The sequence below is a fragment of the Passer montanus genome, unplaced genomic scaffold, assembly GCF_014805655.1.
Source record: "Passer montanus isolate IOZ18808 unplaced genomic scaffold, ASM1480565v1 scaffold45, whole genome shotgun sequence".
In the NCBI taxonomy this organism is placed as follows: domain Eukaryota; kingdom Metazoa; phylum Chordata; class Aves; order Passeriformes; family Passeridae; genus Passer; species Passer montanus.
In genome coordinates, this window is record NW_024369373.1 from 9,293,070 (window position 1) to 9,437,248 (window position 144,179).

General features: G+C 36.5%; 1 long non-coding RNA gene across 1 annotated transcript; it reads left to right on the forward strand.

Moving 5' to 3' along the window:
- The first annotated feature begins 11,584 nt into the window (after positions 1–11,584).
- On the forward strand, positions 11,585–109,624 carry LOC120508158. The gene is made up of 3 exons (XR_005628945.1): positions 11,585–11,641; positions 94,917–95,047; positions 109,587–109,624. It is a non-coding gene; the product is annotated as an uncharacterized LOC120508158 (long non-coding RNA).
- The last annotated feature ends 34,555 nt before the right edge of the window (positions 109,625–144,179 follow it).

Genomic DNA, 144,179 nt, shown 5'->3' on the forward strand with positions numbered 1-144,179 from the left:
TTTTGTTCTGAAAATAAGACTGGAGATCTATGGTGACAGGTAGATGCAAGTCTGAATTAGGCTTGCTGCTAATAAGGTCAGGTATAGTTGACATCATCCATCTATAAAATGGATTAAACGTTACTTACCAAAATGTACCGGAATGTATTCACAACTACACCTAAAGAATGAATGACCCAATAGTGCACAGAGGTGCTTGGATGGAAGGGAATATTTTTTCTCACCCTTTTTGATATCCCACATGGATTTATTTTTTTTATACTGTTGCTTATCTATACAATTCATGCCACCTAAAGCTACTTTGTGTACTCTACATGGTTGAGAATCTTCAACTGCTCTCATTTTAACTGCTAAAAGCTGTTTGGAAGTTCACCATTTTCCCAGAGCAAATTTCTTTCTCATTCCTTTCACTGAACTTCCCTTCTGCTCCTTACCTGCTTTACTCAAAAAAACCCATTCAAAATAATTATGCTGATCTGAGTTAAAAGACATGCTTAACTCTTTCACAAGAGAATGCAAATCTAACATTTCACATTTAGTCTAACATTTTGCTTTGTTTTGTTTTTTACAAAAATGTGTATTATTTGTTTGGGTTTTTTTAAGACTATTGTCAAAGCTGTACTAATTTGCTTTGCTTCCCACAAGAAGTTTTCTCAAAGAAGTGTCACAAAAAGATGAGGCAGTAAACCATAGTGAGTTGTAAAATTATTGGTATTAGATTATTATATACAGCTATGTCTTTATGACCTCCAGAATGTCTGTATTTGAGGTATGCATTCATGAAAAGGAATTATTTGAAAAAACCCTTTTCAGAGTCTGCTTTTATACATAATTAACCTGTTCTGGGTTCAGTCTTTCAGTGAAAACCAGTTCATTCTCATTCTGCTGAGTTTATTCTAGAAGGCTCTAAGAAACAGCAGTGAGAGAAAAAGCATCATATTTACAAATAACTTCCCCTGCAATCTACTGCAGTGTCTATAACATGCAGCTCAATGTTTTGGACTGGGAGGGTGAATTGCTATGCATTACATTCTGGAGCATATTTAAGCAATTTTAATAAGTCTTTGGAACCAGGGAGGATATTTATACAATGTCAAAACCTGTAGATGTTTTATTGTAATTCTTCGACATCTAGGTACAAAAAGCTATCAAATTTCATGGTTCATATTTCATGTTTGTACTTCAAATTTATCAAACATGGAGATTATCCAGGTGTGCCTCTTCAGGTTCCTCACACTTCTGCTAGGAATGCCATGGAAGCAGGGACACTCAGGAAATGTTTCTGACACTCAGCAGCCGCAGTTAGAGTAAGGCTGAAAGCAGGGCATGCTGTCCACCAGTGCACAGCAGCTCTGAGTGCAGACAAATGTTGGTAGCAGCAGGACTGTGCGTGCATTACGCACATCCTGCAGTGCCGCGCTGAACACGGGGCTTTGACACTGCCAAGGAGGACAGGGAGTAACCTGCTACAGCAAGAAGAATGAAAAAGAAGTGCCCTGTCAAAATAATGTAGCTGTTTAACTTCTTATGGCAAAAATATGTGTAATGTGTTGAATTTTTGTTGGTATACAGGGATGCAGACATTTCTTCAATGTTGACTACACAGATGTAATAATGCAGAATTTTTTTTTTTCTTTTTTTAATTTTTGTGTAAGTGGGAAAGTGACCAAATATCCTAATTATTTTTCTAGATAATGTATAGAGGGTTTTGCTGTGTTGGAGAATGTTTTTCACAATGTTCAGAAATATCTGTAAAACCATCCATGGCCCTGTAAAAGCGGAAATGGAAGACATTTTCCAACATCAGAAAGCTTTCATAAAGAAGAATTTTCAAGCACACTTTTAAAATTAAATAATTAAAATGCATCTCTCCATTCTCTTACCATTTTATTTTAAATCAAAGAATGTCATATTGACACTTCATGATTTTTTTTTAATAATCTACCATTTATAATGACCATGTTTAATTGCTCTAATTTAAAAAGACGCTATCTGATTGCCTGCATGCATATAACAAAAAACGTAATTGTCTTGTGCAAACCACTGAATAGATTTAGGAATCTTCAATAACAAAATTACATTAATAGCATATGCTATTAAAGATGATTGATGGCAAAATTGGAAGCATACTGGTTTTACACCACACAAAAGAGTACGGTGCTTTGAAGATGGTTCTGAGAGTGTCAACAACAGTACAAAGAAGAAAAACAGTGTAATACTCAAAGTCCCACTAGACTCAAAAAATGGATTTGGTCGTGGTGTAGATCAAATTTTATTTCAATTGGGATGACAATATTTCTCTACTTGTTCTGGATATCTCTTGTGTATGTGATTACATATTTCAACATATATTGAGCTTAAATCTGTTAAATACCTATTTTATCTCACAGAAGAAGAAGAAGCTTAACTTATAGCCAGGTTTCAGAGACAAAAAATATCAATTCCATATTATTTCTTAGTTAATTATTAAATTATTTTTGCTATTAAATATATTATAATTAATTTTTGTTTACTATTTTTACAGAATTTTCTACTGAAAATATAAGCAAACATGAGTTCTGTTAATCAGTTTGCAATAATTTGACCCTTCAGAGCTTGTTTCTGTATTTAAAAGAAATCAAAACTAGAAAAAAGAGAATGCAGGGCAAGTGATGATCATAACATTCTTAAGTTAGTTTGAGGGTAACTTCCTGTTTTATTGGTAGCAAGATTGGAATGTGAAGTTCTCTATAACTGAATTTTTACAGCAGACACATTTTGAATACATACATTATTATATTTTTATATATATATACACACACACATTATTATAAGGACATTAATTTAAATTACATCTACCTACTCCAGTTTTACATTATAGTTATGAATTTTTCTGGCACCTTTTAAAATAACAGGTATTTTTCCATGTACTTCTGAGATTTGCAGTCCAGGTTTTAAAGGCCGCTTGATATTAATCAGTTTTCTAACTATTAACATGTTTTCCTTTTATATTAATATCTAAAGTAATTATTGTACAGTGTTATTTTCATTTTCTGTGAAATAATTAGGATCAGTAATTGGATTTGTACTGGTGGATACATCCAGGAGCACATATTTAGATTTTCCACTTTGTTTTTGTTTGGTTTATGACATTATTTAGTTCTTTCCATTGTTATTTAGATAAATGCTTGATTATAATATTTGTTTATAAATCAACTATTTTACATCTAACACTGTATAATCTTAATGAATATGATACTCCTTTGTCAGACTCAGGCTGCTGCTGCTCTCTGTTTTAAGCCTTTTACCAGTCATGTTCAAAAAGAGCAAGTATTCTTACTTTGGACCCTGTGAGTTGGATTCTTTGGGTTTTATTGCTGTATTTTTGCATCTTAAAATGTACTTACATGATAACTTAATAAAACTTATTTGAGAAGGTTTGGTTAATATTGTGACATCACTAATTTTGCATATAGTTGATAGATCCTAAAGAGAATTTTCCATCTCTAGTAATTACTGCTGACAAATATAATTTTTGCTTTGTTCAGAAAGTTCTTTTGTACTGTAAAAGACTTATTGGTGATCTCAGAATCACACACAATTCTTTCAAATTACCTGTAGATTTGTAGCTATATTTTAATACCTCATTAAAAGATTTTAAAATATTTTGAAATCAAAGATTTTTCATTTTCTGGCAAGGAGGTGAAGGGGTACTGCCTGCAGGACCCACTTTGTCAGCATGAAACCAGTCTCATAAATTTTTATTGAAATGAGCTCATTAGTTTTAATTTTTGCTGGCTCTTTAGTAATTCAGGGAATAGTTTTCCATTTTTGAAAAGCAACCAATCAATTACTTAAATAGATGCATTATTAGATGTGTGAGCTGGCCTTTCCAAGGATGGTATTAAGGAAAAAGATATTGTTGCCATTTAGGGTATTGGTTGGAGCTTTGTTTCTGTGATTAATGAGGACCTAGAATATTTTTTGTCTTTGGTTGGTTGGCTGTCCCCTTCCCCACCCTGTAAACTTTATTCAGGCCATACTGAGCATCTCTTACCTATAATTAGCATTTCTCTGACTGCAACAGATTCAGTTACCAGCTTCAAGGAAATAAACCTTCAGGTGGTGCAGTTCATTAAAAGTGTAACTTTCTCATACCTGCTCAGTACACAGCATTTCTCAGTGATATGGTGAGAAAAGTTCTTTTATAATAGTCACTCGCTGACAACATTTGAAGTGAAAATTGCCAGAGTTCTTGATTCTTTACACATTTCTGTGACTGATCATCATTTCCTTAGAATTCCAGAGACTTGTGTGAATCATGCCTACGGGGTACATATGTTAGATGTTAACGAGAAAACACTTCCCAGAAATCAAATGGAGGATTCTTAAAGCTTTTGAAGAGCACCTACAAGACTGAACGATGAGATCCCCGTAGTACAGAATGAAGAACTAATTCATTTGAGGGCTGAAATGTCAGAATTACTTTAGTGATAAAAAATACTTATTATTTATCAAACAAGATAACTGTTACTGAATAAGTGTAAATCTATTTTAGGTGATATGTACTATGGAAATGCTTAATCACTAATATACAGAAGTAATGTCTGGTGACATGTTCTTTCAGTAGTTTATGTGGATAGAGCTGTTATACCCTATTAAATGCAGCTTGGATTATATATATTTATATATATGCAGTGTCTATCAATCAGAAGAATGACAATATTAGGCATTCATTTAAGTGCATCAGTGAAATGGTCTAATTTTATATGACTGCATATAATTCCTATTGTATGTATCATTGCATTCCTCTCAGCCACAGGCAATCATATAAACTCAGTTATAAATACCTTTATGAATTTCTTTGTCACCATGTTCCAGTCTCCAATTAGTATTTCAGTGGTCTGTCTTATGTTCCTATTTAGCATAATTTTTTTTATTTTTACACCAAGATTCAGTGTAATACATTCAGGCTTTTAAACTTTCAACCAGACCATTGAAATTAAAACAAACAAAAAAAATCCTCTAGTAAAAAATGCATTCATATATGTATGTAAAATTAGATTTTATGATACTGACAATTTGTGTATTTTGTTAGACTTTAAAGTAGGTCTGGTCCTTACCCAGGGCTATATTGCTGCCCTTAATCATGCTATGTTGGACTTTTTTCCACAAGTGAACTAATTAAAATCAATACACAAAAGAATTTACCTCATTAGTAGGAGTGGTGGAATAGGGCTCTGCCTTGTTATTCAAGCCTGGGTATTTAACAGACTCCCCAGACCTGACTGTGCTGTGCTCCTGGTGCTCTCCAAGCGGTGCTGGGAGAGGCAGCAGGGCTCTATTGAGCTCATTTGTCACTACTTACAATAAAACAAGAAAATATGATGTTAAGGATATCACAGTCACTTTAAAATGTACCTTTAAAACCACTTTAAAATGGTTCCTGACTGCTACAAAACTCTTAATACACAGAACTATAAATTTCTTGTTTGAACATTCTTGCATAAGTTTTATGGATGCTTAAGAATGTATTAAGACAAATTGTCAAAAAGTAAAAGAATTATTTAAATACAGATGCAGTTGAAAACAGAAAAAACACCTGTAAGTTTGATGCAATGGCACAGTTAAGGTTTTCAAAACTTGCCAGTCACTTTGGTTGTGCTTTTATTTGCAAATAGAGTTACATTAGTCTAAATTTTGGAAAAAAATATCAGAATACACTTAAAGTCTATTTAAAAAGTCACCAAGATTTGCTAAGTTAAAGGACTTAACTGAAATCTGAGGTCTAGGCTTTTTAATTTATTTTCTTTTTCATTTAGAAAAGATGTCTACTGATCAGGACACACCCCAAAATTGTTGCTTTTTCTATAATGTGAACAATTAGGGTATCAGGTTCACAAGGTGGCTGGGAGAAGTAAAATTTTCAAACATACTGATTATATTTAACAGAAATTCTACAATACTAATATCTTGGAATTTCTGAATTCCAGAGGAGAAAAGACGCATAGTTAATCTAAACTTCTGCTAACTTTCAATTTTTTCAGTGAATTAAGAATCAGGGAAAGAAGACTTTGAAATGATTGCTTAAGTCACACAGTCTTTCCAAATTTCATTTTTCCTGCATTATTTTTAAAATCTTCCACAATACTTGATATTTTTATACTTTTAAAAATATTGTGTAAATATGGTTAGAGATATATGGTTTACTGAATATGTCTGGGTTGTGATATGCTGTTACCTTCCACTTTGAGCAGTCCTTTCTCAAAGAACCAACCCTTCACCAATGAAAACATGTGATGGTTTTGTTACCCAGGCTAAGGACACAAGTGAAGTGTTTTAGTTCTCTGTCTTCAGCATTGGTATTCTGAATGTATACAGAAAAGAAATTATTTGAATAGGTGCAAAATTGCCATGTGTTCTTCATGTTTAAATCAAAGCTCCAAAAGCAGTTTTGAATCACTTCAATTCATTGCCAACCTATTTTCTTAATGAATAAATTCCATGATCTTTTCTTCTGTTTTTAATATTCTCATGACGAGAAGCATCTGTAGGTTGCTTGCTACTATGAATTGTTCAACTTGGTTAGGTGTCATGGGAATAGTAATTGCTACTAAAAAGTTGGATCAAATTTTAAGGCCAGTGGTAATATCTGGATCTTTTTTTCTGGCCATGCTTAGAAGACTTAAGCTAAATTAAGAACAGCAATCCAATATTTATGTTTCTGCAGAAAACATAAAGTAACAGTGAAGTAGTCCCATTTTAATTTCTTATGCAAAAAACATTGGTGCTTTATTGTGCTGAAGTATTGCAGGATTATGTTACACGTGACAAAATCATTCCTTTTCCTAAAAGATTCTTAGTTTTCCTAAAATTCCTTCACCTATTTCCTTCACAACCTTCCCCAGCCATCCCCCAGATTTCTGCTACAATTAAAAGACTCTCAGAAAAATTCTTTGAATACAGTATATAGGTAGATATGCTAAACTACTTTAAATGAATAGTTGCTACTACCAGAACTCAGGTTAAAAATATTTCCAATGAAAATTAATAACAGAAGAAGATGATAAATAAAAGGGGAAATATACAAAGATAAAATTATCAATCTTCATATAAAGACATACAACCCTTGTGTCTAATATAAGGCAATTTACCTTTAGATCTCATTTCCTATTTCTGCTAAAATAAATGCTGTGTGAGCGTCATGTGCTAGTACAAGAGGTAATTAAAGGCCTCCTGTAGTTCTGGTAAATTTTTCAAAACCTTTTGTTGCTTGATTTCATCAAAGTATTATTTTTTTATTCCAGTACTCTCAAATTAAATTCACACCAAATTTATCTACAGAGGCATTAATGAAAGGCTTCTAAACAAATTTATTCTACTTTGAAACAAGCCAAAGTCCTCCTGTACTTACTCTTTTCCTTACTCTTCAAATAAAATATTAAAAAAAGCTGCATTGGTTAATGTGACATCCTTGAGGGATTTATGGATTTTCTTTTTTTTTTTAACTTTTACTATTACAGATATTTAAGTAGTGTGTAGATAATGTAATGAGATTATGTCGTTTAGACCAGTATCTAAAAAGTCAAAGAAACTGCCATTTTACACATTAGTAATCTCTAATTTGGAGATTTCTGAATTTACTGGAGGATCTTGAAGGCTTTATTCATCTATTGAATAGGAAGTTTAGCAGCAGGCTGCTGGTGAGTGACCTGTTCCCTACCAGTGATCATCCACCGCCATCGTAGCTTGTACACTGCTCTAAAACTGCTTAGCTAGGTACGACAGCTGCAGTGTTTGTAAAGAGAAACCTGCAGCAGAAGTCATTTTCGAAGACAGAATTTCTATGAATGTCATAGTCCTTTGAAGAACATAAGTGAAGGCCTAACATCAGACATTTGCAAGTGGGTGCTGCCCCACATGAAATAAAGGCTGACTTCTGTCTGAGCACTCCAAAATGTATGAAGATCTGCACAGTGTGGAGGTGAATCTGTAGGATTTTTGTCTTTAGTCCAGCTCACTTTTCCTTTCTGGTGTTTTGGGTGGTTTGTTTTTGTTTTTTTGGTTTTTTGGTTTTGTTTTTTTTTTTGTTTTTTTTTTTTTTTTTTTTTGTTTTTTGGTTTTTTTTTTTTTTTGTTTTTTTGTTTTTTTGTTTTTTTGTTTTTTTGTTTTTTTGTTTTTTTGTTTTTTTGTTTTTTTGTTTTTTTGTTTTTTTGTTTTTTTTTTTTTTTTTTTTTGTTTTTTTTTTTTTTCCTGAGTGTTGAAGGGGGAAAATGTTTAATGCACTTTAATCTCACTCTTTTGAGGAGAATAGGTGTTTGTATTGTTGAACTGGTTTCTTCCCATAATTTATTCAGGAGTCTAGAATGTGAGATAAATAAACGTGTTGTCTGCATGCATTAGAGGAAGCAAATAAGGTATAATGAACTTTGGTCAGGGCCTATAAGGAAGATGAGGTTTTCAAATAATAAAAAAGAGTCTCCTGCTAGAAATCCTGTACAATGAGGTTAGGTGGTGTGCATTATGCAGGGGAGATCAAACCTTATGAAGAAGTTTTCTTAGAAACACGAGACTTTGTAGGTGTGTGTGATGGAGGCAGTGACAACTCCCTTGAGAAGTGTGGCTGAACTTCTCAGCCTGTTTTACTGGAGCACTGACAAGTCTCAGTCCATCCCATTCTTTTAAAGGGTCTTAGTATATTTAAACTCTCATGACTGTTGTTTCTAGATTTCTACATGTGTCTGCAGGATGTAGTTATTGGGATTATGAGACAGCAGTTTAAAATCTGTTTTCAGTTTCAATAGCAGCTACTGACTTCAAGGGTCTTCTGAGAATGCCTAGAAGTATTGAGCTTATTTCAGCATTTCTGTATGTCAACAATTGTCTTGGATTGGGAGACACGATGCAATAATAGTTTTGTTGGCTGACTTATCTTTGAAACATGGCTGATGTGTATTCCCTCTGCTTGGAAAATATTTCATATATGTGGTACAGTACTAAATCACCCTGGGTTCAGCTATAAAAAAACCCTCACAAAACAAGTGGTGCCTTTCCCACAGTGCCTTTCCTTCATACACATAAAAAAAGGAAAATGTTTTGAACATCTTTGTTACTATAAAACTGTTGAACACTTTAGTGATTGTGGAAAAAATACCAGGAAGGAACAGGCTCATTTCACACCTTCTTTAAGCAGATATATGGAAAAGTCATGAGAGATTTGTGAATGTGATCAATGCTGTTTAAAATTGGGCTCATAGGGTAGGAGGAGAAACTGTCTTTAGTTTACTTATTGTTTGGCTCACAGGTACATCTCAAATGTTAAGAAAAACAGTGCAACTGTTGTTGCTCCAATCAAAACAGATTCAAAAACATAGGGAGCTACAAGAAATACATATGCTTGAATAGTCTGCAGAGTTGTTTAACTGAATAAATCCAACACAGTTTCATTACATTAAAGACCAGCTGTTAGGCACAGTCAGAATGCCAATATAAAATCAACATATGTAATCTTGGCCAAGCTGGGTTTTTTCCCCATCAGAAAGAATATTTGTGCCAAGAGCATATGCTGCAAAAGGACTAAAGCACAGTCCCATTACCACTGCAGGGTACATAATTACATAAATTTACCTAAATATGGAAAAATTGTAACAAATAGGGGAGACTTGGCAGATATTTTGGTTTCACATTTGGTATTTGGCATAACACAGTGTCCTGTTTAATTCCCATTGCTGCTACTTAGTGTTTCCTTTAATTGTGGAGCACATGGCAGCTCTTATTCTATTTAATTTTCTCATAGCAGCTCTCACATTTTGGCTACAACCACATTACATGAAAAAGCACGTAAGTATAGATTATACTGTACTAGAGCCTGAGGGTATAGCGTATAAAAATAGTAATTTCTCAAGCATAAAAGCTTCTTGAATGTAGAAGTTAAACTCTATTTTAGAAAACAAGTACAAGACACAATGCATTTGTATGCACGTATTGAAAAGTTTTAGTGTCCCAGAGTGGTAGAGGGAAGAAAGAAGGAAGAAGATCTATTCCAAACCTCAGCTAGTAGCTTTTGGTCTATTTGGCATCCTTTTGCATTTGCAGTCTGGGCGCTGACACTGCTTTCCTTCTCTATAACAAATCCCTTATTCCTGTTGCATACTACACATGGCTTCCATGTTAAGGAAAATTCTAAAATGTCTAAGATTTTCAGTGGCTCTGAGGATAGGTTCAGGGATCCGGTATACATTTAAGGCAGAAAATTAAAAGTGCAGATCAGTACTATGTGGATTTAAAACATGCATTGTTACCAAGTGATTTGGTTGTTTTGATTGAAAGGACTACTCTCTACATCTATTTTGTGTGTTGCATTAAGCATGATTTTATTTTCCTCCCAAAGTTCACAGAGGTCTTATAAACAGTGCATCTTAGTGTTTGATGCACAAATGGTCTCAGGCCAAGTGGTTACCTCATTTTATTATTTTTCTTCTTCTATCTCCATATGTATCTCCGGGCAATCTGAGTGTAAAGTTGTGCTGTAGTGCTGATGGGGATATAGAATGAGAGCCTTTATTCTCAGCTGTGGGGCCCTATTGCTGTGTTACCATTTTACTGATGTGTTCAGTAGCACAGATCTTTTTTTAAAGTAATTTGGGAACAATTTCTTGCAATTTCAGTTGCATGGAAACATTGTTGTGAATGAACTTGCAGCTTGTACAGATGATGCCACAAGCCCCAAAGAAATCCAGTAATAGTTTGTTAATAACATTCAAAATAGGCTTCAAAATAGCTTTGAGGGAGTTTGTTCTTGCACTTTTACTTATTGGGTTTTTTAATCATAGTTCTTGATTAATGCACTCTTGCATTGCAAAGTAACAGAAAGCCATAGAATAGAAAATTTATTTTAAATTGTGTATTTTTAATTGTGTATGTAATTTGCCGTGTATTTTAAATTCTGTTTGAACAAATCTGAGCATTTTTACTACCAAAATTGACATACCTCTGCAACAGCTTTATGTATTAGACTGTTTACTCAGCCATGAGGAGAACTACAAGAGGCTGTACAAGTACATTATTGCACTACTCCTGAAATAAATGTCCAGTAGGCCCATCTTATACAACACCTTGAAAGAATGAATGTAAAATGAGGATAATAATTGAATAATCATGACATCTGTTACTCCAGCACCTCTTAGTGGGAAATTAACCAAGTAAATTGCAGGTTCAAAGATGTGTTAACAATTCTATGGCAAATATAGCTGAAATAAGTGGTGGGGGAAGGGTAACAGGGATGAAATTGGGCTCTCAGATAATCATTTGACACACAGGTAATTGAGCAGCTGTCCAGAAGGCTGATGAACACTTGTAAAGAATTATATTTATTGCTATGTTGTAGGCACACAGTCTGTGGTGACTGGGAGTGGGGCTGGCCCAGCCCCATCCCCAGTGGGTGCAGCTGTGAGCAGCAGGTGAGCAGCACTGGCAGCAATGAGCCATGGAGTGCCCAGGGGCACTGACCAACCCCCAAAGGGAGCAGAAACACACAGGGGCAGGGCATCAACATGAGGGGATAAAAGGTTGGGCTAAAGAACAGGAAGGGCAGATGCTTGCAGCCTTCTGAAGTGATCTGGTGTTCCTGTGTATGGGCAGACACCTGAAGCCTGCTGATGTGGTAAGGTGTGACTCTGTTTGGGGGAATGCTTAAAGCCTTCTGAAATTGTGTGGTGATACTCTGTGTATGGTGGCCATCTCGACTGTGCCACTATGTGAGTTTTTTATGGGTTTTTTGGTGGAATTTCTGTTGTTTTGATGGCTATTCAGATGCTGCAGTCTCAAATTAATAAGGATCATTGGGAAATAAAAGTTATATTTTTAATTGCAAAACAATTCTCAACTATCATGTCATCATACTGATAAGTGGAAAATAATCTTGAGTGTTTCATCCTAGAGACAGCTGTTATAGTGTTGTATGAGCAAATGCCTTAACTCTGAAGTGGCTTATCAGTGTAGAGTTCTTGTGTGTTAAAAAATATTAGTTAAGGTTCCTGTGTAATATGGCAGCTTAATCCATAAAGAGTGGAGGATTATTTTATTACTTTGCTATTTTTCTTTAAATAACTTGTAGTTATATTTATGGTCTTAGTTGGAGAATGTCTGCATACATTTTCAGGGTGTAAGAATGGCTATCAGAAATATGAAGGAATATGTAATTTGTGAAAAAACAGTAAACCTCATTAAGAAAGGTTATTGCACCTATAGCTTCTTCTCTCAGTGCTCATTGATTAGAGATTAAACATTATCCTTTGTGCTATTCAGATTGGGATTTTTAATTAGGATGTCATTATTACACAGATATACTAAATGCTAAATTGATTTTTGAGACCTTTTGAAATAATGGCACTACTTCTGCAAAATGAAAATCATAATAGATTATTGACTTATACTTGGCTTTTGGTTCAAGGGCACATCTCCAATGTCAACATTTTCAATATTTTTAGTTTCATGCAAAGAGACACTCATAATTAGGCTTATATTAAAAGTTTGTGACTATCGACTCATATTTTATTAATGACAATACTATAGCATTGATTGTCCTTGATTTATAATAGCAAGCCATGCTGCCTGTTGCTGACATGTAAACACAACATAAACTTTCAACTAGATTATTTTATTTGAGAATTTATATTCATGCAAGAAGTATCATAAGAGCTATTGGTATCTTAAAGTAGATATTCCCTTCAGTTAGAAGTTGGTTTTAGATGAAGAAGTTCTCTTTTCTCTACAGGATGTATCAGATGTTGGGGTTTATAATGGATTCTTAAAGAAGCTTCCAGGATAGGCCTTCAGAATAGAAACAGAATTTCAAAGCAAGCAAATACTAATACTTCCATTTATTAGTGCCTATTTACTTAAATTTGGTTCAAATATAGCTAAACTCTACTTTTCCATTCAGGCTTTGTTTTTCCACAGACTTTGAAACAAACTCATCTGTCTTGCTAAAATCTTTTAAAATCTAGCATTTTTGGTAGCTTTTGTTTGTAGATAGACTTGACTTGTTAGTCTTAGATAGACTTCTTGTCAGGTATTTCCAGGTCAAACAGAAGAGCTGGTGTTGACAGTTTTGCATGTTAAGATTGAAAATTCTCAGAACAGGGAGTGTATTTCCTAGCAAGTTGTGGTAGTTGTTGGTGCATTTTTCTTTTAAAATAAGGAGCGAATTCTCCCTGTAGCCAAGGCTCTCCAGTATCTGTCTTGAAAGGGATAATTTTTCTGTGAGGGGGGACATGCCCATAAACTCATAGCTATTCAAATAAGCCAGTATTAATATCCAGTGTGAGTCCAGGGATGCCTTGTTGACCTACTTGCTCTTCTTGAGGAGTGGTGTGTGTTCTCTTAGAGACGGGCATGGTGAACATGGTGATATCGGTTACCTTTCTGTGTAAAACAGCCTTCTGCACAGAAGTTTTCTTGTTGTCACAGTCTTAAATCTCTGCTTAGTTGGAATTCCATGTATAAATTGTATAATGTATAAAGTAAACATCTCACCTATTTAAGAATAGGAATCATTCCTCTTACAGCTAAGAACATGCAGTGCCTTGGAAATCTATAGAAATACTATCCTTCAGGTGATACAATTCATGTCTCTTCTTTGTTGGTATAATAAATCTTTATGCACCAGTTCTCTGTTCCATATTTATAGTTTGATTCAATGATCTTGAAGGCCTTTTCCAACCTAATGAATTCTCTGTAAGTAGTGGTCTAAGATAAGTTCAGATCTAGAGGCGGATGAAGGTATGTGCAGGTGTAAATGTGATCAACTACACGTTGCTTCTTACTAATACAGAAGCTGTATTGTACACTCCTCATTTTAATTAGAGTGTACTAAAGTAAAATAGTCTAGAAAACATTGGGAAGTTGTCTTTTTATTAAACACTTAGCAAAAAGCATGATTTTTATTGGTAGCAATTTAATGTGAGATCTCTTTCTCAAGAATCAAGTGAAAACAAATATAGGATGTGCATTTTAGAAGGATTTATGATAACTTTAAGTGTAGTGGCTAAGTATTCTTGAATAAACTTTTAGTAAAGTTGCCTATTTATTCTTTTACAACTCTCATGTCTCTAAGCAATTTCATCATTTATTCATCCTGAAAACAGTCCTTTGCAAGTTTGTGAATGCATCTCCCTGTTTGGTAATGGGAGCTGATATGACTGCAAGAAAAAAAATATGGAAAAGATCCTAAAATACAAACCACAGAATGACAAACTGAAGTGAGGGCACTGCTTCCAGTTCTGTCTTTTCATCTTTGACTGATATTTTTCTAGAAGAAAATTGGCATGTTCTTTGGTTGTCACAGCTTGATCTGTGCAGTACCATTATGTCCAATATTTATCACAGATGACTAACAAGGCTGGGACTATACCACGCCAGGGAAACTTCTCTGAAATAAGAACTGATGAAGTCAATTAATTTGCTGGCAAAAATATATATGTATTACCTTTCTTCAGATTAAACCAAATTCTTCAGTTGCATAACTGCATGTAATTTGGAGGGGGAATTGTTCTATTTTTCCAGCTTCCAGAAGATGACTGCCTGAGAAATGTATGTACTTTCAAGTAGACAAATATTCAAGCTTCTTGCTATCACCATCTATAATTTATAACTTTTTAATAATGCAAGTACACAAAATAAGTCTATCTCAATATAGATAGGTATAGCTATATAATATACAGGTTTTTCTCAAAATAAGTATACATCTCTGAAGAATTTAGCAGTGATGTTGTGCAGCATGTTCATAGCTTTTACTTTTTTATAATTTTGTTGTGCAGATGTTATTACAGAAAGGGTGGAGTGATACCACTGCTGATGTATTTTTCCACTTTGTATATGGCAGCCTCAAGTGAAGATAAGACAGGTTTTTTTCTGAAGGAGAAATTTCAGTAGTTCTGTACTGGATGAAAGACCCCTCTTGTTTAAAGGGTATACACCAGGTGGGGAGTAACATAGTTCAAGAAATATTTGAAAAGGCACCACTAATGATGGAAAATAAGGGATGCAATAATTCTTCACGTGCTGTAAATCTAATCATGTATACATGCAATAAAAACTTCCCAAATAATATATCAGTTTTATTCAAAGTAATATTATGTTATTGTGTTTTACAAGGATGCCTTGGCAGAATAGATTAGCTGTTAGAACACTTCAATTATTCTACAGGGACAAAAAATTTGGAGGACCCAAACCAAGAAAAACCTTCCATGGTTGAGTCTGCAATGTGAGGCAAAGTATGGGCAAAGCAAGAAATGGAGATCAGGAGAAAAATTTTAGAATACTCTAATAATATTTTCTTAACTAACATTTTCTGTTTCTGGGAGATACCTTGGTACAGATCCACGATGCATTTAGCCATGAAAATTCTGCATATGGGCCTTGCTTACAATCATGTTTCTGCTTCGCTTTTCTTAAATAGTTCTGTTCATACCCACACAAAATAATTTCTCAGAGTCTGTCTTATTGGGGTTTTGTGGGCACTGAATGGAAGTTCAATATCAAAATACTTGTATGCCACCTACACAAAGTCTTAACATCTTTAGCAGGACCTCAAACAGGAAGTTGGAGCCTCCCTTTGAGACAAATTATTTTATTTTTGTTAACAGATAGCATTTTAATTTGTCTCCTCATATTAGAATAAGTGAAATTGAGGGGGGTGTCGGGGGGGATAAAACTGCAGCAGTTGTATTTTAGTAAGAGGATATATCACATTTTCATCCCCCAAAGACATTTCTATGTTGTGCTGTATATTGGTATAAGGGTCATTGGATCAATATAAAAATATGAGTATAGAGAGCTCCCTGCAGGATAGGACTCAATTCATTTGAAGATTCTTGTAATGGGAACAGTCTGTGAAGAACTCATGATTAAAGAAAAGTGTAAAATTCAAATTCATATATTGGTGAAGATATAAGCAAAGGTTCAGGAAGTCAATTTTACTAAAACTGGTTTTAAGTACTCAGAACAGGAAGCCATTTAGCATGGATGTTAGATCTTTCTAATGACTGTCTAACTGGAAACAGGCTATCTTAATTCTCAGCCCCAAGCAAGTACAAATGACCCTGCTTCCAGACTTCATTGCAATATTTATTGCAATTTGAATGGAAGACTTTTGACACCGTAGTCATAAAAATTACAGGGGACCACTTATCTGTGTTTGAAATGTGGACCTGGAAGTTCCAGTCTCCAGCAGGCTTTAACATTACTATTTAATGGTCTTGATGGCCAAAGACCAGTTCAAAAGGTAGTGGTGATCCAGTACATTTCCTTCAAATATATTATTTTTCCTCTCTTCTGAGGAAAACTGCATGTTTACTGTTCCTGTTGATGACAGGAGACAAGTCTAAGCATAACTAAGCAGGCAGTGAGGCAGTGAGTACCATTCATGATTTCACTTTAAAAACTTTTCTGTAATACTTATTACATGATTTGTTATGTAGTCCTGCAAAACATTACCAAGTTATACAACAAGTTCGAAAAATCAGAGTTACAATAGTTCTTCTCTTAGATTTATAAGTTGCTAAATTTCTACTGTCTTTAGACATGGCCATAATACTTTCTCTTGTATTAACACTTTTTCTGGGTAGCTTGTCTACAGTTCCACCAATACTGCAAATTATGGAAGATTTTTAGAGTACATAGTATTATTAAATGTTCACGGGAGTATTCTCGTAAGTTAATATTTTTCATATTTATAAATGCATTCCAGATCTTTCATGAAGCAATGTATAAAATTAAGACATTGTACTTTATTATACTTGGCAGTCCTGATCATCAGATCGAGTGATGATTTTGTTGTTAAAATTCACTTGTATGAGAATTAGGACAACTGTGTCTCATTTAAACTGTAAAATAAGTTACTTGCTTTAACCTATTGCATATCCTATTTCAGGCTGGGTTTGCACCAAGAGCAGAGGTGATATCTGCTCAGCATGCTACAGCCATCGGGGTTTCCAATCTCAAAAAGGGCAAGGCTGCTCTAAGCAGTCTGTCGGCTGCTTTAGGCTGAGCCTTAGGTCTAGCTTGGACCAATTGTCATATTGGCCCTCAAACCACAAGGGTGTAGTTTGGTAGACTTTCTCTGAGGAAGTGTGTGTGGGGGACTCTCTTACTGAAATAGATCAAAAGTAGTAAACCTTTAATAAACTTGAATGTAAGCAGTCAGAAAACCCCAAATATGATAATGGAAAGAAATTGATTAGATTTCTTTTTGTTTTGTTTTCTCTTATATTCTCCTACATCTCTCCACTATTCCCTGTCTTTCAGACAGAGACTTAAAGAGGATGTTCTTTATAACTAGAGCCATTAATGTTCAACATGGGTTAATGAGGGACTTGTCACTCAATCAATTATGGAAAAATGTTTTGTTGAAGTGCCCAAACCCTAAAAGCCTTGTACTTACTGTGCACATATGAGTTCAAATTAATGTTTTTCATTATTAAGATGGCCTGTATTAATAACTGCGAACTCAGTGAAGAGCAGATGTAATCAGTTTCTAGTTTAAGGCTGTAAGTCATGAGTATATGTTCCGCATATACATAGGACAATAAATATTTATTCCCTTATACAAATAGCTGTTAAATAGCAGAGCTAGAACACTAAGACCACTGGGGTGATGAGGTTAAAAGTTTACATTTTTTGACTGTGTCACATCACAAAGTTTGGAGTTATCAGAGTTGGTGTTTGGCATTGATCCATCTCAGGTTTATGCAAACGTGTCTCATGCTGATCAATTACACAGTAACTGTATTTAGGTAATTGAACAATGGAAAGCAAATTATTTCATAGTTCATCTCCGAAGGGAATCCCTTGCTGTTTGTTTAGTCAAATTCCTAAGTTAAGTCTCATCTTAAAAACAAACTAGCTAGGCAGTTGATATTATGTAAACTAGGCCTAGTCTCTATTCCATAAGCAGCTTTGGAAGCTTGTTATGCTTCATTTATACTCTGAATTTGATGTTTACATATCCCAAATGTGCTGTTTTGCTGTTTCTGATTTTTAAAGCTACCACAAATGACTTAACCTTACTCTCCAAGTATTTTATTTGGTCACTAAAGCTGAATTTTACTTTTGAATAGAAGCAGATATTCTACAGTGTTTTCTTTTAACAGATCTCAGACTGCTGTACAAAGCAAAGTACATATTCTTCCTCCTTCCATGTGGAGCAACTGAAGGAAGAGGAAGTGGTATTAAAAGAATGTGGGAGTAGAGCTGAGATCTAATTAATTCACATAGTTAAATTAGGAGCTTAGAAATACTGTAGGAAGTTTAATTAATGGCAAGAAATGCCCTTTAAAATAGGCATAAACAAGGTAGGAATTTCAACCAAGTTAAACGTGCTTAAAATGCTTTTGATAGACCCAGTGCATGACATCAATTGTAGGTAAGCTCTGGAATTTTTGACATTTAAATCAAGAGCCTAAGTTACTGTAATTTATGGTTTCAGTAGGAAATAGGGATGTAGTATTCCAAGTAAAGAATTGTGTTTTTCAGAAATGGGCAGTAAAGTTAACAATGTAGTTTTCCTTGAAATAAATCCACTCATTTGGTTTGACTGGGATTTAAAAAAATTACTATTCAGATTGTTTTGGACTGGACTGCTCATTTTTTTTCTTTCCTCTAATGTGACTTGGAGAAGCATTCAAGAATTTGTCACTAAGAAATATTTCATCAAGTTAATTAACAATTAATGTCCACATTTTATCACATTGACCATGTCTGTTATTACAGTCAGAAACAGGGCTGTTATATTTACTTGCTCTAACATTATATTTACTTGCTCTAAGATGCCTTTTACTTAATTGGTCAGTAGGATTAAAAACATTCTGATATAGTGAATGCATTTAATGGCCTCACACCTCACTTCCCATAAAGCTGTATTTCTATTCCTGTTCTGCATCCTTTTAAAGCACTCACCCAGCAGTTTACTGATGTAACCAATTAGACTACAAAAGAGGTGAGATTTCAGAAGCTGTTTCAGAATTACTGGCCCCTTTCAGATCTACAGCAAAGGAAGCTTATTTACAATTTTAATTATTATTACTTTTATATGTTGTTTAAAACTTTAGTTAAAATAAATTTCATTTGCAGTAATTTATTTCAAGATGAGAGTTTAAGTGGAACTCAGGGTTCATGTAATGTCTTGCCAAGACTTTCTGAAAATTGAATTTCATTCAAACTAGCATTTGTTTTAAAGCATTAAATAAATATGTAGATTCTCTCACTAATGTCTGCTATCTAGGAAGAGACTTTGTTCATTTGATGATCAGGATGACATATCTAGGCCAGGATTATTTAATTCCAGTAATAATTTTAGGTTTTTTCCTTCATAACATTGATTACTGATTATCAACTTCTTGAAGTAAATGCACGGCACTTAGGTAAAAAATCTGTCAGTTTATCTTTAAGCTATACCATGTTTTTAAATGTGAGTAGGCAGCAGCATGCTCTATCAATGTCACCCCTAACCAGTGAGTGAGGAAACTCCATTCCCTAAAAGCTGCAGATTTTTCTTTTTATGGCTCTGTATTTGTAAGATTTTACCTTTGATTTTCTTCAGTTTTAGTGGCAAAGTGCTGTTTCCTAGAATAGGCATTATGACTCTGTTTAGAATAAATGTCCGGGTAAGGGGCCGGGCAAAACCATCAGGGTGTGGAGATTCAGGTCCCATGTACTACCAGGTACTTCTTTAGGTACATTTACCATTTAATTGTCTAATTGTCCAAATAAATTAGATTTTCTCAGAGTTTAAGTGTATTTCTAGTAAGGTATTTCCCTCCAAACTTTGCTCTGCACAGCTCTCAGGTATACTTAGCTTTGCAATAGAGGGCTCTTTATTTGCTAAAACAGGGAAAAAAGTCTGGGAAAAATCTCATTCATTCAAACACCAGTAGAAATTGTTTAATAGCCATGTTTTCCCCTTGTTGCTTGTGTTAAAAAGAAAACCTTAGTATTAATTACACTTAAGCTGACTCTAGGATTATATTCCAGAAGAATTTTGAGGACTAAAAGAAATAAAGATCTTTTCTAATAGCCTGGGAAAGTAAAGGAAGTGCAGGTGATTGAGTGATCATATTTCACCAATTCACTGAAAAACTATTGAATATTATACTATGAAGATTTTTTTTTCTCCAAAGAGAATTTTGAATGAAATATGAACATTCAATTTTGTGTGCAAACAAATGAACCTGAGATGCTTTGTTATGTAATCCACTTTCTTAACCTTCTGCTTATTTACAGAAGGTCATTGATTCACAAGGGGGATAAAATCAGGTGGTTTCATGCTGCAACAGGCTGTTTATTTGTTTAATTTTAACTGTCAAATCCAATAAAAATTTTATAAAGTTTCATTAATAGAAGTAGGCCATAAAGGGTACCTTGTTATAGTCAGATGTTCAAAAAGATGCTGATTTCTAGGCACACAGCTGCCTGTCCTGCTGTGCCTGCAGCAGTTCTTATCACCCATGCAGCATTTTGGCAGCATGTTCAATATCAAAGGCATCCTCATACTTTAATTTTCAGTAACTGGCATTGAGTTAATTACAAATTTTGTTCTCAGGAAGATTAAAACTAGAATTTTAGTAATAACTTTCTGTGGAGCTCTCAGAATAAACTACAGGCAGAATTACTTTACTTGATTATATGTTTTGTTTCTAATCGTTATCAAGTATGTGTTATACCCAGACACTGCTTCGTCTTTGACTTGGGCTTCTCTGTGGTCCTGCTGTTTGTCTTGCGTTGATATAATGTACTTTTCTTTTGGACATGCAGAGTAAATCTTAAAAGTGAAAACAACTGGAAACTTAGCAAGAATTTTGAAGGTATATGTGTTTTTAAAGGTGCTGTTTTGGGTGGGCACAGGATGTGCAACACTTGGCTGCTGTGTAAGAGGACTCTCACCTGTCTCCTACCTACAGAATAGTCTCCTTTGGTGAGCTGGCTCTAAATGTAGCCACATATTCCATGTCCATGCTTCTACCAGAGATTTAAATGTTTTCTCCATGTTCTCCAGGTCTACCTTTCTTCTCTGTACCTTCCACCAAGTACACTGGTGTGAAGTACAGTAATATTTCAGCTGCAAATTTAGGTGAAGCCTAAATTTGACAAAAATATTATTTTGACAAAAATAGCCATTTCATGGACTGATGCTGCAAAGAGTCTCTTTGCTTACTCCTACTTTTGGAAGTGTGTTAGAAGTTACCCTGATGGGTTCAAAGAATTTGGGCCTTGTTTTATGAAGGTTGTTGCTGTTGTGAGTGTTGGGGGTTTTTTGATTGGTTGTATTTTTTTACTTCTCTCATTTGACACAGAGCAGCGTTCAGACAGGATGTTGTGCCTGGGTGATGTGGATTATGGTCCTTGTTGTGGTCTGGATTAGTAAAGCAGTTCTACATTGAGAGTTTTAAGAAGGTATTTTTACTGCATGGAATACATATTATTCTTCCTATCTGATCTCTATCAATATTTGTATCATTTTGTGTTATTCCTGTCTGCTTAGGTGACTCTAATCCTGTGTTTAGCAAGTGTTGATCAAAGTATTCAGGAAGGGAAAAAAAAAGATGGTTTATTGCTTTTTTTATTGCACCTGATACCAAAGATCATCACAATATTATTGTAGAGCCTTCATAAATAGAATGTGGATAAGAAGGCTAATTTTTTCAGTAGAAATGTTTGTTGTTATTAAACCAGTATTTTTAAACCTGTGAATAACTTCATATTGTCTTAAGCTGTATGTACGCAACTGAGTGTTGTGTCTGTACAATACATCACCATGGTAAAGAGCCTACTCTTCAAGAGCATTTTTTCTAAATTTAGGTCATAAGCCAACAGTGTGGTGTTTGAAAAAGTGCCAAATTCAGAGAATAAATGTCATCTCTGATGTGATAGTTAAGGTCTGTCATGAAGCAGAAACCTGTAAGTAGTGATTCAGTTTTGTCTTTTCATTCTCCAAACAGCCTCTGTTTCTAGTGGCAGATTTAATGGTATGATTTACAGCTCTAAAAGACCTTTATCAGGGCCAGAAAAATGACAAACAATAAATATATGGAGCATTATGTTAACAGCCACCACACAATACCTTGTCAGTTCCAGCTTGATAGTGATACATTTTAATTTTGTCTTTCATAAAAAATCTTGGCATGTATGCCTTCTTTGAACACAGGCTTGGAAGTCAAGTGTGTCATCCAACCATGCAGTTTATCACCCTCTATATTTTTTGTCCTTTTCACTTAATGTCATCTCTATGGCAACAGCCATCGCCCTGGAAATAATTTTCAAAACAGCTTGTTTGTTTGAGGGGGCCTGACTGAAGTTCAAAGATGTTTGGTTTAGAAGAGCAACTTCAGTTTATGTTTAATAATAATTCTGAAGAGTTTCATGTAAACAGCACCAGACTGGATCCAGAGAGATTAGGAAGATATCCTTTTATCAGACAAGGGTTGTATCAAGTTGTGCTGTTTGGTGTAAAAAATGGCAATTGTCTTCTTGGGGAATGGCAGTGCCTGTGTGGGAAAGGGCTGTGAGCCTCAGGTGCTGCTGGCAATTTGGGATTCCTGTGCTCCCACAGCCAGGCAGCAAACTCCTGACCCACAGCCCAGGGCTGGGACAGACACGGGCTGGTTCCCTGCCTGGGACGTTGTGCTGCAGCTGTTGGGGACAGGAGACCTGTGCAGGTGCACACAGGAGTCACCACTGAGCCTTGTGCATATCTACACTTTGTAGAAAAAAATAATTTCATGGATTTCCAGAATTCCAGCCTTTTCTGGGGCTGTTCCAAGCCCCAGACTGAGCTGGTGAAGATGGTGGAGAGGCCATCACGTTTTCAGATACCCTCCTTCCTAAAAGCTGCCTATTCCAAGTAGGATTCTAAGGAAATTTTAAAGACAGAAAAAAAATAGGTTCTTACCGAAGGGCTGTGCTTTGTTTCTCTCAATGTTCCACCATGAAGCAAAACGTATTACGAATGCAACAGTTGGACGTGTTATTGTGAGGATTTTGTTGTTCACCTGTGTTTTACTGAAAATGTAATTTCACTAGTAATAAAGCTCTTTGTTTACACTATATCCAAACTCTAAAAATAGAAATATATGTGAACTTTAGTAGAATTCCCTAATACAACAGATGACTGATTATGTTGGGTTTTGTTGCTGGTTTATTAAACATTTAGTTTCTTTAATGTAAATTACACAGTTTCCTCTCAGACTTTTCTAAATTGCATGATGAGTTTAGTTGCATATATTATTCTTCCTAGTTCAAGGGCCAGGCTAATTTATTTGTAAAACCTCTTCAGAAAAGGAAATTCCATCTTAAGCATATAGGGTGGCTTTCTGTTTGCTTCGTGTTGGTGAGCATATAATAGATTTGCTTCATGTTTAATGCTTATGAAAAAACCTTAGGATTTTTAAAAAATATTTCTTTCACAGTGATCTTTTATATCTCACAGCACAATCCAATGTTAGCAATGTTTGCCATCTGCAATTTAACACTGAAATCTTGTAGAGTATCAGATGTGTATAATCATAGTTGTGAGTATCTGAAGTAACTATAAATTGGCACACTCGCACTCCTAAATGCTATTTTAAGAGAAATTTTAAAAGATTTGAAGAAATTAAATGCCAGTTTCACTATAGATAGCTATTTGCAGGCTCTAATGAGTAATTAAATGAAAATTTCAGGAACCTAACAGAACCCCTCCCCCCACACACACATTTGTTTCCTTGGTGTTCTGCACTGGAAAAGGTGTAAGAGAAATCTGGTATTCAAAGATCCTTGAGTGAAGCTGCTCAAGGACTTAGAAGGGAGCTTGTAATTCCCCTCCAGTACCCAGCCCAGGTCACTGCTCACAAACACACACACACATTTCCATTTCTTAGCACCTGGTAAAGGGAACTTTCCTTCAAACCATGCAGAGTGTGAATTCAGGAAAAGTGCAGATGAAAGAAATTATAGCAACTTTCCACTTCATCTGGGTTGATGCAGTTACCACTAGCAGCTCGCTGTGGAGAGCAATTGCAAGGGGATTATATGGAAAATGGACTAGTGAAAGATATGGGATAAAAAGCAACCCCAAGGGAAGACCTCCCTTTTGGTATTTTGCCATTGCATTAACTAATGGAGTTTAGTGGTTTCCTTCCATCACCGTAAACAGACACGCGCTCATAAACACACATGGATATTCAGACTTCTAAAGGAGGGGGAGGAGATGTGAGTTTTCTTAGCAATAATTCCAAGCATATGGAAAAAAAATATTGTTTGTTATAGCTCATGGGCTTATGATATTTAAATTAAAATAGTTTTTCCTAAATAAAAATAGTCTTTATGACATATGGCCATTAAAATGGTGCCATTCTGTTTCTCGGCATTGTTAAAAAGTAATGTTTTTAAATGTTTCATACCACCTTGAATTTTTGGCTGGCTTTCAACAGCACTGGAACTTGCCATTCAGAAATTAAAGCAGAAAAAAGAAAAAAAAAGGCAACGTAGATAATAATGTATCTCCATGGCCCAATTACAGCACCTTAGTATTCCCATTTTGAGGATTTTTCTTCTTGCTTTATAATTACTCAGAGGCATAAAAATTTTAACTCCGTATTTAAAAATAATAAACAAACAAAACAAATCAGCAAAGAAAAGCAAGTTGTGAAATGATGGCTGGGAATTTTCTCAGTGATGTCAACTCCCATTAAAATTGAGCGGATTGTTTCCACAGCAAACATCCAACAAAGCAGAAATCCAGGTGCTTTCCTACTTCCCACACACCTCTACTTTTTTAATTCTAAGATATATTTTATTTTCTCTTGAAAAAATAATTATTTTATTTGACTGATTGAGGAACACCTCCCTTCTTGATAAAAGTTTATCCATATTTTCATTTCTCAAATTAGAAATGAAAATTGGCTCACTGAAAATGAAACTTGGGCTCATTGATTTTTTTTTTTTTTTTTTTTAGCACCTGAAATCTAAACTTAAATCACCTGAAAACTGATCAGGTGACCTAAAGCTTTGCTTTACAAGGGAGGCTTTTTGGATCATGCAAGAGCTGTGGAACAAACCCCGAGACAGAGAGAAGTTGATACTCTCTGCCTTTATGCAGGCAGATGTAAGTTCAGGTAAAGGGGCAGACTGAGATGTTAGCCAAATTCAGCCTTTGGAAAAGTTCTTTGACCTGGCAGGAAAGGCAGTAGAATTTCTCAGGCACAGATTTGGTGGGCATATTGGCTCATATAAAATCTAATGTGCATTTAAATGGATTTATAGCAAAGTTTTCCACTGCACCTGCCTTTCTAGTTCTTCAATGTGGGAAACAGTTTTAAGGGCTTAAAACAAGTTGGTCTTCAAAGCTAATTTAGCATGCTGCCCTGAGCATTGTAATTAGAGTTTGGGACAGACAAGTGATTTCGAAAACTAATCCCGAAAACTGCCTGGAGCAGAATTTATTGAGTCTTTGATATCTCATTGAAGTGTGGGTGGAAAGAGATCTGTTCTTCAGTTTTGCAATGGCAGAACCTGATGGCTGTACTGTCAAAGCAAGAGTGATGCAGCCCAGCTGTACAGGGGTCGTGGTTTGCAGGGAAGCTGGGAATGGCCATGCTCAAGAGCTGAAGTGTTGGGTTGGGAAATGCAAAGGGGAAGCTTTCAGCTGGGACTTTCACCTTTATTTTTTTGTGAGAATAAACAGGCTTTGAGACTGTACAGAAATGTGTAGAAGTGATGTTCACTTGGGCAGTTCTAAGCCATAACCTGCTGGAGAGGAGTGGAAATGGGAGGATATTTCCCATTAATATTTCACAATAATTTCCTCTTTTTCAAGGGGACAGGTTAAAAACATGAACAGTTGATCAGGAAGGTAGGAAAATTTAAAAATTTGGAGTCTTGCTGGTAAACAAACCTGCACAAACAATTTCCACTTTTTCTTTTTTAATTATCTCTCCCTTTTTAAGGACACTTAAAGCTAACATTCTACAAGTGTCATTTGAATGAATTTCCGATTTTGAAATGTGTTTACTTTTGTGATAGTGCATTTACCATTAGTTTCAAAAGCTGATTAGGTTCACTAGAGAAGATACACACAAAATGAGATGAACCTGTCATAAAGAAAAAAAGAGTGGTAGTTGCACAATGTTTTTCTAAGTGCCTACAAACATATCCTAGCCCAAACCAGTTTACATTGCAGGTGAAAAAAATTGCTTATCATGCAGAAAACTGAATTTTTATTATAATACTTTCACTTGCTAGTAAACTCCATTCCTACCATACTTTTCTGAAGCAAATAAGACACAGAATGCCTTGTAACTTAGAACTCCTCCTTGCAGAACTTTCAACCTCACTTGTAGGAGCAATTTCCATACAGAATTGCAGTCAGCTGGAAATAAGCACAGGCCTTAAATAGCATCTTGGATCAAGATATTCAAGTAGTTAGTTGTGGGTTTATTCACAATAGGCTTGAATAGTCATTTATTGTATTAATGATTCTGTTCTCTTAAAAGTGCAGCCTGTATTTTCATGAAACAGTGTTAATGAAATACCATTTTTTTGTTCATTGGAAAATGATAGCTTTTTGAATATATGGCATGAATCAGGGATACCAGTGGTAGGAAAGACTCCCTTTAGCCAAAGGTGGCTATTTGTTTCCATAAATATATTGTAAAAATCCAGAAGTGTGGTATATTGACAGAAAAAAAAAATTGGAACTCTAAGTAAATATTACTTTTTTAATTCAGCCTAGTTTAAAGTTTGTGTACAAACTGCAAGCCCAGTATTAGTTACTAACTTCTATTTCTCTTTCATTATTACTGTTTATGCCAGCATGGCTTATTGATGACAATTACTTCATTGGTAAAAATCTTTCATGCATCTCATGTTGCTTGAATTTATATTTATACAGATATTATGCTCTGTTAAAGGATCAAAACAGAAATAACAATAACAAGTTGTTCTATTAATGCTTTAAACCTCCAAAAGTATTAGGATTAAAAATTCAGTCAGGTGAAAAGGCTAATCAAACATTCCTATATAATAGACCAGATCCTGTTTTAGCAGATCCTTAGGGTTTGTTTTTCTTGGGTTTTGTTTGTAATTGCAAAATTATAGTGTTGTAAAATCATTTTTCAGATATTTTGTATGTCAGAACCTGGTTAGCCTTAATCGATAACCAACCAGGATTAATTTTAATTAATTTAGTTTTTTTAATTAATATCTATCTTAGTGCTTCTATTTGCATTTTACAACTAAGGAACTGGTTGTGGTCACATAATCAAGGACATCACTATTTTATAGGTAGAAACTGGGTTTTCAATAAGTAAAATACCTGAACATCTGCTTTAATTAAAAAAAAGAAACAAAAAAAAACCCAAACCAACCACATTCAGAGAGATTATAAATTGATTATTAACAAACTTGTAAGTTTTCTGTTTCACAAAATGCTCTTTGCTTTCTTCTAGTGTACAATGTGTGCATACTCACTCCCTGTGTGTGCACATTTAGAAGTACTCTTGGCATAAAAAAAGAATTTACAGAAATTTTTACAGAGCAGCCTACAGGGATTTTATCATGTGCATGAACAAGTCTTAACATAACTTAAAGAAAAACATACATTTATGTAGTCATAGGAACAGATTTACACTAATGTCTTAATTCTCCTCTAAGTCAAAGCTGCTTTGCAGAGCTTTAGTTCCTACTGTTGCTGCAGCTGAATGATGGAAACAATTTACCTCCCACTATAACCAGGGAAGAGATGCCCCAGACAGGGCAGCTACTGAGGAAAGGGGGTGATGGGGTCCTCCCTGCATCCCAGCCAGAGTAGCTCTGTAATGGGTCTGATTGATGGCTTTGCTGGTACACACTGGGAACTAGCCCAGATTTTTGGGAATAGATCAGTGGCAGTGTCTTTGTGCCTTTTATTTCTTTCTTGTTGAGCCGTGTTTAAATTTATAGTGAGTGAGCCTAGGAAGGGCTGGACAGATTTAGATGATACAAAAATTTTCATTTTAAACAGAATCATCTTTCTTTGTGTCATAATGAAGTCAAAATTGTACTCCAGATCTACTTTTAGAGCTGGGGCATGGGGGAAGTCAACGCATTCTCCTGACTTTGTTTGTGCTTTGCTGGGATTTTTCTCAGCAGTAACACTGCTGAAATATTGTGCAAGAATTTAGCTTGTCTTTAGATTGCCTTCTGACAATCCTGAACAATTGCCATTCAGCAAACTGCGTGATAAGGGACCATCAATCAGTTCTTCCCTCGACCATTTTTTTCCTTTGTTTATTTCTGTCTATAAAACAAAATCTACAAAATTGGATCAGAATATTATTTCATAATGTAGTGTTCTGGTTGTAACCTTCCTGTTTGTTTCGTGGTTTTCATTGTTTAATTCTCTGCAGTGAACATCATTAACCTAGAGAGTCTGGGATCCTATGAGTTTGGGCTTGAAGAAGTTTCTGTCTTTGCAGTATGACTATTAATGGTGGAAGTTTGGAATATTTTTCAGATAAACAAGTGCCATTTAAGTGTTTTGATATAAAGTAAACTGAAATGTGAAACAGCAGATGTAGTAAGAGATTTTTATTCAGCCATCAAAGTTTTTCATTGAAGGGAGTATCCAAAATACTACAGTATATTTTTAATACCAGATAGAGCACAAGTTGATATTAGAATATCCTCTACTTTAAACTGTTAGTTTACTTTTATTTTGCACTATGCTAGCCACTTTGCCATTTGAAACTTTGTAGTACAGATAGTTTAAATATGAGTATGGTTTCAGCTTGTTGAGGTTTCCTTTCTATTTGTGGGTAATGGAAGTTTGGGGGAAAAAATAACAGAAGAGGAAAGAAAAGTAATCTTATTAATGTAGCTTCTTTGAAGGGCTAAACTCCCTGTCATATCCTCCTGCCAAGAGTCACAAAACTAAAGCTACTTATTGCCTTTTCTCTTCCCCATGTTCTGTGGCTTTCAAATGAATCATTTTTCCTTATCTTATGGTGGCTTTTTAATGATTGTAAAAGTGCAAGTTGGTTGAGTAGAGAACAAGACTTCAGCACAACAGAAATTAGGTCTCATTATTCAAATTTGAAGTCTAGAAGAAATAAAAACTAATGGTGCTTATAGTAAATATATGTGTAAGTTGAAAATTGCCCTTTAGGTTAAGATTCTACCTCGGAATGAGATAAACACACTGGGCAAGGAATGCTTTCAAAATGGTAGACAAAAAAAGGACTGCATTTTTTATATTGTATAAAAAAATATATTATTGCCTTTGAAGTTTGGTGACATCACTTCTTACAGCTGTATTATTTACCTTGATATTTTCATCACTCAAGAAGAATTCAGTGCATGATCTTTCCTTTTTGCTCTGGTAGATAAACCTGGAAAAGGCTTTTTCCACAGGTGAGTTTTCCTTTTCACCTTGAGCCTACCTTACCTTTACTTGTTATTTCCAGTGTCACTTTCAATCAAGTCAAAGCAAGTTTTGGTGCAATCCAATTTTTGCTTGAACACAGGCAGTCAGACTTAGAGATTGAGAGGGTTTTTTGTTATCAGCTTGTACCCTTAAAAATGCTTAAGACAGACATTTGATCTGCTTGGCTGCTGTATCTAGGAGAAATGTACTTCACTTTGAGTTCACTGGTCAGTGTATCAAAAACCCCACTGTCCAGAATTCCTCGACTGATCAATTGATCCAATAGAGATGGAATATTTTTTCAAAGTGATATGTTTCATTGCAGTACTTTGAATAGTGATGAGCTTGTTTTGGTTTTTTTTTTTTCTGTTGCACAAAAGTAATATTTGTAGCCTAGATTGCTTTTCATATGCCATCCTAAACTGCCTTTGAACCAAAAAAAAGTCAAATATCAGACACATCCATTAGCAATTTATTTTCCAGGCTTTTAGTCTTTCTCAAATTCAGTATCACATTTATTTCTTTAAGCTGAATTCTTGTAGGCTGAGAAACTCTTTCCTCTGAGGGTTGGTATTATATTGCTAATCATGATGGAGAACAAGTGACCTTTTTAATCTTACTACTAAGAATGCATCTCTGTTAAGTGCTCAAATAATTCCAGTGGCTTTGTTATTTGCTGACTTCAGTCATGTGAATGTGTTTCTCTGCAATATAGAAGTATGAGTTTATTGTATGCTCTCTGTAGATTTTTAATTGTACATTGTTCACATTTCCAGGCACACAGGATGAAAACATGGTATTTGGTTAGGGTTTGTCTGCAGAAGTTGGAATGGCTTTGTTTTATCTAAAAGTGGGTATTCCCTCTGACACCCCTTTCTGTCAGGATTCAAGTTAGTCTCATTTACCAAAACAATCTCAATCAAATATTATCTGACAACTGATGCTTTGGCTGTTGTGAGGTGATTAGGGATATTTTGGCTGTTCTAAGAAATGAGCTCAGTAATTTGTTTTAATCTTCCCTCTAAGGATATGTTAAAGCAATTCTGCAAAAACAGTCTTTATACTTTTAGGTCATAATGTGTAGCTGAAAGAAACATAGATCTTGATTTCAAAAGAATCTAATTAATAAAACATTCTTAAAACAAAAATATAACTAATCAAAATAATTACAATGTATAATAGCAAAGTGCAGTTGTTCAGTGATACATATTAGCTAGAAAAAGAATAATTATGTTTTTTTCTGAAACTAACTGGCAAAACCCAACTGCACTCATGTTTTATTAAAAGCCACTTTTATTGCACTGGCTGTTTTGTCTGAAATGTAATTTACATTTCCATCTGCAAGTACTTTCTTATAAAATTCTGTAGATAACTTCCAGTTGTCAGTACTTTTCTACTATAAACTTTTCTTTGGTATATACTGAAAAATTGCATGTCAATTAAGCTTGCTTTAAATATCTGTCTTTGTTAACTTACAAGGTTGTTCCACAATGTGTTGATGAGATCTGCTATATTATTTTCTGCCAACTCACTTTATTTCAGCACTTCCTCTCTGCCCTTTTGCAACTAGATTTCTTCACATTTCTGGTATACTGGTTATTTATAGTTCCAGCTACAGGCATAGCTTCCAGTTAATGGGTGAAGTACATAAATACAAGATTTAAATCAGAAATACAAAATGACAAAGCTGAGCTCAGTTCTGATTTGTGCTTGACTTCAGCACAGTGCAGCAGCAGAATCTGTGCAGGAACAGGTATTGAAGAAATGCAGTTCAGCAGCAGAATGGTGCAGCCAGAAAAGCTGTGGAGTATCCCAACTGCAGGCTTGTGTCAAACAAAGTTCCTGCCCTCTTATCCCCATTGTGAAAACACCCTTCTGAGTTCACCCTCCATGAGGTTTTGGCAGAGATTAATTTCTGCCTTCTCTGATGTAATAATGGGAATAATTTGGGAAGTCCCAGAATCCTTGGGATGTAACATTCTCATGCATAATTTTAGTTTGGGACTAGAATCTAGATCAGTGTAGGATGTTTAGACAATTCTAGTGGTGTTTGTAGATGGGCAAGCAAACAGTCTGTCACACTCTGTATTCCCTTGCACTGAGCACAAATACTGAGAATCTTACCTGAAATCCATGAAGAGTTGATCAGTATGTTTACCTTAAGTGGCACTTATCTTGCTAAGAGGCTGGGGAAGGAAAGAAGAGCAACCTATTTTTTCAGTTTATGTCTACTGCATGTTGCTCACTTTATTTTCCAAAAATATTTAACTCTGGTAAATCACCAAACAGACTCAAGATAAGTCCATTAAATGAAACACTTCCAGACATTCACCTCTGAAATTAAGATTTTTAACTCCTTATTTAAAAACAACTTATGAAGCAGGCTTATTGAGGCACAGATATTAGAGTGAACATGCTTCCAAAAGACCTTCTGCTAATACATTGTTGCTGGAGGATTTTAAATCAGTGGCTCAGAAGAGAAATGGCCCTGATTTAAGTAGGAGGACAAGCTCCAAATTTCTGATTCATGCAGAAGTGCATAGAAGTGTTATTTGGGCCCAGAGCACATTGTAGGAACATGGACACATGAACACAGCATGATGATACATGACAGGGAGGGGTCTAACAAAGGAATTTGAGCATGGAAAGGGAGAAACTGATGTTTTCTGTTATATATTAAAAAGTGCAGGTTGATGATATTGCCATAAAAAGGGAAATCTCTTTATGGGCTCTAGATGACAAACAGTACCCTCATACATGTTAAATGTAATCTTAATACTGTCTACTCTTTCCAGAAAAATTTTTTACTGCTATGGATTCTTTACATGATAAGCACATCTTTGATCTAGGTGATGTTCCAGTAATTTACATTGGGAAACGGATTACTAAAAAGTGCTAAATTATTTTTTAAAATAAATTTATTAAAATAAAATTTTAAATGCTCTTTGAGGCACAAGATTAAATAAACACAATTGCTTTCAATCCATTTTCTGTTTGGCAGGATCTGTTTGTACAGATCACTGCTTCCCAGAAGGGAATTATTTGCATTGAGCTGCTCCTATGTTGAGATTTCAGGTAAAAATTGGCATGTAAGCATTCCTTAACAGACTGAGGTCTTTGGATCCCGAGCTTTCCAGATACATGTTTGTTGTTCACAAATGTCACTGAAAACAATTGTGATCTCATTATTAAACTGACACCCTTCTCAGTGAAGTGTTAACAGGAACATTTGTGAATCATACATAATGAACTGTGTAAGAAGACCTAAAGAGATTTTGTTTTTTTATCTGCATATACACACATAACCACTAATGCTTATAGTAGAAATGCAGTAAGTGATATTCAAGCGGCATGTCTCCCACTGAAGAGTAAAGGAGAAGAAAAGCCATCTTGCTCAAGACCTTACCTTAAAACAGGACACATAACCATGAATAAGAATCTGAAATAAAATACCTGCTTTGAGATGGGTACTGTATGTTTTTGATAGCCCATCAAGCTGCAGTTTTGGTGGTTTCATCTCTGTGTTTTATGGATATGGCTTGCTGGTGGCCTGCTCATTTATACCATGAAACAGCTTATAAACTGGCTTTTCATTTTATTGCCTTAAATGAGCTGGGTTTCTAACTCTACAGATAATTAGATAATCACTACAAAATACATTGTTTCTTTTCTAAGTTTTTAGTCACTCTTAAGATGTCCAGTGTATACTCAGTAATAAACATGTATCAATGTATAAGAAGCACAGCTGCACTTTGTAGGCATAAAACTATAAAATAAAATTGTCTTTGAAGCAGTGCTCCTGTTTCTTTTGCTCCAGTTCATCATGGGACCAGTATTTCTTTCCAAGAAAATGGATAATTTCAGAAACTATTTTCACAATAGGAAATCAAAAGTTGTGGAGCACAGGTGTTTCTATGGATGTGATGCAAGATAAGAATATATAGGCCTGAAAAATGTGCTTCCACCTGCTTACAATGTAGGGATGCGATATAAAATTGTAAAGTTGCCTGGATCAAGCTGTTTTTAAATGAAGAAGTTTCTTTTTGTTTGTTTGCTTTGGTTTGTTTTTTGATTTTTTTTTTTTTTCCTAATATACACTCATGAACAAAGGAGCACCAATAATATCTATATGATTCTGGATCCCCTACCCGAACACTTTGTTGTAAAAATGACTATATAATTAATAGAAAGCTGGTATAAACTTAAGAAAAGCTGTCTGTCACCCAAGATAATGCTCAGCGAAGAGACAGCTCCATAAGATGAGTATGGATGAGATAAATTTATAAATTGTGCAGTTTGTTTGAGTGTAATTTGTTTTACATGTTTATTTCTTTTTAAAATTTTCATAAGAAAATTGGTTTTTTTACAATGTAATACAATGCAACTGTTTTTTAAGAATACATATGTAAAGTGAGAGTACCTTTAAAGATGCATATTACCTACATCTATATGTACATTGTGAAGCTATAGAAACACAATGCTAAATGCACACATAAATCACTTTTTCTATGGTTAAAAAAAAAGCAATAAGAGTTTTTTACTCTAAGTACTGCAGAACTTAGCAAGCATATCTGTGGAATTGTTAAACTGAGTTAATGAATTCCATGGCATGAATTAAGTTTTGTGTGTTTACAAATAATTACTGTAGAACAGATTTATTTTCCTCTCTGCCTGCATTTACAGATCCATAGCAAAGCTTATCCTCTTCCAAACTGTTTTGTTGGAGCAGCTCTGTCTTGAAGTCAGATTAGCTATGTGTGTATTTCACTTTTGGTTTGAGATCATACCAAATTTGAGAGGTCATTAAACATGCAATTTTATACAAACTAGGGGACTTTCTTTATGAAGATGGTGAGTTACTCCTATCACGTGGAGGTTTTTTTAAAGCATGAATTTCTCTGGGTGCTTGAAGACAGTGAGTAAATGAATTGGTTAAGCTAGGGGACTTTATGAAGATGGTGAGTTACTCCTACCACGTGGAGGTTTTTTAAAGCATGAATTTCTCTGGGTGCTTGAAGGCAGTGAGTAAATGAATTGGTTGTCATATTGCGTTTTCCAGTCTTAATATAATGGCAATTATAGATCCAAGAAATTTGAGCTGCCTTTCAAACAGTAGTGTAGTGGGCTGGTTATATTTGGTTTTTTCCCCTCTGGATGGTACTTCCAGATTCCTGATGATTATGACCCAGTCTGTAGTTTCTGCAAACATTCCCCCAATGCCTCTTGCAACTGAAGTGAATTCTGGTTGCATCTCAGTTCCATTGTGTTTGCAACTAGTGAAAAGTGGATTCCCCGATATCAGCTGGGTCATGTGCTCTGTGCTGCAGCAGGATTACACATGTGCTGCTGTGAAATGTGAAATCAGAGCAGAGCAAGACCTCCCCTGAGAAACACAGGCTATAAATCGTAAAACCTTTAAATGAAGGGCTAGAAGAAAAAGGCTTGCCTTAGGTTAGGGTTAATTGGTTTTGGTACAAAGAGTTTTATGTCCATAACTTACTGTCTATCTCTCCTCTTCCTGATTTCTCTAAAGTTGTTAGCTTTGGGGCAAGTTTGTGTTTGTTTTTCCTGGCAATGATATGGTTGAAATTGAACTGTTCTTCAGGTGTGATGAACTTGAACTTATTTCTTCGATATTTATCAGATCTTTGCCTTGAATGAAGATTCAGTTGTGTCTAAAAAGTTCCTTTTCTGAATTAAATGTCCTCTCATCTTATAACCTTTCTGTTTCAAAGATTGGTACGTTCTGCTTTCACATTTAAAAGTTATTTAATTTCATTAGTTTCTTGCAAAGCTCAAGTACTGCAAGTTTTATCAATGCAAACCTTAAAATGACAGAAATTTGGCTGAAAAATAGTGGTTCATCTAAGTATTGCTTAACACAGATAATTTTGAGGGTGTGCTCTGCTGGTTGAGAAATTTAGGACAGTTGGGTTTTTGCAGCATGGTAATTCTTGACAATTGACTCTAAAGTATGGTTGGGTTAATTCTTTCCATGAACCCATGAAACCTAGATGGATTTTTCAGTCTAAAACATTCAACTGTTCTGAAACAAACAAATCAACAAATAGCTTTTTCTCGTAAAATTTCAGTTGCCTGGGAAAAACTGTGCCCTCTGACAGGTCCATTTGAAAGCAACTCAGGCTTGCTGAGAAACACGAGTTGTTCTGTGTAAATTAATGGGCAGCCCCACAACATTTAAATGAAATGGTGCCAGAAGAGATCAGATCTTTCTCAATACTGTAGTGGCCATCTAATAATTTGTTAGGAAAGTACCAAAACATGTTAGTTGGGAAATCTTACTAAGAGAAAAAATTAAGTCCCCATTACTGTGTTCTATGAACAAAAATTATCCATTATCATCCCTAAAAGTCAAAATCTGTTTAATTTACACTGACTAAAGCTGACCCAACATATTGAAACTGCAGCACCTTAGAGGTGTAACATGTTCCTAAACACATCTCCATGTACTGTGGAAATTTGTAACTACCAGGGATCTGAAGCCTCACTCTTATTGCACTTTGAGATTGTTCCTAGTCTGACATGTTTGTAGTCACAGGAGTCACTTCTGTTTAATACAGATGAGACTGAGGCCAGAAACAGACCACAAATGAGTCAACAGCAAAGTGGGAATGAAAAGCAACAGGCTGGAGTAGTCTGGTTAAGAAGGGTGGAAAGTGGATGCATCATCTGTAGGAAGAAAATGGTTTTAAGTTGTCTGGAGAATTAGGAAATATTTCTGCATCTGCCATATGGGCTACATGGTCATGGACATGTAATCCTGTAAGATCCAAGGTCATATCCTAAACAAAGAAAATGGGTTGTTCCCTGAGCTTTTACACATTTACTTTCTCTCTATCAGTCCAGTGACTTGCCACTTGAAGTAAATAAGGTGCAGGTTTGGGGACTAAGTTTAAATATTTGCTTATACAGCCAGTTTGAAGTCATTTAATTCAAACTAGATGGTGTGATGCATCCAAGTTATTTTTTGGAATAACTAGTGCTATAGGTATAGCCATCAGTGCTGCAGAATTATACTGCAGTGCTAGAAAAAGCAATTTATGATCACTTAGTTTTTAGTGTAAACATCATGCCACGGTATCTGAGTGTGATGGAATGCTGAATGTTGTTGTTGTTGGTCAGAGCCTGCGGGCCCCATAGTGCTGAGCACTGCCTAGCTATGTGAAGGAATTTAGGGAGACAGGGTTTCCAAAGTGGGCACTTGCAAGGTAAAATGTTTTCAGTAACTCCAAGTCTCTGCTGTAGTTTCCTAACAGGTGTAGCAATACCTGTGTATTTGAAATCTCCCTAAAAATTATTGCATTAATGCTTAGGACAGGCTTGAAATACATTTGGGATGGTCATAGAGAAGCTGATGAGAAATTAGCAGCATGTTTGTCAAGCAGGAATTGCAAAGTGCCTATTAAATAAAGGATCAACTTATATCTTGAAAGGGGCAAAAAGGAGTACAGGTTAATGCCTCATTATCACCTCAACTGTTATGTTGGGGGTGAGGAAAGGCATTGGATAGAGCAATGGCTGTAGCTATAAAAAGTTTATCTACCCTGTGCACCCACCCCAGAGCCATTTCTGAGCACCTTCCCTCCTTTCCATGTTCCCTGGGGTCAAACAGAATCTTGCTTGGAGGCCTCCCAAGCCCAGGGGAGATGGGCAGCTGAGCCCACAGTCAACCCCTGCCCTTTGTGCAAAAGGTTGAGATGAAAAGAAAAGCTATGACAACAGTTTTGCCAGTTGGCATGGCCCCTGCCTGCCATGCTGCCAGGGCATTCCAGCAGCTGGGGAAAAGCCAGGCTGCTCCCCAGCTCCTGTCCACCAGCTCCACCTCTGCAAGAAATCTGCTTTTAGCATGATGTGATCCACTGGCAAGGGCAGATGAAGTGTGCAATGTGTCTGGACAGGAGAAAAGCCACAATACATGGTCTTTCCTTGCCACGGGCAGGAGGCACATGCCTCCTCTTGTGTGAGGGTTTGCTCTACTGGCATAATGTATTGGAATGATGGACTTTCCAATTTCTTCTATTTCGATATTGTAGCTTAAATTTTTATATGCAAATGCCTTTAAAGGTAACATTGCTGTTCACCCATAAGAAAGGTGTAAATGAAATTATGGAAGGAATAGTAGAAAAAATTTTAAAAACAGCAGGTATTTTATTTCCCACTGGGTTGTTCTTTCTGAATACTGCAATGTCTGTATTCTTTCCTCTTTGCTGCAACAGATTGGGTTTATAAATACTCCCACTCCTTGATTGTAGTTAGATTGTGGTGTTGATTAGATGAATTTGGCAGACACATAGCAATAAGCAAAGTACAATCTCAGCAATAAGTGGATAGCAGCATTTAATTTCCAAGATGTTTTTTACTAAAATCAGTAAATTAAAGTTACGAAACATGCATGGATACATGTGCTGTGTAATTTGAACCACGTTGGCAATAGGCAAAGGAATAGTTTGTTGTAGATAACTAATAACAATACAAATTTAATTTAGGTAGATGATGGAGAGGCTTAGAACTACTTCTAAGAAACAATTTGTTCTTCATCCCAGATTACACACAGGGAAACTGAGGCATAAACAGCAGCATGAAATATGCCTGATCATCACTTGAGGAATCCAGTTGTAAAAGACCATGAACCCTAAGAAATTTGATCTTTTTCCTTCTTTTAGCCTTATGCCCAGCATTCAAAGCAAATTATAGCAAGTGATGCTATTGAATTGCTAATTGAACACCTTGTGGTAAACTCCTTACCAAGACAGTTGCATTATTTCAATCTATTGCTATGAATGTTTCTCCATTCTAAGGTTTATTTTAATAGGGCTTTTTGGTGAGGGGTTTACCACCCTTGTTACAGTGAAGGGGTCAAATTATGACCTCAGTTTTATCATGATGTCAATACAGGGAACTTTTATTGGATCAGCCCTACCATTCCCAAAATTAGCACTGGGTTTGCACAGCATGAATGAAGAATGAAGCTCTCTTGTGATCAAATCCTCTGTCATTAAAAGCTTTAGACATTTCATACCAGCTGAGATGAGAATCAGGACTTGTACATATGTTAAAAGCTATAAATCACTCATCTGTTCATTTTGGGTTTTGGAAATATTTTGGGAGTAATTGCTTATGTCTTGGAACACAACATTTTGCAGTCTGATTAATTTTTTTCTGCTTGATACTGCCCTGTGCTGTGATTCTGTCTCCAGCAGCAATCTACTGCAAGAAAAAGACTTCAGTTAGTGTAACAATACCTAGAAACTGTTAAATATGCAGGACAAGTTCTTTTGACATGATACCAGTGTTTTGTGTTAGCTTTCTGGCAAACCCTTGGTGGAGAGCTGACATAACAAACATGAGACAAACAGAAACACCACAGTGTGAAGATAATTCAGTGGAAGTAAAAAGATGCCTTCAATTTGTCATCAAAACAGATTGCACACACAGGGAAGAGGAAGGGAAGGGGACAGGGTGTCAGTCTTTCAGGACCATTATCAGCTAGTATTCCACAGCCTGCTTAAATTCTTTTTCTACTTCATATCAGTCCTACAGAGAGCAAGTTCAAAACTAAGGACGTGGCGGGGTAATTGATGACATCTTTCTTATGTTTTGCTTTCCATTTCAGTTTTAGTATTTGGAAAGTCTGCAAGAACTTGTAGAGGCCAAATTTCATTTAGAATAAAAACAATTTTGCGTCCAAATCAGGTTTTATCTTCATATGTGGGATAATATACAAACAGCTGTTGGAAATATTAAAATGCATGATTGCTAAAGTGAATGAAAGATAAAAAAATCATATCAGGTGTTAAACATTTTTGCACCAATTTGCATTTACATTTGTCTGATCTAGATGAGGATTGCTATGATGATGACTGAAGTAGGACCTTCCAGATCTGTAAATGCTCCTTGTCTCTCAGAGACTCAGCTTGTGTCAGATTCACATGCTTTGTAGATTTAGCATACAACACACATCAACCTAGGCTGAGTTTGTCTGATAAAATCTCCCTTTTTGACAATAATACAAGTCAAGTTCAAACAAACTCTAAAGAGCTCAGTTATGGTGAAGTCCCCTTCTATGCTCTCATTATCTTAAGGAGAAATTCAGCTATGAATTCAACAAGACTGAGTGCAGACCTCCAGCACCAAATGTAGAGATTCAATATCACATCTGCCATGAGCATTCATTTCATATGAGAAAAAATATATTGATAGTTTCTTATCAGTAACTGGAAATTTTATTATACAGAAATGTCTAACTGCTCCTCAGATGTTTAATAATTAATTGGAGCTGTGCTAACCTGGAATGTAAGCAAAATGTGCATTTCTTGGAGCATGAGCCAAAGCCTGTTAAAGTAAATGGGAATGTTCCTGTTTATGTAAGTGGGCTCTGGATCAGAGCCTGCACAACCACCTGAGAAGCAATTTGCTACCTGTTTTTTTCTGTATCCTGAAAAGACTGCTAAAAATGCAGCATGTGCTGTGCTCAGCTGACTGCCTGAGTGTACTGAAGAGATGCTTGCAAGAATTGCAGATTTGTGTTCAGGGTCCATTCCTTTAAGCTTTATTTTAATTTTAAAGGCATGTGAGCTAACTTTGTTTTGGGAGGAGTAGAAACTACTCTGAGTGTTCAAAATGCCATCTGATGGGATTAGAGCTCTATGATGTGCACTACCATAAAAGTGATCATTAATTTGAGATGATTCTCGATTACAAAGACATTGAATTTCAAGTTCTTAAATCACTTTTTTAAATTGCAGTTTATAAATTGTTAGAGCGTCCTGATAAAATTGCTCTAACTGGCACTTTGGAGGAGCATCAATTAGCTCATTTTCTGTGCCACCTTTACATAACCTTTAACTCATACTCTCCTTGAGTAGCACATAATTCACAAATACGTCCCTAAAATGAACGTGTATGTTAGCATAGCAAGGCTGTGTGCAAAATACTTCTACATTTCAAGATAATTTTTGAGAGATCTTAAAACTATAACTTAAATGTGGACCTAAATGGATGTGCAGAATCCTCAATCTAAGAATTAGTGCTAGTACCTTCTCATTGGTGATAACCACAGCGGTTTCCTCTTGATCAGTGGGAGAGGGATTCACCATTTGGCTTTGAAAATTCATCTCATTTATCCCAATCAAAAGTGTACAAACAAAACTCATGACCCAAGCAATTTGAAAATGCTTTATGTGTCACTGTTTTTTCTACCCTTGTACTCTTTCAGCAAAGGTTATTGTGATAAATTTGTTGGGATGCTCACATTTTATCCTAAAGAGCAGGAGCCCCCTCAAACCTTTTTAACTTTTGCAGGTGATGTTTCCCTTGAACCTCTTATCGGTGTTCAATTTAGCTACTGCACTATTTCCACCAAAATATAATTGTACATATATCAGAGGATTCTCATAACAATTCAAAAGACCAAATTAATTCTTAATTTAAAGAATCTGCCAAGGACAAACAATATATTTCAGCACTGACTATTTCTTCTTTCCTGATACTATATTTAGAGTCTGTTGTTAGGCAGAGCCCTTGTGTGGGCCATTGGCCAGGTCAGGGTTTGGAAATAGTTTTTCATTAAAACTTGCTTTATTGGGAGGCTTATTTGAGGGGATTGAGGAAGCATATTATCACATTGTTTTCTTATTAGTAAATAAGATACTGAAATAGATATTAGGCTGAACTTTATCACACACTGGATCTGACAAAGTGAGAAGGCTTCTAAGTCCTCTTTTTATCTAAGGAATATGAAAATCTAAATGTTCATCTCATTTTGAGCTATTAGCAATGAGGAAAAAAAAAATTCTGCCCTTCCTAGTGTTTTACTTTGGGGACTTCAGGTGGCAGTGTGTATTTCTTATAGCTTTAACCATGTAAATGTTTTACTGTAGAGATGCAGTTGTGTTAGTCTTGATTGCAACCTTGAGCTGCAATTAATGCCTTATATCCATATCCAAGTGAGAAACTGGCAGTCATGGAGCCAGATTGCAATCCAGAAGGAGCAGGCACGTTGTCAAGGTTTCATTGGGAATTTAGACCCTTGTCTGCTACATACCTTCAGATTGGCTTGCTCTTGATCTAATGTGGTGCCATTGTGCTCGAGGCAATACCAAGACTCAAATTTGCTGAGAAGAGAAAGGGAAATCTCTGGCCACTCATGATAATCCTAGTGCATGTCTTCAATGACTCACATTAAAATACATTTTCAGTCAAGTCCTGTGCACAATCACCTTTAGGACAGTGTATTGTTTGAAAGCTTTGACTCTCAAGAACTCAGATTAACTGCTCTCACCTATGTCCAGGGGAATGTTTCCATTGTCTTCAAGGAAAACTTCACAAACTGTGTGCACTTTTGAAAACTCTGCATGAAATCCAACACATTGGTCAAATGTTATTTTTGAGATCTGAAGTTTTTCAAATGAACTATAACAAATCCAGTACAAAAATATGCTGGGTGGTTTTTTTAAGAGTAATGGAGAGCAAGGAAAAGAATGGATTAGTGCATGTTATATAGTCCAGAACAGTGAAAATATAGTATGTCTGAAAATACTTGGTGCTTGCAGAGTAATTATTTAATATTTAGGATCATGCAAAGAAGGCAAAGTGCTTTTGGCCTTCCTTTGAAATCATCTGACTGATTTGCATTGATCTCATGGTAGTATACTTCAAAGGCTGGTGCCTGTGGAAAGTCCAAGGACACACACCTTGTGACTCTCCTGCATGTTGCTGGAGGCTATTCCAGTTGTTCCCATTGTGATGTGGGGAGTCTTCTACTTAATTTATTTTTAACTGTTGATCTCCAAAGACTGTTGTTTGCATCTGTTTATTAAATTGCAAACTCAGCTGTGAAAATGGTTTTTATGGTGTTATTTTATTACAGTCCCATTTACAATTGGAGCTGAGCACAAACATGATAAATATTTTTCTTTGTGAGGGCACACATTGTTGGAGGGCCATTGAAATAACATGGAACTGGAATTGTTTGTTTATGAGATCAGATTCATTCATTACTTTGGTGAGGAGCTGTGAAATGTAAATCTCACATTCCACTGGACAATAACAGCACCAGCTTGAACTCATTTAGAGGTGTGATATTGCATTCAAAGGACGGCTGTTAATTTTATTGGCCAAATTTTGGAGTTGGGGTAGCATTGATATTCAGGAATGCTTCTGAATTGCTTTACTTCTACACCATTTTTCATACCTCTGAGAAGGAGAAAGGGCTCATACTTTATTGAGAAGTATTTCTAATTTGAGAAAATGTAGTTTTGTTATTCTTTGTTAGAATTCTTCTTTTACACATTTTCACGTATTTCTGAGAAAGTGTGAGTGCAGGAGTTAAAAAAAAAAAAAGATATAATCATATTCTTTAGAGTTGGTCTTCATTCTCTTATGTGGGTTTGTCCTGGTGTAAATTTTAAGCTGGTGGAATTCACTATTTTATCAAGGTTCTGATCAGTTAGTGACAAAGGTTTAGTGCCAGAGCACAGACTTTGTAAAACAACAGTTGAAGCCATTTGAAGTAACATTGAAGAGACATTTTTAACTTGGTGACTGAAACTTCAATGCTGTAAGGAATATTATGGAATTGAGTAAATTATTTATGCAAGACTTTTTAAGACCAATTTGTAATATGAATTAATAAAACTACCAAAAACTGGAAACTGATCTTATTAATTTTTTTTTTTAATTAGCACCAGATATGAAAGTAAAGAGTCGTCATAAAACATTTTAAGCTTATGGTTTATTTAACAAGTGGGTGTTCAGCACTTTTCTAAAATCAGCTGGTGTATTCCTGGTTTTGATTTGGCACCTAAACCCAGGTACCCAAAATCTCTGTCTGGATAAACCAAGACCTGTAAAACTGTCTCTATACCTGTTGCCACTTACAAGTATTTTGTTTTATGAAGAAATAGAATAAACCTGACTTTTTCCCCAGAGCTGACTTGTTAGGTCTCGAATAGGAAACTCATCAGACTAATTTTTTAATTGTTGCATTTCCTTTCCTCTGCCCTGTTACTGTTCCTGACGTGCTGCTTATTGGATGTGATATCAATAAAGGAATATCAAAGAAAAACTGTCATCTGCTGCTGCCCAAGTAGCCAGTAGCAGCTTGAGTTTATCAAGGAATTTGACACAGTGCTAACCTTGATGTATTCCAGATATTAGTAATCTGGATCTTAATTAATTAGAGAAAAGGAGTGAATTATTTAGAGAGAAGATTGAAGCTGGATCTACCTTGGGATCCTTTGGGGTTTTTTCCCCCCTCTTCCTTGAGAAAGAAAGAAAATTTCTGAGGTGTTCTTAGGGAAAAGAATGAGAGTTTGGAGTATTGAACAGTGGCATATAAAAATATCAATGATGTCACAAAAGCTCTGTCATGAAGACATTTTATTGTTGATGAATTGTAAGAACCATCTGGGTACTATTCTAATGATTCAGAGGCCTCTGTATGGATGGTACAGATGCTTCTTTTGTTATTGATGTGATCTTGTAAATAGTTAAAATATTTACCAAGGCACCTCTGAGCCAAAGCTATACCATTTTATTATTTATACCTTTTCAGAGGGACAAAAATGGAGGTGTCCACTAAATGTGATGGATTAGGCTTATAAACAGCCATTATTGCCATCAAACCTCACATGTCAGCTCCCCCTTTTGTGTCTGTGCATTTCTAAGCTAACCAGTGATCCATGCATAAGATAGAAGGTTAAGAATGTGCAGAGAGAAAGGGGGTTGACTCCAAGCAAGATGTATCTTCTGCTGATTAGAAATACAGCTGTAGAAAGGGGAGAGAAAAGAGTTTTTGCAACATGACACTCCCCTTTTCATTTCACACAACTCACTGTTTAAAACCTGCAAATCACTAACTAGCAGAGTCACTTTGCTGTTTCATGTAACTTAGTGCAGCTGCCTTTTGTTTTCCCAAGATAAAAATCAGGAAATGCAAAAATTAAACAGGTCCAGAGAAGAGGAATAGCAGAGGGAATGAAAGGAAAAAGGTTGAGCAAGTGACTTCACAACTTGTTGACAGAGCAAAGTACCATTTTGTTATAATTAAGGATGCTTTAAAGGCTGGGCAGAAGGGAAAGCTAACAGTTTATTCAGTATATCCCTGTCAATACCTTCAAGCTGGAAAAGTAATTCCTATTCCTAATGCACATGCAAAAAGAGAAATTATTTCAAAACTAGTAAGGCATCTTTTAAAAATGTTTCCCTTTTCTATGAAAATATAGAGCTTGTCATAACAGCTTTTCCCAATGTCCATATCTTTATATGTGACTTTTTTCCCTTCCATGAATTTTTTTAATGCTAAAAGATTAATGAATATGAAAATACTGTAAATGAAAACTGAACACAATGGGTTTGTTAACTTTTGATGTGATACCGGAATATAATGGGCTATAGCCCAATTGTTTGTCATTTATTTCCGATTATCATTAAAATTGTTTAATATGTTGGTGTGTTACTCCTGAAAGAGGAGAACTGACTAAAAATCACATTTGATGTTCTGGATGAACCATATAAGTGCAATGATGACTTAGTTAGGTTTGTTATGTTTTTACAAAGTTAATTTCCCTTTTGTCTTGACTACAAACTGATTGTAGCAAACTGTAGATAATTCTTACACACAACAGAAAGCCATACAGTTGTATATTCATGGGCTTCAGAGGGGGAAGAAAAAAATAGATAATAATTGTTTTCTCTGTAATATATTTGAAAACTCCAATGTCACTGCTGAAAACTTTTACAGTGAGTTTAGAAAACTATCACTTAGAAGTAGGTGGTGAGCCCAGAAGTTATGTTCCACGTCTAGAATTACATGGAATGGTCTGACACTAAACTGTGGTTTTACTTTAATTTATAAAATACTAACAAAGGCCAGTCTGGCAGTCAGCTGCATTAGTATGCTGGTGCACTGACCATCCTGTCTCTATAAGTACTGTGATCTGAATTGCACAACCAACATGGCAAAGGTCCAGATTTCAGTTGCCACTCCCACTGGGAAAGAAAAAACAAGCTTGTATACAATTTATGTCTGCAGTTGTTTCACTGTATACATTGAAAAAACCTCGTCAAGAGAATGGCATTCAGGCTTATTAGGGCCAAATGTAATGTGTGCCAGCAGCATTCAAAAATGCTTTTAAAATAGAAAACCATTTTTTTTCCCAAAATTTACCAATGCAGCAAAATGGATGTAGAAATATGGATGCTTTTGCATGCAGTAATCCAGGTCTACTCTTGACACTTGCTGTTACCTGGCATTTCCCACAAGAGGAAAATAACAGTAAAATGACAAATGCCCAGTAAACTTGAATATAAAGTAAAGGAATATTCTCATCTCTGACCTCCCAGTTTACATAAATTTCTGCAGGCTTTGATGTAGCTCTCTGAATTAGCACTTGGGAATGTGAAATGAAATTATTCAAAGCAGTGAGTATGGGAAGAATTTAAAGTCCAGTTAGTCTTAATTAATGGTTTTATTATTCTGGGAGTTCTGCTTGGTAGCCTGTATGCATTTAACTACTTTGCTTATTTAGCAATGCCCCTTGGAATCAGGTTTTAATTTAGGATGCAGTCAGATTGTGAGTCACAACTATGCAGTTTAATACTGTATTGCTAGTAAAGGTTTAACTTGACTACTCTGTACTCCTGTTGATGTAAAACATGTAAAGATGTTCTTGAATACCCTTCAAAAGGGCCCAGGTCTTGTGGTGATTACCTGCAGGTAGTTTTGAGACAGAAATTCAGCCTGCATGTCTTTTTAGGTCATGAGAAACCTATTAGGTTTTTAGCCTTTTTAATTTAAAGAAAGATATATACATTCAATTTTTTTGATAAGTGTTTTTATTAACATCTCCTAATGTTGAGGCTGTTCAATTATAAATAAAAAGGGAATTGCAAAGCAAAAATCTAGGAATGTGCATTGCCATTGTATTTTCATTTTTGACTGTGTCTTGTGAATAAAGTGGGGGGTTGTTTGGGAGTTTTTTTCACCAAGCAGAAGGCATACATCACTGCACTGATTTGTGGCTCAGCTCTCTTTGAGAGCTTGAAAAATGTTAAAACAAATCCTTCGCCATTGTCTCTTTATGGCCTACAGAGCAAATGTTGGGGTTTTCAGTGTCTTAGACCTCCCATTAGCTGGGCAGAATCTGGAATTCTTCTTGGTTATGATTCAGTGATCATACAGACAAAGTGTAGGTTTAATTGAAAAGAGCATTTTATAAACTTCTCGGCTTTTATGCTGTTACTGATGAGTTCAGAATCTATGAAGGAAGAGGTTTTTAAAAAAGAAGCCGAAATCCAGACTTCCTTGTAATCTTGTAGGTACCAGTGACTAATATCTCATGCAGACAAAAGCTAGTTAAAACTGACTTGAGATAAGCATTCTTCTGCAATGACTCATCTTCCCTAACAATAATGGAAATGTGGCCCCTGTTTATGAGATAGCTGAAGTGCAAATAGTAGTGTCCATGAAGCTGAGGTTAATTACAGGAAGGACTTTCATGATAATTGCTAATAAACAACACTTGTCCTCCTTTGAATCTGTATTATTCTCTGCAGAGGAAGTAGGCTTCTGCAATTTGAATAGAATTTTGAACATTTGCTCAGGAGGTATAGGCAGTAAGAGGCAGGAGTGAATAATAAAAGTCAGCCATAAAAGGGTAGGAGGCTGACCACATCTGACATTTTCCCTCTTATAAAATGTAGAATTCCGAGCGGGTTAGTGAATTCCCACAGATCGTCACTGTCTCAGCATGTAATGTGGGATGACCAAAGAGAAACAAGCCCCTGCATCCATTCTGAGCCTCAATCTGAAAATTAGGCAGGCTGGGAGTGATCTGCAAAGGGACAGTAAAATATTCTTTTAAAGGCTTCTAGTTCTCTGGGGTGTCTAGAAAGCTGATTTCTGCTTTAAAGGGTGTGTTCTGTGAGAGATTAAAATGGATTATAAATCCCCATAGAAGTGAAATCATAGCAATTAGGCTTGGAAACATACCATTAGTATTATTTTAAACTGCAAAGAAAGCAGTGATTTTCAGAGTTTAAAGTTTGTGATACTAACTTTATCAAGGAGCTAAAACCGACCCCCCTCTCTCCTGTGTGTCATCCTTCTCAAATTCCTGTAAATGTGCTGTAAATTCAGCTCCTTTCACAAGAAATGCCCACACAGGTCTGTGCTGAGGAGACACAGAAGGTGACCAGGTCTTAGTCTGTGCTCTTCACAATGCCACATAAGTATCTTTATCTTATCTATATTTGTTAAATCAATTAAAAGAACATATGGAAGTTAATCCATGGCTGACTTACTTCTGTGCTGTGACACGGTGTGAACACATGGGATTTCTTGGCAGTGTAGAAAACACAAAGTAGCTGCTTGGTAAACGTCAGCAGGTCAGATTTGTGGTTGTGTAGAAAACAAGCCTCTGTTGTCTTTGATAAAATTATTCAACATTTATTTGAGGTGGTTAATGATTTAAATTCCTTTTTACCACAAGTATTGCAACATTAAAGAATGGTATGCAGCATTTTTGAGAGACGCAGAGTTCAGCTTGCTTAGTGACAGAGCTGTTGGAAGCTGTCTCAATGTCACAGTAATTGAAAAATATAGACTTGGTCATCCAAAATTAATATTCTGTAATTCTTATCTGTCTGTGTGTTGCATTATCTTAAAAAAAATTTGAAAATTAAGGTTACTTTTGTTGTGTGTGTGTAATTTTATCTCCAAGGAGTTGTGTTGGGCTAGAGATACGGGACCCTCTCCTAATGAATTAAAATAAACATTTACTGGAGCAGGCACTGAAATCTGCAAGAGGTGGAGCAATACACGGCATGCAGATAATTAGGACAGTCCTGGGAACTGGGGGATTCCATGTGTTCTCCAGGAAAAAGGGCAAAAAAAAAAAACCCCCAAAAAAACAACCAAAAAAAAAAAAAGAAAAACCAACAAAAACTACAAAGATGAGAACTTTCTTTTTGCCTTTTTTGTGGATGCATTTTATCTTGTCTCTTATTTTCCTTAGACGCATCTCAAAATAAAATTCTTTGCTTGACAAATATAGAATTTAATATCAAATATTATATTTTGTGATTGCAAAAATTTTATTTGAACCAATATTTCTGTGTGAGTTCAGTGGCTCCTCCAAGGTTTTATGGCTGATTTTCATAGTAATGGTAAAGTAATAAATAAATGAATTCTTATGAAAATATGAGTCAAAGCAGGCACCTCTATCAGTAGGCATCAAGACTTGTGAGTGCTCTGAGGTGCAGCACACTCCTAAAACCCAGCTGCAGACAGAGGTTTTGTTGCAAGCTGTAGATCTGGTAGCATAAAGACCATAAAGAGAAATCATAGGTGTGCTTGTGAAGGAGTGTGATAATAGCTGGAGAAATCCAGAGCTATACATGCAGAAAAGTACACAGAACACAGTATTCTTTAGGATCCTTTGTGTGGATGGATGGCCAGCTACTGGAGGAAAGGAGCCTGACTTGATCTATAATAACTTCAAAAACTGGCTGTGTGCAAAAAATGTGTGCAAATTGTCCTCTGGGTTCCCACAGAGATGCATTGCAGGGAGGGCAGATATTGAATAAAAGACTGTCAGAGAGGGAAAGGCTTCTGCCTTTTCTGTACCTGTCCCTCTCTTGGCAGGGTTTTGGTGGGTTTTGGACACCCCTTGTTGTGGGGCTGCAGCTCCCAGGGCCACAGCAGTGCCCACACAGAGAGAGCAACAGAGAATCCCCATGTTTTGTACCAGTACAATTACCACTGTAATTATAAATTAGCCTGCACCAGGCTTCCAATTTTCAGGTGGTAGATAAATCTTATAAATTAGTGAAGGTATCCCTCATATGCTAGGGATTAAGCCTTGACTGTTTCAGATTTTATAATAATATTTAGTAGTTTGGGAGTGATCACATAATTGGCCTGTAATATGTAATATTTTGGCTTGTTAAGAGATCAAGAAGTTTCAGTGTGTTCTTCCTAAATATATATTAAAAGCAATTTGCAAAATCAGAGCTAAGCAATTGCCTAGAGATGCAGTCTTCTGAAATGCAAAAAAAAAGTTATGCCCAAAAGATCATGAATAATGTACAAATATTGACTTTTATGGTAGCTGCCTTAAAAATGGTCTCTTCTAATATTTTGAGGTTTTTAAAATGAAAACTGTTTTTTTCATTAAATTTATTTTAGATATTTTAATGAAATTATTCCTATTTCATAGAAATAAAATGAACTGCATACAGTTTTGTAAATAAGCAGTTGGAGGCTTCAGCACAAAGCCTGGAAAACCAGATGTTTGTGAAGCTGCTGCTCACAGCTTGCTGCATGTGTCTGCAGAGTATGTCAGAGTCCTGAGCAGGCAGTTCTAATGGAGTTTCAGACAATAAATATTTTTATTCCTTTAAATAGGTGTATAATCATCTTGTTAACATGGTTTTACTTAAGATAAATGGGGAGTGGGCAGAACAGAAGGGTAATTAATAGTGACCTTGGAGGAAAAGCTTCAGTTTGTCTTTGCCCCACTGCACTTGTCTCACTCAGCCAGGCCACAACTCCAGGCAGCAGAACACTGGTTTCATAAAAGTTATGTGCCTGAAACATTCACACTGCTTTTTTTTCCCAAATCACATTTCTCAGAGCGTAAACCTGGGCAGAACCTGAATGTAAAATTTCCTGGTAAGTTTTATGGTGCAAACACAGGATTGTCTGCTCCGATAATACAACCACCCATTTTTTTTATCTCTTTTGAATGGAGTGAATTGTTTGGTACCTGAATAATGCAGCAGAAGCCCCAAACTTAACTCCTCTCTCACCAGCAAAGTTGTTGCCAGGAAGTTGTCCTATTGCATTTGACTGTCAGAGAAATTGTTTTGGGAACTGCTCTTTCCTTTTACATTGGAGACATACGTTGTTATAAAAATAAAAATATTCTGTTAGGCACATACACTTGAGGAAGCCCAGTTGCCACCAGTTCCACGTAACTGTTCCACTATCACTGACTTTAAATGGGCAGTGTAGCCAGCCCACATGTCTTGGCTGCAAAACCTGGAGGGACTGTTTAGAAAAGAAGTTTGAATTCAAAGTGGATTAGAACCATTAACTAAAACATTGAATTTATAATTTAAGCAAATGCATAAACTGGGTAAAGCAAAATTACAAGAAAGTTCAAAGTTCAAAAACATTTCAATATAAGTAATTTGAAGAAGTGTCAGAGGTATCAGTTTTACTTTACAGTTTTATCAATAGTTTTGGTAAAGTTGTTGTATTGATGAAACCTTGGATTCTGTGTTTGTTTTAACAATTTGACAAAGATCAGAGTTATGAGGCTAGCATGCATCTTTCTATCTTATATTGCTTGGAATCTCTTTTTCACCTCTCTGTGACAGAATTCCTATTATATTTACCAAGAACTTTGGGTAGGATAAAAGAACCCTGCTTCTTCTATCCAGGCTTTTGGGTACAGGATCTCATTAGACAAAGGTGTAGTTGGCCATTCATTTATTAGCATATTGTAATCCTGTTCCCCATACATATGTCCCAAAGGAATTTATTTATTTATTATTACGATTCTGAAGCTACTTGAAACCTAAGAGAAACCCACTCGATTAAATAATCCGTGTGATTGTATTTTTTCAGTTGGGGTTGTCTGGGTCATGGCAATACAGTCTAAAGATGCTGCTTCTACCACTGCCTCTGTGATGATGAAATATAATTTTCTGTATACAGTGGCTGAAGCTGAGCAATGGCAATCTTGGTGCCCAGAGTCTTCATTCAGCTTTTCAGAAACATATTTATATCTTACTTATGAACATCTCTTCATCTCTTCACACTGTGCTTAAATATCCAGGCAAGAACGGAATAAACATATTTTAAAAACCCACCCATCACATGTACACAACAATTAGAGGAAGGCATAGATGTGAACACATTTCTTTCCCAAGCATTTATTAACTGCATCTTGTCTTCACTGTGCTCTGATCCCTTCTGATTTCTCTATCCCTTTCTTGTACTTTCACTCCCAAATGGTTTTGATTGCTCACAACTTTCCTGATTTCCTAATTGTTTCTTCACTACTGACTTTAACTTCTAATAGTTACATATTTTCTTTTATGTTGGTACCTGATTTCTTTCCTCTTTATGCTAATTATTGCTTTCATTGTCATTAGGAGAGGTAGGAAGAGGGGAAAAGGTCCACCGGGATGTTCCCTTTTGCTTAGAAAATACATATTTTATATTTGTAGCTTCCTTCCACTATCTTTCAGAAATATTGGAATATGTCTATTTCATTGATTTGTGTAAAGCCTCATAGAATTGAGGGGGAAATATTTTTATCTTGCACAAAGTGAAATAGGTGAGACTGTGGTGTGCAGAAAGTGAATGAAATTGGTAGGTGTTTTCAGCACCTACCTAAGCACTATATCTTGTGTCCAGTAGAACAAAACCTTTTGCAGTGCCACAAATGCAATTTTTTTTTCTGCTACTGCTTTCTTCTGTTTAAATTAACTGCTTTTAGGAAGACATAGAAAGTAGTTCTAATGTCAGTAAAGGCTGTCAACTGTTGAGATTGTTTCTAAATGTAAAGATGGGCATGAGGTCTGGAGAAATTATCAGTGCTTTGGTTTCCTTCCCTGACCTGTCATCTGTGTGGTCTTCAGGCCAAAGAGTATTTTGTTTGTTCAATCCATGCCTGAAGTGGTGGGATGTTGCTTATTTACTGAAATGCAAACAACAAAAATAACATAAACGACCAAAAGATCAGAACAGATCTGTTTAGTTTCACATGCTGAAGCATAAGGGGGTTTGAGGACAACAGAATGGCCTGGAATGGGAATTTCCCAAGTTTGTCCTGAGCTGGTCATTGTTTTGTTTGATGGCCCAAATGACATTGGAAAGCAACCTGGATGAACCCCCAGGATGCTGAGCAGACCTTCCACGTGGGCCTGGAGTTTAACAAAGGGCTCTCTGCCCACTTACACTTTTGGGTTTTTCATGTGTATTTATGACAGACACTGATGAAATAGAATTTTCCCGTTTTTCCACAGGAATTTGTAACCTTTGGCATTAAAAAGGATTAATGAGAATTTCCTTCAGTAAGTCATGAGATAGTTTTATTTGCTTTATAAGATTTTTAGAGAATTCATATATTTAAGCCTAAAAATACCATTTTCTTTCTTAATCTGGGATGTTCATGTCAGACATTTGATGATGATTTGATGATCAAATTGCCTTTGATTTTCTTTAGAGGTTAGTGGTAATACTTGAGGTCTTTGAGAAATGCAGGGGCACATCAAAACTTTCTCATGGGTGGCTGTATGCTTTTTTAGAGATCAGCCTTTGTTATTCTCTTCAGTGTTATTTCTTTAGCCTTAGACTGACTCAATCTTCAGGTGTAGTTTTCTGTGCTTCTTTAAAATAAAATAAATTTGAAAAGAAAAAACAAAATAGTTCAGCCCATATTTAGCTTCCTTGGCCTCTTTCTGAGCTGTTTAATGGACAACTGGTTTGTTTTATTTATCTGCCAGGGTTTCTTCATATTGTTTCAGGTTATCAGCACTCTTGCAGATCATATTACAGCTTGTGCTCAGATTTGACCCTTGCTAGGGTTCACTTTAAATCAGATCCTTATCATTAATGCAGTGATAAATAGAGATGCTTTGGAAGCAGTATACAGATTATTTATTTAGTGCCTCTCTGTATCATGTTTTATACAAGCAGGGATCAATGTCAGACCTTTATGGATATAGCTTAGGTTGCATTCAGTAACTACAAACTAAAGCCCTTTAAATAATGTTAACTTAATAGTTGACATTTTTATGAAATAAGCCTGCAAGGGGGAAATGTAATATTGCTCTACAGTGAGGAAGATTTTGATTTTAAGTTGCATCCCAAACCTAAAGGGATGTTTTTAGTTTAACAACTGCCTCTGAAGTCCCCATTAAAAAAATAAATAAAAAAGGAGGCAAATGCTTTTAAGGAAAAAAAGAGTGCTCTACCACAGGTGTGACCTGGGGTTATTGCTTTGCAGTGATACTTTTTCTGAGGCTCTAAATAATTTTTCTGCTGGTCTTTTTGTGTTATAACTGATTTTCTCTTTTGTCAGATTAATTCAGGCTGAATTAAAACATACTTTCCTACTTTCAGTCATAGTCTTATAACTTTATACAATACTTCTCAAGTGTCATTCTTGCTCTGGAAAATGGCAGATTCTGTGTGTTTTCTACCTTGGTTACATTTCCATTAATTTTAATTCTCCTTCCAGAGCAGATAACATGTAAATTCAGAATGAAGAAAACAAGTATTTCTATTAGAATTTCTGTGTAACAAGCAAATTAAACTACAGCTAGGTTAATGAAATAATTCATTTAAGTTTTTATATTGTTTCACACCATTTTAACAGAAGACTTTTTAAAGCAATTTAATGACACAAATAGAAGTGCCCAGTCAAAAAGTGTTTTAGTAACAATTTAAGTTTTAGCAAGGATCAGTACTTAGATTTGAAGATATACCATGGGTTACATTTGTTTTAGGTTTGGGTACAAATACCAACATCTCAGGAGTTGTTCTAGTAAAATTTTAGCCCATACAATAAAATTTCAAAGTATTCAAGTGCCTTCTTGAATGTTTTCTTCCTGTTCTTGGTATATTTTTTCCTACTTGGAAATAAAATCTGCACAGATGGGTTATTGGATTAAATTAAAAATAGCTCTTAAAAAAATAAGAGCAAATATAAAAATTGTTCATCACTTTGGAATGGTTTTGAGATGCTCACCTGTTGCATTATTACATTCCCCCACATATCTGTTACTGTAGAAATGTGCTCTATAAAGTATTAAGCATTTGAGGTCCAGCACTTTCAAGAAGAGCAGCTACAGGGATTTTGTTACCTTTTCTTTTTCTTCCACTTGTAACTGTAGTCCAGGCTGAGAATTGTATGGCTAAGATGGAGAGAAAACCAAAACTGAAAAAAAAATTTAAGTCCTTCAGGGATTTGACTGATCTGTAAGGCCTTCCATCATGCTGTCTTTACCTTGGAAAGAATAAAGTGATGCTTTTCAAATGGATCCAAGGAAGTGTAGGTATATATTACAATATAAATTTTGAAATTGATGAAACACATTTTTTGTAAATGAAGAAAATCACACCCAAAGTTGTGCTGATCCATTCAAATACTCAGGATTTAGCTGATATACTCTATTCCTTGTAAATAGAGAAAACTGGAAGTGCATGATTGATATGAGGTGTTCAAAGAAAATTTAAATAGAATGCATTCCTACTAAGCAAAGGAATTAATTAATTTAGCTGGAAGCCATCCAAAAAAAGCAGCTGTCATCTCAGTTAAGTTTGTTCACATACTGTAAACTGTATTTGTTGCATGTTTGTGGATGATAGTGGCTCCCTTAGCTGGATTCAGAAAATATTACTGAAATAATTTGCTTTATGCAAATGTGAAATTTCCCACTCTTCTAAACTGGGGAGCTGGGGGTGGTTTTGGTTGGTTGATGGTTTGAGATCTTATTTTATAACTTCAGTTTCTGGAGGTAGTCCTTTGCTTCCTCCCATCTATGCTGGCCACTCTAATAAAAAGTATTAATTAATTCACCAGTTTCATCTGGCTTGCATCCTTCAATATTATGGTTAAAACAACACTGAAGCACTCATTTCTTGTCATCCATGGTTTTATATTATGTCATTTGTCTTCATAAGTATCCATGTAAGCCAAGAATTACTCCAGTGATTGATAATTGAGATTTCAAAGAGTGTTTTGTACAAATGTCACTTCCAGGTCAGCATTAATAAGGCAGGTACCTACGTGGAGGTACTCATGCCTGTCCCTGCTGCTGCCTTCAGTATGTGCTCAAGAACACTGTGCATGAAGGGGCTTTAGATGGATATTTAACTGTATTATCTGTGCTTGTTGACGTGCTAATTGGCCTTAATGGATCCTGACAAACACTAAGTTAATGATAACTGAGTGCAACAGATGGATAATAATGGAGTCTAAAAACTGACACCCAGATTTTCTCAGTGAAGGCTGAATTCACTGTACAGCAGGCTGTTTCTTCTACAGCTCATTTTTAGATGAAATGCTACTTTTTGCAAAACTGAATTGTTCACTTTCTCTACCATATTTTCCCTATTTGTGTGGGAAAGCCTTGCATGAAGCAAGGTATTTCAAAATGAAGGGGAGGGTAAAATATCAGGCAAGGATCTTATGAATATTTTTTGAGTATATTTCTTGTGAATATTTGAGCAAGACAAGGTTGCACAAAGAGCTTATTATGCTGTGTTAATTCAATTCTTGCACAGTGAAATGAGAGAACATCCTTAAACTTTCTTCTTGCCAATCACCAGGAGTTGTGATACTGCTGCAATATTAAGTAGTGGGAGATACAATGCCACCATGCAACATAGGCCTGTCTTTAAGATGAAAGATGTATTGATGGGCTTTAAATCCCACTTTAAAGAGGATGATGTATTTAAATCTGGATGCAAGGGGGAAGGGCAAGAACTTTCCTGAAAGACAGTTACTGATATTCTCTCAGTGTTGTTAGTGATTACTTTTACTCACATATCCCTGTGAGAATGTTAATATTGTTCTCTTGGCTTGGAACTGAAAGACCAATAAAACCCAATTTAAAGGAAAATTTCTAAATGGGAAAATCCAGAAACAAAAGCATTTTCATTCATATTGAACATGCTGTGTAGCAAGTAGTTTACAGTGCACTGCTTAGTGCTGAAACCCTACACAAATTCACCTTATGGGCTCTTATTGTTTTGGGATTGAAATTAAGTGCCAAAACTTCATGTTTAAATAGAATTAGGGATTTGACAGTGATTGACAACAGCCAGGCAATTCCACATCATCCTACTTGCTGGCCTATAGCATTTCCATCAGACTCTATGAGACTTGAGCACTCAGTAGCTGTTTGAGGAGCTTTAACTTTGTTCTGCAACTGTGTAAGGAGCATGTGTCTGGCAAAAAAACCTCACCACCTTTTTAGATATACTTGTTGGATTGGACCTAGAGAGAGGCTGGCACCATGAGCCCTGGAAGTAGTGGAGAAATGGAGCTGAGCTGTACTGGAAACCCTGCTTAAGTCAGAAAGATCTGACGCGGTTTGTAACCCATGAGTGGCTCCAGCTTGATCAAACACCTTGAATCTGTTCTCATTTCTGGTGGCATTGATACTTACTTAAAATGCCAGTATAAAAGGTCAGTGCAGATTAAAGATAACAGAATATAGCATCTGTAGAGGATGTCTGTTGACTGGTCTGCAGAAATTTCAGAGTGCTTATCCAGTGTGCTAAATTAAACCCAGTGTGTTTCTGATCCATTTCCTTCTGTCTGAGCAGAGGCTCCAGAAGTAGGTGAATGAAATGCACAAGCCCTCTTACATCATGGCAGTGCCATAATCTCCATATGGAAAAAAGGAAAATCTTTCCTAAACCCTAAAAGCCAGTTAGATTCTACCTTGATGATTATCTGATGACCCAGATCTTAAATTCTCAGCTTACACCATATGAATTCCAAGCAGGTCTTTCAGCTTTAGGATTCTCTTGGGCATACTTACAGCATTGTGTCTGGTGTTTTTCAGCATCTCTGATGCATTTCTGTTTCCTAGTCTCTAATGTAATCTTGTCTGGAAATGGGATCTGCAAATTCAGCTTCCCAAGGCAGCCAGAATTTGGTGCTGTGTGTGACATTTCTGTGCAATTCACACATGCACGTTTGTGTTTGGCTGTGAGCATGTTGATTTAACTTTATCTCCTGCACTGGAAGAGGGGGTAAGAAATAAACTCAACCTTAGCAAATGCATTCCTAAGAGCAGTTACCTGATCACTAGCCCACACAAAGGATCTTTAAGGTGTTTGATTCTGAGCAGAACATTGCTGAAGTCTTGAGACTTTTCATTAAGTGACCTTAAGGCATATTAGATTAAGTAAACATGATGGCAGATAAAGATGGAAAAAATAGTCCAGATCATTTTTCTTTGAGTAAATAAAGAGTTTTTATAAAACCTATACATGGATTTCTAGGATCTCATAAAGCTAGCAATCCTTCTTTATGTTAAGTTTATGAAAAAAAATACTAGGAATTTCCCTACTTTTGTTCTATGGCTGTGACATTTTTACAAATTTTTCTCTTTCTATACTTACTGCTGAAAGAAACCCCTGAAAATTCATAAACTTCAATGTGGGGGTTTTGGGTGTTTTTTTTCTTCCCCAATACAAATTCCATAGATATTTTTATCCATTTTCCTTTAAAAATATTAAAATTAAAACCTGCACTATAATTGGATTTTGCTGTGTATTTGATAAAACCAAAATTTAAAAAATACTACTGGTTTTATTGGGATGAAATGAAATCTTTCTAGTCTTGTGGGTGTGTGCACGAGTATTCTGTGCTCCATTACTCCCTGGATTTGCAGGGTAAATACATGCAAGTTTCTGTTCTGAATGGAGCAGGGTAATTATTCAAAGGTATTCCTCCCAGTGTAGGTAATCACCCTGCATAGTCCTCTTTGGTTTGGAAGCTGTTTGCATCTGACTAGACTTCAGGGAGTGCTGAAAGACCTGCATTGATTAAAAATTTGTTGTGGTCTGAAAAGACAAGTATTTCCTGATTTTTCCCTTGGCGGGGGTGGGGGGAAATACATTTTATTAAGAAAATTATTGACAATGTTGAAATAAATATCTCATTTTAAAGAATTAATACATCCTGTTCCCAAGTGGCTGTAAATGAAAGGATTCATATTCCTGGTTCCACCAGACATTCACATGTCACTGTGAAACAAACTCAGACTGTGATATTTGGGGAGTCATTTCAGTCTTTCTTTTAATGGTGTATAAACTTAATCTGGAAACCAATTAATTGTCTAAATGATCTATTTTACATTGATACCAGTAGTTGATAGGAAAAAGTGTACTACGTTTACCTTGTCTTTATTTTATATTTACATTGTTGTGGGAAGTTAGTGTTAGATTCTTTATGTCAAGGAACAGATAAAGTGCACACATAAAAGTTATTTCTTGGAAAAAATTTACATATATTACTTTATCATCTTTTTCCTTAATTCATTACCTCTTTAAGCATTTCTCAAATGCAGCTGTACTAAGTATATGTACTCTATTTTACAAAGTAACCTGGGTTTATATTTTACATTTGTAATTATTTTCAACTGTAATTTTTCCTTCATATTATCATCTTTCATATCCTTTCAGCTTTCTTAAATGAGGCCACCTATGAAACTGCTGGCAGGTAGTGAAAAAATAAGTGCTTAATGAGTGAGGAAACTATTAGAGCAGCCAGGAAAGGGAAATTACAGCATATGTAATAGGACAATCATTACTTTTATAAAATTCAGTATTAAATTGTTAATGTCTCTTGACAGTTCTTTAGTAATTAAGATTTCATCTTGATTGTCTTTCTGTTAACATGAAATGATATGATAGTTAATATTGTTTAAATCACAATGTTAAGTGAATGAAAAATCATAGTGTAGAATCCTCTGGATAGTATTTGTTAGAGGCTTTAATGTTATACTCAATTTAGAAAAATGTTTTTTCATTAAATTGTGAATGTAGGTTTATAACATTTAAATTGTCTCTTGGTAATATTACATTTATAAAAGATATATATGTATATGAATTCACATTCATACTCTTTCCTGGCTTTTTAAAAATACATAAACTGTATAAATAAAAGCTAATTATGAAGTATGACTAAAAGGTAGACTTTTAGACTAATTTATAATCCAGTGAAACTCAGTATGTGTTAAAAATATTTGTAACAAATGTAATTGCTAAAACATCTTTATGAGACAGGCAGACAGTTATTTTTTTCATATTGTAGCTGAAGTAGCATTTCACATTAGATATAATCTAGGTAAGAAACATCAAGGCAATAATCAGGCTAAGCAGGTGCTTACTCAGAGGATAAAGTATGTCATGGAAATCAGCCTCCCACAGAGCCTCAAGAGAAGGTTTTACAGCTATTGGGTCTTGTCATAATGATGCATGACAGAAATACCCAGCCCCCAAGCTGAAAAATAAAGCAGAAACTTTCCACCACCCAGAGAACTATTAACGACATATTAACAGAAATAACAATAAAATATGAAAAATCAGCTTAAATAGAGTAAATTGATACAGTTAATTTAATAAAAAACAAAGTCAAGAGATTTTGACAAGCACACTATGCTTAAATTTAAGCAATCACAGCTGGGACCTACTCTGTGGCTTTAGGAAAGTCACTTGGTGCTGAAATCCACTACAAATTCCTGCTGTGGTCCAAAGATCTAAAACCAGTTTCTTGATGTCAGTGGTTCAGTTCCTCAAGCACAAAACAGAAGGAATAACAATCTTCTGCCTTGAAGGCTCACAAGGATGTCGACAAGGATGAACTCATTCATTCCTTATCTGGGACAACTCTGCAATGACACAAGCACATCTGTTATAGTATGATTAAAAAGAATAAATAAATAGCACATTGTTTAAGAAAGGGGGGGAAGTACTCATGAGAAACTCTAATTCTGATATTTTACATTTCATTGCATAACTTTTTCCCAAATACTCTTCTACCCAGCAGTGAACGCATTCTCAGACACCAAATGGAAAACAGTGAATGCTTACAGTAAGGAAGGTACATATGTATGAAATCAGTGGGGTTACTGCCAGGAACATACTGACTTTCACTATCAACCATTTAAAATCAATTTGAAGGCATTTGGAAAGCATTTTAAAGAGCAACTAGGCATCAATAAAATTTAATTAATTGGGTCTATGGATGCACATGTAAATTGAGTGCTAATTGTGCTAGCAATGCTTTTCCATTAAAAATTAAACTCATGATTAGTAACTAAGAAAAAAACAAGCCAGTGTTGTTCCATAAACAAATCTCATTTTCTTTAATTGTGCCCCTACTTTAGATAACAATCATAATTCTCCATTTGCATTGTTAAATATGAACATCTTCTCAGCATGAGAAAGAGAGAACCATTGCCAGTTGTTTTAAGATATCACAGAAGTAACATTCAAAACTTCTGGTGCAATGTTTTTGTTTAAATTACCTTATCCTCCCTCCCTTTTCTCTTAGTATCTGACAGACTACTTAATTAAGGAGAACTAATTTTGTCAGCAATATTTTTATTAAAAAAAAGTTAATAGTAGTGTGGGGATTAGTGGGGTAATCTACTTTATTTACCTGTAGGTCTGAGGATACAGATATGAGATTCAATATGAGGGTTCAGTTCAAGGTGCAGATATTTGAAGCTTCAGTTCTGTCCTTGCTCTTCCACAAACTATGCTGCCCTAGCTGTGCTTTCAGAACAAGCCTTATCCCCCCTTTTCTCTTAGTATCTGACAGACTACTTAATTAAGGAGAAAACTAATTTTGTCAACCATATTTTTATTAAAAAAAATTTAATAGTAGTGTGGGGATTAGTGGGGTAATCTACTTTATTTACCTGTAGGTCTGAGGATACAGATATGAGATTCAATATGAGGGTTCAGTTCAAGGTGCAGATATTTGAAGCTTCAGTTCTGTCCTTGCTCTTCCACAAACTATGCTGCCCTAGCTGTGCTTTCAGAACAAATACAAATCTATGTCAGGGAGGAATATGTGCTCAGTCTTGGTAGAAAGTTCATAAAACTCAGGAGTGAAGGGTAGGACCTAATGCTTGTCAAACAGAAGTACATCTAGAAAAGTTGGGCTGAGAAAAGCAGATCCTCTCGTTGCACTGTACTGACTGGGCTGAGACTTCTGAAAGCAGATCCTCTCGTTGCACTGTACTGAAGTACCTTCACTGTTCTGGATTCAGTTCCTGGGCAGACAGCTGGGAGTCAGGAACTGGAAACCCTAAATTTTATTAACCACTTGAAATCCTGGCAGTCTAGGCTGCACTGATCATTTGTCTGATCCCACAAGTGTTTGTCCATTGAAAGATTTTCAGTGCACATAGGTGCTCAAGTGGGGCAGGACTGGGTCTTTATCTTTCCTGCTCAGGCAGAAGGAAGTAAAGGCTCTTCAGAATGTGCACTGCCCTGTACCTGAGCCACACAGCAGATCCTGCTCATTTCTACTGCTCTGTCACCCTGATTCAAAGCTGTGATCTGCCTTTAGGTGGACAGAGAGCTTGGTTTTAATTTCCCTCTTGCAAACCAGGAAAATGAGGTGCCTTTGGAAAGCAGTCATAGCTGGCTGCTCGTGCAGGCTGGGGATAGGGAAGGTGTTTCAGACCAGGCTGAAGAACACTGGGACTCTCTAAAGAATCCTGCTTGCAACTGCCCCCTCCTCCCATGTCAGATAAAGTTTGCAAGCACACTTTCAAGCAGCTTAAACCTCTTCCTAATCTTATAAGAGAAATGGAACTATTTGCTTCTATCTACAGTGGTTTCTATCTCTTCTGTCTGTCAGGTGACCCAGATCCTAAACCTCTTTGTAAACTTCAATTAAATGTTTAGCCACGGGTGGGGGATGTGTTTCACACAAGCCTTGGCCAGTGCACCTACATGCCTTGAACAGTAAATTGAGATGACAAAGAAAGTAGATAGAAATTTTCTGTTCAACCTCTATCTGATCTGATAAATTCCCACTCATTTCTGAGTGCTAACAGTTAAACATTCAAAACTGATGACACACATTTAAATCTCTTTTTTTGTTAAAGCCTTGTGCTCATTAGCTTTCAATCAGAATGGATTAAGAGGTGGGAAACACAATTGTGCTTAATAGAAACAGAGAGATCAATACAGTTTTTTAAGGCTTGCTTTGAGGTTTGAAGTTTTGGAGGTCTGGGTAGATTTTTTTATTTTTTGTTTTGTTGTTGTTGTTTTTCCCCCAACCAGGTAGCTACCTTTGAGTTGCAATATCATTCCTCTGGACCAGGCTGCTCTCCTGACATTCCTTTTATAAAATGTTACCCTTTTTAAAATACAAAGTCTATATTGGGAAGTAAAAAAAAAAATAAATAAAAATAGTTTTCCTGTGCAAATGGTTATTTTGTTTAGTATATTTAGTAACCCGTGCTTATTTCCATCATATTAACAACAGAAAGACCAAGGGAAAAAAACTAGGAAATGTCAAGATAGTAATTTTCCATTAGCAGAAGCTGTTTCCACAAACTCATTTCTTAGCATTATATTAATTTTATACACTTAAATATTAAAAAGACAAAATCTAAATATTGTATTTTGAGAAATATTTTTTCTTTTTGCTACTTTGACTTTTAAATTTCACAGCAAGACAAAATTATGACACATAATGGATACAAGGTGAGAATTTATTTCATTATTGTGAAAATTGTGTTTCTCATTTGGAAAAGTTGATAAAGTAGTTCAAACCAGAACTAAACAACTAAATTTTCAAACTAGTTTAAATGTAAAAAATTGTAATCTGTCCATTGTCATCCAGTAACCTTTCACAGGCAATAGAATTATGACAGGATAATATTATATAATATCATGAATTTCAATGTATGTCAAATGACATATTCAGCTATAATAGCAGTATTTTATCATATACATTACTCCTACACAGATATACGAGAGAAAAGTAATGATAAATGCATACATTGAAAGTATGTGTTACTGCTCTCTGAAATAGAATACCAGGACCTGATTGATTATAAACCAAATATTTTTGAAAATTTATTTAGTGAGAATTTTTTAAAATACTATTTTTATTTGGATTATAATTCTTCATGAGAAATCAATACATTTTAATAAATGGAGCGCTTAATTTAACAGAAATTTCAGGAGTGGAAGTGGCTATTCTAGGAACTAGGATGGGAATTTCATTTTTTTATTAGATTGAGAAATGCAGAGAAAGAACAACCATGTGAGGACAGTTACCACAGTCTCTCTTCAAATCCAGCTGCTGTATTTGTTCAAGGTGTTTAGCAAAATCTCACTTTGATATCAGCTAGACATGCAGTTACCAGGGGCCAGCTCTTGCTGTCTAAAAATGCCTGAAGGAAAGACCAGGAAAGAGTTGGAAATGCTGAACAACTCTCCTAGACAGCAAAGTGGCCAGATCCGAAATTTTACTTATTCTCAGGATAATATTCTTATTATATGAGGCTGATTCCAGTTTATTTTTGCCCTTATTTTTATTTTTTATTTACTCTGTAAAAAACAATATACGAAGGCCCATAACAAGAAATGCATTTTTTCCTCTTGCTTACTAATTCACAAGCTGACCAAGCTTTAAAATTCCTAGTAATTTTCTAGATAACTGCATGTGTTGATGGTTGTTTGATGCTATTCTGTCAGTGGTATCCCATCCTGATGACTCCTCTCATGTTAGCTGTTTCTGAGCTCTGTATGGTACTGTGAGTTTGCACAGTGTTAAAACGTAAAATAATTTCTCATTTTCTTCTGACCTAAAAGGCATTTTACCAACAGAGCAAAGTATCAGAGCTTTATGAAAGCTACTAGGAGAAAAACAAGAAGTAGGAAAAGTCTCTGGTGTTTGTTTTTCTCATGCTGCTTTGCTTGTGTCAGGTTTCAGGCCTTGAATGCCTTTTGGTTTGTCCATGTACTTTTTGTTTGTTAAACTTCATGTGCTTATCTAACTTCCTAATCTCCTGTGGGGATTTGATAACCTTAGTGGTTTTTTTCATGCTGCTTCTAGTGCCATGATTAATGGGATAGACCACTAAACTGGCCACCTCCAAAATTATGGAATGCGTTAATCAGATGGGCAGATGACCTCAGGGAGTGCAATGACCCCAGGATCAAAGGTCAGATTTTAACAATATGACAAATACAAGGATGTTGTCATTTCAAACTAAAAAAGGGTAAATAGATAAAGGGTAACTTGAGAGTGACATACTTATTTCTTGCAGGTTTTATGTCTACAAATGGACTTTTGCCATTAAATAGCGAGTAATGTATCTTTCATGGCTTGCTGTATGAGGTCAAAGTTCTAGGGGAAAGATTGCTGGAAAGGTACATGACACAAAGAACACAAGATTTGGTTTCAGTTTTAGAATTTGATGTAAAACAACCTGTTATTTCTGTGCCTTCATTTTCCTCTCTACAAATATTACAGAATGGGATCCTTGGTGAAGCTGTTCAAAAATCAAGCAGTCATGGTAGTGCAGGAGGGCAATGCAGTGCTGCTGTCAGTGCTTCTGTTTCATATATTATCTAACTGGAAACATGATGCCATATTGTGGTTTAGTATGGAATTTTATTTTTCTCAATTGTTAAAGTGATCTCTGTGGAGCTGTATTACAGAAGGAAAAAACTCAGTCTTCAGCCTACTACACCTGAGAAGAAAGAGGACTTAATACAAATCTGTGCTTCCATTGCACTGAGTGGCCAGATAACAGACTTGGAAATAATTTGAGACAGCTCTAAGTTATGCTGGCTGAATTGACTGGGAACCTATCAGGAGACTGTATGATTTTTCCCAACCATGGTATGAAATCTGCTCAGTCTTCCTAACCCAACCTTCTACTAGGCCTCAAGATTGGTACAGAAATGCTTTGTCAGGGAGAATCATCTGTTCTCCTTTATGGCAGCTTTATAGTCTCAGCTTTACAAACCTGTTCAGTGTAGAGCAGGAGCTTGAAGCTGAAGTGTTTTGAGCCAATGAAACATCAAGCAGACAGTGCAGTGTCTTTAGTATGGTTTCTATTCAGCAGGGCTTGTAGTGAACAGAATGGTCTAGAGTATCTTGATGCAGTTATTTAACTTTTTTTCTTATCTGCAGCCCTGAGTATTTCACAAATGGCACAAAAAACAGTATAAAACCTTCTCATCTCTAAACAAACCAGCTATTGGAAGTTATTTATAAACTTTCATAATGGTGCTGCTGTCCTAGCTGTGATGGTCCAAGGACACCACTAAGCCAAGTTTTGTGCTGGATCATAGTACCATTTGTTATTATTAGCATATCAACTTAGATTTATTCACAACTTTCATATTTTTCCAAGTTTGTTGCTTCTGTTTCAAACTTAGGAATTAGTCAAAAGCATCTCTGCTGATTCCACACCTCCTATGTTGTCGACTGGTTCAATAAAAAAATTTCTTCTCTCCAAAAGCCCAGACTTGCCTTAGGAAATTCTGTCATCAGTGCCCAGATGCTCTGCTACATGTTGGTTGTATTGACAGTAAAGGAGACAAAGCACTGAGGAATAACTCATAAACCATCTATTCACCTTTATTACTTAGAGACAGCTCAAGCTCAGTTGTGGCAGTGTGAGTGAGTAAAGAATGTAGCCCAGCACAGGAACTAAAAAGGCTAAGTCAGAGTGGAAAGGTAACTCTTTGATATTTTCAATTATTCAGCTTTAAGGGCAACCTCCCTACTAGAGAAATATTTCCTTAATAGGTCTCCAGATTAATTTGTTTGTAGCTAATAATGGAAATTAGTTTTATTGAATATGGTCAGTTAAGACTTGGAATGAAGTGTTCTTTTCTGAGGGCATGTGTATTTATGTTCTATGTTCACAAAAAAATGGTTTATAACAATAATAAAAAAGAAAAGAAACCATTTTGCATGAAAACATGTTTTAACTGTATTTGTAACACTCAGTAAATAAATTACAGGTTTTATTTCATTCAGAAAGAGCTGCGAGTGATTTATTCAGTTATTAACTTCACACGCTTGGAAGAATGAATTAAATACCAGTCCTTGTTGAAGGCTTTTGGATTATTCTGCCAGAATATACCACTTAAAAGTTTTGGCAGCTCAGTGTGTGTTGTGTGATGAGCAGGAAGGTTTTGTTGGAAGCTGAAGCAGATGAGTCTGTATCTTGACAGTTTACAGCATCTTATAAATTCCATAAAATGAAAATGAATTATGTATTATTGGGTTTACATAAGGTCACCAGATGAACTCTGACCCTTCTCTTTTCTCATTTGGCTCAATTATTAGATGAAATGACAGATCTGATCTCTTTTCAAATTGTATTAGAAGGGGCCTCTTTATTTTGCCCTCTAGCAGCAATTCTCTGACAGAACTAGGCAAGTGCATTAATTATGATTGATTTAGTGGGTCTATAAGGTGATTATTTCTCAAATTCTACTTCTGTGAGAAAACCTTTTGACCTCTCTCAGGCCACACAGCAAATGAAATCCATAAGAAGATTTAAGAGGGGACTGACCAGCGCTGCAGTTTCTTTCTGCTGTTTGAACTCAAAACACTTTGGGACACCCAAGCAAATCCAAAGGATTGAATTACCAGAACATAGTGTGGTTAAAATGTTAAACAATTTGATATTTCTGTTTAAAGTAAATGGCATGAAACTGATCACAAGGGGAAAGAGTCTCCTTTTTGGAGAGGGGGGAGAACAGCAAAAAAAATTTTTTCTTTGTATGTTAGATATGAGAAAATGACCAAGATGTCTAATATAGAGACTGATGGAGTGAATTAGTTACATTGAAGTGAGAATAGAATTTCAGCTATGTTCTTCTAATCAAATGGCAAAATAATTTCATAAATCATTGTAAGAGTATACTTTTTCTTGGTGTGACGTGTGCATTTATAGGAGTGTGTATATAGATATGTTTATACACACATATATAAGCATAGGAAAGAATGCAGTTGAAAACCAAATCCGAGTTCAGAAAGAGAAACTGCACACTATAAATTTGTTCCTAAGTCATGCTGATGTTTTGTTTATAGGCTAATAGAAAAGCCAATCCTGTTTCCAGATAAACCTCTCTGGTTTTGGCAAGCATTCTCTGGGAGGCCTGCAGTCATACTCCATACAAGTGCAGTAATTCTGGATATGAGCTTGGTGTAACGATGCCTTTTATAGCTCTGTTGTTATTAGCAGTCAGAGATGTGTGCATCAGGAGAAGTTTCTTGGGGGCAGAGCTGGCTGATCCTCACTTCCAGCTCAGAGCAGTATTTACTCTGCCTTTCCATTTTACCTGATTAAATTTTTGCTGAGTTGCAACTTCTGATAACTGGTCTCCAGAAACAGACTTGTAGAGGAATAGAAATAATGTTAAATAAAATTCTCCTTGTTGGGTCAGATCTCTTGCTCTGTTATTGGAAGAGTGAATGTCTCGTAAATGTGAGATAAATGACTTTTTAAAAATATTTTTGGAAACCAGATATTTTTATGGTGGTAATCATGGATAATTATCTAGTGAATGTTCAGCAGCTGAATCAAATCTGTATTTTTTAAGCATATCTGCTATAATTTATTCATTAAGAGTAATTTAAATTTGTTAGGAAGTTTTTTCATATAGTTTGTAGAGATGGATGCTCTTGTTCAAGTGATCTTTCAGGAACTCCTAAAAAGAATTCTGAAAATCTACCTAATCAAGATGAGATTTTGACAGTAGACTTTAACTTTCTAAATGTAAAACTAAACAAGAAAAAAAAAATCAAAATAGAATGAGAATTGCAGACCGATTTCAGTACTCCACAGGTAAAGAAACTTTAACTGTAGCTTAACATATTAGAGTAAAATAATTTAGTTCTAATTAGTTACATGAAGCAGAGTATGAACAGAAAATGTCTGATACTTTTTTGTGTGAAATAATTTAGAAAATATTCTAAGATGCAGAATGATGTTCATATCTCTACTCTGCTTGAGATAGGGTGATCAGGGATGAGAATCTCTGCTTTGAATCAGGCAGAAAAATAACATGACCTGGCTCTTGTGATGCAGGAAGCATCCCTGCTGTTTGGTACATGCATTTGTGCACACACAATAAAAATGGGAACCAGGAAACAATTGTTTTTCTATGGAGCTGTTCAAAGCAGCGTGTGTGAAACTTGGACACCAGTCACAAACAGCGTTGGCTGTCCTCTAGTCAGAGCTGATAGTGACACCATTTCAGGGAAACAAAAAGCTGGGCAGTTTTCAGCTACTCTGGACCATGTTACCCCATGTTGTGGCCTTGCTTCTTCTGTAGCTCTTTTCCCATAAAGCTGTTGCCGCTGATCAGCCCTTATTTTTCAAGTCCCTTTATCAGTAGAAAATGGCACATGGTGCCTCACCAGATATTGTGGATATTCCACTTTACTAGCATAAATGAGAACGCTGTCAACAACTTCATTAGCATCCTTTGCAGTGGGCAGAGAATATTTGAACAGTGAAGTGCCTGTTCAACATTTATTGCTCAGTTTTCTGGGGAATTCCTTACTGTCTGAATTAATCTCTCCAGCCATTCAAATTCCGGTGCCGGAGCATGTGCAGAAGCAAGAAAAGCACAGCAGTTGTCTTCGTGTTATGTATCAGCTGTTCTTCCAGATCTCTGCAGGAGATCTTAGCACAAATCCTGTCACATTGAATGGTTTGGCTGCTTTATCTCTGTGCTCTGCCAGTAACCTTGGTAAAGGCGTAGCACCTGCATTAGTCAATGCTGTGCCTCTGCTCCTTTTTAACCATGCTACTTGTATTGAACTTTTTATGGTTGTTACTCCACTGCTCTCAGATTTGCTGGCATAGGCACTCCTGCTCTGATGTAGGATTTCTGAGGTTAAGATTTTTTTTTCTTGTATTAAAAATTAGACAAAAGTCCTAATGTCCATTTGTTGACACTGGAAAAGTAAGAATGTCCGGTGAAAACCAGCTAACTGGAGTCATGCTAATGAAATAAATTACCTTAATGTGGACTGTTATTCAAAGGCCTTCCTTAGAGCTGCCTTGTGTGCCCAGCATTGTGTGGGAAGACATAGGAGCATCTTAGACCTTAATAAAGAGGTTCATTCTCATAACTGATAATTCAGACATTGTGTTACCATTAGAATCTTTCAAAAGACCCCTTTTTACTGCAGTAGAATATAAATAAACCCTTCCCCAGCTCTGTTGCCCTTCTCTGGACACACCCATTGAGACACAAAACAAAGGAGATAGAAAAATGGGGAAGTTTGCTCCTACTTTGTAGGCAATACATGTATACTCATTGTGAAATGCAGTGATGTTTCCAGACATGATATATTATTGTTTTCTGTAGGATTCTTAGGGGTTATTTACGCTGGGCTTGCCACATTTGTGACTTAGTAATTTTTTCTTTTATAGTTGGAAAGCTTTAGAAAGCACACAAACTTTACCAGTGTTTTCCCCAAGGAAGTGATGGCAGACTTTTTCCACACATGTTTATATAAATAATGGAGTATGTTTGATTCCTCTCCTGGCAGGTATTGCTGCTGTGTTTGCTATGTATTATAGATACTGTATGTTATATTCTAAAAATATCTAGCTAGTAATAATAGACTTTGGATCTCGGGACACTAGCAGCTTCATATGCCCTGTCCTACGTGTAACCAGCCGTTTGTGTGGTGCTGCTCTGTCTCAGGGTAAAGTCCTGCAGGGATACTAAACCTTTGAGATGCCCCGTGAGCATCTGACTCGGATGCCCCATCCTACCTGGCAGAACTGTACATGTGCATTCTAGTAGTAATAGTTACCTCTTTCCTGTAGCTTTGCTCTTGTTCTTCTGTGCTTCACCAGACACTGATGTTTGATGTGTGCATGGAAGGGTACTAATGTGTGCACATTATGTTGTCCAGGTAGAAATTCTCAAGAATCACTTACATGGATTCTGTGTAGCTCAGTATTCATTTTGATCTTACTGTTCTGATAAATCAACTTAGATTTCTGTACAAGAAATACATATTAATAATTCCAGAGTCTGATTATGTCAGACTGGGCCCCTAAAAGCCTTGGGTTTACAGTTTATTACTCCCTTGCAAATAGTAATGTTAGTTATGATAATGAGTATTGTTTCTTTGTGAGCTGCTTGATCTCAGACCTGAGCTGAGGCCATTGTTCTCAATATATCTAAGAGCTGCAGCAAATTGCAAATGATGTTCAAAGGTTACATTTTAATCTCTGAGTTCTTTGTGTCTTGTTTAGAGATAACTTTCTAAGAAGGCTCTCCTCACTTGGCTTGAATCTGAAAAGAAAATGTATTACATTTTAATACTGACACAAACAAATGAGTTGGCTTTAGATTCTGTCATCCACAAACTGCTATGTTTATAATACCACGAGTATATTAATGGACAGATTTAATGATATATATATTATTTCTGTCAGGATCCTCTAAATTACTTTTGCTACCACAAGACACAAAATGATGATGTATTTCAGTGAACAAAGGAAGGTAGGTTACATTTCTAGTGCCCATAAATTCTTTGTTTTAAAACATCAAGGCCCTTGATACAGTACAGTGCTTTTCAAGAGATTTGTTAGTAAAAATTAACCAGTGGGGTAGAAGGTTTCCTGATGTACCTTCCTGTATCACATTTCCCCGGCCCATTTTCTCTCATTCTAGAGGTGGCACTGACTCTGACTGACTCCTCCTTCATTACAGTTTCTCAGTTTTGGTGGATGCTGGCACAGCTAATGTGCTGCAATGAAAACCATGCTGAGCTGTGGAATAAGAATCACATTTCCCCGGCCCATTTTCTTTCATTCTAGAGGTGGCACTGACTGATTCCTCCTTCATTACAGTTTCTCAGTTTTGGTGGATGCTGGCACAGCTAATGTGCTGCAATGAAAACCATGCTGAGCTGTGGAATATAAGTATGTTTGGGGCAGAATTATCTTACCATAATCTTGGAAAGATTTTCATGCCACATTATTTATTTTTATTTCTCTTTAATGTACTTTTCACCTTAAAAAGTCTTTTAAGGAACTTTGTGCTTTGCAGTTTAGTTTATTCCTATATTCAGCTCTGATAGTTGGCTACTATCCTGCTACTGTTCTGGGTTTTGTTTCTCTTGTATGGGGTTTGAGGAATGGGGGATTGAAGATATCTCAGAAATATACTTCCTTGTTTCTTCCTCTGTTCTTGTCAGGAATGAGATTCAAATCTTCTCTCTATAGTACAAATTTCTTCTTTGTGAACCAACAGTAAATATATGGAAATAATACAGGCAGTTTATTTAAATATAAAGTCAAATCTTTCCTCTTTCTATTTTGAGCTTACATCAAGTAATCTTACTCTCTAATTTCTTGGTACTTTTTAATTATTCTTATCAACATTTTCTAATCTAGCCTGAGAGCCTGTTGGAGAAGAAAAGGATATCAGATTACTTGTTTGATTTTGGTATTTATTTGGTACTTGTTTTGGTTGAACTTCAATTTTTGGTGTAATTATTTACTTTTGATTGTGGTATGAATAAGTATGAATATGCTTTCAATTTACTGTGAAGACAAGTAGAATTTACTTTAGTGTTCTCTTTGTGAGGTGTTAATCTGAGTAAATAAAATTCCCAATAGTAAATAACAGTTAGTTGAGGATTACAAACTGTATGCAAAATGTTGTAAAAATCTGAATAATCAGAGAATGGGTAAAATAAGCAAAAGAAAAATTACAGGTGGAGGGAAGAGTTGTGTGTATTAAATTATTTTTTGCAAGCTGTTTGCATTTGTGTGCTATAATAGAGCCCAGTATTTCAGACCAGATGCCATTCTTCAGAAAATGATAGATATGAGAAATATTGCTTGGATTTAAGTCGTACAATTAAATGACAATTGCAACTGACTAGATTATTAAAAAGAAAAAAAGAAATCTTTGCATGTAAACAAACAAGACAATGCAACTCTTTAACTGAAATTCCCACATTGTTGCCTGACTCTAGAGAATTATCTGCCTCACAGGCTCAGTAGTTTCACATGGATCTTCTTTACTCTGTCCTGCAACATTTTCTCTGTTTAGAAGTGGTGGGGATCTTAATAAAAAAAGCAGAAACACCACAGTAATATAATGCAAAAACTGGACTTGATAAAAGGAATCAGGGCAGGGTTTATATTCAGTAAAGAAACACAAATTCAGAGAAAGATTCAGAGAAGAGGGAGGAGGGGAGTAGGAAAAGGGGGGAAAAAAAAGCCACATCACAGATGCTCAAGTGTTCATTACCCAAATCTTTGCAGGAAGCAATTGAATAGAATTACCTACAAAGAGAATGTGGCATTTTAACATTATACAATCATGTTCCTCATGGCAGGTGACATCTATCTCCTTGATGGAGACTGTATCTCAAAAATACATTCACCGAGCTGTCTATAAATTCAAATAAACCCTGCAATTTAATTTTCAACATATCCATATGTTTGAGAATCAAGCTTTCAGCAGTTGAGTACAGTTTGTGTTGATACTACTGTACCCAGTGAATAAGGGGGAAACAATGTAGTTCCTCTGCAGCTATAGCCAGGTTTAGCAGGGGTCTGCAGGGAGAAAGGATTCGTCCCAGTGTTCTGGGTCTAATTCAAGATCCAGTCAATAGAATTTCCAAGAAGTTCAACCTTTCTTGTTTGGTCAAACGCAACCTTTTTCATGGTTTAGAGGAACTATGTCATTAGTTAGAAACACAAAGAACCAAAAGTGTCATTGTGCACCATGGAAATGCAGCCAAGAATCTTTTAAGATAAAATAAAACCCTTAATTCTTTAAGAAAAATAATACAGTAGAATGTGCATTCATTGAACTTCTTAAGTATAGATTTTTAGAATATCTGATAAATCATATTGTTTGCAAGAAAGAGAACACCTGAGGCAGCTGCTGTAACAAAAGGAAAAAATGTACTTGTTATTTTTTGGTTTTCAGAAAGGCATTTCCCAAGTAAGATTCATTTCTTTGTACGTGTCCTATTTTATTATTGCTGATGAAAAATGCTGCCTTTTGAGCTGAAGAAAAAGCTTGAAATAATGAACAAACAAGTAAGGACTTAAACTGAGTATTTATTTTCTCATCTGGAATGTGATAAATACAGTAGGTTGAGAAATGTCCTCTTACAATGGTCTTTTCACACAGCCACTAGGATCCATGGGTGTGTTGGGATCAATCAGAAAATTCCTAATAGCCAAAACCATTCGAAGATGCTTCTGGCAGTGGTCACCAGCAGATCTCCAGAAGGCTGACTGAGGTTTCAGTGCTCAGTGATTTCATTCCAGGTTTTTGGCACAACCCCTGGCTCTCTGTAATGGTCATATGAAATTTTGGGTAAAAGCACAAAAAACAAAAGCTCTGAACTTGGCTAGCTCTTGGGCCTGACAAGGCAAATCTCAAAGAGGAAGGCAAAACTGCCTGTGCCCTGCTCGTCCTGCCACGACCTCAGTGCTGGGAGGATGTGTGAGCTCGGGGCTGTCCCCAGGACAGGACACCTCTGTCACAGCTTGGACAACGTCCTGTGAGCAGGAACATCCTCCCTCTGCTGAGCTGGCCTGGCCTCAAACTTCACTCAGTCTGGAGGCGACAGATTCTGGGAAACTCAGCAGTCCGAGGCCTCACCTGACACAAACAAAAGGATTTTTTTGACATATTTGTCTTTTATAGGGCTGGCAAAGTATTGTCTCATGTTTTATCACTGGCCTGTTAGGTTGCTGTCTTCAATTGCGTTCTTCAACATTTTCAAGGCCAGTTAGGATGTGTCAGACTTCCAGAACAATGAACATTTGGATAAGATAGAGTGAATTTGGCTACTAAAACGAGTAAAAGTCAGGACTGGGGTTCTCTAGGATCAGCTCTTTTCTTCAGGGAGAACACAGTGATCTCCCATTAGACCATTAGTGATTTGGTAAGTGAGAGACAAGAAGACAATAATTTTTCAAGTCTTGGATCATGTAATACTATTTCTGTACTTCAGAAACAAACTTTCTGAGCTGCCTCAAGTTGCCAGAAGTTTGTTACTTGTAGCTGTAATGATTACAATGTTCAATAAATTTTCCCTGACAGGTATACATCTAGTCACTTAAATTTTTGTGTAGAGGAGAATTTGGTGCTGAATATTTTGGCACATGAAGAAATTAAATATATATAGCTAGACAATAAATAATGAAAATATATATATTTACATGACCTGAAGTTAAGACACACGTTTTCATGTCATCTTCATCCTCTCATTGTGAGGCCTGCAGATTTGAACCCTGGCCACTGATATTTTTTAAGATAATAGAACTATGTTGACTTATGCTGCCAAGCATATGGTCCTCGAATTAGTGGAAGTTTCTGCATAATGTTTCAGAAAACATTTCACTGATGTTAGATAGCAGCATTTTTTTGTGGAACAACTATATGGGATACTTCAAATTATTCACATCTAACAGAGCCTTCTTTAAAAAAAAAATAAAAATAGGTGCTAAGTTATTTTAAAAGACATTAATTAACTGCAGTCCTTGAAAACATCCCTGTAGTTGCAGCAACATGCTAATCAGCCACAGTTTGCTAATAGTTCAATCTTCAACATCCGGGATCATCCGTATGTATAGGAATTTTTCAAAGTCTTCTGTTATTCTTGCTTGTTCTTTTTCTTTTTTAAAAAAATATTTTAGCTACAAAACACGGGAGCAAACATTTTAAAAAATGCAGTGGTGAAGCTTTGAAAATTTATTGCACAGCTGGGGGCACTTAAAGAACTTAATTAACAAGCTCCAGCCTTAACATTCTCTCTCTTTAAGGGGAAAAAATCAGTTAAGGTTTGTCCAATTAAATTTTAGAAGAGTTTGTTGATAAAAAAAAAAAAAAAAGCTGTGATTGTGAGCTTACAGTTTAAAAAGAGAAGCTCCAGAATAATGAAAACTTGCAAGCTGATTAATTCAGTGGAAAGCTGCTCTGTGCATAGTTTCCACAAACTCATAAGCACTTGGGCATTTTTAGCCCAAATTTAATTATAGCCTTTGATAATCAGGCTTCACTCAAAAGAAATCCCCTTCTTCCCATAATACTTGATGATGTAATGCTCTATTATAACTCAGAACTCTTCCCCCAGCACCAAAAACAAGCCGTCTTCATGTCAATAGGAAAAAAAAAGGCGACCTCTCCTCTCAGAGTTTTACATTTCATGTTCTGCAAACTGATATAGATCATCCAAGGCTGCATTGGTGTGGAGCTCTTTTTGTTGTGTTGTGGGCTTTTTGGTTTTGGGTTTTTTTAATTCACTACTGACTGAAAACAGCTAATAAAGGCTCGGTTCAAAGCTGTCTATTTCTTAGTGGGGGGGAAAGATGTTATTCTGACATCACTGCTCTGAATGAGCAGCCTGTGGTTCATACAGTATACGCTCCCCTGGAATGACAAATTTTCTGCCTTTTTCTTGGGGGGAATGTTCAGGCAAAAGGAAAAAATGCATAAGAGAAGCAAAGAAAATTCATTTGTATAAGCTGGCCCCCCTACTGTGGAATTTTCAATTATATATATCTAATTATGGCTGTCAGTTGATGAATTGAGAAAAGACATTTTTTGTCCCCCCTCCTTTTTTTGTCTCTTCGTCATCTCTTCTGTTAGAATGATTATAGCACACTTACACAACTAATTGCCTTACTGCTTATTAGTGATACAATTATGCAGGCCAGACTCCTTGTGTGAACAACCATCTGCAGAGAAAAAAAAAGTGACACTATTCAAAACTATCCATAATTTAACCAATGTTATTCCAATGCACTGAGCTCAGACAATTGTTGGGCCTTCATATTTCATACCCACCCTGGAAAAAGAGGGTTGTGGGTTTTTTTTTCTTTTTTCCTCTCTTTCTCTCTTTTTCTCTGTGCACTGATTCACCTCTTTAGACTCACTGTGAATTGGAAAGAAAGAAAGAGAAAAAAAGTGCTTCATATGTCAACAAAAAGGAGGGAAGTGAAGCATGGCTAATGCCCATTCCTCCTGTGGGCAATTTTTCTTCAAATTTTAAACTAATAGGCATTTTTTTTCTGCTTTAGAAACAGTTGAGAAAGTGCAGATGTCCTGACCACAGAAATCTGTGTATGTACATTTGTTGGCTTTTAAATGGTGTTAAAGCAACTGATGTACAACAGAGAGCAGAGCAGAAAGTTTGCAGTGCATGTAATTGGTTCTTAGGAGAATGTGCAAGGAGTGTTTCCTGGAGACTGGTAGGTGTTGGAAACCAAACAGGTGAAGATGCAGGAGTCAAAACAGAGCTTTTTGTGTTGCTTATTAGGTTAATGTGGAATATTTAAATATCTAAAAGATCCTGCTTTTCAGTTGTAGCTTAGAGATAATGTCAAAATGGCTTCCCCAGCAGCGAGGCAGAGAACAGCTTTATTTCTGTCATTTACCTTGGTTCCTCTGAATGGTTGTATTTGTCAAGTCTCTGAAATTTCACTCTACCATTAATGTATGTTCAGAATAAATAGGCAGAAATAAGTTGTTGTGGAAAGCAGATTTTTTTTTTTAAAGTAAGTATGAGACTACAGAAATGTACACAGGAAGAAGGAGCAAAACTTTGGTGTCATCGCCTCTCAATGTCTATGTAGAAGGCTTGTAATTCTTTTGGCTCACTGGAATGTATCTAACTGTAAAAAGGGGAAGAATACAGACATTTACAATCTCTCTTGGAGGTACAACTGTAATTTTCTTGGAGGTATAGTTAAAAATGCACAATTCTTATATTTCCAGTCTTTGAAAGTATCATTGACCATATCAAGGAGAAGACATCAGATGTGTTGGAAGAGGAAATTGCCATTCCCTCCTCATTCTTCCCGCTCTGTCTAGTGTTGTTTGTCATCTGCACTGCAAATACAGACTGAAATGTACATATTTCTGCTTCTATTTGTATTTCTATAACTTTTTGGTTCTATAAGTGAGTGTTCTGATATAAGCTTGGATTTGGACCACTGGATCTTGAAGACTTACTGTTTGGAAATGTACTTGTTCATCCTGATTCATTCAAACTCTAGTGTCATTTATCTGTAACAATTTTAATGCAGTGCCCTGTTATTGTGAGCATGCTTATTAGAACAAGAATGAGCTCTATTTGTCTTCAAATAGGAATCCTGCTGTTTTGTTCATGGGGTCTCTGAGGGGTCTCCTTTAATCCCAGTGATTTAAATGCACGTTCAAAATTGAGAACTCCAAATTCCTTCAAAATGGTGTATTTCTGATGTCCAATTTATACAACGGGGGAGTTAAAAATACAGCTGCTCATGATTCTACTCCTGAATTTCTCAACCTTGAGACTTGTCAGCTATGACAGGAAGGAAGAAAAGCACTGCCTTGCAAATTCATGTTTTACTTGTGTGTCAATGTCATGGAATAGACCCTTTCTACTTCCATTTTTTTTTCCCCCAGGAGATGCATCTAAGCAGTTTAGTGTGAGTCTGCAGTTTGGTGGTGGTGATCCCAGCAGTTATGAATAAGGTAGCAGGTATTTTCAGTGCTCTGCAGAGAGAAAAACTGACAATCAAATTATGCAGATTAAAAAAAATACTTCCAATCAGCATGGTGTGATGAAATGTCTGGAAATAATCTGGACAATACCTGAACACTGGAGATCCCAAAAGACAAATCAAGACATTCTGATGTTGCAGCCTATTTCATAGTTCCTGGAACCTTCCCCAGGATGTTACAGAGGTTGTGGCAATAAAAACCGCATTGCACAACAAGGAGAACAAAAACTCTGCTAGTATTTAGAATTGTATCTGCATGCATGCATGCAAGGCAGCTGAAGCATGTGGAGACAGCTTAGTGCGGGTGTATCCCACACTCTGTGTGCCCTACTTAGCGTGCTTCAGGGTTTTTTTGGATAATTTCTTGTATGCCTGTCTAGACTGTCTTGAAGCAACCTAAGTGGAGTACAAGATGTAACTCAACATAAGCTTATTTATCTGCCAAAACACATTCTGCAAGTAGATGATTTTCTCTTTGCTGGTTTTATCTGTCTCCTTTACCTACTCCTAAAAAAAATTCAAAACATGCTCAGGCTTAAAAACCAGAAGATGATTTCACAAAGAATCATTTGAGGCTGGAGATGTGACAATGGCTGAAGGATGGTTATTTAAAACACATTTCTTTACCGCTTTTAAACTTATTCAGTATCTGTGCTCCTGAAATGTTTATTGAATGCAATTCTTAGAAACTGTCAGGAAGAATTATCTGTAGGCACCTTTCCATTTCAAAAATATTAATAGCAGGCAAAGAAAAATCCAAGAATGAGAGGAAAGAAGCATAAAGTTGCATAAATGCCAGGTACCTCTTCAGGCAGCTCAAGCTTCTTGAGGAAACTTGAAGAAATACATCAGAGGAATTCTTGATGTATTTTAGGAACAGTCTAGAAAAGTGGATAGGGCACACTGAGAGCTTGGAAAATCAACATGTCTGGGATAGGGGTTGTTTGGTTTGGTTTTTCATTTAGGATGTGATGTTTATAAAATTTTGATGGATACCTCTGATCACCAAGCTGTTGAGTCAGTGAGATGTGGTACTTTTTGACAACTTTTTCATGGTACATGACAGCAGGTATGAGTGTTGTTTCTCATTGAAAAGCAGCATAATTCAGAGTCTTAATTTTTCATGAAACAGATGCCTTGTCCCCCACTGAGTCCTGCTGTTAAGGAGGAGTGCTTCTTTCATGAGCTACGTTATCATCCAAATGCCTCTTTTTGGGTCTCACTAATTTCTGATGTACCTTAATGGTTTCATGTTTTGAAGAAGTCCAGTGGATATGCACAAAATTAATAAACTCCCTTAGCTGTTACTGAAATTCATATGATTTTGACATGTTCTGGAAGCTGTTGGGGTATTTCCTTTGTAATCCACCTCATTGTACAGAAACTTGCACAGGAAACATTGCATTGTAAAGAAGGTTCATTGTCTTCAGCTTCAGCTAGAGCTGAGCACACATAGGAATAACCACAAGCTGGTATTTTACATTCCAATTTCTCCAACTCTATTGATAAACTATTTCACAGTCCTTCTAGTTCCTGATGTAACACTGGGAACCAGCCTCATAAATGCATAGAGATTTGCTGTCTGCTCTTTCAACTTTGCCCCATGGATTTTTGCTTCTCCTTGGAACTCCAGGCACATGGGTGGTAACTCAGTTCCCCCATGGAGAACACAGGTGGCTCTGCAGGGTTTTCTTCCCCACACTGCTTCTGTGAGGTGTTTGTGGGGATGGATACTCAGACTGGGAGCAGGGAAGCCTTTTTTGCCATTTTACATATGAAATCTGCTGTCAGGGTTTATGATTTGGTCACATACAATATATTAGAATAATTCAGAATTAGGATATAAATATATTTGGCATTGTATGAGAGAAGAAAAATAAAAAGGTTTTGAGATAGACTGCTGAGCCAAACCAAAGACTCCATCTCCTTTTACTGAAAAGCACAAAGATTACAGAAAATGTGACAGCCTCAAGATTCCACTGGGGAGAGAACTTTTAGGTGTTTGCTTAGCTTTGTGGAAATTATTCTAAAACAATGCCAAATATGCACTTATATTCTGATGTGAAATTTCACATTTCCCTGCATTACATCGTAGGAGCATTTTTATGGGAACTTTTTCTTGATTTTTTTTCCTCTCTCTGCTCTGAAGAGGATAAAGCAAATACATGAAACAAAATGATTAAACAATTTTTATTTTTTTTACTAAAGATGAGAACCTTTCAGCAGAATTTTTCTGCAAGAATTGCTCAGGAATGTTTCTGATAAATAATGTCGAAGTGGCTTGGAGTAGATATAAAGTAGCTGACAATGAACTGAATGTTAGGATTGGGCCAATAAAATTCCAGGCATGAGTCTGCTAACTGAGGAATTGAGGCTTTCACTTCAGCAATGTTTTTGTTTTGAAGTTTTTTTCTAAAAAGTTAAAAGGAAAACTAAAAAATAGCTAACATTGACAAGAATCTCGCCCTCTGTTTAAGCAGGAATCTGAACCTTAGAGCACAGGCTCAGAAAGTTGATAGTTTTAAATTTGTCCAAGGAGATAAACTCGTTACCTGCCTGTTTCTATCAACTCTTTTACTTTATAAGTGTGAAACAACTATTATAGAAGCTTTATTATGGTATTATTTATAAATATTTTTGTTAAAGCAGCACAATCTAGGACTAAAAGAAATCAAATGTCACACATTTACACATACTAACCAGTGTTAAGGGACTTAAATGAGGATGTATTTGGTCTGTACTTTTTTCTCCTGCTGTAGTAATTCTGCAAAAGCCTCTGGAGCATGACATTCAAAACTAAGTTACATTGAAATGATCATATTTGCCATAAGAGTTGCAACTTAGCCCTTTGAAACAGAGGGTATAAGAGTATGAGGATAAACATATTCCAGGACTATTTTGAATGATTCATTACTTTAATGAATGAAGATAGTTCTTATTTCCAGGTTTTTAGGACCTAACAAAAGTATAGCAAAATCCCTTGGTTGAATATTCATCTAAATTGAAGTTAAATGGAGATTACCCATAATTTTTTTTTCTTTTATCATAAAGATGAACTGCTGAAGCAATTTTGCTGTTGACATGGCAGGTTTGTCATCACTTCTTCAAAGATGCCACAGTTACTTTTGGTAATTCAGACATTGCATTTTTTTTCCTGTTTTCTCATTCTCATATTGACCAGATCTTATCTGGGCACTGACAAGACAACACCAACACAGGGACCTTAAAGAAGGCATGCACCATCACCAGTATTAAAGTGGAGGGGGGGAATTAAATCATGACAAGTGAAACAACTTGCTTTGGTTGAGAAATCACTTAGCCTGTCATCATTTTACACAACCAAAAACAGTGCTGGCCATAATCTGCTGCCTTTCAAGTGGGAAAAAATACATTACTTATGCAGAGAATGTTTCTAATGTAACAAAGAGAAGGAATAAAAATGCCTTACAACAGTTTTATTAAAAACAAATTCCCACAGTAAATACATATACACTCTAGTACCCTGGTGAAACGGCCAAAGACATCACTGTTAAGTGCTATGGGAAGTACTTATAAATTACTTGAAATAAAAAACATTGTTGCCTGGACATCAGGGTTGAAATGCTGCAGTTTGTAATAAATTAACACAGAACTTCACTTCCCCTCCTCTAACAAAGCAGCCATTTGTCTGAATAACCCACATTCAGCTGTGAGTTATATTTTCACAACTGCAACTGCATTCATTTGCAAATCATTCTCCAGTTTTAATGCTGAAGTTTTAAATACCTTAAGAACTAATAAATAAAGCAAAGTAGAGCAAACAGTTGGCTTGTAGCCTAAAAAGTGGCCCAATTTCTGGGGGGCTTTCTTTCTTCTTTTTCCTTTCACAGTAATTTTGTACATGTCTGACATTTCTTTAAGCTGTGTTTTGTTTTTAGTCTGAATGTTTTTTCACAATATTTAAATTTAGTGAGAACATTTCATATTAGCAGCAAAAATAAAGACTATATTTATTCAGGTTTGAATATTGAAAAGCGTGTAAGGATTTCATTCCTTGACTAGTTTCAAATAATCTTTGAGTTACCTTGAGATTTTTCTGTTGCGAATCACTTTTATCTCTTGAAAACAGTTTTCTATTTGTGTGGATTCTAAGCTTTATGCAGAAGTTTTACTCCAGAGTATGAGTCTCTCATTTTCCCAGATTAATTTTAAATATAAATCAGAGAACTCTCCCACAATAAGGGAATTTTCTTTCAGTACTTATTGGATAAAAATAAAATGCAATACTTTATAGATATTTAAATAAGCTCTTCAAAGTAGTATGATAGAAGCATTTATTTACAAAAGTTGTGTTCTGAGGGTATTTTCCTGGCATTATTGAAGGCTGGTTTCTATAGATAGAATCTTAGGCTTTGTTCCACTTGCTCGTTTTGTTTTGAATAAATTCCTGTGGGCATGCCTGAAAGGGTTGGTAGTCATTTTCAGGAAGTGAAATTTAAGGAACAAAGTTCTTTGCAGGGACTACTTGGGTTTAGTATTGATCAAGTTTTCATAAAAGAGGATTTGAAACACTTCTAAAATCTCTTTTCTCCTTTTGTGAGGGCAGCCCATCTGCATGGTGAAGCGTTTCTTAGTGTAAACTGTCCCCCATGAAAAGAAGGATACAACTTTAACTCAAAACCTCTATTTACAAAAATACCTCGTGTTCATACAGTTAGCATTGTACCTTCTACTTCAGAACTAAGAGTATCAAGTCAATTATTTGAAACTATTTCTTTCAAGTGTAACTACTAATTTTTAAAAGATTACAGCAGTTTTGGAAGAAAAAGCATTCTGGTCCGAGTTCTTTTCTGTACATCCTGTCCCCAGCCCCCCATTCCCCAGTTTCATATGTGTAAATCAACTGTACACAAACCAAACATCTGTGTGCTCAAAACTGGAATCATCTCATCTCTTTGCAGATTGAAGCAGATAAGTTTCAGTCTTCCTTCACAAAACATCTATGCTAATGTGAGAGTGAAGGAGGCAGTTCTGGAAATTCCTTCCCTCTTAACCTCCATTTAATTTAGATGTAAAGCTCTCTTCTTGCTGATCCTATGTAAAGCTATTCTATTCTTCCTATCAGCAACAGAAAATCCTCTATATTCTGCTGAACCAAATGGAGGAGGAAAAAATAAAAATACCATCTGACAAGATGGGAAAGGAAGAGACTGCTCCTTTTAAAATCAGATTACACAGATTGCTTTGGCTGTGTGCTTCCTGTGAAATACATTGTGGAATTGAAAGTGGGGTGAGAAAGTGAACTCATTTTCTGGGTTTATAGGTGTAAAGTTACAACTTCTTGGGCATTTCTGTAACCCCTCCTTTGAGGAAACTGTCTGCAACTCCTTAACTAAGAGATTATTTATTTATTTATTTATTTGGGAAATTAATTCATTGATGTTATGGCCTTGTCTCTGATAAGATCCCATTCTGTTCAAGCCTATCTTAAGCAGGCAACACTTTTTTTCCCTAAAGAAAGTGAAGGATGTGCAGGTACCTCCTGCCTCCACACAGCACAGATTTCTGTGAGGTGGTGCAACATGCCATGTGTAGTGAGCAGCATTTTAACATGTGCAGCAGTAATGTGTGGTACAATTATTAGGCAGAGACTACAGAGCCAAGCCTTGCTTACCTAATAAAACCAAGTAATTCCATAAATTAAACAAAAATTGAAAATAAATAAAGGCTTGTCTGTAAAATTTGCAAGAAGTTTTTCTATTGCTTACTGGCAGTTAACAGAGAGGAATATGGCCCTTGATGTGCACCTTTCATAAATGCTTAAAATTAATAATGTACAGTTACTAAATTGCAAGTACATTTTCCTTATACACATAAATGTTAATAATAACCAAAATTTTGAGTTCCTTTTATTTGTGAAGGATTTGTATGAGGATAAAAAAGATTGGGGTTAAGATTAAGAGGTAATGGTATGACAGGCTGTAGCTAAGACAAAATCACTTCTCTAGTTAGCAGAGTAATTTCAGCAATACATCTTCTGTAATTTTTTTAATCACTTAGTGATTACTTGTGTGGTGCTATTTGATTCATTGGCCATCAGTACCTGATTAAGATTCTGTGCTTAGGCCATCATTACTTTTCAGCAGGCCACCCATATGGTGTTAGTGTTGAGCCAGTGCAAATCCCTCAGCTTAGCACTGTATATTCTGTTAAAGAAGACTACGTGAAGTGCTGACATTAGCATATGTTCTCCTCTTATTCTGTTGACCTTTATCCATGGTATTACACTAACACTGGATCTTTGGAGTTGGTCCAGTAAGAAATTGGGTTGAAATGATAAAATTAGCCATCTGTCTATTAAAAACTTTACTGAGCTAGCAAGTTGGAACAAATGAGCACAGTGATGCAATGAAATGTAGCTATCAGTTATAAGGTTTACTTTGGGGCTGATTTTCTGTGTGTTTTTTTTTTCTCTCAACTATAAATGGACTTTCTTTCCATAAGCCTTTAATTGTGATTTCTTATGAGAATATGTGGATGGTTGATATGTCTTTGTGTTTAAATTTATTAGGAAATCTCCCTCTGATCATTAGTAACAAAATTATTTTTCAAAATTAGACTAGTTACATTGCTGGTATTTTTCTTAAGTTATTTTCCTTTCAGTCTGGTTTCCTTTTCAGTGTAGTTACTGTGATTTTGATTTTAGAAGTACTAATAAAATATTTAGCTTAAAACATTATTGGAATAGTGATAATTAGTTGTTCAAGAGCTACAATTTCCAAGAGCTTGAACGCTTTCCCTCTTTGATTGCAAAGTCTCTGTTAAAAATAGGAACTACAGTAGCTTGGGCTATAAAGAGCCTGGTGGAGCATTTTTGAAAAATTATTCATTTACTAATTAACAAAATGGTGTTTGTTTGTTTACAGTACATAAAATGTTTCTATCAGGAAAGAGCCTGCTAATACTCTGCCTCTACCCTGCTGTGCTGACAGCAGAACATCTGCAGTTTAATTTAATACATTTACTAAATGAAGTGGGTAAATAAGGGGATGCTAAACAGCTACTTCCTAGCCTCTGATATTTTTGCTTTTCTCTGGAGGTCAGAAGCACTGATGAATGATTCCTCATCTTCCCCTTTGCGCTGTTCCAAGAGGCTCCCACGTGCCAGTGCTGTTCCAAAGGGTGCCACATTCCAATTGTGATTGATGAAATTACACTGGCCCATAATACCTCACTTTATCTGCTCATCTGTCTCTTTAAATGCTCTGTATGTTACTGTCAGGGATTATTTTACTCAGAATATTACTTTATGCCTTTACAAATGTGTATTTTTGGATCACTCTTGGCTCCACATCCTGTTCCAGGCTGTAGAGGGTAAATGATAAACCCAGAGTCAGAAAAAGATTTGGGTTAATACCATATTCAAAGGTGGATATTTTATCAAATATGGTACTTGAAACAGAGGTGTCTTTCAAATATTTATCTTTGCCTCATTATATTTAACCCAATTTCAGCTTGCCAGGTGAATGTCAGAAACAGCAGTAAGAGAAGCACTGAATTAAGTAGTAAGTGCTTAAGCCAGTGCTTCTTGCTAGAAAAACTCAAGAATTTATGGTTTGAATCAAAGATTTATGGAACATTATTCAGGATCTCTAGGACAAAGCATAAAAGAGAATGCAATTTCCCTCCTTTTTAGTCAGGTATCTTAACCAGAATTCCACTCCTATTAAGTGTTCAAATATTTTTCACGGAACAGTTGAAATGTCTATTTATCTAAGGCTGGGCTCTTTCTGTTATACCATATAATAATTCATACTAAAGGTGATTGTTTGTAAACTTTGCCTTCTTTCTGTATGAAATTCAATTCTATACCCACAAGTTTTACAGGGTAAGCCCCAGTACTTCCTTAGAGCTGGTGATGGAGTGGTGGGTACCAGAATGACACTCATTTAGATGAGTTCCTGGTAACAGATTCCTTTAGCCACTGCATGGCTCTCCTGTGTGGGTTTCAAGGTTAGGATTTAGGAGAAGAGCCCTTGCCTCACATTCTGCTTTCACTGTCATGTGGCTGAATCATGGTATCCTGATGGCAATTCCATACTTTAATGGCAGCATTCCTTAAATGAATGCTGAAAATACTGTTCTGTGGATACTAAGTGCATTAAGCTAATAATATACAGGTTTGTAACAAGTGATTTTTTTAAAATCTATTGGAATACACAAAATCTGATTCTGAATGAGTGAGTTAACATGTCAACACCTCCTCTCCCTCCCTCCCTTTAAACAAGGATTTTAGCAGGTTTGCAGAAGGGGTCTCTGCTCCTGATGGTGAGCAGGATGAAAGGAAGTACTTTTTCATCAACTAAGGTTAATCTATTTCAATGTCATAAGTAGTACTGGAATAATTAAAGATATATTATATAAAAATACATACAACAGCTCATGAATAATCCTTGTGAGCCTCCAGAGGTGTGGGGGTTTCACTGTCGAGGAAAAGCAACAGCTTCTTTCACAGCTGCTTCTTCAACATTCCACCACAAGAGCCCACCTTTACAGCTGAGATGTAAGGTTCTCATGAACAGTTATTTTCCGTGAAGCCCAGTGAATCAGATCTCCCACATCACGGCCTTTCCTCTGGCTTCTACCACCCACATCCCTGCCCCAGGCAGTTTGGTCCCTTGGGACAGAGGAGTGATTCCATTAATTTGCTACTAGGGCACAATATAGGGATATTGGCTCATTACACCTGGAACATCCCAGAAAATGAACAGCACTGTGGATCAAGTAGAGAGTTAGGGTATCTGTTGCTGCAGCATCTGTTTGTCAGAGCAAAAATAAAATTTATTTAGCAAAACCTGATGTTTACATATTCATACCAAGGAAACTAATTCAGACTCAGTAGTGTGCACACACACATACCTATATCAAAGATTCTCCAAACATGTATATGCATTCTTTTTTATTTTAAGGGAGTGCATAAAAGTTTTCTAACCATGCTTTGAACTTATTCATAAGATTTTATGTGTCTACCTGGAGCAGATTTCAAATTGCTTTTTATAAAATATGCTGCATTTATAAAATGCTTTTTTGGATGCCTTTTTATTTTTCAGTGTTTTTATCAGCCCCAGCTCTAGATTTCATAGAGCCTGGGGAATTTACAAAGGAGCCAACTTGGAGTAAACTTAAGTCACAGATATTGTACATACAATAGTCTGTCTGCTGACGCCAAGCCTCACTTTCCTCCACCACTAATAAAAGCCAGTAACAGTTGTCTGATCTTTTGCATCAAAGACAGTGTTTATGAAGTGGCCTGTATCGTTATCTTAAAATATACATATAATTCCTGCATTAAAAGCTTGAGAAGAATTATGAATCAACATTTCATAGTAAATTGTACACAGATCTGAGTACTGAAATAATGTTTCATTCATGAATACTGAGCCTTCAAACTAGGAGCACCCACGAAACAGACTTTCCCCAGCTTGCCTGATTGACCTTTTGTGTGCATGTGTGTGTGTCCAGTATTTAAAAATTTAGTTAATAATATTCCTTAGTTTTCCTGTTCACTGATTTTGGGATTCTGATTTAAGTGGGGTCCAGCTCTTTGCATAAACAGCTTGCAGCTCAGAGTCCTCTGGTGATCTTTGAGAAATACGGAGCAGAATGCAGGAGTGTTATTCCAGCAGTGGTTTTGCAAGGCTTAGGGCTCACTTGACTCCACCTCAAAGTAGAGATCTCATGGCCAGCTGGGTCTGTTCAGTCTGGCTGGCAATTTACTTTACCATGGTGTTCTCAAGGGTGTGGGCTGTGGTCGGGGCAAACTGTCCCATGGCTGGAGTCAGCTCCAGCCTAACTGAGAGCCCTCCTGCCCCTGATTTATAAGGACAATGTGCATGGTCCAAGCTTGCCTTGGGAGGGAGCTTTGCAAAGAGATTGTCAGGGAGCTCCAGCTGCTCCAGCTGCAGCTGCAGCACCCTGAGGGGAAGGGACCCAAGGGTGGTCAGCCAGCAGCAGTGGCCCTGCCCATCCACCCCTCATGGGCACTCCCTGTGTGGCACAGCCAGGACCAGGAGGGACACAAGGAAAGCCTGAGCTGTGAACTGTGTGTTTCATTGCTTTCTGCCCATGCAGGTGGATTGCCTGTGGGTGTGTAAAGCTGCCCCAGAGGAGCTGGTTTGAAGATGATTCTATAGATGAGGGGGAAAAAAATGGAAATGTAGTTTATTTCAAATATTATTTTTGTTCTTCCATGATGAATCTTTAAAACACACAATCTAATGGGCGTTGCTCTTGGGATACTTAAAGTCACAGTAGATATCTGGATGACTTCTGTTTGTATTTTTTTTCCTGATAAATACCAATTCACTGAGCACTTTGATTCTTGGCACGTAAAAGTAACGATGAATTCAGGTTAAATTTGGTGAACATACTCAAGTGAAAAAGACATGTTGAAATATCAAAATGCTGAATCTGCCTCCCACCCTCTTTTCATCTATCCCTATATTTCCAACCTGCAGAAGCCTTTACTTTTCATAAGTAGCTAAAATGCTCTAAAGCTAAGATGTCTTCTAAAGAAGACATTTAATTTTGTGCCAAAGAGACATTTCAATTTTGGTTTCATTTTTTTAACCTGTTAGAGAAGAAACTTTTTTTTACCTGGATAGAAAAATAAATTGACACAAATTGTAAACTTTTTTTCTGGATTTTTGTATTTTATTAAGTGTCAAACAGAACAGCTGCAGCTAAAAGAATTAAAAATTTATTTGAAGTTATAGTTTGATTTGAAGGTGGAATAGAACTAATGTTTTGGAAAGCTTGGTCTTTATTTACTTTGATAATGTCAGTGTATAAATAAGTTATTTTGAATAGGCTTCAATATAGATCCATTATGAAATTATATACTCCCAGTCACAAATATGGTAACTGCTGAACAAGTTTGGCAGTGATTTCAGAAAAACCTTCCAGAAACTTAACATTTTTGCCAAAGTTCTGCAAGACCTCCAAGCACTTTCCTTAGCCAAAAGGGTGCATGAAGAAGCACAGGGCAAATCAAATTAAGATAAATTCATGTTCATGAGAAACAGAAATCTGTCTTTTGCGGTTTTGTTCATAAAATATTGAACTGGGAATATTTTATGAACAAGGGATAATGGGGAGCAGAGGGATAAATCTAGGAAATGTGTGTTGCTCCCTGAAGTATAGCAAAATAGCAGTCCTTAAATGTATTTCCCAGGTAATTTCTAGGCTAAAGTGTTTTTGGGCTATCAGCATTTACTGAAATGATCCATTATGTAATTAACTGTTTCAGTGTATGAACTTAGTTCTTTAGTTTTCTTCATGGTAAATGCAGTGTTTTTCCTTGGAATGATTTAAAAAATATACCTAGAGATAGAGGGGATGACTTTGATCACTTACTGGTATATATTTAATATAAAATTTCACAAAGTACTTAAATTTGCATGCATCTGATGTTCCTGTTTCATAGCTCATGTTATAGTTTACTTATGTCTTAGTCATTTACATCAATTAAATTGAATTGGAATATTTTTCTCCTCCTACTTTAGCCCTTCTTCTTCAGCTGTCAACATGCATATGCCAGTCAGCAGTGTAGCTGTCAAAGCTGACATCAACATCTGTACTTGTATTTTTCTGGTGTCTGTATCTGTCTTAATTCTGAGTATTTCTTAGTGTTCTTCTTGCTGCTAATAAAAGGATTTGCAGAGAATTAGGATTCTACTATCCCCTTCTTTAGGCACCAGTGAAAATGTCACTGTAGAAACCTGACTTCAGCAGAGTTACTGTATTTCCCTAACGAGAGTCAGATTCTGGATGATTACAAGCTTTCATCTGTTTTTTTCCCTTGCCACCAAGAAATCCTACCTTCACTGATTGTAGTAAAAAAATGCTTCTTTCAATTTAACCAGTTATTCCATAATTTCATATTCCCTATAATTCAGCTAACACAAAAGCTGTGATATTTCTTCTGATAAATAAAATTGGAGAGTATGAGGATAGGCAAATGTATTTACAGAAATCTTCATAGTAGTGGTGCAACCAGCTTGTGGAACATTATTGCTAAAAATATTTCCAAGTGATATTCTATCACTGAAATTAAAAACTTCCTCGTCTGCTTCAATGGGTGCAGTATTTGTGTGCATTCCAGACCACTGAATAAAAAATGAAACATTTTAGACTTATAATTCTTCATGTAGAGATTAGGAGAATGTACAAATTAGGAGAAAACAGTGGAAACAGCTCAGCAATAAAGCTTTTATAAATAAATAAAAAGCACCTAATTTTCAGAGCAAATGAGAGCGTACGATGAGTGATGTGCTCCTAATGAGTCCTGAAAAGCTTCCAGTGTAAATAAACAGATGGTAAAAATACTTAAGTTACAAATTTCTCAAACCACAAATACCTAAGTCGCAGGTCTGTGCTGCAGACTTCAAAGAAAAACATTGCAACCAGCTTTTCCACGGTGTAAACATTTTCTTCCTCTTCAGAGGGAGATAATAAATTGGCACTTCCTTCACACAGGAAGGTTGTGAAGCTTATTGAGCAGCTCAGGTTTTGAAACCTGACGGGTGCTCTGGTCCAGCAGGTGTTGGTAACACAGGGGGAGAGGAAGTTTGGTGTGAGGATTTGCCAGAAGAAAGTAACTTCAAATTAAATAACTGCAAAAGCAAGTTAGCACATGAGCACTGGACTCGGGGAATATCTCAGTGGCCTCCAGAGACATTTGGTTGGTGTAGAAATGAGCTGGGAGATGGACATTTGGGTGACGTGCATCTCACTGTGTGTATTTATCTCTGAGTTACTGCATGGTTTTATTCTAAGGTAGCTCACAGAAAAGTCAGATACACTTCAGAAATTAAAGGCAACATCTGGGAGACATGGATATATTTTCTTGAATAGTTACATCTATACTGAGCCTTAATTTAAAAAGAAAATTTAAAGGATTTTTTGTTATTTAAGAATCATACGGAATTATCTCTAAATGTCAGGGTAGTTCAAATAGTGATCAAATCAATACTTCACTTGTCTTTCAAGGGTAAGCTGATAAATTCACATGACATGTCCATGTGTTCCAGTGTACATATCATGTTTACATAATAATATCATATGTTCTGAGATGTTGTTTCTGGGGTTTAACGTGTTTCATATTTTGATCAAGAAATAAATATGAGGAAGTCAAATAGGATTTTGTTTCTGTTTCCAGGACTGAGCCCTCAGTCTTATGCCCTGATGGACCAGCAAACACTGGTTTACTTCTTTTCCTAGCAGAAACTGGAGTCCCTCTCAATTCAGGGAAAGGACTGAGTTTTTAATTTGGGATTAACCAAAGATGACTTCTCAAGAAATATTTCTCTCATGTTTTTTGCAAGGTCTTTTGTTTGACATTTCCACTAGAAAAAAAAAATGGGAGCAAGAAGCCGTTTCAGGTACTCAATAGTTGTTTAGATTGTTGTTTTGACTCAGTTGTTCTATACAACAGATTAATTTTGTACCTAGTACTTTAGCCAAAATCAGAAATGAGTGGTGTGCATCTAATAAACCTCCTGTTTGTCTTGATTTGTTGAGCATCTCAATGATGCTTAGTTTTCAGAAGAGTCCAAATAACTCCCCGGGCATAAAAGCAAACTCCTTTCATGGTGGCTAGGACATGACTATGCTTTTTTTCTTCCCAGGAGGCTGGTATGTGAATTTAAGAGACTTTTCCTGGATTCATGGAAATGACAGAGTTTAGCTACTTTGAGTTTACATATTGGGTATCCAGAGTGGGTCAGATCCTGTCCACTTCTAAATCCTATTTCACACTTTCAGATTTTGTCTTGGTGCTGATGAATTCCCTCCAATGCACTTCAGAAACATTTGTGCTTCACTTCCCTCATAACCAGATACTCCACACAGCCTGATCTAAATGATTCTGCAGCATCTTTGGCTCCCAGCAGGAAAACTCTGAATTGCTCCTCATAATTGCTCCAAATCTGCAGCCCTGACAGGTATTTTTAGGTCTGTCTTGAAGTGATATCAGCTCCCATACACTTCAAATTCTTTGTCTGGAGTCACTGCAGCTCCAGACATATCACTGGAATGGGGTGTAATTGTGGTCTCATGCCTTCTCTATCCACCCACCAATCTGAGCTGCCTCAGAGCAGCCTCCTGCTGTGCTGCAGGGAATGTTCAGAGCCTTTCTGAGCAAAGCAAACGAACTGTGGGTTGTGCCTGAATTTAAAGACTACCTTGGAGGGAGGAGGAGTATGAAATCCCTCCTTTAGAACAGTGATTATAACAGTGGAACACTTCAAGCTATGAATTTTGTTGGAATTGTATGATTTACACTGCTCATGGTCCTGAAATGTTGAATTCTCAGTATTTTCTGTCATTATAACACAAGTGGTAAGATGTTATAAGGCTGAATAACAGGATAATGGAGGTCTAAACCATACTGTTATGAAAGTGAGTGGGATTTGGTGAGAAGTAGGGAAATAATCTGGTAGCATGTAAATTTCAAAGAGATTTTCCCAAAAAGAGCAAGAGGGAGGAGGAGAAAGCCCCTTTCCCTGCTCCATATAGATCAGGTTGTGTCCATGCTAGAACACCAGAATGTTTATTCCCAGAAATAATCCCTTTGAACTCAGCAGTGCTAGTAATTGAAGTTTTCTGTACAGGCTGCATGCAGCTTCACTGGGCAGCTGCTGGTTAGCTCATGCAGCCTCAGTTTTTTTCTTTCAACAGCTTCTAGGTGCTTTATAGATGATTCTCAATAAAATGGGAAAGGAGGTGGAAGGAAGGGCTAATAAGGTGGTTGGGAAGTCTAAAAAGAAGACCAAGATAGGAAGGCGTCTTTTGGGCCTTGTTTTTTTTTTTTTTTTACTGCTTTTATGCAGCCCAAAGGACAAAATTAGCAAGACTGGAAACTTTTTCAACCGGTGCTGAAAGTTTAAGTTTAAAGTTTTCACATTTAAAATATAACTTTTAATCTTCTGTAGCTGTTGAAAGACGTGGCCCTGGCTGGCTCCTTGCTTCTAATCAGTGAATAAAGTACAAATACCACCAAGTCTGTCTTTCATCAAGCAAGTGAGAAATCTGTATGGTCACTCTAACACATCTTACCAGAGAGCAGCTGGGATATGCTCCGTGCTTTGGCAAACTGAAGTTTTTTAACTGCTGGAATAGAGTTGATTGAATTGTTGGCTTTTTACAATACAAGTTTTTATGACTTCTTCTAATATAAAACAGAAGATAAAGGGGAAACAATACAAAATAATGTATCAATGGCAGATAATGTTAACCTGATAGTGTACTCTATTGCATAGTTTGAAGAAATATTTCAGACTATTCAAAATGCTTTCCCATCAATTTATATTTGAAGAAAGCAGTATTAATATCAGGAAAATATCAACTATAAGTCAGTGCACTTCATATGGACAGCAAATGGACAATAATGTGGATAAATTTTTTGGAAGAATATAATGTACAGGAATCCCTCTCCTCATTTATTTCAACTCCACGTCAATCAAATAAGGCTGATCACTTGTTGGAACAGTATACTGAGAGAGGGAAAATGCACAAACATGAAGATAAGCAAATAAACTGAAGTGGTAAAAGGACTATATGTATTTTTCCAATATAGAAATATAATACATTTATCTCTTCAGATATTTTTAGAACTAGGGCCACAAAAAAAAAAAAGACAACAGCAGTAACCACGTCTTACATAGAGTGGAAGTAGTCTGTTACAACTAAAGCCAAACTGTTTTTCTCAGGAAGTATTCTGTAGGAATAACAACATACAAAAACAATTGAAAGAAAATATTTGCTCTGGTAAATGAGTTCATACTCATTGCAAGAACAATTGAGTTATTTAGCTTAATTGGCACAAGTGCACATAGAGAAATACAATTATGTCTGTCAAAATTTTCAGCAGACATAGTAGCACATGAGCAAAACTGGGAAAAAAAATCAAGTAATTTTATTGTCAAAGAATGTTTTCAGCGCTAGAAGTACCTAAACAGAAAAATTATTTTCTTATTTGAAGATAAGGTAACATCTACTTCCTATTGAGGTAAATTGCCTCTGTGCAGGAGCCCACTGTGCTCAGTGTTAATCTTTCCATATGTTTCTATGGGCTTTAATCAGGCCTGAGTTTTCAATTTGTCTGTCTGCATCTGTTTGTCTGTCAGCAACCAGTCCTTTGTAGCTCCTTCTGGGCTCACTTTATAACGGTTTTACAAATCTAAACTGGAAAGAAAGCATTTGTTTAATGGCAGTTCAGCTCAAAACAGAGGCTCAGCTGTCAGTCTGAACTTCCCCAGTCATTGCAGGGCTCTTTGCTGGGTCAGGGCAGCCAAGACTCCCAGCTTTGATCTACTGTGGCTTCAGCTGGACTGCTCCCAGCTTCAGCCAGGACGTAAATGGGAAGGAACCCTCTCAAGGAAGCTGCATTTAAAGCTGGCAAAAATGTCACCATCACATCAGTGAGAATGTCTTGTTCTTCATGGTTTGTCCCTTTAATGTCTTTGCTCTGTAAGGTCTCCCAGGCAGTGATTGCTCCTTTGTGTGGGTGAATGTGAGATTTAAAAGGGTAGTCACTGCAGTAATGCAATTAATATTAATGCAAAATTTAAAGTAGAAAACTATGCTGTGATATGGATTTGGGGAATTTAAAAACAAATATGCCAAAAGAATAGCTTTAAATTACTCCTCTAATAATACATCTGTGGTTACATGCAATATAGGCTGTGTAAATGCACATTCTATTCTCCCTTGCATGAATTTAAGTCTACTGCAAAATTGACAGATCCATTCATGCCTATGAAATTAAATCCAAAAAGGTTAGTATAAGCACTAGGTTTAATGATCACTGCACAATATAATTAAAAGATGATGTTACTTGAATATCAGATTTTCTGTATGTATGTTTATTTGGAGTTTTTAATTGAAAATAAACAAAATCAAAAGTGCAAAAAAAAAGTAGAAAAGATGTGTGAAATGTAATGATAATGGTTGACTTCTAAACAGCCAAGGAAATTATAGTCATCTTATGTGTGGGACAGGAACAAACACCTCTTAATTGCACTTCATTATAACGTACCTTTCTCTTCCCAGTTGTATATATTAATTATAAAAATCATGTTTCAGAGATGAAAAGCTGTACAATAGGTTTTTTTTCTTTCCCTCCCTCCCTTGTGCTGTCTGCAGTAGGATGGAAGAACAATATCAACTGTCATCCACAGGAAGAGCTTAAGAGCTTTCAAAGACAAATCATAAAAAGAATGAAAGGCCATTATAAAAAAAGGAGTAAAATGCTTTGATTTCACAGATTTGCTACTTATTAATGTTTAAGGTTCTCTCTTCTTCTTAAAAATATCTTCTCATATTGCTTTGTATGTGTTATGTGCAGGTACATCACTTTTTGATGACTATATCACATGACACGTGGATTACGTAGATCATTATTAGCAGATGGATGTTGAGGGGAAAAGATGGGGAAAGGAACTGTAGCAGCCCTCCAGGACTTGTGTCACTCTTCAGGTAAATTGTAGAAAACTTGGATACTAATTTTGTGACACAAAATGACACTGTTTTTTGAGGTTTTGGGGTTTTTTTCCATTCCAGTTCATTCATGTGTTTCACTGGAGCAGTTCTTAGAGGCCCTTGGAAGTAAGGACATGATTGTCTCCACTCTTTTGCAGCCCCCTGGGATGAAATTTTGCTGTGGGTGAAATTTTGCAGATTGCTTTCTTGGTTTGGATTTTCAGTTCTGCTCTTTCCCACGCAATTAGCCAGGATGTTTCCTTAAAACCTGCCTTCCTGCTTACAAAGCTGAGTATTCTCACTGGTTTTGTTGACTCTAGGAACCACCTTGCTGAGGAAGATTTTGTGACTGCTGGATGTCACCTTTCAGCACAGCTAAGCACTGCAGAACACTTGGTGTGCAATACCTGGGTGATAAAGCAGTGAGCTGCTACCTGGTTATCCTGGCTTTTATTATCCATCCTCTTGAAGCTTTTCCCATTTATTCCATTCTTTTCAATTTCCCTCTATGCGTCTCCTGAAACAGGAGTCTGTGGTGCTGGGGCACTCGGGTGCTTCCTCAGGCTGATGGTTTGTTTCTCCTGAGCCTGACAGCATCTCCTGCAGCCTCTGAGGATCTTACAGATGCAATGCTTCTGTCAGAGCTAGACACAACCCATGGCTCTTTGTTGCATGCATGGCCTATTGATAGCAGGTGAAGACCTGCTGTAGCATCTATGTTATATATAACATATATATATTTTTATATATTCTTGCAGGGAAAAAAAAATAAACTATATTTCATTCGTAGCTAGGACTGTCAGGGTTTCCTGAAAGGTTGAGTGCTCACAGAGATACAGGTGCTGAGATTATGCTCTGTGGTTTTCTGTATGTTCTTTCCAAACTTTTAAACTGCATCTCTTTCAGAGAATAGAGAAAAGGAAAGACATTCCTGTCCAAATGGCAGGTTTGTTATTTTGGTGCGTTCCTGGGGGAGGATGCTGGCTTCTGTCAGATGAAGTTTCCTGCTAATGCATTCACATTTCATCTGTTGTTTTTCCAGATAGAAAGAAGGAACTCCTCTCAAAGCTGCCATACACTTTACTAGCCCTTATGCTTGTTCTGGTGGGAGGGAAATCCTCCAAGTATGGAACTCGAGGCTTTATTAAATTTAAAGTGAATATAAAATAGGCATGAAGGAGATAGATACTATCAATAGGTACTGTTCTCAGAATACAAACTTTTACTTTACTGATGAATTCCTTTATTTTTCTTTCCTGCCCCCTGCAAAAAACCCCTAGCAGTTATTAGTGAAAATGGTGAAAGCTATCAAAGGTAGAACTCCTTTTCCTCTCTCATGAAGAGTTGCAGCTTGAATATTTTTTCAATTGATTGGTAAATTTATTTAAAATAGATTAAACAGTAAAAAAAGATGATCTATTTACAGAACAACTCTAAATTGTGAGCAGGAACTAGATTGGCTGATCATGTGCAGTTCCATAAAGCAGCATATGCTTCTCTGAATGCATTTTCTTCCTTCTTCCTATTACACGCTTTGGTCTGTATTATGTGTCAGAGTAATTCAAAGACACAACAGAATCAGTGCTCTCCACTCTGGTTTAATGTCATTTCTGAAGTGGTTTAACCATTAACATGTATAAAGCTACCTAACTACATGAAGAATAATCACATGATACCGTTTTTTTCCTAATGAAATATTAACTTTAAGCTGGGATAACCAAATTCCAAGAATTCACATAAAAACATAATGAAGTTAATATTAAATAAACGGCTTGTGCAAGCTTTTATTTTTACAATATGTGCTGATGTGTCCCTGATTTAATCATGTTTTGTTTATGATTAATGAATGATTCACCTTGAAGATCAAAGTTTGATTCATATCTCATTAAGAATCGGAAGAAATCGTCTGTTTAGAAAATAAAAGGAAGCTGTTTTGTGTCTTACCCATCACTACAAATTAAGCAAATACTGAGGCTGAAGTTGAGTGTACTTGGGAAAGCTTCAGCTGTGACAGGTGTTATCAGACCTCAGACTGTTCAGGAAATCCTCATGTATAAATTTAAAGCGTGAAAAATTATCTTTTGTCTCTACTGTGTTTTATCATAAATGTTGACTTATGCAGTCATTTATGAACTAAAAATTTAAATGTGGAATTTTTCAGTTTATTTTCAATGTATTTATAAGGCAAAATGAAATACATTCATAAAGAGAAACAGCTAGAAATGTGACCAAGTTTCTTTTGTCAAAAGAAAATGCACAATTGTGCAAGTTTCAGTTTATATTTCACTAGGGGTATAGCTATTTCTGTGACACTTCACCTACATAAAATATTACTAGGTAACAGATCTAAGAAAGATCTGAAGTAAGCTGCAACACTAAGGAAAGTATCTCTTTTTAAACCCAGAGCACAAAATTGTTCCTCTCTATGTTATAAGTTTATCAGTCTTAATGTGTTGGGGTTTTTCTGCTCACAAAATACGGATTAATTTGTAAAGATCCATATTGGAGTGTGAGCAGGTACATTAGAGGAAGAATTATTTATTTAAAAAAAACCTGATGTAATGGGGAGGTTTTCATGTGCCAGTGACCTGAGATCTACAATGTTGTATCTTATAATTTTTACGGGAGGAACACAGTCTGAAGATTGTCTGGGTAGATAGATAATGGTTAATTTGATAGCCTAGCATTCATTGAATCTAACAAACTTTTCTGACAAAATGGTTTTGTAACAATGATAGACAGATGACCGTTCTGCTGTTATCACTGGATGACAGAAGATTATTTATGCCCTAGAATAATGATATAACAGAATTATTGTCCAAGTGTAAATGTAAAATGCACAGCAAAATTCAACTCTCAACTAATGTTTATCTCTAGTTCTCTAATGAAGAGTAGTAAGCAGGTTTTACGCATTAGTTTCTGGCCTGTACTGCATTTAACTTTCTTAGAATAATTCTTTGGTGGTAATGATGCATGAGCTACAGGATGACCAGTTGAAAAACACAATGCAAAACCAGACTGTGTGAGTGGGAGTTTATGCAATGGTTTAAAATGTGTCACTCCAGAGAAAAGTGCTGCTGTTTTCCTGGTGGAAGAAATATTTGTCTCTTGTTTTCTTCATTTACTGATAGAAAAGTGGACAATTAATTACTTATTTTAGGTAAAGTCTTGCAAGCAGAGGATTATATAATTCAAGTTGATTCTAGTGGCATTAACATATTACAGTAACATAAGAATGTTATAGTTAACTTGCTCTGCTGTGAAATTTTCTGTATTATTTGGTGTAAAACTTTGTATCATACTTTCCAACTTAAAGAAGTTTGAGAACTTTTGAAAAAAATGTCTGCTTTCTGGTTCAGTGAGTTCATTGCTGTTCGTGTAAACTCCACATGCTTTACTGGGATTTTGCATTTCATAACTCTTTGTGGCACGTTTCATTCAGGCTGGTTCACCTTGATATTGACATCACAGAGTTCAATGTCTTCTGTATGGTTTGTTTCCCCACTTAAAAATAATATAGCTCTGAGAATTCAGTGATCTTTGTCCTGTGGTTTGCTTAATATTGTGGGTTTATGTTTTTTCTATTTGTTCAGAACTATTTGTACTTGGATTATTAATCTATAACTAAATGTTGTCCTTTGTGTTCATCCTGCTGACGGTATCTGGAATCAGACCAAAGCTCTTTTCCTTAAATTGTGCAAAGCATGTTTATTGTCACTTTCTTCTTCACTTATGATCTTTTGGGGATCACATCAGAAGGTGGAAATATTGGCACAGAGTAGTATTAGTACCTATGCTGGTTCCATCTTTTACAGCCAGAGGCCTCAGATATCCTGTCTAAACCAAGGCTTAATGGGAATTCTGCCTGTCTCTCAATGGCAGAGGATCTGAACAGTCATTTGAAGAATTATGGTTTAACAGGAGCTATGGCCAGTCACTGTCTGATCTCACTGTAAATACCAGCAAACATTGCTAAGGAAATCTCCTGTCCCACAGGAGCTGCTGGGGAAGTGGACCCAAAGTCACTGTGCCATGTCCAGGTCCCTCAGTGCAGTCACACAGCCTGAGGCACTTTGCCTTCAGTGTCTGTGCCAATGGCTGGCTGCAGGGGGAAAATCCTTCTTCCAGGGAAAACTTCCCCCAGAGTCATTACTAGAGTCTCAGTTGTGCAGAGTTGTGCTCACAGGTTTGATCCACTCAAGTTGTACAAAAAATTTCAGTCTTAGGAGTTATTTGAAAGTTTAATCTTAACCTTAAATGAAATGAGCCAAGATTGAGGCCATAAGGAAGCTTTTGTTTGGGTCTAAACTTCACATTTACATGTTCTGAAAAACTGAACAAATGAAAATGAAAAAAATTCTTATCAGAGGTGGATTGAGTTCCCTATCAGCTTCATGGCATGAGGGCTGTATAGCTTCCCTGCTGGTACAGTCATTGCTGTGCTGTGCTAAAAGCAGCCTTAAATGGGACAGTTACAGGATGGACTTTTGTGTGTAGGTAGAGATCTACATGATGAAAAAATGAGATTCTTAATGATCATGTAACAGTTTGATGTTAGTGGCATAGTGTGTTTCCCTTCTCTTTTTCACTATGATAGTGTGTGGCAGATAGTATAAAACAGAGCACCTCAGCTTCCTAAAAAAATCAGTTTTGATTATCTGGAAGCAGAGAATTCTGAAAAAATAGAGGCTTTGTGCAGAGTTTTCAAACTGCTGTTGGGACACATACATTCTTGTATGACTGCTTCATTGGCTGCAAGTGTGCCATGCTGTTGGTAAGCTTTTTAACTTGGGCAAAATTTCACCTGTCGTGAAGCAGAGTTTTTCTGAGTAATCTGTGTTACCTGATCTTTAAAGGCATTACACTGAAAGGAAGTGAGGAATTTCTGGTGCTACACTTCAGATACCTATCTTAGAAATTAACTATAAATGAGCATTAATCTATGCCAATGTAAATGTTGAAAGTTCTCTATGGTTAGAAATTCTGCACATACTTTTTCCCAATTGTTGTCATTGTGAAAGACTGTGGACCAATTCTGTTTGGATAAATCTTTCTGTCCATGTATTTATCTTCATGTGCATAAGCAATCCATTTTAAAAACATGTTCCCATTCACATCCTATCACAAATTTGAGGAAAAATTTAAAAAACATACTTGCTCATATTAAAGTTAATAAAGTTGGAGACTTCCTTCATTGTAAGTTACCAAGAAAATAACTTCAAGTGAGGAAGTCTGATGACTGCATCAAAATCTTCCTAATCATAACTTATAATTATAATCATAATCCTTATCACAACATCTTTTAAAGAGTTCTCCTCCTAGATGGTGTGTACAGCACCACAAAAATGCAAAAGAACAAGAAGTAAAAATGCCAGAGTTTGTCTTCCTCTCCTCTTTCATACTTGCATAATGTAAAAGTAAGGTTTGGCTCTGAAACTCATTGAAGACAGATGAGCTCAGCAGTTTTTAAAAACCCTGTATTTGATGTCTGGCAAAATGTATATTTATGTTAATATTCACCAGTATGTACACACCAGGTCAAATCTCTAAGACTTGCAAAACATGATATGAATGGTAGTTTTTATTTCAGTAATAGAAATTATTCCAAAGATGTTGCTGGACAGGGGGGAACAAGTGTGTGAAAAGAGATGCTTGAGTTAGTACTTTTACAACAAATTTTTTTATGCAAGTTTAAAAATTGCATCAGAGTTAAACAGAATCTCATTGTTTTTGATCAACTTATGATAGATTTGAAAATTAAGGCATGTATAAAAAGTGGGACATAGGACCCAAAAGTAAGAGGGCTTTCTTATACAGTGATTACATATTTATGCTGACCTGGACCCAGTATATTTCCATCTGCTTACAGTTCTAGTAACTATTTGCTCCTGTTCTTGAAATGAATACAGCCTGACTGCTCTAAAAAAAAATACACTGGATTTGAGCTGCATAAATATAATTCAGAACACAGCTTGTTATGTAATAATACAATAACAAGCAACAATACAATACCGTTTGAGATGAATGAATATGCATCAAAAATAACATTACAAAAGCCCTTATTTTTGCAAACAGAAATGCCTTAAATTGCACTGCTAATAGGACTGCACAAACCTTTTGAATTAATTTAGTTTCCCTGAAAGAGTTAATTTCTAATTATTTTATTAGCAATGCAACAAGCTAATGAAAATGAAAGCTTGTACTGCTGCATAGCCAAGGCCTTCCTGACGTGCTCAGAGCCCTTTAGTTCTGCTGTTGTTCCTCTGTAAGAATCAATACCGCAGGCAGCAATTATGTGGTGTTGTTTTTTGGCTAAAATTCCCACACATCTGGGATAAACAGATATTCTATTCGAACTTCCTCTGTTAACTCCACCAGTTTCCATGGAATGACTCTCTATATGCTTGTTAAGTAAATGATTGTTATAAGACTATGGAGACATGGTCGATCAAATTAACCCCTTTTGTCCAGCCTCCAAAATGGTTCCCTTCATTTGCCTAAATTCAGCTGCTTTGGGGAATTTTTTCAAGCTTGAAGGACTCTCTGGATTCATCACATTAGCAAACTGTAACCTGAGAAGAGGGTCTTTGGAACAGCAGGACTTCTTTGGCCCCCAATTGTTTTGCTAATCAAGATTATTGCCACTATTGAGATGTGGAAAGATAGCCTAGCTGACAAAATTTGTCAGCTTCCCATGAAATAGTTCTGTCAGTTTAGTCAGGGTGCCGGCTAATATTAACATATAAATGAAGTCTCTCCCCCTCACCCCTTAATAGATGCAGAGAAAATATAAACACACACACAAAAAACCCCTCTGTGCTTAAATCAAACAAGCTTCTTTTCTCAGCTCTAGCCCATGTCCCTGGAAATCCTGTGAGTAGTGGAGCTAAAGGGAGGGGGGAGGGAAGCAGAATTTGCACAAAACTACTTTTAAGCCATAAAGCAGCAAAGCCCCACTCCCCGCTGATAGCAACAGGAGATTGATTACGCCTGCAAAAGTACAAATGGTTGCCTGAATGCAAGTGGCAGACCTCCAAAGCAGTGCACTCTATGTGCTGGTTTTACATTTTATAGCGGAGGGCTTGGATACAGAGCAGGGCTATGGGAGAGAGAACAGGGCTATGGAAAGGAGGACAGGGCTATGGGAGAGTGGAGCAAGGCTATGGCAGAGGGAACAGGGCTATGGGAGAGTGGAGCAGAGCTATGGAAAGGAGGACAGGGCTATGGCAGAGAGAACAGGGCTATGGCAGGGCTTTCTCTGCCCAGGGTCAGGGCTGACAGCGCTGTCCCTGCGGCCCCGGAGCTGCCATCGGCCCGCTCACCCCAAACCCCATTCCCCAGCACCTGTTTTCTGCCTTTCACTCTGTTTTCTCATAATCAGAATACATATTGTATTTTCCAGCTGACCTACAAGGTGATACAATCTAATGCTCTTTCACCCACTTACACAAATTTTACGTTACTTTGTCAAAGGCAAATGCCTTGCATCATTCTGGCGGCAACCCTTTCAAACCCCAGCTGTAGCCAGATTATAGAAAAGTTATTCAAACTTACGCTCATTTTAATTGTAAATGGATCTACTGAAAGTTCTCTTAATCTTTTAGCCTGATTTAAATATAAATAAATTAATATCTCGTGATATTTGTAATCTGCAAATCAGCAATATTGGCCTTTTGGTACTAAATTAGCCCTTGAATGGCAACTGTGCAGCAGCTTTGTGTAGTTAGTGTAGGCATCGGAGATGACTCTTCTAGCAAGTTCAATAGGCTTTGCAAAGCATAGCTTTAAATAGAAGAAATCCTTCAATCATGATTTGTTCTTGCTTTATGAGAAACAATCAGATTATTCCTTTGTACTGAGCTGTGACAATACTCTAAAGCATGAATGAAAACTGGAATATATGTTCCCCCAGTGGATTACACCAGCCTTCTTGATCATTGGGCTAACATGAAAAATAGATTTAATGTGTAAAATATCTGTCACTGAAGAGAATATTAAGAAAATTACTTGGAAGCAGTTTGGAGAACTTCAGAAGCAATGAGTTAATGACAAAGCACAGCATACATTAAGAAGTTCAAGGCAGATCTTTCCTAAAGAGTTCCAGGCAAGTAGCTAAGCAACCTGCCTCATGACTTCAGAAGATGTTATACAGAATTTATTTCAACTTCTCCAAAGTGAAATATTGTATAAAATATTGCATTAGTTGCCCAGAATGTGGAGCTAAAGAAGCACAATCTAAAGAGTTCCACTGGTATATCTTGCCCTGAGTTAATGCAGTATTCATGCTCCTACCTTTGATCTGAACACTCTGAAAAAAATAACACAATATTAAGCATTGTTGGCAATAAAAAAAGAATTCATAATGATAATTTAAAAAATAAGAAATATTCTGGTTAAAGCCGTAGTCTGATTAGAATTCTGATTTCAGAATCTTTGTGAATTTTCTGGATTTCATTTCCAGCTCAGTAAAGTTTGCCTGCATTGAATCCTGCTCTCCTGTGACCTGACTCCTCTGCTGGAGAGTGTGAAATGGGGCAAGGCTGAGGGATCTTGCTGCCTACCATGCTGTGTGTGGATGTTTTTATACAAATGAAAGGAGTAGTCTTTCTCCCAGGGAGTTTACAGTCTGGAACAGCTTTTAATTATCTGTTACAGCATTAGTTCATCCAAACTTAGATATTCTAAAGTTTAAGTTCACCCAGCTCTACAACCTCTTGCATTCTGGCTTCTGTTACATCAGGAGGATCAAGTCTAAAACTTCCTAGATACCTTTAAATAGTTAAAGGAGTAATATTGGCAGAAAGAAGTCCGTCTTCTGCTGAACAGCTGTCTTTCAGGCCAGTGCTATCCAGAACTCATGCAAAGTTTCCAGGAGTCAGCAAGACACACTTGGCCATATGCGTTGAATCCTCAATTTACTGTGCATGACTTTTTTTCTTGTTTGTTTCCGATCACAATCCGTTATTTTGCACCTGCACAACTTGTCAGGTGTATAGTTCCTCTAAAAGTCCTGCCCAAAAGCCAGGGTGGGGAGCTTTCTCCACTGCAGCAATTGCCCAGTTTGTGAAGTTGCCTTGGAAAGGGAGCAGGATGCTGTTCATAATGGAGCCCTTCATACCTCGAGAGAGCAGCTACAGCTGCCTCACACTCCAGTGCACACAAACAAAACACCTGCTTGAACCAGAAAAACCAGTAAGCACTGAGACTGGATATGTGGTGGGTGGTGTTCAGACTTTCTCTTTTATCTCTTTGGAAAGGTTATTACATATTTTTCAGCATTGTGGTAATTTTGAAAAATTGTGCAGTTTTGTTTATAGGACCAATTTTTTCTTTTCTTTTTGAGAGATGTTAAAAACCACTGCTAATATTTTGCTTTTTGTTATTAGTAAAGACAAACTTCCTTAAATTTGGTTTGGGTAAGTGTCCTGCAAGCCTGGCTACCCAGATTTTAGACTGACTTCAAACTGTATCACTTTAACAGCCTTTCATTCTTACCTATCCTTTTCAAGGTATTGGACAGGTGCTGAATTCTGCTTAATTTGGTATTTTTCTCTTACATGTTGTTGATATATGGGTAGCTGTAGATATATTTCTTTCATGCAGTAACAGCATTTCATTGGTCCTATTGAGTGTAACATCAAGGATCTTTGTAAGGCAAATGACATTTTGACATTCTAATTTTAGCTATCCCTTTCAATATATCTGGCTGGGAGACAGAAATGGCTCTTCAGGAATGGCAGAAAAATAAGTAACTCCACTGAAAATAAGTATATAACACTGATTAAAAGATGATGAACTTCTATCTCAAGATCACCAATGAAATTCTGTAACTTCTCACTTTGTGTTTTGCCCAGATTCATCCTCTTTTCTGACAGATTTCCCTGGTTTCAGCTGAAATGTCCATCAGTGCAGGGAAGCTCTCCATAATGGCTGTTGTCAGATGGCAGCTGTTATCATTTGCACTTTGTTATACAAATTTATCACCTCCATCAGTTCATAATAAGCCTGACTGATGCCATAAAACCCTATAATGCCAGCAACAATAATTGTCATTCTACTTGGATGTTGTAGAAGAGAGATTAAGGATTTAATGTTTACATTTTAAATGAAATAGTCTCTCACCATTATGGGTGGTCTCCTTCAGTTACAGTATAGTAACACTGCCCAACATTACTGCCTGAACTAAACTTTAAAAAAAGTATCCTCAGTGCTGTCAGCCTTTAAATGTTCTAAGTTGAATATGCACATAGTGCATACATTAATCAAAATAAATTTCAACTTCCCTTTTTTATTTTTAGTTTTGACCTAGATTTTATTGTACTAACTCTATGTAATAAGCATAACTATTTTATTTAACCAGGGGAAATGAGTGGGAACAAGTTCCGACTGACAATGGCTCTCTGCTGGAACCCAGAGAAGCAAATGCAAGCAATGCAGTAAGGAAGATCAAACTTGTTACACTGCTGATATTCTAAGAGTTTGAACTCGGACTCCCTGCTGACCTCAATTTTACAATGATAATCATTTCCTAAAATGTCTTCATTTTGTAAATGAAGCTGTACCTCCCTCTGAAGCAGGGGTTTGCAAAGATTAAATCATTTACATTTCAAAGGGTTCATTTTTTTGCCAGTGTGAGAAATACTCAAGCAGGAAAATGAGTGCTCCTTTTAATTTTTGAAAGCTGGGAGAGCATTCATAGTGAAAATAATCACAGCCTATTACAGCAGCCTTGCTTGCCCATTCCCACTTCAAAAGGATGAGCCTATCTTTTCCCCGCCCAGCAGTGAATGACCACTTAAAGGAGTGATGGCTTATTAATACCATGACTCAGCCACTTCTCGATAAGGAGAACAATGAGGGGTCAAAGCTTGAGCATCCCTTACAGGAATTAATGAGAACATGTTGCTGGTAATTTGGTCTTTTGGAGATTACATTTAAATTAAAAGGTTCTTATGTCAGGCTTAATGGTGAGACTGGTGTTGTCACTATTTGAAATCCAGAGACTGCATTTTTGTCCTTTCTACCTGTAGAATTTCATTGACTTTATCAAAGTTGCCTTGGGGGCTGGATACCATTTAAAGAACAAAATCAGAGAAACCAGCAAAACAAAACCTTAAGGAAGTTCTCCAAAAGTAACCCCAAAAACTGCACACGTTTATTTGGGCCTAGTGTTGTTTCCAGTGTTAGGACACATAATTACAAAAACAATTAAATGCACATATCTGAGATGTGTTGCATTAACATTTCTGCATAAGACCTGGAGCTAATTCATTGCCAAAGAATGTTTACTCTGAAGTTGTGTGGAAAACAATTTACCAGGCAGTTTTGTACAAGTGTGGGAGCCTTTTCTTTGGCTCCTCATCCTTCTTTCCATTAAAGACTTAGCACTTGCGATGTCCAGTTTTATTCTTAACTTTTATATTTTATTACCAATATTAAAACTGTTATTAACAAAGGCATGAAACACAATGGTGGGATCAAAGCTGCTTAAAGGAGTTAAATTTCTTATATTGCTGTGTGTTATTAACTTCAGCAGAGAAATCCAACATATGACTTTTCTATTACTTGTTTCTTGCAGTTATGTAAATACTGTGTTTAGCATCTTTTCTGATCTGAAACAAATGCAAAGAAGGATTCTAGGTGGGATTACAAATATAAACCAGCATTCACTGTGCTAATTAGTGCATTGTGTGCTAACTAATGCACATTGCATTTTCAAGGAACTTTGAAAAGGTGGGAATCAACTATTTATAAACATTTCAGATGTAATTCTAAGGGAAAGTAACAATTCAGCAGTTTTCTCATTGTGCAATGGTATTTAAAATTTAGAAAATTTGAGATATTATTATAAAAATAGGGAAATCATAAATGAGAATTGTTGTGGTGTTGATATGGTTTTTTTTGTATGTATCTAGAAGTCATATAATAATTTTCCTCTTTTTTATCTTTTTATCTATGGTAAGATGATCTTAGTATATCTGATGGAGAACTACGATTTCTAAAAGATATGAAACTGATACCATGCAATAAGAAAAGCAAATATGGTTGTTCTGAGATTAGTTGAAAAACTTATGAATCATTAATGGAAAAATATTCACCTACAATATCAATCCACAGATAAGATTATCTGTTCCATGCAAAAAATATTTAGATTTGCGCTGGAAAATACAATAACAGGTTCTAGTGCAAGTATACAAAATGTTGAATAAAGTCACAATGAATCTTCCTTATCAGGCATTAGTTCTACTAGTCTGTCATTCCTGGGGAAATAAAGTGTCATTTTGAGCAATAGCATCGCGAGATTAGGAATTCAGAAGGTGGAGAGATGCTGATTCCTTATGGTAGTACCAGGATAACAAATTGCACAATGGGAAAATCAAAGGACATGAGACTTCTTCCTTGTCTTTAAAGATGCCTAAAAAAATATTTCATAAAATGTGTACTGCAAATGAGCTCTTTTTGTATTTTGTTCCCCCATTTTTCATTAAAACGGAGTTTCTGGGTGGCTGAGATTGTTTCTGTTTCACCAGGCTGAGAAGATCCTTTGATTTTGTGGTCAGCCTTTGCTGACATCTGTGAGATGTTCGAAATGCACTCGTTGGGTGCTTACAGGGACTGGGTAACTCACTTTTCAGAGGACCCCTATGCCTTCCAGGCTCTTAAGGCATCAGAAGCCTTCCAGATCCTTTATCAGGACCCTTGCTGGGGCCCCAGTGGTAGAGTTTGTCCTTCATTTGGCCAGTTAACCATTGATTACTCTGAGCCCACTCATGATGCAGTAGCCTTGTACATATTGCTCTTGCCAGAGGCAACGAAACTCGTCCCATTTGGAAATATAGAATGTGACTACTCCTTAATCAGGAGAATATTTCATGGCTTGGAGTCTTAAACTGCCTCTCTTTGCTAATGTAATAACTTTTTAAAAGAATGTGTTCCAGAGCATTGAGGAAGAGTTGTAAAGAGAGGGGATGACTGGAGAGCCCAGTTTAGCTGGTGCCAAGGAGAGGGGCTGGCAGCCCCCAGCCCTGGGCACTGGGAAGCTGGAGCTGCCTGGAACTGCTGCCAGCCAGAGCCTCCCTGGGGGTGGCTGGCTGGATGCAGGGGACTCTTGTTTTGTGACTAGTGACTGACTTATTGTTCCTGAGAAGAGTGGCAACAAGCCAAGTAAAAGCCCTTTTTGTCCTTTACTCCCAACAGGGGACTTGGTAATGGTTTGTCATGTGCCTGGGCATAATCCAGGCAAAGTCCCCATATGCAATTAAAATAGATTTTGCTACTGTATGTGTTTCTTAGGAAGTGGCACTCCAAGTTACGGGTACTGCTCATTCTTTTATTTAATGTTTTTGTCTGATTTCAATGCTTAATTTTCTTGGGGATTGTTTTTTGTCTTTTAATCAATACTCATTTTTCAGTATCAGCACTCCTTTAAATAATTCCGGTAGTTTGTGTGTTACATAAAAGAGATATTATTTATAAACAATAATGTCTATGAGCATCCATCTCTCCTTAATGTCAATTCCAATATATGTCATGATCAAAAATCTCCAAAGTATAGGTTTATCATATAATAAAATATATATATTAGTAGCACATACTTAAATCTCACAAATATGTTATATCCCTTTTGAACAGTCCTCACAGTAGTCTGTCATCACTGTTTTATGTCCTCATAGCCTTACTTAGGCTTTTATTTGTAATTTTAAAGGTTATTATTATTATTCACTTTTAACATGCTTGAATGTAATAGACCTAATGGTACTAGAAAATCAATCTTGGTTGTTTTTCGTAGCTTTTGTACAGTTTTATGCCATTTTCCACAGTTTGAATACTGTGGACTATAGCTATCTTAGATGATCATGATAGATATGTGGCAGGCAGAGTCTCACAATTATTCACGTTGAGTAGTAGTTCTCCACTAGATTATTTCTATGAAATTCAGTGGAACATTACGGGAAACAAGGGGCTGTGCAATGCAATTTAGCTACCTTTGCTCATGACAAATCTGTGTTTTGTAAGGCAATATTAAGAATCACTTGAGAAAAAAAGGTCTTTTGACAGAAAATATAATCTCATTAAAAACAGAAGGGTTCATACAACACTCTTAAGTTATAAAAATAAAACTTTTTGAGGAAAAACAAATATAATTGCATCCAGATTATGGTGATTGGTCTAATGGAGCTGTTTCTATACTAGAATATGAAATGTTGGGATTATGCCCTCCTATGTGAAAGCACATTTTGAATTTCAGCTCCAGTAAATATTTCTACAGCACCGTAGAAATATTTCTGCAATAATTCTGTGTTATCTCTGTATAATTGTAGAAATTCTACATTAAAATCATAATAGGAGTATGTATAAAATCCCATAAGAGTAGTTGAGAAAAGTAATACAGAAGGTGTCTAGGAGAGGGTTAGAATATTCACTGAGAATCTGCAGATTGGCAGAGGTTGCTGCCACATCTCTATGACTGATTAGGGCATGTTAGATATTTGTTTTTTCATCAAAACCTTAAATCATTCCTTTTTCTCTTGTGCAGGTATAAAGGCAGAACTGACTGGATGTGAGACACAGCGGATAAGAGGGAAGTGGCACTCAATTCTGCTTTTGAAAGAGTATCCTAATTGTAAGTATCCTCAGTAGTTATTTATTTTTTGCAATTTTAATAGATAAGTAGCCTTACTGTGTAATACCATTGGTGTGCACCTGATGTAAGGTGGTGCAAGAGGTATCACTTTTTCTGTGGTGGGAACAGTCTGGATCTTACCCAGATTGCTTAAGAGAACACTTTCATTAATGAACCAGTGCTGGCCATTACAAAGTCAGCTATATTTGTGTGTTAATTATTGTAGCTCTCAAATTCTTCATGTTTATTCAGGACTGGCTCTCTCCTAATGATAATAGAAGTAACATAGCTCCCAAAATCATGTCTTAGCATTTCTATTATGAGTGACTCTGAAACACTCAAATAGTTTATTTAGTTTTATATCTTGGAGGTCCTGATTCCCCAGCTGAAATATTTTGCAGGGAAACATCTGGGAGTGGTTTATTAATGAAATGTATATAGTCCAGAAGGTAGTGCCAGATTCAGTCTGATCTGGGGCTCTCTAAAAGTTGCCCCGTGAAATTCTCTGAGAGCAAGGCCAGCACCAAGTGCAATAATTTAAGTCTACTTGCCTATGTAAAATTCCTGCATATATTATTATATTTCTCTGGATCCGAAGGGAAATGCACATACTCTCTGTTGTCATCTGATAGGGAACCATCTTCTGGAACACAGACCAGTTTGATTGTGGGACATTAAGTTCAGGTGGAATTTCTCCAACTGGCTGGAGTTAAATTGTTGCCAGAGTTGTGTCCTGTATGTAAATAGAGGTCCTGCTGGAGATTTTATTCTCAAAAAATTTTTATTTTTTAAAAATTGGCTTTTCTGAGAAATTGTGTAAAATGTTTCAAGATAAAAGAATGTTAAATATAGCTAGAAATAAGAGAGCCATATGTTTTGAAACCATGCACTTAACCCTGGAACTCAACAAGATTTCACATTTTAAATAAAAAATTTAACTTCCTGGAAAGATAAAGTTCATTCATCTTGAGGGTAGCCTAGAAAAAAATAGGGAAATGTGATCCATGAAGAAGCCCTTCACTAAGATAAGTATCTTTGACATTTGGGATAAAGAAATAATATAATGTGTAAAAATAAGATGGGTCATATCCATTCCTAAAAAAAAACCTGCTGTTATGGTTGTACATCAAAGTAGAAGTAGGGTTATTTTCTGAGTGGTTTTTTTGGCTAACAAGTACATTATCTTACAAAACCATTGCCAGAAACATAAAATCTTTGTTCAATGGGAAAAATGTACCAATTTAGCACTCCTATTTGAAACATTATGCAGAACACAGGCTGTTCTAAGTTCAATGCAAGTGTTACGTAAATATAGTATTAAAAGTTTGGTCTAGTAGAAGAAATTTATCTGGTTGGTTCTAAATCATATTGATAAATGTCAACATTTGTGTTTAACACAATATACATATTTGTGCAACCATCATCTCTGTTCAATTGAATTGATTTTATTGCTTGCACAACCAGGATGAGCTTTTATCCTGGAAAATGTTTTCCAGTAACACAAGAGCAGATCAGGAAATGTGTAAAGTGGATCAGTGCCCAAAATACTAAATTATACATCTATTCTTGGAAAAACTTAAGGACATGTTGTCTTAAAAAGAAAGGCATAAATTACAGAACACAAAGTTCATTTGGACCAGCATATTGAGCTACACCATCAACACAAATCCTCAGTGTGTCACTCACTGCACCATGAAGGGTCTATTTTGAAGGCAGCTGCCTAGGTCTACACATGATGGGGGGCAGTGGGTGCCAATGGAATAGAGTTGTCAGCTTCCCCAGGGATTTTGCTGGTTTTCACAGAGGGCTCCATGAATACTCTCTGTGTCAGCACAAGAGGGTGTTTAATCTTCACTGGAGTTTGCTTTCTTCCAAGAGGCATTCAAGTTCTTGCCATTTTGCAATGCATGTGAAAATGCTTTCTAAGCTGAAGTCATACAGGTGTCATTGGCTGTGCCCAAATCTCCCAGCAGGTGCCCCTTGAGGCCCTGGTCCATGGTCCCCCCACAGCTCTGCCTGCTCTAAGGCCTCGCTCACCTTCCTTGAGGGCACTCCAGATGTGTGTGTAGCCTGCTTAGACCTTGAGAGATGCTTTTGGTGTCCAGCCCTTCAGCTGTACCCAATAAAACCTGCTGTGTACACATTCCTTTTCCAAGGATGCCCACAGCTGAGCTGCTGACACGCTGGCAGTGCCTGCACACAAACTAGTCTGAAGTCCTTTCAGAAATCAGGTTTTGCTGTCCCCACTTGTACTGGTCCTCCATAAAGCCCAGTAAAGTTGCTGCCACGTGGTGCCATTGGTGACAGCCTCTGAGAAACAAGGAAAATTAGGGTACAACAATCTTCAGTAAAACCTGTCCACCTATTTAGTATCATAAATGCTTTCTGGAACAGTGTCGTGTTCATTTTATAATGAAGAGAATCAAACATACCTTTGCTTGTCTCATTAAGAGAAAAAGTAATATTTTTCAATAATATCCAAGGCATTTGTTTCAAACTGTTGGAGAATCCTGATCAAATAAATGCAATGTGTTTATATGATGAATGCTTTCTCTAGATGTTGCCCTACCTTCTGATGATTGAGTCTAACCCTCTTTAACTACTTTGACAAGATTATTGCCTGAAGTAACTTTTTTAATTAGCATTCTTGTTTGTTTATGTCTAAAGATTGAGGGGGAAAATAGCTAAAAGCTTTGGAAAACCTATTGAGTCTGCACTTGCTCTAAGCTGGAAGAAAATAATTTTTAGTATATGTTTAAAATTATATAACACGTTTCAGATGTTGGTTCAAATTACTGTTAAAATGACATTCAAATCTGGGAGTGTTTCTCACTGGTTTTATCCTTTTAAAAATTTCCACTGTGCTTTTTTTCATCTTTAATTAAATTTCAATTCATTTTATAATAGTAATTAAAGTATTTACAGCAAGAAATTCTATCCATTTGCAAAACGGCAATAAATTGTAACATTTTCACAAACAAACAAACTTCTTAGAAGGCTTGCAAAGTCTTTATCCTGCATTTGTAAGGCATTGAAGGGTAGATTATCAGCTGGTATAAGTCACTGTCATTCACTGGAGTCAGAATAGTAATTTTGATTTACAACAGTTTAGAATTTGGCCAATAATGTAATTAATATAATCAAAACCATGTACAGACACCAGAATAAACAATACTAAACTGTAAGGCAAGTAACCTATCTTACAATGAAAATAAAATAAATGTCCCAGGCTTCTTAAATCACTGTTTCATTACATAGCTTTGCTTTCTATCATCTTTGATCTCCTTCATTTCATTAGAGCAAACTTCTTGTTGGAGGCATGACTGTCTTCCTATGAAACTGATCTCACATTCAGCACTGATATCTAATGACTTGTTCCAGTTTCATCTTTAGTCTTTTTATACAGCACTTAGAAAAAAAAAATAAACACAAATTATTACATCATCAGCAGAGGAACATATGGCCCATCCAAATTGAGTACACAATAAATATGTTTCTAATAAATACTTTGGTGCTGAGTAAATTTCAGAAGAGAGCAGACAATAAACCACCATTCTGCTATTAATGCCTTTTCTTAGCATGGTAGCAGTTATTACATTAGTTTAATCATAGCCAAGCAGTTGAGGTGCAGTAGCTCTGCTTATTACACCAGCCATTATCATCCCACAGTTACCTTGGGCTTTCCTCATCTGTTTTGTATTCACTGTATCACTCACACGCATGGCTTGCAAGCTCTCTTATGTTGTATAAAAAATGGGTGTATTTACATGTCACAACAGGGACCTGATATATGATTATGGCCTTCAAGTTTTTTCAAGAATAAATACTAATTACAATAGTTTCAGGGCAATGGGGGGAAAATCATTTAGCCTCAGGATAGAACATTCTGTAAAAATTCTACCTTGTTTAGCTTGCATTGATTCACAGCTGCGTAGAGAAACACAACAGAGAAAGCTTAGAAGAGCATGGCTACTACATATCAATTTTAGCAATTGTTGTCTCCAAAGTAAATTCTACAATGTTATTTTCATGAAGTGATGCCAGTTTATTTGTGTTTTTTGTGAATTCTGAGTATCGGGACAAATGAGGACATTTTTGGTGGGCTCCCTTATCTGTAATAAAAGTAGTGGAAGACCTGCATTTTGACAAAGTCTGTGTTTAGGAACAGATTCTTATACGTGGAGTCAGACAAATGAGGCTTCTGCAAGTACACTGTCCCATTACAGCTCTCTAATTAAAAATCAGCTGCAGGAAACAGTAAATTCAAACCAGTGATGACAATATTAAAACTTCCCAGGGAAAAAGGAGAGCACTGGAGATAAGGATGCAAATATCCTAATAGAAGAAATAGCACTAAATGCTTATGGTGACTCTAAGGCATTGTGCAACTATTCACAGTGGGCTGTAGATGGGAATATGAAAAAGATGAGTGTTCTAACATCAAGGGCTATGAATGACAAACAGATGCTAAACAGACAAATGAGCTATGGCTGAAGGAGGCCAGTGCTGTTGTATGCTGAGGGAAGAGAGAGGAGAGGAAGAGGTGGATAAAAAAAATATAGCCCCAGAGAAAGCTGAAAACCATGCTGAGAAGTAGTCTGGAGAAGATCACAGGAAACAGCTTATGGAATTAAAAACATTTGGGAAATTACAGCACTTAGGAGGAATTAAATATAAAAAGTAATGGTCATCTATGAAAATAGAAACTTCAAAAAGGAAGGACTGCAGCACAGAACCTGGAGGAGAAGAGCTAGAATATCAGTAGATATGATCTCAGCATGAATAAAGAGAGTCATGCTAAGGACCTCATGCAGCAGATGAGTTTCTAGGAAGATCTTTCATGAAGAGTTAACAAGATACTTTGGCAAGAGAGGGCGAGGAAATGTGTGAGAGACAGGAATATATGACTGAAGTGATGGTCTTACATCAGTCCCGTCATGACTGGGAAGAATCTGTATCAGATATAAATAGCAGCTTAATTTATTTCAAGTGGATATAACTAGTTTTTCACTCATACTTCTTATTGTTAATTTGTTAAAGATGCTGAGATTATACAGATAATTATAAGCATAATTTACAAAGTAATGTAAATTTACATTTACAATGAAGTAAGAGAAGTACTAAAGGAAGAGACATACTAAAACTGTGCAAATGTATTTTTAATTTTCCTGATGAATTAACCATATTGAAAGTATTATTTTCAGATCCAATCACCCATGTAAACCAGTTGAAATATTTGTCCTGTGTTCAGACTTAAGAAATGGACCCAAGCATAGATAAGAAAATGAGTTCATAATGAGAACAGATGCTACAGAAACAAAAGATATCTTTAAAAATTGTATATGGCTTAAACCCCTAGCGATTTTCTGTGCATTTGGAGTCTAGCTTTTAAAAGTATTTGACAACTGTTCTGCTCAGCAGTGTAATGTGGCTGATGCAGAAGCTGCAGAACTAATGCTCACCTCCCTGCCTGTAGCAATCAGGTGTCTTTGCCTGATGTTTGCCAAATCATTCCTGTACCAAACATGACATGAAGTTTCACGGGAAACCGATTTTCATCTCATTTCCTTCGTGCCAAAGTCTCTAAGGTGCAGGCCGTGGGGATGAAGTACCAGAATCTCATTGAATAGGACCAGGATTAGGGACCTTGGTACCTTTGTACCTAATTTTAAGTGCTTATTTATCTGAACAAAACTTGCTTGTTACTTTGTTAAAAGTTTTGTGAGACAATACCAAACTTCCTTAGGCTAATGTAGAGTAACCTCAGTAGAAGACAACTTTTCCTTTCAAAATCATTCAGAAGTAATTACAATTACTTTAGGAATGGTTCCAGCTCTCTCATGTACTGGGCAAAAAGGTGAAGCCACTGGAGAAAAGGAAGAGTGACCAGCTGTGCCTGGAGAATGCAAGTTCATTCAAACCATGGGGTGCAGGAGAAAGAAATTTTAAATTGTGGGTTCTGTGAATGATGCTCCAAGTGTGCCCAAGAGCAGAGTCTCAAATTCGTAGTGAAAACCTTTTTTTTGAGTATGTGTGTGTTAGATCTTCTACATGCCTCTGAGGATGAGTACCATGAGAGAGCTTCTGACCTTCTGGTTTTGTACATTCTTGTATGAGACTATGAATTGTCTCACCAGAACAGCTTGTTTTGTAGTTACAAAATCATCAAATGCTTCTGTGATCACAGTAATGGGTGCTTTTTTCAGTTATATTGCAGACTGGCTGTGCAAACTGACCATCAGTATGATATACAGGAATGAATTCAAGAAGTGTAACAAACATCAGAGTAATGAGAAAATTTGGGGGAAAATAGAAAATCTCTTGAGCTATCTGATTCCCACGAGTCTCCATTTTTCAGAGCAAAAGTGTAACAAGTTTGTCAGAAAGACTCTTAGAGTCATTGATTAGCAGTTGACCTAGATGTACTGCTGGAACTGTAAGCACAGTTTGGAAATGTGTGTTAAATGCAGTTGACAGTGGAAACAGGAGCTCAGAATAGGAGAGAGAGAAGAAACCAGAGTCAAAGGTTGCTTTAAATTCCATATGGCAACAACAAGTGTGAGCAAACTGAGATTACCTCACCAACAGCAGTCTCAAGTGTTGAATGCCAAGTTAGAGCCCCAAAATAAGTTTTTCCTCATTCACTTTTGCAGAAATTTAGTAACTGCAACTCCAACTGCAGCTGGAGAACAAGAGGAAACGAAACATTTCTCAGAAAATTTAAAGGTAAGATACACATGTTAATCAGGAAGTGTTTATATCCTCCTTTGTTCTTCCCTGTCCAGTTTCCCAAATCAGAAGGGTACCCTCAGTGTTCTGGCAGCAGGAGTATTCAAAAGAGAAGTATAACTGCTTTTCTTAGAAGTTTAGCCAAGTGCAGCCACAGCCCTCAGAAAGGACCATCTACCTACCCTAAAGAAGCTGAAGGCTGTTTTACTCCCAGAAGAGCACATTATTCCACTTTGTTTCTTCAGGATTTTTCTTAAACCATTGCTACTTACAGCTTTGCCTCTGGTTAATAAAATGTCATTACAGTTATTTTGCCTTTATAATTCAGAAATCTGAAATGAAAATAACTTGGGTTCTGGGATTTCTACTGGTTGTGCTGAGCCTGTGGCTATTTTCTCATCTTAAAGATGCCCTCAAGCCAGCAATACTTAACTAAAATTCTCTACACGTTCCAGTTTTGGGAGACCTAGAAGTTATCTTGACCTGGAACTCTAGAACTGTGAACAATCTTATCTCTAGTTAATCTGCAAAACCATCAGATATTCCCAGGCAGAGAATACAAGTCTCCATGGGCCAGCAAAGTGACAAATGGTATAACACCCTAATTGCATCAGCATAATACAATCCCATTGTGTTCCTGGGTAGCCTTTTTAATTCCGAGTGCCTCAAGGTGCACACCAAATTTTGTGCAACCTGTAGCTCAATTCTCTATTGATAATATTGAAAGTATAATTTTTACAATATTTACAGAAAGGTTCTTATGTTCTATACACTTCAGTAGAAAATAGGTAAAGAATGAGGATTTATAAGCCTTTTGAATGCATCTTATTTTGGTAACTGCATCTAATTATGATATTTTTCTCTATGTATTTAATATTATTTAAATTCTCCGTGGTGATGGGTTCTGTGCATGTGATACAGGAGTGTTTCTAAAACTGGTTATCACTGTGATCCATTAGAGACTAGCTAATGTAATATCTATCCCATAAAGTCAGGGATTCATGAGACTACAAAATAATTATTAAGATAATAGTGTAAAAATGGACAAAACCAAATTATGTAACATTAGTTTTGATCAATTTTTGTTATTTACGTTTTGAAGTAGAAATTTACTAGGTTGAGCATATAAGCATCTGCTCTGAAAAAGTATATTTTCTCATATTAAAAATATTTTTCTTACAGCACTGGCTACAAGTGTCTTTTCTTATCTCTTATGGTTTCCAGTACTATGTAAATTCATAGCTCAGAGGAATGGTGTAATTCCATATAATGAGTTGCATGATATACTGAGCCAGTTTTAATGTATCTTAGTTTGAGAGAGGATTTTATTACTTTTCCCAAATATTATTTTGTTGTTTCAACATTACCATAAAACCTCATTCAGATAACTCTAAATATCTTCTTTAAAGCTTACACAGGCCCCAGAACTGAGGGGGTATGGACACAATGCAATCCTTAACTCACCCCTATTGTGCAGGAACAGAACAGGAGCCTCAAAGCTGCTGGGGGTCTTACATATCTCATATGTGCTGGAACAATGAAACAAATTATGAACAGGGCTTAAGGCTCAACTCTGAATTCTTGCCTTTGTGAGTTTGTGCCTCATGCATGGAGAGCAGTGATTTTCCAAGGTACTCTGAGATGTGGCCTGTCTGTCTGTGAATAGAAGCAGATGGATTATTTTCTGAAGTTTGACATTCAGAGAGAGATCTCTCCTTCTTTGGTCTGGCACTTTTATTAAGTCTGCACATGGAGGTTTTATATATTAATTCATTCATTTCAATAATAATGTATTTATACTGGTAAAAGCATAATTGCTAGTCTCACACGCTGCAATGCTGTTCTGTTCTGCTTTAAAATGTGCTAGGGGAAAAATGCAATTACTCTAATGCACAGAACCTAAACCAACCCAATTTTAGGCTGTGCTGAAGAAATGATTATAAGGTCAAAGATGCACATTCAGAGTTATTTCACAGAGAACATCTGAAGTGGTAGCTAGTTTTACAGAATGTTTCAAATGTGTTGGATTGGCCGGCCAAGGAACTCCTTGGCTGATATCATGACAAAAGATGTGTGAGTGCTCAGGGCCCCAGAGCCCGGCAGTGAGGCAGAGCCAGGTTACACAGATGCCATTCAGTTGAATCTGCTTTTGGATAACCTCCCTGCATTTACTCCAAGAGGAAAATACAATTCAGTGTGACAAACTAAGCCTTTTGCTGTTCAGAAAACAAATGCTGTATTAAGTTTAATTACTTCAGCCACCTACTGATGATCTGAAAAATCTTTTAACAAACCAAGTGTTCTTAGCTTGGCTGTTGCCTTGGCTGCATGATCTTTCACTGTACAGCTGTGGGGAAGTGCAGCAACCAAGAGTTTAGATTATTCTTTTGGCTGGTCATGAAAGAGAAGTAGTTTCTCTTTGCCCTCCTACCTTAAATTTTGATTTGGTGATTTATCAGATTTATAAAGATGACTTGCATCTGCCAATACAGAGAAGTGAACAGAGGGGGAAGATGTCATTACAAAAAAAAAAGTCAATAATTATGGGCCAAATTGTGCTTTGACTGAAGTGACAGAAATGGCATGGCTTTCAACAAAATTAATAGTTGCAAATTACTGACAGTAAAACCTCATAAAATTTTATTTCTATTCATAAGATTGTCCACAGTTCATATATGTATGATGCAAAACAAACTTGGAAAATCCTTAGCATATTATATATTTTATAGGAATGACACTTTTTCAGACTACTGTGACAAAAACATGGTATATGTAAAAGATCAACTACTGGCATTCAATTAGCTGTATAGGTCATACAGCAATGCCACATCTTGGCATAAGCATCAGCAACTGGATGCTGTTCTTCCAAACCTCAGTGTTATGTCTTCTATTCACAATCCTCTGACTCTGAAATGAAAGTTTCTCAGAAGGTAAAAAATCAGAGTGGATAACTTGACCCCTCCCCTTTCTGAAGTAGAAAGATTGAATGTAAAGTGGTTTTTTGATCTTTGAAATTTAATAAGTGTGAATCTTAAAGGCACCATAGCAGCTTTTCTAAGAAGTAGGCGCAGGACACTTGTGTATGGCTTAGGGAGCTCTCCTGCCTTCTTTCAATGTCCTTTATTCACATGGGTGGAACCCACTCAGCATCTTTCAGACAGCAAGGTTTGTACAGTGGGATGCTGGTAACTGGACAATTAGATGATTTTCCAGTTTTAGAATAGCTACTGCATTTCAGAAAAGCAGAGGGAAGCTCTTGTAGTTTTGTTTTGGTTACAGCTACATGACAACTTTTTCTCAACTTCTTAATAGAACTTGGGTTCTTACAAAAAATCACTGGCCTGTTCACAAAAAAAAATTTTCTTTGGTCTCAAGGCTTATGTATTCACTAGGGAGGTTGGACTGTGCTCCAGCAAACAGAATTAATCAGCAAGTCATTGCCTTCCAGAAGTAATGTGTAACACCTTGTTTTGTTCCTTGGTTCAAAAGGCACTGTCACTGTTGTACACCAGTGTGGTTTTTTTTAAAGGCTATAATTCATATGCAAACTAAGCAGGGATTCATGATTTCATAATAAAATGTTGAAACGCTTTGATCATGAGCTGGAAGGAGGTGTGAAACAGTGCTTCAGAAACAGACAGATATTTGTGTAATCAGCCTTTATGTATTGCCAGTTCAGAATAATAACATATAAAAAGCCCCAACTTACCTCATCTGCCTGGTACAGCCAAGGCATAAATAAAAGAGAACAATGGAATTACTATTACTCACTCACTGAGCCCAGCTACATCACTGTATTCTTTATAATTGCTGGCAAGAAGATTAATGTTTTGTTAAATATCAGAGTAAGGTCACAAGGGGGCTTGCAGGACTGTCTAAACATCTAGGTTTTAAACTCCTTCCTTCCTTCTTTCCTTTTTTTTTTCTTTTTGCTTTTTAATTTTAATTTTGCAGAGATGAACTTTCATGATTTCCTTTAATTATTGTGGCTTTTACATTTTTGCATTTGAAAACTTTTGACAACACAAAAATAAACAAGGACAAACACAAAAATAAACAATTGCTGTATGGCTGATAAAGCTTAATCACCATATTGATGGTAAGGGGTTTAGTGTGTTAGAAATAGTCCTATTTCGTTTTGTCTCTCATGTCTCTGTCTTTTCATGTCTGTTAGTTCTGTATCTAAATTTTTTAGAGGATTTTAGGATTTTTTCCTCATTATATTAATTCTAGTTATCATAAGTAACAATCTGTTTGCTCTTTCTAAATGTCTGTTAACTTCTAGTTCGTGAATACAATGACAAGACAGTTGAAGTGAAAAGCTCACGGCTTTGCAGATTGAGGAGATTTACATCTTCTGCCCCTTCTGGTATATGTACCTGAGGTTACTAGCTCCAATGTCAGATCTTTTGCAGCAAACAGGTATTGACATTTTCTCTTTGTACAGGTGAAACCTTATGGTTACCAGTGTCCCCTGTCATTCTATAGAAATAGCCAAAGAAATATTCCATCATAAATTAACTGATTTTTTTTTTGAGAAAATGAAATATCTGATCCATATGGTAGAACAGCTTTAGTCAGAAATGAATGTTCACATAAGAGATTTCTGGTAAATATAAACACAGTTGTTTCTGGTGAAGGAGCAAAGAAATTGTATAGTCATCTTAATCTCTTGTTTAGACTACTGTCAGTCATTTGCAAAATGCAAATATCTTCCTCATTTGGCTCAGATTATCCTCCAAATTACACAGGAGCAGTCTGGGCAGCAGCAACCAGTCTCATTCAGAAACGGTGACTGTGTTTTCCAGGCTAGCCCCAGACCCACCCACGGCAGAAGGTCTCAGGTGCTTTGGGCCCCAGAGGAGCTCCCTGGGGCCAGCTCAGGACCTGAGTGCCACAGGACCAGGACGTGCCCCTCTCTCCCTCCCACCTCTGTCACTTCTGAGAACAGAGCAGGGCATTAATGGCACCAGTGAAGCAGAAAAAGGTTTGTATTAAAGAATTCTAATTTCTTGGTGTCATTTGCACGCTAACACTGAGAGGGCTCCTTAACAAACTCATGTCGTTAGAGTCCTTTTGTGTTTTTTAGTGGAGCAGGTCTTTTCCTCAAAGAGAGGTAATTTCATGTGGAATTACTGATTTTATGATGTCTTCAAAATATCTAATATTAAATGAAAAGAAGGACTTCAAATATGGGCAGCAGTGGTGAAAGTCATACATTTAAATCCTACCACTCTGCACAGAATTAGCAGTGCTACCAAAAAGCAGAATAAGCAGTCTGCAATACCTCAACAGCTCTGACTGGCTTCAGAAAAAAAGGTTTAGCAATATGAGCTAAAGGAAATAACAGATCCAAAAACCCCTGCTCTTGGTCCAGTTTAATCTGTGACTCTTGGAAAAAGTATTTTATTCTGTCTTACTCAGTTTGCCTGTTAGAAATGAAAAATAATGAAAAATCTGTTCCTGTTTTCCTAGAGGTCAGTCATGAAAATACTGTGTGATTAATTATATACCAATAGGTGTTAAAGTGTTGTTATAAGAATCCTATTCTCTACATTCTTCAATGTGGAACTGTGAAAATTAGTTGTAGAAAATAAAATTTCCGTCCTAGATTGACTAATACTGAAAATACCCTTCATTTTCATCATTTCATGTTATCACAATTAGATATACCAAGATTTATTACCACATAATTGAAAAGTTACTGCAGTTTTTCCCTTTTGTTACAACCTACTGGAATTTTAAGGACAAGGAAAGCGCCTAGGAAGAGTCTTGGTGAATGGAATTTGTTAAAATTATTTTAAAAATTAAAAATTTGTTTAAATTATTTTAAAAATTAAAATAAGAAGTAAGACAACTTGTGATTCAATTAATTTGTAAGAATTCTTTATGAGCCATCACAATATTGTGAACTAATTACAATTCAATTTCACAATTTCAATTTGTAGCTCTGCCCTGGAGACATGAATGCTATTCCCATGTGTATCAGCCAAAGATCTGGTGCAGTTTTCTTTTCTTAGCAACATGTGTAGGGAAAAGTATGGCCTGGAGGACTTGGCAGTCTTGCACCTAATTTTGGTAAAGAAAAATTACTAAATATCAATCAACAAATGTTAAGTCTTTCCCCTCTGACATTGCAGCCTCAGAAGGGCTTGCAAAAAGCCAGTGTCCAATGAGATGTTCTAAGTTTTAGCTGTGAGTGTGGGTGATACCAGGCTCTCTTCAGAGAACAGCTCCAGGTTTGCACTCTGCTGTTGCAATGACATGGTCCCCCACCTGTTTTTGACATGGTTTATGCAAAGAGGGGAGCTGAAGCCTTTGGAAGGAAAATAAATAAAGTAGGAAAACAGTTACAGGGAGCAGGTCCAGTTCTTTAGTTTTCCTTAGTGCCAGAAACTGAGACTTTGACAAGTTTTTTAGTCTACTTTCAAAATTCTCAGCTCAGTACCACAAATCTCAAGGTGTTTCTTACAGCTTTCTCTTTGAGATACCAGTGAGATTTACTCACCAGCTCTTGTCAGAATAGGTCACACAAGTCTCAAAACTACTCTCTATTACTTGCATAGGCTTGATCAAGAAGCTCATCTGTCCAAAGTCCTTTATCTTTCCTCACATCACATTTCCTTCCTTGTTCATGCTGTTTTGGGGATGTTTCTGTAACAATCAGGTCACTGAAATTGTTAATGAGGTTTGAAGAGGCAGAACCTAGGTTTTGCCAAAATTCAGGGTGGTTTTGAACTAAGCCAAACCTTTGGACAATCAGCTGAGACCTACAACCCTGAGTTATTGCAGCTCTTTTCATCCTGGCTCTTATCCAGCTAACTCCTTAACCCCAACACTAGAAAATATGCTTCTTAACTATCCTCAGTGGCTCTTTAACATAGTGTGGATAAATTTCTTCTCCAGTTACTCTGGAGAGGCAGGAGGCACAGCACTCTGCCGTTGTATTGTCACATGGCTAAGGGTCCTTGAAGGGCAGCTTCAGTCCCTCACACAGCAGATTGGAATCAAATAGTGAGGAACCCTGAGCACCAAGTTTTAGCTTGCTGTCTTTTATACAGTCAAGATCAAAAAAAGAAGTTGGTAACCAAGTCAGGGATGGAACTTATTTTTCCAGACTCAGTTTCTCATGATGCATACTAACAAAATATTTTCATCGTAAATGTAAAAACTGAAATTATTGTTGTTCGCTTGTGACATTATTTCTATTGGTTGTTTTCAAAGTATTTGCATGGTCAGTGAATTAAAGTATTAATCAGTGAAATTAAATAAAACAAAGTAGAACATCTTTAATACAGGCAATCCTTTATAATTTTTAGAGAGAGAAGGCACAGCATTTGTATGTGTAAAAGTATATATGGTGTGCAGAGAAGAAAAATAAGGTGGAAGAAACAATACTAGAAGTTATTTATTAAAGACATATGACACATTAAATCTTTAAAAGTTAAATGGCTGCTCAGGTTAAGGACCTATAAAAGGTATTAATATGTATAAAAACAAGAATGTGAAATTAATTTGTCATGCTTTGAAGGAGAATTTTCCAAAGGCTGGAGTTCTTGTGACTTATGTTGGGAAGCAATGGGAAAGAGTAGTTCTGCTTATTTGTTGATCCATTCAGCTGAACTTAGTGTAGTTGTTTGTAACCTTGTTAATTCAGACAGATGTGATGTCATCTCTCACTGCTCCCATCCAGCCTCTCTCTGCTGCAGTTAAGTTAAACCACAGGAAAAGAGCAGCCAGGAGCACAGAAGAGTTCCATAATTTAAAATAGGTGCATTATTCAGTTGAACATTCCTGCAATTTGGAACTGAAACCAAAAGTGAATATGCAGCTTTGCTCCTGAGAGAACAAGAATGGGAATTATTCTCTAACTGCCTTTTCTATGCAGCTCAAGTCAGTGATCATATTTTAATGCAGACCATCTCTCCATTATTTGTAATACTTCTAAGAACAACGATGTTACTATGTCAACTTCTTTTCTCAGGTGACATGTGAGTAAGTAAGTTACTACATGTCTAGAAGAGGGGGAGGCTATAAATATCAAAGAATGAGAAAACTCAAAAATACAATGTGCCGCTGATAGACTTCAGGCTAGAATCTACCAGCAGAAAACATCTTTTTAATCAGAAGACAACACTGGTTTCTGGGATTCTGTTTTGCCAATCATTTTGGGGTAGCTGCTGCAGTGTATTAGTAAATAGCAAAGAGAACACGGAGGACACTGAAAGCCTGGAGAGGGCTCAGCAAAGGGCCACCCTGAGTGGGTCAGGTGTTGGGTCTTGTCCAACTTGGAAAGGACAAAGCTTTAGTGGGACCTTTCTGCAGCCCCCAGTGCCTGCCAGGGGGCTTGTGAACAGGGACCAGGTCACCATTCTGCAGTTAAAAGTAAGGTGAGTTTTCCTTTTGAAAATCTGTTAAAATATGATCATTCCATTTTCATTATATTCCAAACCAGTCAGAGAATCCAAGTCCCTCTTTCAAAATGTCATGTTAGGGCATGAATTAGCAAGTAGAGTATTTTGGTTAAAGATAATATCCAAGAAAATTGTGTAATTGAGAAATGGAGCCTTGAAGCTTATGTGCCTAAACATTGACAGTGATGGCTCTTACTTTATTGATTAATCTAAATATAAAAGACAGGTTGCAAAAACCTATTAGTAAGCTCCCTGGGAGTGTTTTTCTTGTATATTTTTGTGTGGTTATATTGATTTTTATATGGCTGATTTGCCTTCAGAGGCACCTGTGTGTCCCTCAGATTCACCTGCAGGGCTGGATTTGGCTGCAAAGAGTGGACAACATCATCATTCTTGATGGAGTGCATGGCTCAAAATGCAGCAGCTGTATTACCTAAGGCTCTGTGCATCAAAACCAATCTATCAGTAAAAAATCAGTAAAAAAGTTTTTGAGATTTCAGTCAACATGATGAAAGACATTAGGTGGCAACTTTGCAGAAGCTGGGCACACAGATACCTTTGAAATTCTGGAGTATTCACTGGGAAGTAGGACTAGTTTCAGCACATTGGGAGGTGCTCCTGGCAAAGCCTACGGTGATGTAAATCAGACATTTAGATGGCAAGTATCTCCTCTTAATTATAAGCAAATTTACTATAAAATCTTTTCTTTCTTGTTAAACATTAGATTGAAAGAGAAATTTTGAAATTAAGATGGATGTGACCTGGATTTTGCCAAGTCACAGCTGTCCTTAGAATCTGGTTCTGTGAACAGACTAGTTGGAATAAACTTTCATTTTAGTTGCAAGACAGGTTAGACAGCTTTTATATTTGTGAGTAGCATTCAGAGGGACACTGTGACAGGCCCTAAAATACCCCAGACCTCCAACAGTTTAGTTTTGAATGGTCATCACATTACTTCTTTCATAAGGTCAAAGTTTACAACCCAGTCACTACCTCTAGAGTTATTATATCTGTTTCATCTTTCCTGTACATGAATATGAGAACTACTCTTGCAGAATTACAGTTTCGTAAAATTGACCATGTGAAATTTAATTTGTTAAAATGCCTATTGCATGTAGGCAAAAATCAACGAGAACTCCAAATATTTTTTTAATTGTAAAAATAAATAAAATAAATAAAAAACTATGTAGCTGCTGAGAAGAAGACAGTTATTATGAAGGATAAACAAGAAAGAGTACTGCAGGATAAATAGCCTCAGTGTTCTGAACATTAAAATTTTTGCCTGTCATTTCATGTACAGAAAACTCAAAATAAAAAGAAGTAGCAAAATAATATTGTAATAAGAAGCTCAGGAATACATGGTAATGGGTTACATGGGACATAGCCTTTTGAGTCATACTGGGCTCCACATTCACTGATATTTTCCTGTACTTGAACAGGGGGAAGTGTTTTTGTCCTTTTCTCCTCGGAGTTAACAAATCAGGGGAGCTACCTGCCCATGCTGAAAAGCTGCAGGCTCTGTGACTCCCCATGATCAAAAAATAAGACAAAATCAAAAGGAAAAGAATCAAGCAAGTTGTGAAGGTGTTCTGATACCTTCACCGGTACAGAACTATTGAAAATGTGTGAAAATAGCAGGAGGGAATTAGGGTAAGGACAGGAAACCCAGTAGGGTTAGAAAGGGTTGATCTGCAGGCAAGCCTCAAAATTTCACCCAATTTCTCGTGTCAATTATCCTCTCGGGATTAGCAGCTACTCTAGAGCTCCGTGGCTCCCCTGAACCCTGGCAGGGAGCAGCGCTGGGGTCAGTGACAGCCTCAACAGCCTCTGCTCCCCCAGGCTCCCAGCCCTCGGTCAGGGCTGGGCTCAGTGCCCGGGGGTGGGCTGCTGTTACTGGTGTGGGGCTGCTGTTACTGGTGTGGGGATGCTGTTACTGGTGTGGGGATGCTGTAACTTCTGCAGGGATGCTGTTACTGGTGTGGGGATGCTGGCACTGGTGTGGGGATGCTGTAACTTCTGCGGGGCTGCTGGCACTGGTGCGGGGCTGCTGTTACTGGTGTGTGGCTGCTGTTACTGGTGCGAGGATGCTGGCACTGGTGAGGGGATACTGGCACTGGTGCGGGGATGCTGTTACTGGTGTGGGGATGCTGGCACTGGTGTGGGGATGCTGTAACTTCTGCGGGGCTGCTGGCACTGGTGCGGGGCTGCTGGCACTGGTGCAGGGATGCTGGCACTGATGTGGGGATGCTGTAACTTCTGCGGGGATGCTGTTACTGGTGTGTGGATATTGGTACTGGTGTAGGAACGCTGTTACTGGTGTGTGGATGTTACTGGGTGTGCACACTGGAGGGTGCTCGAATTTAGAGAAGAGGGAGCTCCTCGTGCTGGGGTCCTCCCGCGGCAGCCCTTCCTTCCATTCGCTGCCTGAGCTTTTGGCATCCGGCTGCTGTCAGGGAGCAGGCAGTGACTCTGGGCCACTGCTCTGACTTTGCTTATCACCCAGGCTGCATCAACTTTAAGTAATTTTTTTGTGCTTATTCAAAAATTTAGGCTCAGCTCATGATTTACATTGCTTATATTACACATGCTTAATGTGTACCTCTGTGCAAGCCTGCACTTAAATGATTTTCCTATTAGTGTATTTCTCCTTGTTTATATGTGTATTTATTCGTGTTTTCCTCAGGCTGTTTTGAATGTCATTGGGAGTTAAAGATGATGTATGGCACATTCCAAAGAATTGTAAAAAAAGACAATAGAGCATATTTCTTTCATGCCAGAGTGTATTAATTCTTGCTTATATAAGAAAATGCACCCAGAAAATTGTGAACAAGGAATCAGTTGAAATCAGATTATGCATGAATAATTATATGCAACCTCATATCAGATAGAAATGACAAAAAAAATCAGATTTAACTGCTAATAGGTTCAGGAAAAATTTTTCTTTTTCAAAGGAAATTACTTAATGGAATAAAAATATCCTTAAAATAAATGGATTAATTTACCTTTTTTCCAAGATAAATAAATAATCATAAATACTGTGCGTAGCATTAAAAGAGGTATAATTCTCTCACATATGTACTTGTGTTGGTGATGGAATTTGACCTTGACTTTATGACACTCATGTCTGCTTTCTTTAAAAACTCTTTCTGGGTTTTATGGCTGCTCCTATACCGGCAGTCCTGCAGTTTGTTGGTCACTGCATCTGATTCAAAGCATATCAATGGGAAAATTCTTTCCAGCTTCACTGGGTTCTTGTATCAGGCTCTGATTTCATCTGGTCCTTTTGCCCATAAAGTTCTGTGCAACGCTTCTAGAGACTTCAGTGTCTCTTCTGGCCAGCACTTCTGTGTATCATTATGTACCTACAGCCATAGTTCACTTTTTTCATTGACTTTTTAAAGTCTGTTGCAACAGATTTTTTTTCCCACACGATATTTTTTTTAATGCAGTTTCAAAAGGGTTGTGGAATTATTTTCTTTTTTTTAAAAACCAGTAACATATAATTTCTTTCCTGCCTGCATACTTTTAGCCTTAATGCCAGAGGATAAGAAAATAAATAGCACTGTATTTACATTTCAGATTCAGTTTAAGTGTGCGAGTATAGAAAGAGAAATTTTTCCTTTTGGTTACATGAATAAAGCTCCATAAGTGTTTGCAGGATTGAGGTTTTAATTTGTAACCCTGATCTGGCTGCACGAACAATTCTAATAAAGTTTAATGAACATTATTAAAAGTTTATATGCAGGCAAATAGGGTTGCACATTTGGAGTAGTCATTACTCCCCTCCAAAAGAGAAGTGGCTTGAGGTAGCTCACATTTTCCATTGACAGAAATAGGGGCATCAGGACAGTGAGGACAGAGCAGGATCTCCTCATCTTCCAGACAAAACAGAACAGTGGGGTTTTCACGGGAGCCAGAAGAGCTTCTCTTGCAAAGAAAGAACACACTTCCATGGAGTGTTATTGGAGTTTGCACCTGAGGTGCAATGCACGTGCTGTAAACTTCCAATTCAGCAGCCCCAGAGTGCAGCTCTGTCCCTCCCAGCTGTCCCTGAGAGCCAGCCCTGTCACACTGGGGTGCAGTAAGGAGGAGCAGAACCTCCTGTTTCCCTGGGGTGCATCAAGCCATGCTGTAGAGCTGCTCCACAATCACTGACTCTTTTTTCTGTCTCTGTTTTCCTTCTCTTTCTATGTCTCAGAAGATATTACCAATACTGGTAAAAGACTTTCACTGAAGCAAACTCACCAGTACAAAAACTGCTTAGCTTCCCTCCTTCTTTGCTTTGGCTTATCTTTGTCATGGAACAAAATCTTTACCTGGAACTAAATCCTACTGTAAGGTTTGCTCAGCAGAAGTTACTGCCCAGCTCAAGTGGTTATTCCTGTAAACTGGGTCCTTCACCTGTGGCTGCAGACTGAATGTCTGAGATGAGAGGGTCTGACCTGGAAGAGATAATCATGTCAATAAATTGATTTTTTGAAAAATCTCATTGGTTCCAAGGGAGGTTAGTCCTGCAAATGAAGTTACTTGTGTACTTAACTCTTTGCTGGATCAGGTACTGTAAACTCTCTGGGGGAGGACCCATGTTTTCTTTTATTTGTCTGTAAAGTGCCATGTATACCTATGGCACTGTATAAATAAATAATAATAATAGAAACAATAAAAACCATCTAGGGATTAAGCAGGCCTTTTAAAAAGGCCAACTGTTCTTCACATAAATCTTGGATCTAATTTGAGCTCTAATAAGCTCCATTTCCTGCTTTCCCAATATTTTTAAGCCGCGTTGCAATAGCTATCTTTTTTTTTTTTTTAACAGGTGTTTTAAGAGGGCCCTAAGGCAAGTATCTAATCAACCTAATGGAATTTTCCATGCAGTTAAGTGTTTTATTCAGCTCAAAACATTGTCTTTGATTAGACTTACCACCTTCCCTTTTGCCCTTTTTACAGTATTTTGGCAGGCTCTGCAGGTGGAAAAGCTCCATCTCCACTGCAGCCCCATCCTGTGTGAAGCAGCCTCCGTGTGTGCCTGCTTTCTTGCCTTTGAGCCAAAGCAGAAAACTTCTGAGGCAGCTCCACAGCCCCAGCCCTGGGTGTGCCTGTGCCACGTGTGAGCTGCAGTATGGCCTCTTGTGCAAGGTAGAGATTTTAATGAGCCAGCTCATATCCTGTGAGTGACCCCATCCCCACAGTCCAGGCTGGCTGTCCTGCAGGGTTTGCCTGGAGTCTGGGCTGGGCTCTGGAGCCTTGCTGAACCCTGGCTGCTGAGCCCGTGCTGAGTCCGAACTGGATTAATTAAAGCTGACTCATGTATGCCTGTGAGAACCACAGTCCTCTTAGGTGGTAGTGGAGGTTTTTCTGAAGAATGTGGCCAGCTCAGGTGCTATAAACAAACTCTTTTAGCCTCCCAACCTTCTTTTTAGCTTGGTTTTCTAGAATGAAAGTTGGTTTAAATCATATGAGGATATAACTTATTACATTATGCTTAATATTTTCCCACCTCCTGAGGTGTTGTGCGGATTTTTAAAGTAATATTTATACAGCATTTTGAAGATAAAAAGCATTGCATAAGTGGTAATTATTATCTACATTTATTTTCATGCCTCAGTTGAAACATCTTTTTCTCTTTGTCTAAGATACTTAATTTTTCTTTTGCCTTTCTTTTTTCTTTTTTTTTTTTTAATTACTGTGTTATTTAACTTTGAGATTTTGGGGTATAATTTTGGAGAAGAAAACTGCTGTAGATTATATTGTACTGTGTCAGATAGTTCTTCTCTTTTTTGTTTTCCATCCCATGATGAACTGGTGCTTTCACCAATCCAATCTGCAACCAGAGGTTTATTCATGCCAGAACAGAAGAATAGTTTGATTGTTCAGGAAATCAGCCAAGACTCAGAAGGCCTAGATTTTCTCCATTCTGATGCAGGTTTCTTGTTTGACATTGGAAAAATCACTTAATTTCTTCATGTCTCAGCTGGCCATCTGCAAAGCAGAAATGGTGCTTCCCTACTGTGTACTCGGGTTTTAATATTACTTTGCTATATGAGGCAGTGTTCATAAGGGTGATAGGAGAACCAATATACTTCAAAAGGCATCTTTGATCATCAGTGATCAGAGTCACTGATGAGTGAGTCTGCAGCTCACTCATAGATCCAGTGACTTACAAAATGGATACTGGGCCTATTTTTCAAAGTACATACTAATTTAACTTTCAATTAACTATTTGGTAATTTTTATTCATAATATTGTATTATGTTTTTATTGAATTTATTATAGCTATATTTAGTCATTAAATAAGACTATTTCTATCTTCTTTGGAAAGAATCAGTAAACAATCTTTTCAAGATAATTAATGGGCATATTTCTATGGTTCCTGTCTGTGTCTGCATTCCCAAAAGAAGATATATGCAGTACCTAGCATTTGGCCCCCAGAAAAATCATGGTGAAGTTGTCTCTGTAAATTTTGCTTAGGATATGTATTTCTGTGATTTTCTGCTGGATATAAACAGCCATTTCATTCTGTTACCTGGAGACCATTTGTTCTTGCTGTGATATGCAAAGGCATATTTTCATTTCTCCTCATATCTTCATCCATTTGTGATGTTGATTGCTGCTGATGGGCTGTATATTGGTAATTAGACGTGGAAATATATATGTTCATCCTCCTTTCTAGGAGGAACCTGTTATACTCAACTTATTCTCTAATTTATGTAGTAGGTGGAAATATGAAGACATTGTACCATATATGATGAGACAAAAGCTTCTAAACATAAACACTCATGGTTTCATTACTTTCTTGATCATCATGCAGTGCTGAAAAGGTGGGTAAGATGGAGATAAAAAATTTATTATATTTCAACTAAATTCAGTTATGCTTTTCAAATGGTTCTTCTATCCCAATGGGAATGAACCATGGCAAGATAATGTTACTTAATAGTTTTATTTCTAAAATGCATCTTCTTTTCTCTATGCATGCAAGTGCTTTACAGCTTCAATAAAAACCATTGTGAAACAGATGCTAAAACATTATCCTAAATATCATTTCACTTTCTGTTTTAAATGTAGGCATTAAAGTAATAAAAGGAGGTCTACTACAAAAGTAAAAATGAAAACCAGAAAAGTTTGCATGTGGGCGTAGTGATCATTCTAATAATGTTGAGGTTTCTATCAGCTGCAGTTACAGTATTTTGAAATTGTACTGGATAGGCTCAGATACAAATTTCCCCCCCTGCAATAAGGTTAGTTGTTTAAGATGTCAGACATACTCTGAATGTATTCGTACGGAAGAATGAAGTTACAGCCCTAACGGCTCAAAGGCTTTGAACTCTTTATACTTTGGCAGTTGTTAATGTTGAAATAACTGAATTGACTCTTCCTGGAAGCTGATCCCATAGTGCCATGGCGTTCCTGTCCAGTGCTCTGGTCTCCCCTTGCACATGCAATGCTGAAAGGGGATGTGTGCTTCCAGGCCATGGCTGCCATGATCCTCTGCATTTGGTCAAACTAACCAGGGAACCTGCTTGTAGTCAAGAACCACTCAGGAGAAATGCACCTCAGGAATTAACAATTCATTCATGACTGTCTGAAATACAGTTTGGCACTACATCCAGAAAATTTGTTTGTTCAACTTACTCTTACAAAAAAATAAAAGGTATTTCAAACAAATTCTGCCCCACTAGGGAAGAAGATTTGTAAGTTGTATTTTGCAATCATTATTGTCTCAGATTCTGTTAAAATGGCCAGCACTAGGGCAGTAGATCTGCACACCAAGTGGTTTTCTTTTAGCTCTATGTTCTTATTTGTGATACAAACACCAGAGTATTTTATTGTATTTTGATATCTGCTGGTGAAAATGCCTCAGAAATTAATTTACTTGCCTTTCATGGAGTGTGTTGATGCAGGCAATATAAGACAGTACTGTGATTTCTTGAATAAGAAAAAGTAGCTATCTCCTATCTAAAATTATTTTGCCTAAAACTTGAAGCTAAAAATAGTAACAGAATGTCACTAAGAAATGAAGACTCAAACCTGAGGTGTTAAACAGAGCTCCCATTAATGTAATTTAAATTATTTGTTTGGCAGTTATTAAACTTTCAGAAAAGACACCTAGAAATGAAAGAGCGGGGCAGTAAAATCTCAGTATTACAGAACTAAACATGTACTTACTAAACAGGGAAGTAAATGTTATGATGCCAGGTAGATCTTAGAGTGAAAGAATTGTGTGCAACTCTGGACAGTTAGCAGGAAACAAGTGCTAACTTGTTTGGATGTCGGGAAATTATTTCCTATAGGTCAATGGTTGTGTGGTTAAGTTGCTCCATTATAGTACATTGGTAAGTATTTTGATGAATTTGCAGCCATAAGTCCAGAACATGCATGTGGGACCTCTGATAAATCCCATTTTAGGCTGAGAACAAGCTGAAGTAATGAAACCCAGAAGAATTGCTTACAGGAGCCCCAGGAGTTTTCTGTGGTCACTGCCTGGAATGGTGCCTCACTTGAATGCTTTCCTTTCCTAGTGTAGAAAATCTGCTCACACAACCTTAAATTTGTTTTCTCCCCTTCACTGAGAGAAGTCTTCCATTAGCTTCTGGTCTGTTTGTCACCTTGGCATCAAGGTGACAAACAGACCAGAAGCTAATGGAAGCTTCTGGTGCTCAGGATCTTTTTCTGCACATATCATCAATTCATTACAGTGGTACACTCTGCTCAAAGAATTCAAGGCAAGTGCTCCCAACCATTGAAGCTATTTGAAAGCCAAACCCAACTCTGCATCTAAATTTTGCAGTCCCTAAAGAGAATAAAAACAAAATGCATGGGTGTGATGTTGGCTCAGTAACATAATTAGCAAACTTCTAGTTGACTTCAGGAGAGCAGATTTGATCCCAAGCATCAATAGCTCCAGCCACCAGCAGGGCTTGAAATAAGAAGGTGGATGTAAATCCTGCTTTATTAATTTCTGCTGAAAAGTGAATTTAACTTTGTAAAGTGTTTTCTGCTCACTTTTAATTTTGTTACTGTCCTAACTAAATTTAACTTTCCTAAACAATCTGGAAATTTAAATTAGTTTCCTGTCCATGCACATTTGTGATTTTTTGTACCACTCATTTCTTTTTGATAGCACATTGTTTTATTCTTTCAGTCTTAAAAAAAAAAAAGAGAGAGAGAAAAGAAAAACCTGACACAAAAGTGAATTTTTTTTTATTGCATTTCATTTTAAGTCGTCTTTTTAAAGATCTGTCATTTATACAATGACAAGAAAACTTTCTAAATTGGAACTAATTTATGAATTCCTTCTTTTTGGCATAATGTCACTTTGCAAGTTAAAATGATAATGACTGGAAAGATCAAATATGTTTATCTAAAAAAAGAAGAGGGGTTTTAAGAGTTTGTGCTCATTAGAAATCTTTGCAAACTCTGTACACAGCAGGCATTATAGATTTTTTGAGTGCAAAAAATCCTTTCAGTTAAGAAAAGGATGTAGCTGAGAATGGGAAAGGTTGAAGAAAGTTCAGAATCCCTTTGTGCAGCAACTATAAATGGGTGAAATACCTGTTTTTCACATATGTGATTTTTAGAATGAGATTTGATTTTGTCACCAAACCAATCCTTCATACTCCATGTATGTGATTGGATTCTTCCCATTCAACCTTCCATTCACCAGCAATCCTTCAATTGCACAAATATTCACAAGCCATTGTGTTACTGTTGTTTTTTCATACCTTCTCCCTTGTAACAGTGATTTAGGAATGTGCATCCAAATGGCTTACAGTGGGCCTTCAGTACACTGGAAAACTTTCTGACCTCTCTCCTTTCATTATGAGGATTTTGATGCGAAGGAAACAACTAAGCTGTAGCAAATGAAGTAGAATTAATACCATTATGCTCACAATGTGCCCACTGCCTGGGGGAACGCTGCCGACTGATCTAATAATACCAGAATCGCATCCTCACACCATTGTAAAATGCATCCATATGTTTCTTATCAAGGCCACTGGTGGCACAAGTCCTTGATCCAGGCAAGTAATAGTCTTTAAAGCTGCACAGAAGAAAAGTTTCATTTGGTGCTGTTCCTGTGCCCTGCATTGTTGCTTTCTCTTACATTTCTGTATTTCTTGTTCCTACCAGTAATGTTGGCATGTCACCATCTGTTCCCTCTTCCAACATGTCAGATTGTGTCTTTATCCTGTGTTTTAATCTCTCATGACGTGCTCTTCACCAATGAAGTGTTTAAAAGTGGTGTGAGGAAAGTATTAGTCTATGATAAAAAAAGGAAGAAATATGTTTCTCCCACTCATTTTCTTTCACTGAAGATGTGTGGATTTTTAAAACAAGGGCTTAAAAATAATTGTGAAACAATTATGAAAATGCTACAAAAATGCTACATATGGGATTTTCTAATGCTTTGTGTAGGTACAACTGGATTCAGTGCACATTTCAGGTTGCAAGTGAATAAAGAAACAACTTCTGCTTTATACTGCCAAAAATAGATAGGCTTGTAGTTTCACCTTAATGTCATTTTAGGTGTAGCTTTCACACACACAAAAAAATCCTTCTAATATCTGATGCAAAAGCATGCAAAGATTAGAAAAAAAAATAGAAACATGAATAAGACAAAAAGTATTCAGACTACATTGTTTCACTTTTAAATCACTCTGAGAATTGTTTTCTCCCTGAAGATCATGAAGTTTCTATCCAGGGTTTTACTTTGGCACCACTTGCCACTGAAGAACATCTCACAGCTGAATGGTGATCTCTGAACATGTCTTATTGTCAGGATCTTCCACTGTCACGTCCTGATTATGCTACTTTTTTGACTAAACACAAGTTCTGAGGATCAGTTGTTTTGGGCATGCTGAAAAAAAATAAATTAGTGAATTAGTATGTGTGATATTACCCAGTGACAAATAAGTATGATTTGTCTTTTTTTTTGTTGGGGTTTTTCCATCTTTTGTATGCAAAATCTCTGAGGCAGTTCCAGAGTGATGTGGGACAAAAGCCCTCCTATATGTGCAGTACTCACACTGTTACTCCTGAGTAGAGGATTCAGTGACATTTTCCATTTTATATTCAGTGTCGTGAAGATGAAAGCTTAAATAAGAAGACTACAATTAGTTAACATGCCCTGTTATACAAAGCTTCAAATCTCAAGAGAAATATGAAAAGTGAACACAAGAACAGGTGCTGCAGCTGGCTGGCATTAAAGAAAAGGTTTCATTGCTGTCACATATTTGAAGCATAAGAAGATGGGAGTGTCAATGATCAACATCATATTAAAAGCCTTTTCAAAGAAAATAAGTGATCCCAAACTATTTGGATGCTATCCAGATTTCTTTGGAAGCACTCTAATATGAGAATAATTGAAAGCAAATCTCTTGATAAAGATTTCATGTTTATTCTGAGATCAGAAATTTATCCTACCACTTTACAGAGCTCAAAAGGTGTGTGGATGTGGCACTAGGGAATATAGTTTAATGTTGAACATGGTGCTGGGTTTACAACTGGACTCAATCTTACAGGTCTTTTACAGCCTTAAGGATTCTATGTTTAGCTGTCACATTTACAGGATGATGTTCTTGACTTATGTTCTTTATTTCCAAGATAATTTGAGAAACAGTGAAATGCACTGAGGTGCATCCTAATAAGGATCCATAGCATTTGTGAATCAACAATCTTTTCATGAAGCTGTAAGACAGTAAAAGATGATTATACAAAATATTCCTGAACTAGACTGTGTCAGTCTGTTACATATAAATATAGGTAAAGACCTCCTTGAAATTACATATTTTAAATGTTTTAAGTTGTTTGCAGAGGGTGATGGGGAAGAATTTAGATTTCTAATTAAATCCACTGAAAACACAATTTACACCAGCTATATTATAAAATAAAAGATAAGTTTTTAATAATCTTTTCTCATTTTTTATTACATTAAGCTGGTTAACAATATGACAGAGAGGACAATGAAAATTCAGTTCCAGCTCCAGATCATGAACTGAATCCTGTTGCCCTTCCTTCTGGCCTGTCTCCACATAGATAGAACTTTATTTAAAAGCTGTTATAATCTTTGTATTTGTAGAGAATGACAGGGTATAAGAAGAATTAGTTCATGGTTGTTTCTCCTTCCATACTTGTGTTGCGGTTTTAAGCCGAGCTAGAGATGAACCAGACAGGTTTTCAAGAAGGAGCAGGAAGACAGAGAGATCTGCTCCTGAAAAGTTACTTGCTACAAAAATTTTCTTTGAATATTATATTTCCTTTTAGAAAGTGCTGGATGTGCCTACAAGTGGTTACAGAAAAGATTTTTCCTGAAGACACATTTGGATGTTGTTTGGTGCAAATGCGGAGTTGCCACAGTGGTGTCAGGATGGAATTGCACTGACATGTCTGAGAAAATGGGCTTGGGCAGCTGTTTTCTTTAGATACAGGTACATAATTGTCAGTGAAAGTTGTAGGATTCTTCAGTGTTTCCACGAGTTCTTTTATTCTGGAGGCACTAAGTCCGGCAGGCGAGTGTTAAACCATTAATTTTGGAATGCTCTGACCCCAGCTTGCTGTATTGCCATCATATTATGATATTTCCATATTATCGAATTACAGTACTGACCACTCAGCTGGTTTTACCTCTTTCTCTCTAGAGCTGTCTATTGATTTTGACAATCCTTTGAGCATGGTCACTAAGGGAGGGAGTGTGGATATTATTTTAATATCAAGTATTTAGATTTAGCATGAGAATAATTTCTTTGTGTAGGACCAGTGCATATGTGCCAACAGTAGTCAAGTGCTGGTTTGACTGGATATCCAAAGGAAACTCTGTCAATCAAGGTCACTATTGTTGGATGCAGTTATAATAATTCCAATGGAATCACCCAGCTGGTTAAAGGTTAAAGCCAGTCAGACTGCTTAAAACCATTAAAACTGCCAAACCCTAAGACTTAACAACTGAAATTTTTAAGATTGTTTATCTACTGCTCCTTTTCACTTTTAAAGAGATGGGGCTTAGCAAAATTCTATCATAGGCTGGAAGGTTTGTGCAGAAAGAAGGTAGTTAGCAAACAGAATTATGTGCAGAAAGGCTTTAATCCCTGCGGCCCCTATATATATAAGAACATCTGCTTGAATTACAGGCCATACATAAATTGTGTGTGCTTGTTTTTGTCACAGATCCTTCCCTTCCACCCTCTGCTCCCCACATCTTACATGATACACTGCAAAAAAAAAAAAGAAAAACCCACCCAAAACAAAAGCTAATTAGTACTTCCAGCCCCCCCATTAGTGAAACTTGATATGTTTACTAAAAAAATAATTGCGACATTCCGTTCATAAATCTTTAGCAATGTCAGCATTATACTGATGGAATTATGATGTCCTAGTACAAATTGTCTGACCTGCTTTATGTTCCCCAGCACATAATTAAGGTGGTGGTGTGTTAAAGGAAGTAATTTTGTTCAAAGCTTTGGCACCAGCAGTGCAATGTCTTTTGCTCGTATTGCTAACAGTTCCCAGTCAAGGAAGGAGCTGCGCCATGTTTGAGTGTTTGACTCTGAGATTAGACATATTCCTGTAGCTCTGAGCACAAGGCTTTGAGCAGCACACGCAAAATTTAAAATAATGTTTGGTGTAGTGACTTTGTCAGGATTTGAGTTTTACTCTCTTGAGGATTTGAATGAGCAAATGAGTTAATGAATGATGACAAGAAAAACTTAAAAACAACAAGCTTTAAATTTCATTCACAGGTAGTTTGAAATGTAACTCGTTTCCTTTCTTTGTAATCTTTGAAATTTCTCATTCTTTTCTTTGAAGATAGAAACTTTAGGAGAGTATCTAACAGGCCCTTGAAACTTGTTAGCAAATTGAATTTTATTTTCAAAGTGCGTATTCTGAATAATGATTTTAGAGGACCCATAGCAGTGTAGATTTCTGGAGAAAATGGCAGTGGCAATGTCAGATCCTGATCCCACTGACAGCTAAGACTGTGTGCCTCACTCAAGTTCTGGAGAATCACACTGACCTTGAGAATCACAATGTTTCTCTACAATTCAGTCATAAAATGTCTTCCTCCTCATTTGCAGTCCCTGGTGAGGTCTCCAAGCCTGTTGACTGTAACTTGGGGCTGAGCCTTTGTAGAATCAGATTTTATGAGCCTTTCTCATGTATTCTTCAGTGACTTCCAGGCACAACTCATATTTGCAATATTTCTATACAGGATAGAGCATGGGATTTGAGCATTAAAAAGTCAATAAAATGCATGGTAACTAATGAAGTAAATGTGATTAAAGGTATTTTCCTTACCCCTATGAAGCACTCAGGCAGATGCTAGGGAATTGCTGCTGTTGCTTAAGTTTAGTATTTGAAATACCCAGTTCTTTGAACACTGTAAAATTGTCTTTTGATCTCACTTGGCTTTAGCACACACCTGTAATGATGATCTCTTCTTTGTTATTATTTATTTTATTCCCTAGAAAAACAGTTTTTGGTTTAAAATGTTCATAGTTTTACATAGGTTATGTCTTTGAAGAGCTATCAATGCCATTTCTGTTTACAAGTCAGAAATACATGCACTTTAATTTCTACTACAGTTAGTACATGGTATAATGTTTACATTTGGCAAAAGGCAGAAATAGTCCGCTCTGTATTTAGAAGCAGGTGTTTGTATTTGAGCTTAGACACTAAAACTTTCCCCTAAAAGTCAGGAGAACATTTAAGTCTGGAGAAGTTTTAAGGTTGGGTTTTTTTTTTCATTTAAGCCTGGATAAGTTTTGTCTTTCCAGCTATTTGCATAGCCTAAATATACATACTCCTATGTCATCATTTATATTGAGTCTGCCCTTTTTTTCATGGCATTCTAAGATTTCAATAAAGCTTGGAAGATATATTTTGATATCATTACATCTTCAACACATGCAAAAGAGGATAATAACCCAAAATACACATTTTAGAGCAATTTGCCTGCTGTGATATGGTACAACGCTGGCCTTCCTGCTCTGTGTCTAAATGAAAACAGTGACTAAAAGATCACAGAGATTCCTTGAAACTTGTGTTGTCCATTTCAGTGGGTCCGAACGATCCAGACATTTCATTTCAGTGTGCTTTTCTATTGTCCATTCAAACCTACAGCTAAGGCTTATATAAATTACACATCTAAACATATAGAAATTAGTTATTGAAAATCCTGATTTTCATTACCTTATAACAGTGTAAACCTATCTTTTTTATGTCTGTTATTTCTGAGGTCTAGGAAATATGTCATTGGACTAATTGTCTTGTGAGGCCAAAATTAGCTTCTGTTCTCTCCTTTAAAATATTAACTGCTTAATAATTTCCATGCAAATACACTAGCAATTAATAATTGCATTGCAATGACTTGGCTGTTTATAGCCTGTAAATTGAAGCATTAGGTGTATGTAAATATCTTGACTTCAGTGGGAAATGGAAAGACGCTGCTTAGTAATAAAAGCTGTCTTATTCAATTAGCAGAATGTTACATATCCTGTTTCCTTCTAAACACCATAGGGTCTCCTAAGCATTCACAGGGCTGGTGTTGACTAAGCAGGCTGTTGCATTGCAGATTACAGGAAGCCTTGTACTTAAAATTACCATTTGAAATAAAACAGAACAAAAATTTTACCAAGTATCAGTAGGGCTGTAGCTTAGCCATTTGAAAAGCAAAGCTAAGGAGTGGGGGGAAATCAGAGTAACATTTATTGCTGAGAAAAGGCTCAGAGTGGTTGAAACTATTTGACAAATAGTCTGAGTAGAAACAAAACTCACAAATGTTTTCAACGCAATGTTGAAATGGTTCATTTTGAAAATGTCAAAGGAACTGGTTTGATATTTCAAAATGTTTTGGGCTTGTGCGTTGTAATGGAAGCTGAGGAAATAAAAACACACCCAGCTACTTGAGGACTCTTACCAAATAAATGCCAGGAGATGCCTTGGCTCAGGCACATCTCAGTCTTCCTGCCTTCCAAGGGCACCCTTGCCCTTCCACCAGATGATGTGTGCTCTGATTCTTATCCTGACAAATGTTTCACTTTGCATGGTCAGCTTGTATGTCATTGAGTGGAGGAGGAATCCTCACACCGCAGGGGTTCAACCATATGCTAGAAGAGCCCAAATTTTTGCCCATGCATTGAATTAGGCAGAGGCTGAACTAAGGACTCTGATGTCTCAAGGAACTCTGTTACCCCACAGCATCAGATACTTTGTGATGAAACATTCTTAGGCTTCTCTTTTGTATGGAGTATTTAAATATTATTTGTTGAAGAGAACAAAAGAGGTCATAAACTACTTTTGGAATATCATTGAGTAAAAATCCTTAGGTGCCTAATAATTTCTTTCTCTTTCTTAATTTCTCCAAAATAAACTTCTTGTATATGGAGAATTTTTTTGCAGCTTATGTTACTTATGTGTTTTGAACAAGTCATCTGGCAAGAAAAATAATCAGTATTTTCACATTCCTCCCCCAGATGGTTAAATTTTCAGAGATCACAATATGACAGTGAGTTGGAGTGATGGAAGTTGCTGGAATGTGTCAAGGATCAGTATTTCTCTTTACATCTCTTGGGTTGCTGTGTCAGTAGGTGTAAGTCAGTGTAGCTCCATTCACATCAGTAAAGTGTGCTGTTTTACACTGAGCAGGGGGTTGACTCACTGTGTTTTGACTTCTATTACATAAACTAAGATTAGGTGTGCTACTGGATTTGGGGTTCCCCCCACTGATTTTAGTAAGTCCTTACTTACTCTTATGTGTTTGCTTTTTTTAAAAAGACATAACTACTTTCATTGACTAAGTTAATATTCATGAACATAAGGTAATTAAGGTTGTAAGTCTCTGGAAGACTAAGATCTAGGATTGTAAGTATGGTACATTTTGAAAAATAAAAATATTTGTTCTATGTATATTTGTGTGTAAGTTGTGTGTGGTTTTGTGCAAGTATTATTGTTAAAAAGCATGTTTTCTTTCCACCTCTCAATTGAAGAAGATAAAAAATCCAATCAAACTTAAAGAAATTCTATTAGTGTCCATTCAAACAATGGCATAATCATGTCACTAGTTCCTATGAACATAAGACCTTTATAAGAATCTTATTTAACTTCTTTTTACAGGTGTTGTCATCTACATCTTCATGGCTGAAGTCAAAATTTCTGTCGTCAAAATTTTATGGGCTTCAGAAAAACTGAGGAATTTATGTATGTATTATTTCAGATTATTTCACAATATTGTTAATCTACCATGTCCTCCCACCCTCTTTTAGAAAAATTCCCCCATTGCAAAGCTATTATCACTTTTATGAAAACAAAAAGAGTGCATGTTTATTTTCCAAAACGTTCTTCAAGGCTTTCATACGGTTACTTCATAAAATGTTAGACTGTGTCCTTTGTCTTTTCTTCTCATCATTTCCATCTGCTGAGGAGCTCTGTGTGAAATACCACTAAATCAGAGTAACCATGGTGCATCAGGCTGTGAAGAGCAGGCCACACCACTAAGAGTTGAAAACCCTCTTGTTTTCAACCCCATTGATGGTAGCATTGTACTCTTGGCTGATTAAAATTTAAATATGTATCATGGTTCAAATTAAGATTAAAATGGGCATTTCTAAATCAGGACCTCTTAACTGCTCTTCCAAAGTCCAATAAATTCAGAATACTTTGGATTACTTTCAATGTAGTTAAAGGTCAAACCTCTGAATGCCTGTTTAAGGAAAACTGGTTTTTATTAGCCAAGTATATAATTTTAGTTTTTTGTACTGAGACAGTGCTGTTAAATTATGTCCCATTACCGGGTTGCACAATTAAGAATTTAAGAAATGAGGAAGACTTTATTTTTAGTACAAATCTTTGTTCAACTCAATTTTGCATTATAAATATTATGCATAAATATATGTCAACTGTGACATTTTATGAGACAATAACATATGATTCATAAAGTATTAATTTAAAGTTCTCTTGGTTTTTCATTAATGATTTTATTGTTGATTTTCACTGGGTTTTGTGACAATATTTTGTATAAACTTCAACAATATCATGTGACAAATAAGCAGTACTGTTGAAATTAAGATATATCTTGAGGATCATGGCATAACTTTCATAGTATTTCTTCTACTTTCACTTGAAGTCACAAGTCAGTGTATAAGAATTTATTTTAACAAGATATGTTGGGGGTGATGGAAGTCAGTATTCATTGTTTGGTTTGCAATGGTTCATGCATGGACATCATTTGAGAAACTCTGTGCAATTTGTGGACTTTTTAACTGTCTTACTACGGATTTTGGTTCACATCCTGCTACTGGCTGTTGCAGTGATTGTTCAAAACCTGTCCATGGTGGCTCTTGTCCATCCTTGAGCCAGTACTCACCTGCAGTTGTGAGCACTGGCCTCGTGTGAGGTGGCAGAACTTGGGCTACAGGGCTGGGACTCAGATCTGCCTGGGTTTAGTGCTGGGTCAGCCAGTGCGTCCATGGCAGGAAACTTTGGTTACTGTGAGCTTCCCCCATGGGACTGCACTGTCCTGCTTCTCAGCAGAGTTATGGAGACAAAAATCACTTCAGGAGAGTAAGATATTTAATTTCTACTCTATTAAGAAACTCAAAAAACATTACACATTAGACACTCAGCCTCTTTCCTATCATAGGCACTGATAATTGGTGCTCAAACTTTTCTGCTTTTCTCTGCGTTCAAACTTGGGAAAATTCAGTAACAGTTTTGCATTCTGCCTGCTAACCTTAGGCCATTGAACCTAAACTTCAACAGAAAGTGAAAATCAAAAATATGTCTCAAATGCATGTGGTTTTAAGCCAATATCATAGACGCACAGGCAAGATATTAACTTTGTGCAGACCATCAATATTTTGTTTTAAGCTATTACAGATTAATATCTTCTATTGGTTTTTTTCTGTATATAGGAAGAATCATATTTTTGTTTAACATATTAAAATATAGAGCATGTTTTGAATCAGTTTGAAAAAAAATAATAGCAAGCTGACTCAGTGTTTCTGGTCATTTTCCTCTGATTTCTTATTCCAGAAAAACCCAACAGATACAAACCATATATTTATGGGAAAATATTAGACATAGTTCTTTGGTCTCCGATTTTGGGGAATGCAGACCAGCTAATTAACATGGGTCTCACTCTGACAGAAAAATCTCTATAGCTCATTGTAGCTTAGTGTGTACCTTCGAAAAGGCAAGTGCTGCATTAGCATCTTTCAGATGAATTTTCCATACAGGAGAGTTTGGAAATGTGAATCTTGCACTGCTCCTGCCTGCCTTTGCTCTCTGGATTTGCCAGTGGGGCATTGTCCACAACCACTGACTCTCCAAGTTTTGAGATAAACTTTAGCCCATTCCCCCCAGCCCCTAACCAGGT